General features: G+C 51.2%; 2 protein-coding genes across 4 annotated transcripts; one reads left to right on the top strand and one right to left on the bottom strand.

Annotated features, from left to right (window-relative positions):
• Positions 1 to 5,119: 5,119 nt before the first annotated feature.
• ABCC6 (ATP binding cassette subfamily C member 6) lies at positions 5,120 to 51,570 on the bottom strand. 3 transcript variants are annotated; one of them, XM_073899455.1, is made up of 32 exons: positions 51,387 to 51,570; positions 50,139 to 50,321; positions 48,352 to 48,477; positions 48,090 to 48,218; positions 45,797 to 45,922; positions 44,576 to 44,637; positions 41,830 to 41,961; positions 38,876 to 38,914; positions 37,563 to 37,766; positions 35,941 to 36,118; positions 32,836 to 32,997; positions 30,845 to 30,937; positions 29,160 to 29,363; positions 27,844 to 27,990; positions 27,087 to 27,174; positions 26,627 to 26,702; positions 25,092 to 25,218; positions 24,742 to 24,918; positions 22,512 to 22,679; positions 21,897 to 22,071; positions 20,316 to 20,391; positions 18,719 to 18,845; positions 16,867 to 17,074; positions 15,639 to 15,949; positions 13,662 to 13,861; positions 11,548 to 11,674; positions 10,681 to 10,782; positions 9,740 to 9,886; positions 7,983 to 8,141; positions 7,734 to 7,900; positions 5,900 to 6,094; positions 5,120 to 5,572 (listed from the first exon to the last, which is right to left on the bottom strand). In XM_073899455.1, the coding sequence occupies exons 1-32, from the start codon at positions 51,420 to 51,422 to the stop codon at positions 5,464 to 5,466; spliced, it is 4,560 nt and encodes a 1,519-aa protein (XP_073755556.1). In that variant the 5' UTR covers positions 51,423 to 51,570; the 3' UTR covers positions 5,120 to 5,463. The 3 variants fall into 3 exon arrangements, with proteins under 3 accessions (XP_073755556.1, XP_025711396.1, XP_073755557.1); XM_025855611.2 differs by lacking the exon at positions 38,876 to 38,914; XM_073899456.1 differs by lacking the exons at positions 38,876 to 38,914; positions 41,830 to 41,961; positions 44,576 to 44,637; ... (3 more) ...; positions 50,139 to 50,321; positions 51,387 to 51,570 and adding an exon at positions 38,166 to 38,324.
• A 2,974-nt stretch (positions 51,571 to 54,544) lies between these two features.
• On the top strand, positions 54,545 to 109,043 carry LOC112811441 (BOS complex subunit NOMO1). Its single transcript, XM_025855523.2, has 31 exons — positions 54,545 to 54,812; positions 57,144 to 57,233; positions 58,950 to 58,995; positions 61,776 to 61,876; positions 62,812 to 62,918; positions 64,968 to 65,040; positions 67,009 to 67,161; positions 67,647 to 67,784; positions 68,111 to 68,200; positions 70,901 to 71,006; positions 71,198 to 71,348; positions 75,621 to 75,795; positions 77,150 to 77,291; positions 78,559 to 78,690; positions 79,713 to 79,849; positions 81,332 to 81,419; positions 83,367 to 83,430; positions 84,431 to 84,526; positions 87,144 to 87,362; positions 87,455 to 87,537; positions 88,400 to 88,559; positions 88,685 to 88,811; positions 90,310 to 90,423; positions 91,295 to 91,422; positions 92,376 to 92,517; positions 95,959 to 96,042; positions 97,244 to 97,354; positions 99,385 to 99,486; positions 100,909 to 101,028; positions 105,364 to 105,456; positions 108,438 to 109,043. The coding sequence occupies exons 1-31, from the start codon at positions 54,546 to 54,548 to the stop codon at positions 108,567 to 108,569; spliced, it is 3,771 nt and encodes a 1,256-aa protein (XP_025711308.2). The 5' UTR covers position 54,545; the 3' UTR covers positions 108,570 to 109,043.
• The last annotated feature ends 14,641 nt before the right edge of the window (positions 109,044 to 123,684 follow it).

Here is a 123,684-nt window from a genome sequence, read left to right as displayed (position 1 = left end):
TGGTTTCTCAGAGGCCAGAGCGAGACCCAAAACGCAGAGGAAGGTCACTGCTGCTCCAGGATTCATACTCGCTATGAATTACATTGCTGACTTCACACCCAGAGAAGCATCTTTCTTCTTTTAGGTGGAAATATATATTTATTTTTTTGTAAGTTATACCATTCTTTCACATTGGATAAACCAAGTTTTTCTTGGGGATCTTTTTCTAATGACTTACACTGGAAACGTGAACATTTGCAAGTAATTTACAGTAAAAAAAAAAATTTTGTTTCTTACTGAACAACTGCTCTGTTTTCTTTGGGGTGTTAGCTGCGGGTTCTGCCATGTCCTTCAGAAGTCAGGACAGGGTTACCCTCTTGCCTGCTTCTGTTCTTTGTCTTTGGCAAACCCATTGTCTCCAGTGGGAGCTCTTGTCCAGGAACGGGACCTGAGAGGTGAAGACACAGGTGGGGTTCAGTGGGGAATTGGCATGGCACCGTGGACAGAGCCTGGGCTTGAACCCTGCCCTTGCGGTTTGCTGACTGGGTGACCCTGCACGAGTCACTGGAGTCCGTCTTTGCCACAGCTGCCTTGTCTGTAAAACGGGGCTGATCATACCTGCCCCGCGGGATTGTTGTGCTGATGAGCAGTGATGTGTTTGTGGCACGCACGACCTTGGTCATCTAAGACACAAGCCAGGCAAAGGTCCCATGTGGCCAAAGTTAGCTGAGAAAATCTCTGTGTTAGGTAGGCCAGGCTGTGCTGGGGTAGCAAATTAGCCGTGAACTCTTAGGAAATGAATACCTGGGTTTATCTCTCACTCAGGGCATTTTTTGATGAGTGCCAGATCCTCTCTAGGGTCTTCCTGTCTTCCCTGCAGCAACAGAGAGACCCAGGCTGTTGTGGTCTTACAGCATCACACCGCCCAAGGGCTGGCTTGTGGAGATCGGCACCACAGGGTGGGGGGAAGTGGGCAACAGGATGACGCACCCCCGTTCTTAAGTGCCCCAAACCGGAAGCGATACAAATCTGTTTCACTCAGCCCAGTGGCCAGAGGCAGTCACGTGGCCCCAGCCCCACCGCAAAGGAAGCTGGGAGATGCAGGGGGAGGTAAGGAAGAGCAGTACCTCCCCTAGTGGTCATTCTCGTGGTCTCTGATTCGTGTCTAGCGGGGAAGTGAGGCTGGCGTGTTGGGTTTCTGTTTGCACCGGGTGAGTCTTGCTCGTGAAGAGTTGCCGTGTTTGGGGAGCAAGCCATCCATGCTGCACCCTGAAAGCAGGCTCCTGAGTAGCCGCGCAGAGCGGGCATCTCGCCATGTCACCCGGAGCATGGACGTGCTCAGTCAAGAGAGGCTGGTCAGCTGGTTCCCCTTGGAAGGGAAGTATTTGGATATGCCATGTGGGGGGTCAGTTTTAGGGGTGAGGTCCCAGGCCAGATCCTAACCAGGTGTCCCAAGTGTGCGACCTGGTGTGTGCCTCGTGGGCGTGCGCCGTGGGACAACCGGTGCTCAGGAGGGTCGCGGGCCTGGGTTCAAGCTCACACTGCTTCCTGAAGAGGAGACTGCGTGCGGCCTTAACCTCGGAGACGGTGGCATCCGAAGCCCCGAGGCTGGGGCTGGGGTAAGCGCTTCAGTGCCGTGGAAGGAGCAAGGGGGGCCCCTCCCGCGTGCCCGGCCCTGGGCTCGGTGCTTAGCCTCGCTCCCGTGGGAAGGGACCCCCCCCAGGCCAGAGCGGAGTGGGGAACAGGCGTGATGCTTCCTGCGTGGGTCCCACAGCACATTCCAGCAAAGCACTCGGAATCTGACCACTTCTCTGCCCTCCAGTTGCTGCCACGCGGGTCCGTGTCGTGCCCCTGTGACCGCCACCTCAGCGATCTCCCTGCTGCCCTGGCCATCCCCCCTCCCCCCGGTACAGTCTGTTCTCCACCCAGCAGCATCGTGTGCCTTTAAAAACCCTCCATCACAACCCTCCAGTGGTCCCCGTGTCTGGTGGCAGCCAGCTTCCCTGCACACCCTGGCTTCCCGTCCGTAAGCTCTGCCTCCAGCTCCCCTCTGGCCACCTAGCAGGCCCCTCCAGCCACAAAGCCCCTCTGCTGTCCTTCCAGCATGCCGGGCACTGTCCCGCCCCTGGGTCTTCCCTCTGCCCCAGATGTCAGCATGGCTGGTCGCTGCCCTCTTTTCTTTCACAGTGGCGGCTCCCCGAGAGCAAGGCTCTGATTGCCTTACTCCGTAATGACTGCCCACCCTGGGCCCATAGCTCACCCCCGGTGACTGCCTTCTCTGATCCAACACCGACCGCGCCATGCCGGGCCCTGGGCCAAGTGTGACGTCATCGGGCCCTCTAGAACCTGCCTTTCAGGAGCTGTGGTTTCTTCATTGGTACAGCTGGGATTGTTTTGTCCATCTGGCCAGGTGGGTGTGAGGATGGAAGCCGATGCAGGTAAAGCACCCAGCGCCACGGGCGCTTGGCCCTCCGGACACCATCCTACATGGTGATGGCTTTCATTCATTCGTTTGTCCATCCAGCCATCCCTATATCCAGCCACCCATCCATCCGTGCAATCGTCATTTATTAAACATGGCCACGGGCTGTGCACTGTGCGGGATGCTGGGAGACACAGTGAATGCATGTGAACACATCCCTGTGTCAAGAAGGAAAGGAGCCCATTCCTTCCCTTCTGGGGGTGGGGGGTGGGGCGCGGTGCTGCCAGAGTGGAATTCAGCCGTCAGCGAGCTGACGTTCTAGAGCTAAAGGAGTGTGCACGAGGCGGCTCAGTGGTTAGGATGTGGGCTCCGGCTCCAGGCCACCCGGGGTTCAGATCCCTGCATTTTCTCATCGGTGAAAGGGGCCTCACGAAAGTGTCCTAGTAAGGTGCTAACCCTGGTCCCTTCCTCCCCCCATTGTAAGGATTCACTGAAAGGCTGTGGCAGGCATCGGGGCAGGGCTTGGTGTGTGTCAGCAGTGACGCGAGGGGACATGGGAGGAGGAAGGACCAACCGAGACGGGCACTGACCACAGGTCTGTACGTGACTTTCCCTGTAGCTGTCTCCCCACGAGCCTTTGGCACGGTCTCCGGGGATCCGTGGTGTGCGCCCCCCCCACAGCACCCTCATTAGTGCTGGCTCCCATAGCACCCATCCCCTCTGTCCGTGAAAAAGCCTCCAAGGACCCCGAGTGCGTTTGCCAAACACACAGCGGCTCCCGCTTTTGCCTGCGGTCCATGTGGCCGGATGTCAGGGGCCCCGCTCCAACCAAAGTGCAAAGTGCTGCATCTGGTCCCTTCCTGTCCTTCCAAGTTGGGCAGGATCCCCCAAGCGATGCCTTGGGCTATGGTGTTAAGTAGACCCAGGACAGACCCCCCTCACCCCCGCCAGCCCGCTCTGCCGCTAACAAGCCCGGTGATCTTGGCATGCCAAGGTCATGTGAGCTCTCTCGGCCTCATTTTCTGCATTTCCGAAACGGAGTTGGTAGGTGCTAGTAATGGTGGGGCCAGCCCTTCGGAGGCAGGACTGGGGGCTGGCAAGGGATGCAGCCCTCTGACCCCACTTGGAAGGCATCCAAATGAGCTTCTGGCCACACCTTGGCGGAGGGACGTAGAAGCTGCAGTTAGATCTAGATTTAGTTTCCTCCGGGCTGAAAACCCTACGCTGGATAGAACAGCGTAAGGTCCCTTGACGTGGCTGGGACAGGGTGGGTGGGTGTCCACAGGCCCTTCCTGATAGAGCAACACAGCTGCTGTCCGTGTATCTGGGTGAACGGTGGGTTGGCTTAGCCCAGTCCCTCTCAATCAGGTGACTGATCCCCCAGGGGACAGTTGGCAGCATCTGGAGACATCTTGTCACAACAGGTGACGGTATGATTGGCATCTAGTGAGGAGAAGCCAGGGATGCTGCCGAGCATCCCACAGTGTGCGACCCAGAATCATCAACCCCACGTCAGTAGTGATGCGGTTAAAAAAAAAAATCCTGGCGTGTATACCCTCTGCCCCACGGAGGACCCAAGGAGCTCCTCCAACAGAACGGTATTGACACTAATAATGAAAGTTGATTGAGCACGTACTTTGTGCCCAGCTCAGCTCAGACGCTTGCACGTATTAACTTTATCCCCGCAGCGATGCCACGAGGTCACGGCAGAACCCTGGGCTGCCAGAAAGTTCTCATCCAAGGCTTGGACTCGTTCTCATGCCGCCCTTCACTGCAGCGTGTCTGTGTGACCTCAGGCTTGGCTATCTTAGACTCTGGTCCCTCTTGGCCCAGGCACGCAGCCGGCTTTAGCCACGCCGTATCAGGTTTCCGACTGCGGAGGGAAACAGGCCGAGCCCCATAGCGCGCCATGCTGGTGCCTCCCCTGGACGAGTGAGCAAGACCTGGCCCAGCTCTGCCGCGGACCTGGGGCTTCCAACAGTCTCCCGAGGACACTCTCCGACTGATGCACCCGCTGGTGGGCCTCCCCTCCCCCCACCCCCCCGCCCCCCACCGCCACCCGCCTGCCCCCAGGAGCTAGAATTTGGTCTTTCACACATATGCAGTGTGTACCCTGAGCAAATTCTCTCCGTGGGGCGCCTAGGAGTCCCTGGCTCCGCAAATCTTGTTTTTGGCACTGAAGGTGCTGGTGTGGGGGGCCGGCCTTTTTTTGGGAGGGGGGGTGGGGGGGGGTCGACCTGTGTGTTGGTTCAGACAAGACGCTCCTTGGGGCTCACCTATGAGGGTGGAGGGGCAGCAGCAGGAGGTGTGGAATTCCCTGGAATCCTATGGGGAGCTTAAAAAAAATACCAGAATGGAGAGCGCATCAGCGCCTGGTTGCGGGTGGGAGGAAGGCGGGTATGGTCACAACATGGTGACCGGAGGGGTCCTGGTGGTGCTGGACGTGCTCGGCATCCCGACTGGTGGTGGCAGGTGCAGAAGCTTGCCCAGGGACACGTGCGTGTGTGTGCACGTGCACAAATCCAAGTGAAAGTGGGGAAATCCGAACAGCATCGGCCAATGGTACCAATGTCACTATTCTGGTTATGATACTGTACTACTGTTTTTCAGGATGTTGTTGTTGGGGGAAACAGAGTAAGGCTACCCAGGAACTTTCTGGATTATTTCTCATAATTGCTTGTCCATCTACAACCATCTCAAAATAAAGGGGGTAATTTGTAAAAGGACATGCTCCACTGCCCCGGCCCCAGCCCCAGGGATGTTGATTTTCAGGGTCTGTGGTGGAGTCCGGGCATGGGTGGATTTTTGAGCCCCTCGGGTGAGGCCCCTGGGCAGCCAGCGCGGAGAGCCACCAGCGACTTCAGCTTCGGGGTGGGACGAGGCTGGACGAGCCCTGATCAGACCGACCTGGGCATTGCTGGGTCCTCCCAGGTCTGTGACGGTTGGCCACTTCTGCCATTTTCCTCCCAGAGAGCAGTGCCAACCGGTGACGCCTGGGTCCCTGGCACCCCCAGGGCACAGGAGTCTCTCTGGACTGGTACAACGAGGCGAGGGTTGAGGGCTCAGACCAGGCCTGATTCCTGTGCCAGCCTGTAAAACAGGCCCTTCTGGGCCAGCAGCTGGGCTGGGCTGCCACTCTCTGCCATCTGCCCCTTGTCCATGACCAGCACCCTGCAGGGTAGAGGGAAACGAGCGGCTCTTAACCAGCCCAGCCGTCCCGGGCGCTCTGCTGCCGAAAGCCCAGCGTGTCTGTTCTGGAAGAGTCTGGCCTTCCCTGCAGTTTCCTGCCCCGGGCAAGCAGGGTGGAAGCATCAGCTGGGCTTGAGTCCTTGGCCCCTCCCTTCCCCTCGGGGCATCCGTTCTGCCTCCTGTAGAGTGCGCACTCTCTAATCCATACCAGCGCCCCTCGGGCTCTAAACCCCGCCTGCTTCCTCTGCCGCTGCAGGGGTGGCGGGGCCGGGGGAGCCCCTGAGGGCCAGCCGGGAGAGGAGTGCGTACCTGGCGCAGTCCATCACAGAGCACAGGCGGTGGGCGATGAGCAGCACTGTGCACCGGGCGAACCAGCTGCTGAGGGCAGCCTGCATCTGGAGCTCCGTGCCCGGGTCCACGGCGGCCGTGGCCTCATCCAGGATGAGGATCCGGGTTTTCCGGAGAAGGGCCCGCGCCAGACACAGGAGCTGCTTCTGGCCCACGCTGGGAATGAGTGGGAGAGTCAGGCCGGACACTGGTGTGCCTGCACGTCAGGATGGGCAGGGTCTGCCCACAGATGGGGCGTCCCCCGACAGCTGCAGAAGTTGGGGGAGTGTGTGTGTGTGTGCACATGCACGTCTACGCGTGGGTCGGTCCCAGGTCCACAGAGCTGGTAGGAATCCCCATCCTGCCATTTTTGAGCAGGGTGACTCGAGGCAAGTCATTCAAACCCCAGTGCCTCAGTTTCCCCAGCAGTGAAACGGCTATTTCTGTTTCTGTTCTGGGGTTCTCACCTGGTGCCAGACACACGAGTGAGTGCGTGTGCATATGCTGGGTCACTTCTCACAATGATCACCAAGGTGGTTACTGTATTAACGAGTCTTGTGACTCCTGAGGGTGTGAGGACAATACAAGTCACATAAAGTGCTCAGTGGTCTGCTTGCCCCAGAGAAAGCCCTCAGCACCCGGGAGCTTGTCCTACTCTAATTACAGAGAGGGAAGTTGAGGCTCGAGAGCACACAGTCTGTGAGACCCCGCACCCTGGAGACCCAAGGGTGTCTGGGGCGCTTTCCTGCCATGCTTAACCAACTGAGCCACCCAGCCGCCCCCAAAATGTCTTGGTTTTGAAAAAAAAAAAAAAAAAAAAAGCACACACCATACACCTGGCAGCATTCTTCACAGTAGCCAAAAGGCGGAAGCAACCCAAGTATCCATCAATGAATGAATGGATGAAAGAGATGTGGTCTATCTGTACAATAGAGTATCGTTCAGTCTTAAAAAGGAAGGAAGTCCTGACACCTGCTGCAACGTGGAGAACATTGTGCTGAGCGAAATAAGCCAGCCACTTAAACGAGATACCCAAAGTAGCCAAATGCCTAGAAATAGCAGAATGGCGGCTGCCGGGGGCTGCAGGCTGGGGAAAATAGGGAACTGCTTCTTTAATGGGTATAGGGTTTCAGTTTTGCAAGATGACAAAGTTCTGGAGATGGCTTGCACAATGGTGGCGATGTACTCAACACTACCAGTTGTACATTAAAACATGGTAAAGATGCTCAATTTTGTGTGTATTTTACAATTAAAATTTCTTTAAAAAGGCATAGGCCAGGGACACCTAGGAGGCTCAGTCGGTTAGGCGTCCGACTCTTATTTGGGCTCAGGTCATGATCTCAGGGTCATGAGATCAAGCCCTGCCTTGGGCTCTGCGCTGGGCGTGGAGCCTGCTTGAGATTTTCTCTCTCCCTCTCCCTCTGCCTCTCCCCCACCCCCCACTCGCACGCGTGTGCTCTCTCTGTCTCCAAAAAAAAAAAAAAGCATAAACCATATGTTACTCAATACTCCCAGTGAGCGTGTGGTTAAGCACCAATATCAAACACCATACTTTTGCAGCAAAATAAATGCTGAGTGGGATAAAGAGAGACCATAAGTAGTAGCCTTGTGTGGGTAAAGGTTGGGTTTTGTCACCCAGATACATTTAGGGACTGAATTTAGGAAAAAGAACCTGTCTACTCAGAGCCTGTGTTGGCGTTTGGGATTGCTGATAAGCGACGGGTTCATACCGTGAGTACTGACTGAATGGGGCTGACTTCCAGGGCACATTAGCCCGGGGCTGACCCCAGTCGGGGCGTGGGGGGGGCAAGCCTACCTCAGGCTGTGACCTTGCTCGGCACACTCATACTGCAGCTGGCCCGGCAGGCTGGCCACCACGGCTCTGAGCTGCACTGTCTCCAAGGCTTCCCAGATGGCCTCGTCCGTGTGCTCATTCAGCATGTCCAGGTTCATCCGCAGAGAGCCGGGGAACAGCGCGGAGTCCTGGCCGGAAGCGGGCAGAGGGTCAGAGCCGGGCCCGGCCGTGCCTCTCACCTCTGCCCACCCCGTTCCCCCCAGACCTCACCTGGGGGATGATGGTGATCCTGGACCGTAGCGTGTGCAGCCCCACGTGGGCGATGGGGACCCCGTCGATCCAAATCCCCCCCTCGGCCGCCTCTAGGAGCCGCAGGAGGCCCCCGGCCAGGGAGGACTTCCCGGCCCCCGTCCTGCCAACGATGCCCACCTGTCAGGGGATGGGAGGCGAGGCTCATTCTGACCAGGCCCGACCAGACGAAGGCAGGCGACGGGCCGGAGGGTCCCCGGGCATCTCTGCGAGGTCTTTCCCCTGTGCCCAAGGTCCATCCGTCTATCCATCATCCTTTGAGTGTCCGTCCTTTCTTCTGTCCCTCTGTCCTTTCATCTGATTACCTTTCCATCTACTCAGGCCATTCTATCCAACCTTCTTTCTGGACATTATTACCTTCCGCCCCCACCGTCCCATCCTCCATCAGCATTTACTGTTGCATTCTCAGTGTCTGACACTCCGTGGAGGTCCGGCACGATTTGTTTTAAGAAGTGAATGACGTGTGTCTCCCCTTGAAGGACAGGCACTGTTCCAACCACCAGGAATACAGAAATGAAGGAGTCCTTGCTCCAAAGAGCTCCCTGTGTGGTCTGGGAATAGTGCAACTGAGCATACTTCATTTGAATACAGTGGGATGAACAAGCCCCCTCTATAATCAAACTCTGGACCTGAAGCTGCCCGGGATGGGGGTGGTTAATGGGGTAATCAGAGAAGCTGCCCAGGATGGGGGTGGTTAATGGGGTAATCAGAGAAGGCTTCATGGTGGAGGGGATTCTTGAGTGGCATCTTGAAGGATGAGTAAGAGTTTGGGGAGGGGGAAGATTCCAGGTCAACCACACTAAGTGCCAGACTGTAAACTCCCCGAGGGCAGCACTGGGTGCCCACCTGGCCCAGTGAGGCGGCTACTCCACGGTGTTGGCTAAGCCCCAACAGGGCAATACATGGAGACTTGGGCACAGCCTCGAATGCCAAGCTCAGGAGTTTGGGCTTTCTTCTAAGGGAAGCTGGGAGCAGACGGAAGGTCCCAAGCAGGGGAACGACATGTCCGAATAAAGATCATAGGAAAACAGACGGGAGGTGGTGAAACGGGAGGCTGGGGGGCTCGGTTAGGGGCCTGGAGCCGTCCGGGGGAAGGCGGGAAGGAAGTGCGCCTGGGTGGGGAGTCCACGGGACTAAACATCTGTAAAATGGGATAATCCTAGTGCTTCTGCCTAGGGTTGTTCTCAGAGTAAAACTGCAAATGATAATGAATAAAAGCACTGGTAAACATTTCTGCAGCCCTGGCGAAGTGCCAGGCCCTGTTCCAGACAGTGTCCCTACGTATTAACTCAGTTAAGCTTCACAACAGCTCTAGGAGAGTGACCTTATGATTTCCAGTTTTACAGATGGAAAAACTGAGATGAAGACCTGAAGTGACTTGCCCAAGGTCAGCCATGGCAAGGCTAGGAACTGAGCCCAGGCCAACTGGTTAAGGTACGTGGAGCATTCAGCCCTCTGCCCCGGCACACAGTAGGTGTTCAACTAATACCAGAGGCAAAAAGAAAGAAGGGAGTCGGGGAGATGCCTCCTCGTCTGGGACACCAAGGTGGGCAGGCAGTGCGCCTCACCAAGATGGCGGCAAGTTTGGGGAAGACTGTAGGTTCGGTTAGGGTGTTGGTGGGTCTGCGGACCAGGGGAGCTGAAGCGGGGTGTGGAGGAGGCATTGCTCATGCTGGACCTGGCCTCCGTGAGGAGGAAGACGTGGAAGAGCCGCTCACCTTCTCTCCGGCGTGGATCTTGAAGGACACACCCCGGACGGCCAGTGGGAGCTCAGGTTGGTATCTCAGCCCAAAGTTCCGGAACTCGATCTGCCCCCCGTGAGGCCAGGGGGACCGGGCTGCACAGGTGGGCAGCTTCCAGGGCGCCTGGGGCAGGAGGGGACACGGGGTCAGAGGAGCCTCTCTCCGAGGTGTCTCACGAAACGGCCCACCTCTTTGAGGTTCAGTTTCCTCTTCTGCAAAATGGACATATTTACTGCTTTTTTACAGGGTAGTAGGGGGCATGGAACACAGCAGAGCGAAAAACAAATGGTATCTGGGATTATAAAAATAATGCTGGTATTGGCTACTCTATTATTATTATTATTATTAGCCACTATTAATTGTCAAATAATAGCCTCTCTTCCTCTAGAAGGGGTAGACCCGCCCCTTCACCTTTGCGAGGAGGACGACACTGTGCCGTAGGGGGCATTAGCTGCCGCTGGCTCTTCCCGGGACCTTGAACGGGCCCTCCACCCCCTGGAGGTGTCAGGGGGTTTGGTAAGAGCCGTGGGCGCGTATGGAGTGCCTACAGTGGGCCTGCCCCGCCGTCCTTCCCTGCGGGGTCTCATGCCCGCCCCCGTGCCCGCACTGTGGGCTTCCCCTGTGGCTGTGATCTTGCTGGGACGTCTCTGTCATGTTGCTAGCATGCTCGTGTCCTGCCGCTGTCACTCATGGTCCCCCCACCACCACTCAGAAGCAGGACCTGCTCTGCTCAAGTGAAGAAGCCCAGGAACCAGGATTTGTCCTGGTTCCACACGCTCTGCTCTTAACCGGTACTGCTATGTTGGCCCTGACTGCAGGTCCAGCCCATGGTGCTCGGGGCTCGCACGCCTGGAGCGGATCTAGACCCGGGCCCACCCCGCCCCCTGTCTCCCTGCCCTTCCCCCCTCCCCAGTCACCTCCTTGGGCGTCTGGTCGTAGTCCTTCATCCGCTCCACCGACATGATGCTGCTCTCCAGGTCCGTCCAGCTGCGAACAGCCCACTGTAGTGTCTGGGTCATCTGGTGGGAGAAGGCATGTCAGGCCGGCTCTTCCGCAAGGCCGCCCCACAGGCTTGCCTCAGGGCCCCCTGCAGACAATCCCCCAGGTCCTGGGACAGACAAGGGGATAGGATTCGACTGCAGCCGCCAGGACACCCCCCCCCCCCCCCCCCCCCCCCCCATGCGGAGTAGAAAGGAGCCCGTCCAACCCATCTTGATACAGGTGGAGAGATAGGACCAGAGAGGGCGCATGGCCCTCCCAAGGACACACAGCAGGACCCAGGCCCGCTGACTTCTGTTCTGAGAGATTTCTATCTCCTGATTTTCCCATCATTTTGCCTCATTGTAAAATGAGGGTAATGAGAGGATCCCTGATGGGGTTGTGGGCAGAGTTAAATGAGTTAATATTTGTAAAGCTGTGAGAACAATGCTTAATTCATTAAGAATGCTACTTAGATACATATTTTTCCCCTCATACATATGATCTGACATTAGGTATTGTTATTAATAGTTAACAAAATTTAGCAAGGCATTCTCTCTCTCTATATATACCTTATCTCTATATAACATTTCAACTAGTCTTTACAGTGTGTGAAGAGACGACAGCCCCATTTTTCAGATGCGCACACTGAGGCTTTGTGAGGGAAGACGCTGGCCCAAGGTCCGGGAAGGTCCCCCCAGCTAAGCTTCTGTAGAGCTATATTTTCCTCACTGGTTGGTAGTTTGGACTCGGCTCCTGGAAGGTCCAGTTGGCAGGGGTCTGTCTGTCTTGGGTGTTGGGAGTACCTGGAGGGCGGTGGACACCGAGAAGCCCACGAGGCCGGCGCTAAGGTGGGCCTTCCTCAGCACGGCACACATGGAGGCTGCCAACACCAGCACGTTTCCCAGCAGCTCTATGTTGGCAGCCAGCCACCTGCGTGGGGAGGCAGGTAAGAGCCTAGTCAGTGGGGGGCCCTGTCTGCAGGACTTCCTTCTCTGGGCACAGGGTCCGGTCATCCTGCCAGCTTGAGTCCCACAGGGGTCCCCAGCAGTGGTCCCCTCCACACCCCAGGCCCCACCCAAGCTCAGTGGGTGGGGGAGTTTGATGATTGCCTGCCTCACCTGTGCCCAGCTCAGAGCCTGGCACACAGTAGGTGCCAGTTTTCTGTCCCTGGGATACGCCTGGCCATATCCCTTGCGCTCCCCCTGCCTGAACCCAACCTCCATCTTATCTTCTTGCCCAAGTCGGCTCGAACGTCGCCTCCTCTAAGAGCCCTCCTAGACTGCTCCCTCCTTTCTCTCTCTCGCATGTAACTGATAACTTCATAACAGTTACCATTCTTTATAATAAAACCATTTACTCAGCCCTTGACCATCAGTCTCCATCGGCAGGTTGTGAGCTCGGCGCGGGCATTGGCTTTGTCTCGTTCATGACTCTGTCCCCGGTACCTAGCACGGGACCCAGCACATAGTAGGTGCTCAGTGGCGAGTATATTGAGTGGATGAATAAATATGCAGCCCCTCCTACTGGACTCCCTGCTCTACCATTCATTCATTCAACAAACAAGTATTAAGCATCTACTGTATGCCGTGCATGCCGGAGGCACTGGGGACACAGTGTGATCCAGTTTTAAAATCCCTGTCTTCAGGGAGCTCTGGGCTTAACTATATATAATATCTTGTTCTCCAAACAACCCCCCAAAGTGGGGTTGTCCCCATTTGACAGGTGAGGACACTAAGGCTCAGAAGAGTTAGGTATACACATTAACAAGTCTTTGAAGCCACATCACCCTGACTGATACCAGAAAGCATGAACCTTTTCAACAGGTCATGGGTTTTCAGTGAAGCAGCCAACAAATGAATAAACAAGCCACTTCCTAGACGGCTGACCTTGACACAGTCCCTTTGTTTCTTTAAACTCCAGTTTACCCATCTGTGGAATGAGGTAACATCTGGCTCCTTACAGTTGAGAGGATTAAATGAGATGTGCCATATGTAGCACGGAAATCAGGGGGCCTTCCACATAGTAGGCGCTTTCTAAATGTTCATAAGTTCTTTCCTCCCTAGGCTGGGGCCCCAGGAAGAGGCAGGCCAGGTCACCCAGAAGGCGTATGAGAGTGAGACCTTGCCCACAGCCACCCAGCCTGGGAGCATCAGCTGGCCGGGGACCTGGGTCACAAAGGAGGAAGGAATTCGCATTTACTGAGTACCTACTGTGTGCTTGGCCCTCTCCACACTATGGCACCTGGATTCAAAGCCTGAATCCACCACATATTTGCTGCGCAGCCCTGGGCAAGTTCCTAAATCTCTCTGTGCCTGAGATTCACCATCTCTAGGATAGTCTCTGCCTCGTGAGTTGTTAATAGGGCTAAGGTTATAAATCCATGTAGAGTGCCCAGAACAGTGTCAGGCATGTAGTAAGCTTGTTACAAGTATTAGCTGAATGTATTTACTGAATCCTGATAGCCACCCCGTGAAAGCCATCCCACTTTGACAAATGAGGCTCAGAGACGTATGTAACTTGCCCAAGATCGCCCAGCGAGGAAGTTGCAGAGCTGGGACTGGAGCCCAGGCTCTCTGTGCTCAAAGCCTGCATTCCCGAAAAGAGGCTGAGGAGGCTTGTAGAGCTGCTCTCTCACCAAGGCAAGGGTCCAGTGGCCTGACCACAGAGGCTTCTTCCCTTTTGCTGGCATCTCTCCCTCCTGCCCACCTGCTCCTGGGGACTCGGCAGGCCACGTTCCATCCGCTCACAGCGCAAGCCGAGTGCACCCATGGTATGCAGCCTCAGTTTTATCCCTGCCTCGCTGTGTGGCCTTGGGCGGGCCACTTGATCTCTCCGGCCACACAGTATGACCCTTGGTTCACTCTCTGGGGACAGAGATGGAGTACAGTGTCCTCTCTAACCCCCAGGCTTGTCCTACCTCTCAGCCACCAGCCGTGGGAAACTGACTCTCTGGCTTTCGTCCACGTTTGTGTCATTCTGAGCCACAAAGGGGCCCTGGGCCTGGAAGGCTCTGACCACTGCTTTGCCCTGGAAGGTCTCGGCCACATGGGAACACACGCGCGAGTGTCTGGCTGACTCAAGGCGTCTGAGCTGGCATAGGCTGGCCACGTACAGGCTCTACATTGGGACAGGTATGGAGGGGGAGAAGTCACAGACACTGATGCGAAGTGTGAGAAGCACAGGGAGCCCCAAGGACAGACTTTCCGACCAGGCTCTGCTACCAGCTTGCTCTGTGACCTTGGGCTAGTTGCTTCCCCTCTCTGGGCTCCCATTTCCTTGCAGGATCAGAGTTTCGTGGTTCTTTTTAAGATCACCTGGGAAGCTCTAAAACCCTCCCGTGGCCCAGCCCAGAACGAGTAAATCGGAATCTCTGGCGGGGTCACCTTGGCCCCAGTATGTTTTTTAAAAAACCTTCTGGGTGATTCTCATGCACAGCCAGGATTGAGAAATCACTCCCCTGGTGTGAATGTCTCATTCCCAGCTCTGAGGCCACCTGCTTCCCTTAGGGCCCAGTCACTGTGGGAACAAAACCATAAAGGACACGGAAGGCAGTTGGCCAAGTGGAACTCATTCCCTTAACTGGAGCTTCCGTGCCAGGCGCCGGCAACGTAACAATGCGCAAATAATATGCAGTGTTACTTGGTTTGAGTTGCCATTTGTGTGCAGGCAGGGAGGATTGGCGTTTGCTGCACACCCAGGCTGTGTGCTAGGCCCTTTACAAATACCATTTATTAATGCGAGGTGGGCGTTAGCGGGCTTCACAGTTTACAGATGAGAACACCCAAGGCCTGGATGGACAAAGCAGCTGCTTCAGGTCTCTACGGCAAGCAAGTGGCAGGGCCTGGATTCAGACCCACCTCTGCCTGCCCCGAAAGCTGCCCCTCCCCAAGTCAAGAGGACAGAGAGAATACAGTGGTGGGGTTGTGGTTTTTTTCTGCTCTATTTTTGATTTCCTGGGGCGGGGCTTGGGGGGGTGGAGTTCAACCGTGGGACCCAGTCACGGAGGGGGTGGCATGGCACAGCCTAGCCGATTGGAGTATATGCCAACCCTTGGGTGGCTGTGATGAGCCCCGGGGTAAACACACAACCCCCCCCGCCGCCCCCCATCCAGCAAGTCTAATCTTTCCTGGGATTGACCTATGAATGCTGAGCTGGAGAGCAGGTCACTTTGGGTTGGGGCTGTGGGCCTAGGGTGGCCAGGGGCCACCGGGCCTGCCCCCGGAAAGAGAGTGTGTGCAACCTCAGGCCAAGCAGAGCTAAAGCCAGTGGTTCTCAAACGTTAATTAGCATGCATTGGAAGGACCTGGAGGGTCTGTTAAAGCCCAGATTCCTGCGCTCCATTTTCACGGTGTCTGTGTCGGTAGGTCTTGGGTGGGACCCGAGAACATGCGTTTCTAACTAGCTCCTAGCTGGTACTGACGCTGTTGGTCTGAGACCACACTTGGAGACCCATGGAGCAAAGATCCAGAGAGAGGGACAGCGTCCTGGCGACCACTGGGTTTAGGAATGTAAGCCATTAGATGCCGTCCTTTCGTTTAAAGCTAATGAAACAATTGCTCGGGCAACAGGAAGAGTCAAACCTAATACAACATTCTTTGAGACCTTGCAATGCCTTCTTGGTTTCTAGATCACTGGGAAAGATGAAGCGGATTTCAGCAGTAGCAGGACGCGCGACGATAGCTACTAAGAACTTTGATGTGGACGTCTGGGAGACAGAGATGAGTACAGGATGTTGGGTTGGAAACAAATTGTGGTGTCTCTGCCTCTGGGAATTCTTCTAGGGATTCTCCCCAGATGCCCACTGGGCGGAAGCTCCTACACCGAATCCTGCCCAGAGACGGGATTGGCTGAGGTGCCGTGGGCTGGCCCCGGGAACCTCCTCACTCTCTCCTACCTGAAACCCAGCATAGAGAACCAGCAGTGGCAGGATGACCACAGCAGCCAGCGGGGTGACCACCGTCACTGCCAGAATGACCTCCAGGAGTCCGAAGACATAAATCAGCAACGACCGGACTTTGTCGGGGATGTCCACATCAACAGTGTCTGTCTCCTTGGAGAAGTGATTCAGCAGGTTCCCGAAGGGGGTTCGCTCAAAGAAGCCAATGGGAGATAGCACCACATCCCATAGAAGTCTCTGGAAAAGCAGGCTGGATGCCCGGATCCCCCCTAGGAGCACCATGGCCATGGAGGCAAACAGCCCAAGGGCTGGGGAGAGAGACAGGGTGTTAGAGCAGGAGAGCTGAGGCCACCCCCCATCCACCCCATGGTGGCCATCTTATGGTGTGACCACCTTCACAATCCCTTGACGGAACCACCCTGTAGTGGGTTGAATAGTGTGCCTCCCCACCCTGCAAACTCAAGGCCACCAGGAACCTCAGAATGTGGCCTTATTTGGGAATAGGCTCTTTGGAGATGTTTTCAAGTGAAAGATCTTGAGATGGTATCACCCTGGATTTAGGGCGGGTTCTGAATCCAATGACTAGTGTCCTTCTGAGAAGAGAAGACATCCAGAGACACACAGAAGGTGATGTGAAGACAGGTACAGATACTCTAAGCTACGGATTGCTGGCCCCTAACAGAAGCTGGGAGAGAGGCATGGGACCCAGTCCTGCTGAGAGCTTGGTGGTGGGCTTCTGGCTTTAGGACTGTGAGAGATACGTTTCTATTGTTCTAAGCTACCAAGTTTGTGGTCATTTCTGTCAGCCCTAGGAAACTGATATACCCCCTTCTTCCCAATGCTGATCTGTGTGCTCGGGATGTGGCTCACTTCCCTCCCTGTCGCTGGGGTGGGGCAGATTTTATCCCTGGCCCATCCAAACACCGCGGTTGGTCTGTCCCCATCCGAGTCCTCAGCTGCCCCCAACAACTGGGGGCCAAGATCCTGCATTTATTTGCGGATGAGTCAGGTACAGACTCTGGGGGCTCCAGGAGAGGGGGAATGTGCCGTGTCCCCACTCCCTCAAGCCTTATCTGAAGGATGCAGGTCTGTACTTGGACCCAGGATGTTTGCATGGATGTGCAGGAAGGACAGGGTAAGCCAGGGACGGGAGGACCAGGGACTCCTGAGCACCTTGGAGGGGGCTGGGAGGATGGAGGGTGAGGAGGGCCCCGGGGAGGGGTACCTTGGAGGCAGCCCAGGAGCCCGAAGACCCAGCCCCGCAAAGCCGCCTGTGTCTGCCGCCCGTCCACAGTGGGGTCGTCCGCCCACAGGCTCAGCCAGTAGCTGCAGGAGAAGGAGGCCACTTGCTGGCAGAGGAAGAGGAAGAGAATGTAGAGGCAGAGGGGAGCCCCTACAGCCCGTAGGTAGGTCAGGTACATGGTGGCCTTCACCTGTAGCACATGGAGGGGAGGCAGGGGCAGAGAGAGGCCCCGGGGGAAGGAAGGAAGGAAAGACAACGTAAGACGCTCAAAGCACGTCGACAGGGCAGACGGAACCACCGTGCAGACCTTACCGGTCTTCTCTTGGTGCCTCCGGCCCGGAGCACCATCTCTCCTTCAGGCCCTACCTCGCCTCCAGAACCCCTTTGTCTGCAGAACCCTCAGAGGGCCAGTGGGGGCCGTAAAGGGAACAGGCTGTGGCACTTCCTGGCTTGGGAGTGATTTATTGAACACATACTACAGGACAGGCGTGTGTCTCTGCCCCCATCATCGTTCCCACCTGACAGATAAGGAAACTGAGGCACAAAGAGGCTAAGACCCTTGCCTAAGGTCCAGCTCCCACGAATCTGAAGTTACTCACACAGCCAGAAGTAGCCAGAGCGAGCTTCTGGAGACATCAACCGGCCCCATCTTGCTGTTGCTGTTGCTGTTGCTGACCCGCTCGTGGCTTTCCCTTGCTCTCAGAGAAATTCCAAACTTCTGGTCTATCTCTCTGACCTTACCTCCTACTATCTGCTGGTCTCACGGGACCCCCTTCTTTTCTCTAGCACCCTCGCTCCTTCCCACCTCAGGGCCTTTGCACCTGCTGTCCCCTCTGCCTGGAATGCCCCCCCCCCACTCTGTCTGTGGCTGGTCTCTTGCTTTAGGGCTCAGCTCAAGTGCCACTCTTCAGAGCATCTTAATCCAAGCAGGCTCCTGACTCTCAGTTGGTTGGTCCACATCTCATTGCCCTTCCTTATTTTTTTCTTATAGCATCTATCATTATCTGGTATTACCTTGCTTAGTAGCCTGATTGCTGTTCCCCCCCCCCCACTAGTATGCAGTCTCCACCAGAGCAGAGACATTGCCTCGCATGTAGTGGGGGTTCTGTAAGTGTTTTCGGGGTGGATGAGTGGGTAGATGGTTGGGTGGGATAATGGGTGATTGGGTGAATGGGTGAATGAATGGGTAGATGCATGGATGGATGAATAAATGAGTCTGTAGATGAGTGGATGCATAGGTGGGTTAATGGATGGGTAAGTGGATGGATGGATGGATGGATGGATGGATGGATGGATGGATGGAAGGGTGGATGGATAAGTGGGTCGATGGGTGGATAGATAGAAGATGGGTAGATGGATGGGTGGGTGGGTGGATGGATGGATGGATGGATGGATAAGTGGGTGCATGGGTGGATAGATGGAAGGTGGGTAGATGGATGGGGTGGGTGGTGAGTGGGCGGAAATATAGAGGGACACGGGAATGAATGAGTAGGTAGGCGGATGGATGGGCGGACAAAGCAGCATAGAAGAAAAGAAATGGATAAGCTGCAGATGGTCCTGATTGGAATCCCAGGTTGGTCCCTTGCCAGCTATGAGAAGACAAACTCTTTAAGACCTCAGTTTATTCATCTCTAAAATGGGGCTATCATCATCTAATTATAGAGTGGTTATAAGCACGAGGAAATATGAAGGGTCTACAGTTTTACTTGGCACACAGCAGGTGTTCAGTAAAGGTGAGTCTCCCCGCTCCCTGCCCAGTGCTGTATCTGATGGGAGGTCTTGAGCCCCGAGGGGTGGGGGGGTGGGCAGAGGGGAGGGAGCAGCTGGTGGTTACCCTGCCATCCTGCACACTGTCCTCTCCTGCTGGCCGTCCTGCCCACTCGGGGTCATCTAGGGCAACCCCTGCCTGGGTCTCTGAAGTGGTGCTGTCCTTCCCGGGGACTAACTTCATGGACCTGCCACTGAGAGGAAAGGAGGACAAATCAGTGTCTCTGTCCACGGGCTGTGTGCGCACCCAACACTCAAGGCCACTGGTAGCCACTGAACCCTGAGGTGCGCTCTGCACTCGCTCATTCACTCACTCATTCATTCTACGAGCATACTGAGCACCACGGGGCGTCATGCTCCGTCCTCCCTCCGTGGTGCCCGGTGAAATGCTGTATCTTACTCCAGAGGCGAGCTAGCCTGTTCTTCTGATGCCACCTCGCTGAATGAACTTATTTGCCCAACTTTGAAACTTGGTTTTTCAGAGTCTTTGTTTTGGCTTAAGCTTTGCTACAATCATTTCGTGTGCCCCTGCAGTTTACCCTCAGACTTGCTAGTCCAGTTTGGCAGAATGTCAATTTTGCACAATTCAATGTCGAGGATTTCTCGTATGTTCCTTTCATCTATGGAGGAGTGGGCTACCTTAACCTTGATACCTGCTGAGTGTGAAGCCATGGGCAGCTGACTTAGCCTGTCTGTGCCTCAGCTTCTTCAGCTGTAAAATGGGGCTAGTCTATGTCTGCCTAGCTACCAATCAATCATCTACCCATCCATCATTTATCAATCTATCATCTGGCTATATATTCATCTATGTATATCCATCTATCTATCTATCTATCTATCTATCTATCTATCTATCTGATCTTATGTAGGATTATCGTGCACTGGGAAGACAAGCGGACTTGTCCAGTGTGTGACCCAGATGTGCTCGGTCGGGGTGGCTAACTGGCATGGAGAGAAGCTCTGCCCAGCCTCTACTTTCCCCCAGGGACCAAGGCCCCTCAAGATCTCCCTGGAGTCCTTCGACAGCCAGCGCTTAAAGCTCACACTGCCTGGCACCCAGGGGTCCATTGTTCTGTTTTACAAAATCACTTCCCATAAAAAGGGAGAGCTCCAGGTGGCTGGGTTCCTCTGCTGCAGACAGCCCACGATGAGTCCAGCTATGGCCTGGCCGGAGGGGGCTGGAGAAAAGGGGACAGCGGGCCTTCTGGTGAACCCCCACCTGTGTGTTCTGTTCTGGCCTGTGCCAAGTGATCCCATGAGTGTAGACTCAAGCCCTTTGCGCAGCAAGCCTGTCAAAGCATGACGAACAACAGGGCCAGGCAGGTCCTTAACAGCTATGGTGAGGATCTTTCTTTGGAGCCAGCCCTGCTCCCCTCTGGCAATGAGACCACCTGACAAACTGTAAGGCATTCGTCCTATCTGTGGGCACATTGGTCATTCTATGAACTGGCCACTTGGGGACGTCATCATTTTGGCCAATTGGTTATCAGATGGTTGAGGTGAAGAATCCTGCAGCTGAGCACCATGGCGGGCACTCAGCAGGTGTGGGGTCCAGAGTAGTTTGGGCCGCCCTTACCTGCCTGAGATGCAGCGGGTGACCCAGATACCCTGCCACACGGCCTCAGCCCATGCCCTCCCTGCGTTCAGCACCACAGCGGACTCACCTCTCGGGTCCACCCACAGGCCTCCCGCATCCAGCTGAGCCTCTGGGGTCCTTGGCCTCGGTCGTGAGTTCTGTCTCTGCAAGGTCAAAGGAGTCCTGTCACGTGATGGGGGTGAGTACTTGGGGTCTGGACGCTGGCTTTGACACCTGCTGGATATATGACTTTAACTTGTGTGAACACCCGTTTCCTTCCAACTGGCTCCTGCAACCGCTCTCCATCCTCCCTGGGTTCTTCCGGGAACATTATTCCTTCAGTCACTCACTCATCCATTCCTTCGTTCATTCACTCAGCAAGCACGATCACACACCTGCTACAAACTTGGGGCTGGAAAGCAGGAGCAAATACCGTGCATGGCATGACAGCCTTGCCCCAGCAGTTCCTTGTGCCTGGAATGTTCTTTTCTAGTAACTGCCAGCCAACCCCAGGAGTCACTTCCCTGAGGAAGGACCCTTCCTTCGACCGTCCCCCAGGCCAGACGGGTTCCATCTCCAAACTCCAGGAGGGTGACGCCGTGAGTCAACACTTGGGATTTTTACCAGGGTGAGCCACTGCTCAACAGATGTTTGTAGCCAAGGCAGAGTCTGGGGCTGGGGGCCCCTGACTGTGTGTCCTTGCTTTGTCATGGTAGCGGGGAGTCGAGGGGCAGCATCCAGCCTACTCATGGAAAATCACATGCTCTGGAGTCAAGCTGCTCAGGTTCAAATCCCAGCGCTACCACTTAGAAGCCATGTAAGCTTGGGCTAGTTCCTTCACTTCTGTGCCTCGGTCTTCTCATCTGTGAAATGGAGGCAAAGACAGCCCTGACCTCCCAGAGGCATGGTGATGATTAAATGAGCTCACGCATGGGAGCTCACTGTGGGTGGGCTCGCATCGGCGGCTTCACTTCTAATGCGTGGTCATTTTTCCAGCACACATTGTGTTTTCTGGTTATTAGAAGCCCTAGCTATGGGACACCTGGGTGGGTCAGTTGGTTAAGCATCTGCCTTCGGCTCAGGTCACGATCTTAGGGTCGTGGGATCGAGTCCTTTGTTGGGCTCCTTGCTCAGCGGGGAGCCTGCTTCTCCCTCTGCTTATGCTCTCTCTCTCTCTCTCTCTGACAAATAAATAAATACAATCTTAAAAAGAAGAAGAAGAAGAAGAAGAAGAAGCCCCAGCTAGCGTGTCGTGGGCTTTCTGGCCTCTAGCCACCAAGTGACCACCTTGCTCAGCCTCTGTAGCAGTTAGGAACCCAGACATCAGATTTGAACAAGCCCAAAGCTCTAATCTTGTGACCTCAGAAAATCTGTCTTTGACCAGTTTGCTCATGAGTAGGGCAGCAAAGACTGCACGTGCCTCCGAGGGCTGTTGTGCAGATCTAATGAAATAATGTACGTAGAAGACCTTAGCACTGTTCACACAAGGTGTCACTGGCTCTAACTGAGAGGATGCGTGGCCTCTTCAGAGAGCCGTCTGCTTCCAGGCCTGGGCCCCCACAAAGGCTGTGGCCAAGAGCATTCTAGTCACACCGGTGGGATCCTTGGAGCCTTCTCCCCAAGGGTGGCGGGAGCCAGGCACACACAGCCGGCCAAGACCAGCCAATACCTCCATCTCCACTGTCTTCTGGATGTCTGGCTGCATCCAGAAGGCCCACCAGAGCCCCCTTCCTGTGCAGGAGCTCCTGGTAGGGACCCATCTCTGCGATGGCTCCATCTTCCAGCACCACGATCCAATCAGCCTGGGGCAGGACGTGGAGCGTGTGGGTCACGAGAATCCGCGTCTGGGCAGGGAAGGGGTAGAAATTACACTCCTGTGTTTGACCCAGTCTTCCAGAGAGAGCTGGGGGGAAGGGGCAGGCAGTGTCCTGGGGCTCAGTGTGGGGCAGCTCCCCTTCTCGTACTCCTGCCCTCTTCTGTCTCAGCAGAGCAACGGAGGGTCTCCTTCGAACGGTGTCTCGAGACAAGAAGACACAGGCTTCCCGGGAACCCGGCCAGTGACCTGAGGTTGAGCTGGAATAGTCAAACCATGGGCCCGAAAGCAAGAATTAACGGTTGTAAGCCCCTGAGATGGGGGGTTGTTTGTCATGCGGCATTGTCAGAGCCAAAGCTGACCATTGTAGGGGAAAATGAGACTCGGGGGAGAGCGCTGGGGAGACAGACAGGGGTCAGGACGTTCCCCTGTCTTTGCCCTGTGAACACTGACACATTTTCCCGAACTTACCGTTCCGTGGAGCAGCCCGCTGGGCCCAATGACCTGGTTGAAGACGTGCTGGCCAACGTGGGCATCCAGGGCCGCCAGGGGGTCATCGAGCAGGTACACGGCAGCCTTCCTGTACACGGCCCGGGCCAGGCTCAGCCGCTGCTTCTGGCCCCCGGAGAGATTCATGCCCTGTGGCCACAGGAGAGGGACAGGGGCCTGGTGCACACCTGCTCATCAGAGTGAGGGCCGGCTCACTGTGCCTGTCCTCTGGGGCCAACGTCCAGCTTCAAACACTTGCAATCCAGCGGCCCCCTCAGCCTCCACTCAGCCTCGCTTCCTGGAGGAGCGGTCCGCACACTCTGCACCTATGCTCTCTCCTCCCTTCCGCTTCTCCCTTGAGTCTGGCTTGCGTTCTCTTTTCCCCACCGTATGGTCCTGCCTTCCTCAGGGACACCAGTCATCTCCCTGTTGTCCAACCCAGTCCTTATATTCATTCATTCATTCATTCATTCATTCATTCATTCAATCATTCCACTCCCATTTTCCACATGGCTACTATACACCCAGTGTTCTACGCTCTGGGGATATAGCAATGAACAAGACCCAGTCCCTGCTCTCATGCATCATACACTCTGGCGAGGGTGGGGTGGGAGACACATCATCAATAAACAAACAAGTAAAATATATCACCTGTGGGAAGGTGTTACGTGCTATGAAGAATAATGAAGTAGAATTAGCGTGTATGCTGAACCGGCATGAGCAGGGTTGCGTGCGGGGTAAGGTGGTCAGGTAAGGCCTCTCCACTAAGGGGACATTTGAGTTGAGACCTGACAGAAGGGAGGGATGAGCCATGTGGACCCCTGGGAAAGAGCTTTACAAGCAGAGAGAAAAGCAGGTGCAAAGGCCCTGAGATAGGAAACATGCTTCGGGTGTTTAATGAATATCGTGGAGATCCATGTGGCTGGGGTGAAACAGAAAAGGGGGAGCAATGATAGGAGGTGGGGTCAGAGAGATAAGTGGGGCCAGACCTTGAGAAGCCTTGTTGCCAATTGTCAGGACTTTGGCTTTGACTCTGAGGAAGATGGGAAGACCTTGCAAGAGTCCAAGAAGAGGAAGCATGTGGTCTGCCCTACATTTGAACAGAATCCCTTTAGCTGCGGCACCGGGATTAGCCTATGTGGCGTGAAGACAGAAACAAGCAGGGCAGCCATGTAGGGGAGAATTGATGACGGATGATACCAGAACACTCGGTCTGCTCTGAAGGTGGACCCAACAGGATTTGCCAAGGGATCAGATGTATGGGTGTAGGAAAAAGAGGAAAATCAAGGACGACACCATGGTTTGGGATCTGACCTCTGGAGGGATGGAGCTCTGGTCACTGGGGATGGGGATGGGTGGGCAGTTCCTGGGGGAGCACAGGTTTGGATTAGGAGGTGACAGTGGGACAGAAATGAAGGGCAACAGGCACTCCCTCCTTCTGCAACACCCTCCCTTGGCCTCCAGGATGCCCTGTCCTCCTCCCTAGACAGCCATACAGAGGATCCTCCAGACCCTGTCCTGGGCCCTCTCCTCTTCTCGCCAGGAAACCCTGTCATTCCCTTAATAGTAGCTCTCCACTCCCTAATCCAGGGCGGGGCAAACTTTTTCTGTAAGGGACCAGACAGTAACGATTTTAACCCCAGTTCCATGACAACTGCTCATCTCTGCCCCTGTCATGCAAAGCCGCCATGCACCGCCGGTAAATGAACGGGCGTGGCCGTGTCCCCATAAGACTTCATTCACAAAAACGCACAGGGGACTGGACTTGAACCTGGAGGTCATAGTTTGCTGACCCCTGCCCAATCCGTAGCTCCAGATGCATAAATCCTGTCTATTGGATATCTCTGCCCCAGACCCTTTGGTGAGGCCCAGAGAGGGGAAGCTATTTGACCAATGTCACCCAGAAAAGCAGGGCAGGGCAGGATGGGAGCCCAGGTCTCCTGAAGCCCTGTTGCTGAGAGCCCCCTTCCACCAATCCCTACCACGCCTCTGCTTTTGTTTCTGTTTGCAGTCATTCGCTCATTAGCCTCTATTGATTGAGCTCTTCCCATGTGTTTGGCCCTGAGCGAGACCCTCCGTCTGCCCCATTTCCCAGCTCTGCTGTCTCCTCTTTGTCTCTCCCTCCACACGGCCCCACAGGCCAGGGAGACAAATGGTCCTGAGCGCCCACCTCCCATGCCTCCCTGTGGCAAGCGGGCCCCGAGACCCTCACCTGCTCCCCAATTTTGGTGTGGACCCCTGCGGGGAAGCTGCTCACGTCTGGCCACAGGGCGCAGGCCTCCAGGACCCTCTCCAGCCACAGCGGGTCCAGCTTCTGCCTGAAGCACACATTCTCTACCACGGATGTGTTCTGGACCCAGGCCTCCTGGGGCACGTAAGCCACGGAACCCTAAAATGCAAACTCATTTGGCCGTTAAAAGGCTGATAGGGATGGAGGTAGGAGCGATTTTGGAGAAGGAGGAGAAGCAGGGAGGCAGGGGACAGGGGTGGGGGGGAGGGGAAGAGAGGGAGGGCTTTTAGGATGGGGGACATTCTAGAAGACAGGCAGGGGGGCAGCCTCACCTTGATCCTCACCGATCCCTCCACTTTTGACAGTTCCCCGAGGAGGGCAGACAGCAGGGAGGACTTCCCTGCCCCCACAGCCCCGACAACAGCCAGCAGACGACCCTGGGGCACGGTGAGGTTGATCCTGGCAACACAGGAGGGGAGACACGTCCCTGGGGCCCAGCCTGAGTCTGTGCAGGCCTGGAACCTCAGAGGGAGCCAGCCTTTCCCGTTGGCGACTCATCCAGAGATCCTTCCCTCTCCCAGTCCGTCTGGCGACTCAAGCAGCCTTCTGGCCCCAAGCACGTGCATGTGCACGCACACACATGCGCACTCACACACGCGCACACGTATAAGGCACACGTGCACTACAGCATACACGCAGGCAGCCTCCCAAAGTCAGACAAGCGCATGCACCCATGCGGAAACGCGAACACACGCACGGACATGTGTGCACACGTACATTTACACAGACACACGAGCACACCTGTTCTAACACACATGCGCACACATGCTCACACCTGTATGTGCACACACACCTGCTTGCACCTATGAAGCCTTGCGCGCGCGCGCGCACACACACACACACACACACACACCCTGTTGTGGCAGGAGGGTTTACCGGCCTTGCTCTCGTCTAGGTTACTGCACTACGCTGCTCACCACTTGCCCTCTGCCCCTGCCCGTGGGCCGTAGCCCATCCTCCACCCTATGGCCACAGGGACCTGTTAAAACCCAAGGGGGATCATGAGGCTCCCTCGGCTCAAGCCCTCCACTGCTCCCCATTTCACTCAGGAGAAAAGGTAAAGTCCCAGCAGTTCATGAAGGACGCCCAGCCTCCTACTGCTCTGTCCCTTAGCCGCTCTGCTTCGGCCACACTGACCTCCTACGTCTCAAAGACTGAAGGCCAGTGGTTCTCAAGCAGGAGGGATTATGCTCCCCACAAGTGTCATTTGTCACACCTGGTGGGGGGTTGCTGCTAGAAGCTGGTGGGTAGATACTGGAGGTTCTACTAAACATCCTGCAAGGCACAGGACAGCCCCTACAACAAAGAAATCTCCAGCCCTAAGTGTCAACAGTGCTGAGCCAGATAAACCTTGGTCTAGGCAATTTCCTGCCTCAGGACCTTTGTACTTGCTGTTTCTACCGCCTACAAAGCTCTTCTCCGAGACACCTGCAAGCCTCATTCCTTCCCTTCATCATCACCTTACTACTCATGCCTCTCCCTCGACATCACTCCCTTACCCTGATTTCTCATTTGTGTGCCCGCATCAGAAGGTAAACCCCAAGAGAGCAGTGCCCGTGTATGTTTTCTTCACTCTGTCCCCTGGGCCTCCAGATGGAGTCTGAGCTTCCCATCTCCAGGAGTTCCTCCATCTCCAGGAGTCTTGCTTCCCCAAAACTCTCTGCCCGGGGCTGGTCCTACCAATCTCCCTGCCAGCCCCAGGGCAGACTAACCCACCGTCCAGTGCCCGGCTGTTGGAAGCTGCTGGAGCCTCTTGCATCTTCCTCCTGTCAATGGGAAGGTAGTTGCCAGGGAGGCCATGCTGTACCTGTGCAGGCAGGGCGTGCTCTCCCGGGACCAAGCGAACGTGCCGTCTTGAATGCTGATGCAGGTCTCCCCAGCAGCTGCGGGGCGGAATGGGAAAACCAAGCCATGCTTGGTGAGTCTCATCACACAACGGTGCCCGTGACCTCTCCGATTTTATTTTCTAGCTCGAGGAACACATGGCCATGCTTATCTCCCTGGCCTTTCCGCAAGAGGGCAAGGACCTGGTCTGTTAAAGGGTTTGCTGTCGTACGCCCAGAGGGGCACATAGTAGGCGCTCACAAGTCGCTGCTGAACGACCGGGGAGAAAGCAGCATCACCGCCCGTTTCCACGGAACACGGCTGCCAGCCTCATCCGCACGTGCCATCCTGGCGCCAGCAGCCCGCCCCAGCTGGGACCTGGCATTTGGCGCTGCCCGTCCCGTCATCCCTCCTGCACCCCTCCTGCCGAACTCTGCACTCACGGCATCTGGAGGGACTTGAGTCCACAGCCCCAGGGTCCACTTCTTCCAGGCAGAGGAAGGCGGCCAGACGGTCAAAGGACACCCGGGCCTGGGGAAACCAAAGCCCCAGGTCACTGATGCCCAAAGAGCAAAAAAAAAAAAAAAAAAAAAAAAAGAACTCAGGCTTCGGGTGTCTGGTGCCTCAGGATGTGGAAAATCTTCCGGTCTCCCAAGCTCGATGCATTTGCCAGGCATTAGCACAAAGCTTTCTGGGTCACGCGAAACAGTGTGCACGGAGGTGGGGACCATGAGGGTGACAATGACCTCCCAGCCCCGCTCCCCCTCATTAGCATAACAAGGACAGTCGGGCTGCCATCCTGCAGGTGAGACCCAGCAGGAGGATGGCGGCTTTTCCAAGGGACTCATAGACCGTTATCAGAAATGATTCCACACTTCGTCCACCTAGGGCGGCCGTTTAAATGGGGACGCGTCAGCGAGGCAACTTGCTCTCAACTCCGTCACAGCTCAGTGTGAGTGGAGACAGCACGGGAAGAGAATCCACATAAAAATGCTGGGTATGGAAAGCGAACGGGCAGGCTGGCACGTCCCCGGGCCCCCTGCCCCTCCCTGCTTCCCTGCTCTGTCTCCCCGCCTCTTCCTCCCTCCCCTTGTCCGGCCTCCTGCTCTGCGGGCAGTGTGGGGATGCATGGAGTCGGGCCTTCCCGCTACACCCCTGCAAGGCTGCCCCCAGGGGGGCCCCCCCACCCCGCTGCCTCACCTGCACCAGGGCGTTGATGGAGAACGGCAGGAAAACCTGAGCCTTGTTGAGGATGGTGAGGACCGTGAGGGTCACAAAAGCTTTCTCAGCATCCAGGGTGTTCTCCTCGGCCGTGAGTGTATGGACAGCAAACAGAACCAGTGCGACCTGGGGCGGGGCACACGGGCGGTGACGATGAGCTGGAATGGTCTCCTCCATCCACCCCTCACCCCAAATTCTGCGAAGCCCCCTGATCTCACTCCTAGTTCATGCAGCTGTGTAAGTGTTTCTTAAAGAATACGAGTGTTTTGGTGAAGGGAGCTGTGTGTGCAGTCCCTGTTCTAGGACCAGCAGCTGTTGGTCCCAGGCATCCGGGGACACCGTGGCGTTTGATCTTGGTAGCATGTGGAACGTTCTAGACGTGGATGGGACTTGGGGTTCTAGAACGCCTTGGAGATGACCCTGGAGTTGCGGGCATCAGTAGCACTCGAGGGGAGGGCCCTGGACACTGGTGGCATCTGCAGTTCCGGATGTCACTGGGTGATGTCAGTGCTTGGTGTTGGCGATGTTTCGGTTCTAGGTGTCCCTTGGTGATGATGCGATGGTGCCTTGGTGTGATGGTGACTCAGCGATCCTGCCACACAGAGCTCTCATGGTTCTGAGTGATGGTACTTGTGGTTCTGAGTGTTGTGTCAGCGACATCAGATGCCCGCCTGCCCCCCCGGGGGTGGGGGATTCTACTCCTTCTAGAAATACTGGTTAAGGCCCACCTGCCACCAGCCTTGAATATGTTATGAGGAGTCTGGATTATTTATTTATTTATGCAGCAGTGAGTCACTGCAGGTTTGTCGGCCACAGTGTGACCAGAGTCAGAGCCGTGCCTTTAGGAAGGCTGATCGGGCAGCAGTTTGTGAAATGAACTGGAGAATGGGACAGGCCCCGTGCCCCGTGCGGGGCCGCTGCACCCGTGTGACAGCCGGCGTCCATGTGGACGTGGGGTTCTCCCTCGGCAGCTTCCCGCCCCTGTTGCCCCGTCCCCGTGCCAGAAGCAGCAACAGTCCCAGACGCCTGGAACCTTCTACAGGAGAAAGGCGGACCTTATTAGCCACTGCCGACTTCGGGGGCATGGTCTAAGTGGTTAGCTCACTCAACACAGAGCAAGGATCTGTGACAGAGGGAAGGATCTAGGAGAGGTACATTTTGATGGATGGGGTGGTCTGCAAAGAAAAGCTCCAGGATCTGGGGTTGGGGGGCGGCAGTGGGCTCCGCCTACCTCATCCCCGCCGAGCACTCCCTCCCTTAGTCTGTGCTCTACCGAGAGACCAGGGTGACCTCACCAGAAACGTGGACGCTTGGAAGGACACCAGAGACACAGAGAAGAGGAGGTTGGAGGTCCTCAAGGCTCCCAGCTCCTGGCCCCGGATGCGCAGGATTCTTTCTAGAAAGGCTCCCTCCCAGCCATGGGACTTGACGGTCTTCATATTCCGGATGATGCAGCTGGTGAGCCGCGCCCGAGAATCCTTCTGCCCCATGTGTTCTTCCTAGGACCAGAGGGAAGAAGGCAGAGGTCAGGGAAGTGTCAAGAATTCTCCTTCTGCAAAACCATCACACCCCACGTTCAGCAGATGCGGTTGATTCTTCCAGCACACCAGGGCCCAAGCTGTCTGCCTCTCAGCATCGCTGTCCTCACCGTCCTGGCCCCCAAATCACTGTCATCTTGCCCCTGGACCACAGGGGGCCTCCTCCCTCCTGTTCCCATGCTTCTGCCCTCATCGTGGGCGACAGATGACGCGCCATCACAGAGGGACGCTCCCAAACACCAGGAAAGGGGTGGAAGAGGCAGAGCCCTGAATCAGCCCGGGCCTGGTGACATCCGGAAGGCTTCCCGGAGGAGGGAGTGACACACGAGCTATGAGGAGGAGGAGGTGCTGAGCACACCAAGAATGGGTGGATGAGGTGGGCGGGGAAGATGGAAGGGACAGCATGACCCAGAGGCCAGGCAGTGTGGTCCGGGAGGGTGTGGGGGGAGGGGGAGGTGGGCTGGACCGTAGTGGGACTTGGAGGTCAGGCAGAGGAGTTGGGGCCGTGTTTCCCTGTGTCTCACCGAGGAGGTGCATCGTCACAGGGGCCAGTGTGGAGAAGGTCTCAGAGGAGGCCAGACAGGAGGCTGGAGCAACAGTGTATGTGAGACCGACCTTCCTGCCCCTGGCCTCCGTCCCGCCCTCCCTTCTTCCCTCCTTCTAAGTGCCAGGCGTCATTCTGGAAGCTGAGATTGCATCAGCGCCTAGTTCTTCCTGTGGTGAAGGTTCCAGTCGCAAGAAAGAGAGACAGCAACTGGAAGAGCCAGGCACAAAGTGACAAGTGCTACAGAACCAGACGTCACAGGCCAGGTTGATGAGCAGCTGGGTGTGAAGGGGAGGGACACGTCGCTACGGTCATCGGGGGCCAGTGAGGGGTGGGGGTGGGGGAGACTGGGACGTCTTGGGGGAGGGCGGTCCGGGCAGAGGGAACTGGAGGAGTAAAGGCCCTGAGTGGAGCCTGAGGGTCAGGGGGAGAGAAGCGGGGGAGTGGAGTGAGCCAGGGCAGAGGGCCAGGAGGTGAGGCCAGATCCCAGATGGCCTGCTGGCCACCTCAGGATCTTGGCTTTGACCCTGAAGGAGATGGGAGCCATTGTGGTTCTGAGCTGAGAGGGTACGTGAAGAGGCCCGGGTAGGGACGAGGGCAGAAGCAGAGACCCAGGGAGCATGAGACAGGGGCAACGCTCTGGATGCATCTGTTGATAGGTGGCATGTGAGAAAAAGGGATGCATCAAAGCTGGCTTGTGGCCTGAATGCTGGAGGGGTGCAGCAAGTACCCGAGATGGGGGTACTGGGTGGAAGGCGAAGGTCTGAGTTGACGGGAAGGCTCACGCCACCATGTCCCCCCTCCCCTCCTCACCTCCCTGCACCTGCACCAATGCCAGTCCCATGACCTGCCCCTTCCCACTTGCTGCCCAGCGTGGCCCTTCTCCCCAGTAGCACACCTGATGCTGTTTCCTCTTCTTGGTGATGAAGAAATTCAGAGGGAGGAGGCTCATGAAGACAGCAATGGCAGTGAGGGCAGAGGGTCCTAGAAGCTGGAGACAGAGCAGGTGGGATGCCACAGGACATGTCCAAGAGTGCAGCTGACAACCCCAAGGGATTTATTTGGTCAGACTTGGGTCCTAAGGCAAGGGATGCCAGGAAGCTGATGAGAGCAGTCAGTGGACACCTGCTGAGGATGGAGTCCTTCTCTGTCATGGAGGGGAACAATGCACCAGTCGTGCTGGAGTTAATATTCAAGCAGGTCATGCTTCTAGACAGGATAGTGCAAGGGTGCATGCCTGGCCAGAACGGTGAAGTCGGATCTGCGGAATCAGGGTCTGAGTTCAAATTCTGACCCTGGCGCTCACTGGTGTGGCCTTGGGCAAGTTACTTACCCTCCCTAAGCTGCAGTGTCCTCATCTATGAAAGGGAAACCAAGCGTCGCCCATCACCTATACTAAGTGCCCATGTCATACAATCAGTCATTACCCTAGGCTTCATTTTACCCCTGACAAGGTTGCCAGATTTAGCAGGGGAAAAAAAAAAACAAAAAACAAACCTCACAACAACATAGGATACCTAGTTCAATTTGAATTTCAGATGAAACAGCAAATGTCTTCTTAGTATAAGTATATCCCATGCTACATTTGGGAAATTACAATTATTTATATTAGATTAGATATATAATTTATTTATATTTATGATATTTTAATATATATTCATATTTATATTATAATTATTATATCCCATGCTATATTTGGGAATAAAGAAATTATTCAGTTTCTCTGAGACTCGTATTCAACTGGACGTCCTGTGTTTTGTCTGGCAGCCCTAGCCCCCCAACCAGCTTCATGACTTTGGGACAGTTATGGTCCCTCTTGGCTTTTGTTTCTCTATCTGGAAAATGTGGGGGTGGGGTGGGGTAAATGATTTCTAAGAGGTTGTGACTGTTTGAAATTCCACTCAAGGTCATCTGCATCCAGTTTCTAGAGAAACCCTCTTCAGACCATGGCCCTCAGTTTCCCCTCTCAGCCTGTTAAGGACACGTGTTCTGGCATCTCCTCGACAACCGAGCAAGCCAGTTTCATTTATGCAACAATCGTGCCACCCAGTGGCCCAGTGCAGAAGTGCCCAGAACGCAAACACCAGCCCCCAGCCAGAGTTGGGAAAATAATCCAAGGAGGGTGAGGGTAAGGTGAAACTCGCTCTGGCAAAAATAGCATCACTTGGAAAACATGTTACAAATGCTAACTGTGGCAACTTCGATGTCCATCCTCCCCCCTTAGCCAGATTTCAGGGTGACCCTCTGATGTTGGGACCATCTGCCAAAAGGCCAGGGAAGTGATGGGTGTGTGTGTCTTCTGCCGATTTGCTGGGGGGAGGAGGGGGAGGTCTGCGCGCTCATATGCTCTGCATTTTCCTGTCTTTCCTTGCCCTCTCTCCTCCTAACTATAACATCTAACGGTTATTTATTTATTTTGAAAGACTTATTTATTTATTTGGAGAGAGAGCGAGAAAGAAGGAGAGAGAGCACATGCTTGAGACGGGGGGAGGGGCAGAAGGAGAGAATCTTCACTGAGGCTCCCTGCTCAGCACGGAGCCCGACGTGGGGCTTGATTTCACGACCCATGAGATCATGACCTGAGCCGAAACCACAAGTCGGACGCTCAACCAACCGAGCCAGCCAGGCACCCCTCACATCTAACATTTATATATTGCTGGTCAGGAACTGTTTGAGGCTATGCTGGGCCCTGGACACAAGGTAGCAAGTCAGACAGGGTCCTGGCCCCATGCCCCACGGTGTCGGGTCGGGACAGTAGGCGGAGATAATGTACAGTTACCATGATGTACAGTGAGCAAATACCACTGGATGGTACTGGGGAGTATCCCACGCTCACAGTCAATACGCCACTGATACTCCCCGCCTACGGGTCACTGAACTATGGCCTACCTGCCAGAGATAGACAAAGCAGATGATCATCCAGATGATTGTTATCCAAGACCCGTTAAGGTAGATGACACTCTCCATCAGTCGCTGTACATCCACGGACACCAGGTTGACCACGTCACCCACTGCACTGACCTCTCTGGAAGCGCTGGAGAGGACCAGGACCTGGGCAGGGCGGGAGGAGCGAGACCTACGTCAGAGGGAAGGACATGATGACTGTGGTGGAGGAAGGCAGGGGGACCCGCCGCACGGACGGAGCAAGGGCACGGCAGCCTGGCAGGCCTGGGTCAAAGCTGGTCTGCCCTTGCTGGCAGAGGCAGGTCTCTGTGCACTCATCTGTAAAACGGGCCAGTAAACCTCCTGAGCCGCCCTCCTGGGGGCCGTCGTGAGAATTCAGAGAGATGACAAAAACGGAAATGCTCTGAGATCCCTAGAACACTAGAGTGATAAGTCAATAGCATAACGCGTCAAACCATATGGTTTATGACCATAATGGTGGCCCTTTGCTGAGCGCTCCCTACGTCCCAGGCCCTGTGCTAAGCGAGGAGTGTCATCGTTTTCTGGGATGGAGCACATCCCCCAGCCAGATGGAGCAGGGCCCGCCGCATTTCATTCCATCTGCAATGCCGTGGATAAAACGCTCAACTTTTGTATCACTAAGGGGAAAAAATAATCAATGCAATTAACTTAAAACACATGAGACACATCTTGGTTTCAGAAGGGTTAAATAAATGAGACGAGAATCAGTGAAATGCAGAATGACCCCATTTTAGAGCCAAGGAAACCGAGGCACAGAGAAACTGACCAACTTGCCCAAAGTTGGAGGGCTTATGGAAGGCCAGGCCAAGCTTGGAATCTGGGATATGGCCAAGGCCAGGCACGAGCTAGACAGGGCGGCAGACCAAGCCCTGTGGGCATTTCATGTGCCCCTCACACCCCAGCCTGGTTCTCTAGCAGCCTCAGATGTGCCCCGGCCCTGGGGTCCCAGTGGACCCCAGCCAGCCTGTTGAATGTGAGGTTCTATTTGCAATCCTCTCTGCTGAGTGTGTGAGGGAAGAAGTAAGGGGGTGAAGGAGTGAGCCCGAATGAATGAGTAGAAAATCTCCAGAAAAAAGAAAAAAATCTTCAGGGGCGCCTGGGTGGTTCAGTCGGTTAAGCGTCTGCCTTCGGCTCAGGTCATGATCCCGGGGTCCTGGGATCGAGCCCCGCATCCGGCTCCCTGCTCGGTGGGGAGCCTGCTTCTCCCTCTCCCTCTGCCTGCCGCTCCCCCTGCTTGTGCGCTCTCTTTTTCTCTCTGTCAAATAAATAAATAAAACCTTAAAAAAAACCCTTCAAATCTTTATTGAGTACCTAACAGTGGACCTCATCGTGAACTGAGTACTAAGAATATAGCTGTGAACAACAGAGGCAGGTGGCTTGTTCTCCCAGGAGCAGAGTTTGAGTTGGGAAGGAAAATTAAATAAAGACTTACATAGTTCATTCTTCTTCTCTCTTTTTTTTAAAGATTTATTTATTTATTTGAGAGAGAGAGAGAGAGAGAGAGCGAGCGCGCGCGCGCACGTGCTTGCGCATGAGCGGGAGAGGGGCAGAGGGAGAACCAGACTCCCCATTGAGCAGGGAGCGACCCGGGACTTGATCCCAAGACCCTGAGATCATGACCTGAGCCAAAATCAGGAGTTGGACGCTTAACCGACTGAGCCACCAAGGTGCCCCATACCTCATTCTTTAATGACAATTACGAGGAGTGTTAGGAAGAAATGTTTTAAAATATTATTCAGTAATATTATTCAATTATTTTATTATTATTATTATTACCATTATTATTATTACCTATTAGCAAGGTAGACTATGGGCCAGGGCCTTTATTGTGATTTTCACAGGAAGGAAGGGCCAAGCAGGGGAAGCAGGATTGGCTCGTCTGAATAATCTCTGTGGGCTCTGGGACCCAGGACCTGTCCCTCGTGGTCTCGTACCTGGCCCTTGGGTGAAGACGGCAGGTGTGTGGTGGCCCAGAGTGTTGAGAGCATCATCAAGGGGGCGACTGGGAGTGTAAGTTCAGGATTGGTTGGTTGGCACGTGAAAAGCATGCGCCCAGTGAGTCATTTACTACCTCTAGGAACTGGCTAGGCCTGGGCCGGGGGACAGTCCCTCCAAGGTTGCCAACGCCCCTGATAGCAAAGCATTGGATGTAGAAAATAAGGTTAATGCGGTTAAGGCGGAGGCAGCCCGGCAGGAAGAGCCGGGGTCTGACCTCTCCAGAGATGAGGAAGGCCTCCCTAAGCTTGAGCTCGGGTGCCCTTGGTGGGGAGATGTGGGTCTGAAACCCAGCAGGCAGGCCGTCTGGGGATCTGCCCATGCAGCCCTCTAGGAGCTGTTCCCTCGGCTCCGCTTCTCCCCCAGGGAACAGCGCAGGTGTGAGAGGAGACTCATGGGGACTGAGGCGCCCTGGCTCCGGTGCTCCAGACCCCACAGGAGCCAAAATCTCTTATAGCGGATTGTCTTGTGGGCTTCACTTCCAGGGCTCCCGAGGGGATAAGAGTCACTGCACCAAGAGAAGCCCAAAGCTATGGCTCCCCACCAGGTATTCGTACTCCACTGACATAAGTTTCAGCCCTAATGAGTTTACCAATAGGTCGGGAGTCATTTTTACCATAAGCAGTGTTGCCTAGTAACACAGCTGACAGCCCACCTCTCTCTGGTTTCTGCACAGCCCCAAGATTAGCCCCTTCTCCTCATGGGGGGACGAGGGGAAGGTAGGTACATGAAAAGAAATGGAAAGTGTGTCCAGGTAGTAGGAACAGCAAGTGCAAAGGCCCTGAGGTGGGAGGTTGCCTGGTATGTTTGTGGCTGGAGTAGGTTGAGCAAGAGAGAAGGTGTGTGATGTGAAAAAGCTGGAGAGGTCCCAGGGTCAGGTCACTCAAGGTCTTAGGGAAATAACCAAGGAGGTGAGAGTGTAGTGAGAGCGACTAGGAATGAGTAAAGTAACGAATGAGTGCATTTTCAGACACAGATGATATGACATGACTCTTCTTGGCTAGAATGTTTATATATAAATTGGGACAAGATTGGGGGGATGGGGAAGACCCACCCCTCTCCCCTAAGGCTCACCTTTCTGTACACCAGGCCTGTGATGGCCGTTCGCAGCCTCATCTGCAGCACCTTGACCCTGTACATGAAGTGCTGCTCCGCCAGCGATTGCAGGGAGGCAGACAGGAACATCAGCACCGCGAGGAGATACCCCTTCCAGGCCGGGGTCGTGGGATTGCCCATAAATTCTAGAAAAAGGCTTTTGAGAGAGGGAGGGTACAAGTGGTGAGAGAAAGCACGCGTGCCTGTCGCCTTTGCCTGAGCCTGGCAAGGTGTGGAGGCTCAGACGGCGTGGTAGATAGCTTTGCCAAAACGGCTGCAATGGTTTCTCCCACCCTCTGCACGCACTCATTTTCAACCTGATTGCTGTTCCTTCGACCAAGGGGTGGGCGTTTTATCTCCACCTGTCATGGGCTGAATTGTGTCCCCACAAGATACCTGTGCTAAGTCCTAATCCCTGGTACTTTAGAATGCACCTGTATTTGGAGCCCGGGCCTTTCAGGTAGGGATTTAGTTAAAATAAGGCTGTTAGGGTGGGACCCTAGTCCAAACTAACTGGTGTCGTTCTAAGAGCAAATGTGCACACACAAGGAGATACAGAGGGCATGCACGCACAAAGGAAAAACCACGTGAGGACACAGCAAACTGAGAGAGAGGCCTCGGATATAATCAGTCTTGATATTGGACTTCCAGCCTCCTGAACTCTGAGAGGATAAATGTGTATTTTCTAAGCCGCCCAGCCCATAATCCTTTGTTATGGCGGCCGCAGCAAACAAATATGCCATTCCCTGAATCTGGGCTGGTCGTACAACCAGCTTCAGCCCAGAAAACCCAGTGGAGGCGAGACGGTGTCAGCTCCAAGCCTGAGGCGTCAAGAGAAAATGCAGCTCTTGGTCCTAGTCTTCGAGCCCTGCCAAAGGGCCCTGCAAAGAACAGCTGGAGCAGAGCATATGGAGCGTGAAAGAGGATGTGGGGCAGAGCCAAGCTGTCCCAGCTGAGACCATCTGAGACCAGCCAGTCCCCAGCCAGCCTCCCAGCTGACCACACTGGCACATGAGTGAACCCGACTGAGGAACGAAGAACGGCCCAGGGGAGCCCAGCCCAAATTGCTGGCCCACGTTATCACGAGCACGAGACGTGGTTGTAAAACGCAGGGCGCCTGGGTGGCTCAGTTGGTTGAGCGACCGCCTTCGGCTCAGGTCATGATCCCGGAGTCCCGGGATCGAGTCCCGCATCGGGCTCCCTGCTCAGCGGGGAGTCTGCTTCTCCCCCTGACCCTCCCCGCTCTCATGCTCTCTCTCTATCTCATTCTCTCTCTCTCAAATAAATAAAATCTGAAAAAAAATAATAAAAATAAAAAATAAAATAAAACGCTTTGGGGCTGTTTTATTACACAGCAAACACTAACTGATACAGTCAGGTTAGAGTTCATTCATTTTCTCTCCCTGAGGTTTGTCACTTTCTTATTTTTTTTTTCCCTTCCTCAGTAGCCTTTTCACCCATGCTCCAGGGCCCTGAGCTCTGGAGGACTAGGCAGAGGCAGAAGGAGAGATGATGCCCCCCCCACCCACTCCCAGCTCTGGAAGGACACCACTAAGGAAGGGACCACCAGCGTCAGCAGAGCCCCCAAGGCCTGGACCCACCTGAGGAGCTTGGGGACAGAGAACCTGAAGACATCACAGATGATAATGCTGAAGGTCGCCAGGAGGAAGGTGGAGCGGGACATCTGCCAGATGGCTCTCAGCAGCGGGCCCCTCTGGCTCCCTTCTTGCTTCAGCAAGGGCTCCATCTCTGGGGTCTCTACACCACAGCTTCCTTTCCTTTTAGCTGCTCTCGCCTTGGTGTACCTTCAGGGACAGGAGAAATTGGCTCTGGGTCATTGCAACAGACTGAAGGTTTGCATTCCCAGCGCCCCACCCCAACTCATCTGTGGGAACCTTACCCCCAGTGTTCTGGTATTTGGAGGTGGGGCCTTGGGGAGGTGATTAGGTCACAAGGATGGAGCCCTCATGGATGGGATTAGTGCCCTGATAAAACAGGCCCCAGGCAGCGCCTTCCTCCTTCTGCCAAGTGAGGGCAGAGCGTGGACACAGCCGTCTAGGAAGCAGGCCCCCACCAGACACCACATCGGTGGTATTTTAAATATTCTTACAGGTGGCAGCTGAGCGTCCAGCAAGACCAGGCATTACAGGACCGTCCTCCTGGCAAGGGGGAGAGTGGGTGTGGATCCAGCTTTGCTCCCTCACCTGTTCTTCTCCGTCCCCCAGAGGACTCCTTTGTGAAACAACTGGGCAGGGGAGAGGCCAGGCAGGTGGGCAGCCCTAAGGCGCTACGGCTGGTGATGGGAATGCACATGCACTGAGCACCTCCTGTGTGCCAGGCACGCCTTAGTCCTCCGAAGAAGCTGACAGGCGAGGTGTTATGCCCATTTCACAGATGAGGAGATAAAGGTTTAGAAGGAACTAGTCCAAGGGCCCGCAGCGGGGAAGCCGAAGCACTGGGATTTGATCCCCGCTCGGGGCCTCCAGAGCCCAGGCACCTTGCAAGCAGTTGAGGAAGCTGCCCCTTTTCCCTCCCACAACTGGCTAGCCCAGAGGTGGTTTAGAGCTGGTCTAGAACCAGTTTAGAATCACAGCTGATGTCTGTGGCCCTGGTGTTCTCGGTCTGGATGAAACCACAGGTGGAAGCTGGGGAAAGGTTCGGTGAGGGGAGGGGGGTTGGTGGTGGTGGTGGAGACCCAGCAGGGCAGGTCCTCAGCTGCTGAGAGCCCAGGGGCAGACGACTGTCCTCTTTGGGCTTCTGTGTCCTCATGCATGAAAGGACAGGGCTGGTACCACTCTCTGGGCTCCTTCCAGCACCCACAACCTCCGGGGTTAGCAGTAATTTCAGTGCCTGTTTACAGAGCTGGGACCGGGGATCAGCGCTTTACCTGCACCAGCTTATCGATTTTTCTTACCCTCCCTGCCTGGTGGCTGTCATGGGCTCCCCGTTGTACCTAGGAGGACACAGAGGCTCTGAGAGCGGGTGGCAACTGCCTGAGGTCACACATCGAGGAGCAAGCAGGGATTTGAGCCCAGATCTCAATTCATGGAGCACAGAGCACCTCTTTGACCACGGCCCAGCTTCTTGTTTGGTTGGCGTCTCTGGAGGGCATGGCCTGCCGCCCACAAACATTTTGGTATTTGGGTCTCAAATGCCAAAAAGATGTCCCCTTCTTGTCACCTGGCCACCTCTCCCCATTGGCCCGTTTAGTTCATTGCCTTCAAAGCCACGCTCACCCTCTCCAACCCTCATCTTTATGTATTTGTCTTGGGTAGACTTCGCTTGTATTTTCCCCACATTCAGCTCCTGAATGCAGTAGGCGCTCAATAAATACTTGCCAAATGACTGGGAAAAAAACAGTTGTGTGACGGGTGCCAAGGGCCTAACAGGCGTGCCCGGTGCATAAAGCTGTAAAGATGTGTGGAAGGAAGGAAGGAAGGCAACCTGGTCTGGTGGACAGCCAGGAGCCTGAGATTCAAATGCCTGCTCTGTCCCCTCGCTCCTGAGCCTCAGTGTTTCCATCTGTAAAATGGGGTGGGCCAGGAGATGACTATGAAGGTCTCTTTCCAGCGGGTTTTTTTCGCGCCATTCTGCTCTGGCTGCTCCCCCCAGAATTCTGAATCACTGTGTTCAACCTGCAGGCTCTGTTGCCGGCTTCCTCCTTCCCAGCGGGTCTCACGTTCCATCGTGGGGAGGTCTCTAGATTGGCGTCTGGTCTTTGGTCTCTGGACCGAAGGCCTTTTAGTGCAGGGCTTGCACAAGACCACAGGGAGAGGCAGGGGATGTGAGTGAGCGGCCAGGGTCCAAGTTGGGGGAACAAAAGGGCGGGGTGCGGACTGTGGCAAAGCAAAGAGCGTGTGCCCTGTCCACTGGGGCAGCTGTTACCCAGATCCACTCCCTTGTTTCCATTTAGGGATGTGACTTGGCACTGCCAGTCTCCTTTATTTTTTCATTTTTTTAAAGATTTATTTATTTATTTTAGAGAGCGAGTGCAAGCGGAGGAGGGGCAGAGGGAGAGGAGAGGGAGAATCTCAAGCAGACTCCCCGCTGAGCACAGAGCCCAACGCGGGGCTCGATCTCACCACCCTGAGATCATGACCTGAGCCGAAATCAAGATTCGGATGCTTAACTGACTGCGCCATCCAGGCATCCCCTGCCAGCCTGCCTTAAAAGAGACCAGAATTCCAGATTTTTACATGAAGTCTCCAATGTTTTAAATGTTGGCACCTTAAAAAAAAAAAAAAGTCCCAAAAAACAACAGTAAACACCACGTGGACCAAACATACCTCTGTGAACCTCATCTGGTCGGCAAGTGGCTTGTTCCTGACTTGTCAGGATGACGTCCTCTCCCTTCCCCCCAGAATTGCAAAATACTTTGGAAATAAAACCAAAGTTCTCTCCATGTGTAATCAGTCAGCTCCGAAAATAACTGAGCTGGATCTCAGTCTGGCCATGCCTTCCTCCTTTCTTTCTGTCAACTGCTACGGATTCTTAAACTGTTGTGAAGAATGTTTCTGCCCCAAGTTCTCATGCCCCAAGGGGAGGTGACAGCTGGGAGAGAGTGTGCAGGACCTTGAGGGTCCTTTTGAGTGAATTCTGCCACTTAAAAATCTTGTATGAGTGGAGGGGCAGGACAGCAAGATATGCCTGGAGAATGAGTTGCTGTTTTGATGTGCTCATGTCATTTACCCCTTTTGCACAATCACCCTACTGTGGCCCTGAAGGGACCGCCAAGTATGGGGGCCTGACCCTGGCTATGGTATTGGTCCCTGATTGGCACACGACTGGAGCCAGCCAATCAGGGGCCTTCCCTAGCATTTTCTATATGGATGCTAGGAGAGACGCTCATTTTGCAGGGGTTGCTACACCAGCAGGATATGAGACGGGCCATGGCCCAGACATCAGCTGAGCTGAGAGATGGAGAGAAAGAATTTGAACATTATGCAAGTTCCTGGATCCAGCCACACCTGAAGCTAGACTACCTTCTCAACTATGTGAGCCAATAGACATCTCTCTCTCCCTTTTTCTAATTTGTAGGATTCAGCTATCTACCACAACCACCCAAAATCCTAGAGTATACAGGAGAGCCCCGTGACTCTTCCCACAGAGCTAAGTCACTTTTGTCTGTCCCCTGAAACACCAAGGTCACGTGATTTGTCCAAGGCCATCAACTACGCAATGGCAAGACTGCATTTGACCCACGTTTAATGAATCCTATGTTGACCGCTCTTTTCTGTAGGCCAGAGGTTCCCAGACTGGGTTCCTCAGAGTCAGAGGGGACCACAGAAGTTTCCAGAGATGTCACAGAGGGCAGGAGTGAGGCAGAGTGCACAGGACTAGAAAGAGCTTGAAATCCTTTGGATAACGGATACTGTTTGAGCTTTTACCATTTTTGAGGTATTCACTCAATTCTTTTCCAAGATCATTTTTTTTTTCCCCTCCCGCATGAGCTATGAGCCAGGGCCTAATGGCATGCCCATTGAACGGATGAGAAAACCGAGGACCAGGAAACCAATCCCTCAGGCTAAGTAGTAAGTCGCTGCATGCATGTTATGGACCACCACCCAACCCTCCTCTCCCCACTCCCCACCACCCCCGCCCCCCGCCTGTTTCCTGCCTGCCATCCCTCCATTCAGGCTTCCTTCTGGGGGCCCCGAGGAGCACCCGCTGTGTCCTTCGAGAGCCTGCAAAGCTCTCTGGGAGGAAACGTCCCTTGACCCTAGTCAGTTATTGCTTAGTGGGATGGGCTGTCAGGTAGGGGACTATGGCACTGGAGCCCAGAGTAGGGTCGGGGGTTGTATTTGGGGCCAGATGATGAACTTTGCTGACCAGTCATGGGGCCCGCGCTCTCCTTTTTCACGCACTCACCGCTGGGCCGCACGGCAGTTCCTTTTCCATTCCCTTTCGAACTGGGAAACAAGTTCTTCTGAGGAGTGTTCTCTGCTAAGCGACCAGAGGTCTTCTGGCCCCAGTGGCCTCCTGTAGCCCCTCCAGACCAGCCTGTGAAAGGTCAGCAGGGCAAGCTCCCGAGGCCATTCCCCCTGCAAGGTCCTGACCTGGTGGCCGTGTGACCCTGAGTAAGTCACTTTACCCCTCTGCACCTCTGCTGGCCCCTCAGGAAAATGAAAGCAATTAACCTAACCCCACCTAACATTTGTGGGGCACTTCCCAGTTTACAAAGACCATCTCATTAAATCTCACGTGATAACTACCGACCCATTTCACAGATGAGGGAAAAAAAAAAGGCCCAGAGAGATTAAGTGACTTAAACAAGGGACGACCTGCATGGCAAGGGAAGTAAACCTCCCTAGGTGTCAGAAGTCCGGAGCTGGACACCTGAATTCTACCCTCAGCTTTCCCCGTTATAAACTCCTTCCCTGAGCTTTGCTCTATAATGCTTGCTGCAATTATGATTTACTTTTTTGGTCTGATTATTTATTGAGTGTCTTTCTCCATTACCGTTGAATGGTAAGCTCCAAGGAGACCAAGAGTATTTACCTTTATTCTCCTCTGTATTCTCGCTTCCTGACACAGGGCAAAAGGTTTGTCAAGTGAAGCCACTTACCAGGTCTGTGACCTTGGGCAAGTCACTTCCCATCATTAGACCTCAGTTTTCTCCCTTGAAAAATGAGAGTTTCCCCACATTTGAGACGAGTACGTGAGATGATTGGAGGTGGCACAGTGACGGAGGAGGTCATGGAGGGCACGTGACCTCTGGTTGTCCCGTTGGAATGGATGTTCTGCCCACTCTGCCATTGTAAGGAAGCAGCCTTGAGAGAGCAAGGTGTTGTCGAGACCAGCTGGACGGGAGATGGGACTGAACCCTGTTGAGCCCTCCGCATAAACTACGATTCTGGCGGGGAGGGTGCAGAGATCTCCTCGTCTTGTGGCCGCCCAGGACAAGTCTCATAAGTTCCCTTGTTTATTACAGCTGCCACCTGCCAATAGGAATGGCCTTTCTCTTTCTTCAGTCTCTCCTTGCCCTCCAGGTATGGGGGCCAGTTCGCGAACCAACACACATAGACAAGAAATTAATTACTATAGACTTCTGTAGCGGGAGTGTTGCTTCTCAGGTCTCTGTGATCTTTCTGATAATACCAAGGAAAAGGTCTTGTTTGGTGCTGGTCCTTAGTTCCCCGTCTAAGACTTTCCAAGTTCCTTTTTCTTTCTTTTTTTTTTTTTTTTTTTTTTAGAGAGGTGGGGGACAGACCGAGAAGGAGAGAGAATCTTAAGCAGGCTCCATGCCCAGGACAGAGCCCGACGCAGGGCTTGATCTCACGGCCCTGAGATCATGACCTGAAGCAAAGTCAAGAGTCGGACACTTAACCAACTGAGCCACCCAGGCGCCCCTCCCAGTTCCTTTCTTTGTTTAGCTCAGGGCAAACCCAGGCAATCTAGTGCTGATCTAGAAGTTATTAACATGGCTTGGTTTTCACTGGAATTTTGGGGGCCGGAGAGCTACATGGCAAGTGATTTAATAGATTTGTCCAACTTCGCAGTGATAGAAAGTTTCCTTTTAAAAAGGTTTATGAAGGGGCGCCTGGGTGGCTCAGTCGGTCAAGCGTCTGCCTTCGGCTCAGGTCATGGTCCCGGGGTCCTAGGATCGAGTCCCACATCGGGCTCCCTGCTCCGCGGGGAGCCTGCTTCTCCCTCTCCCTCTGCCTGCCACTCTGCCTACTTGTGCTTTCTCTCTGTCAAATAAATAAATAAAATCTTAAAATAAAGTAAAATTAAAAAACCAAAAAAGTTTGTGAAAGTAGAAAAAGTGAGTTCATTTCCAGAAAAATGACCTCAAGTATAAAGAGAGGAAAATAATACCCCGATAAGGCAAAAAGCTTGAAGAATGGTCCATAAATGCCATGTCTGGGAGACAGAGGGCTAGGTCCTCTCTAGAGCTGGTTAGCAAACTTACATGTACTTCCCACCCATTCCTCACCCCCTAGAGCATCCTATTCTTTGTGTATTTACCAACCACTTTGTACAATACTCATTAGGGGCCAGACACTATGCCAAGTGCCTCACAAGACTTATTTCACTTAATCCTCACCACCCTGCACGGTAGATGCTATTATTATCCTCATTTTACAGGCACAGGGACTGAGACGCAGAGAGATTAAGTAGCTTGCCCAGGGTCACACAGCCCAGAAGTGGTGGGGCGAGGATTCAAATCCAGGTGCTACCAAGATCTGACCGCAGTGTGGCCGACGGCTTCTTAGCTGTTGGTGGAATGCATGAAGCCAAGTAATTTGATACGATTTTGTTGAGCACCTGCTGTGTACCAGCAGTAAGCAATTTACATTTAATGAAGGTAGAGTTGTTCCCCTTTCCAGAGGGGCAAACTGAGACTCTGAAGGTTTGCCATATGGGCCGGCTAAGAGCGAGAGCCAGGACTCAAACCCAGACCTCACTCCAGTGGAGGAATGGGAATGGGATGTGGATATCGGGCACACTGAAATCTGCCAGAGAAGCACCAAGGCTGGGAGGAAGAAAGCCTGGCTGACCTCCATAGGCTTGGGGGGAAGCGTCTCGGGGGGAAAGCTGGGATGACAAATAAGGGCAGCAAATGCAGGAGGTGGGGGCACCACTTCAGCCCCTTTCCTGCTACTTCACTTACCCAGAAATCCACCAGAACATGACCCTGGAGGGGAAGGAAGCTTCAGCCTCTGGACATGGGTTCTGTAAAGACGAGAGTCGGGGTGGAGAGAGGACTCGATCTCATGTTCCATGGCCAACGTAAGGCAAAGGAACCAAGGTCAGGAAGACAGGATGAACGGACCACGAGCTCGGTACTGAGAGTGCTCATTGACATGCCCCGCCTACTTGTCGGAGGTGGACACCAGTGGGCTTGGTGCTTCCTAGCAGGCAAGGCGAAAAGGGACAATGCCACAAGGCTGCCACCATCCCCAAGAACTGTTTCCCAGAGGAACAGCTGTTATTAATACTGAGACCAAAAAGTTCTCAAAGCAGGAGCATGCATGACACAGACACTAACATCCTTGACAATATGCCTCAGGGAATACAGCGAGAAGATGCAGAGGGATCCGTCCTGGGATCTTCCAGAAAATTCCCATGCGCCTACACCCTTCACCAATAGGGCACAAGACTGCCTATGTCACCATATCCTACCATTATGGCTCATTATCAATTTTCGATTTTTTTCTTCCATTCTCCTAGAACAAAAAAAGCTCTACCAGAGTTTTCACTTGATTACTCACATAGCTGAGCTTTTTTTTCTTTTTTGAAGTGATCCCTCCCTCAGAGGATTCTTTCCTGATTTCACAGGCTAGCTCAGGGCTCCCTGTTGTCAACTTTCCGTGGGCCATGAATTCCTCCTGCAGGGCCCCAGTTGTAATTTCGCACGTGTTTGTAGAATTCATGTGGTTAACGTCTGGTTCCTGGACTTGGCTGTTAGCCGCATGGGGACGGGGACTGCATCTGCTTGTTCACGCTAGGTCCTCAGCGCCTAGTTGGGGCACAGAGCATGGGCTGACAGACTGCAGCCCCCTGGCCCAGATCTGGCACACTGCCTGTCTCTGCAAATAAAGTTTTATTGGAACATAGCCAGGCTCGCACCGCAACAGCAGAGTTGAATGTCAGAAAAACCATATGGCCCACAAAGCCTAAAATATCGTCTCTCTTGCCCTGATCAGAAAAAGTGGGCCGATCCATGGCATAGGGTAGATATACAATGCTCATTCCGCTGAATGAAAGACTGAATGAAACATTATGAAAGGCTTGTGCTCTAGCCTAGCTTCCCTTCTGTCCCATGGGGAGACCGAGACCAGAAGTGGAACAGGGACAAGGGAGCCACTGGGTTGGAGGCACGGCAACTTACAGACTGCTGGGGGTCTTCAGGGAAGAAGGGTGGGTGATCGACAAGGCAGGACAGCACAAACTGGGCTGCCACCATTGCCAAGCACAGGTGGGTCGAGAGGTGGTAGAAGGGGTCGCTCTGGAAGCCCTGTGGAAGGGAAAGCAGAAGTCCCATTGAGGCTGGAATGCTGAAGTCCGTAGCCTGAGCAGCAGTCTTCATAGGCATTGTTTCATCAAGTCCCTCCCTACCCTGACCCCAGCTGGAGTTTCCTTGTTCTGTTCACTCACGTGGAGACCGAGGCTCAGAGAAGCGACAGCACCTTGCTCAAGGGCACGCAGAGGACCTGATCCAAACCACGAGCTTTTGCTGTCACGCCACGCCATGATTGCTTTGACGTCCTTTGCCCCTCCAAGTCAGAGCCCCTTAATTTGTTTTCCCATGCCCAGGTATGTGGTTTATGCAGAACTGACTCCATTCCAGGCTGGGCAGGTGACTGAGGTCTGATCAAGGAGAATGTTCCAGTCCCCTGGCTACTGTGATTGCGTTAGGAATGGATGCCGGACCCACACTGGGTGAATGAGAGCTAGAACCATCGGGAGATCCTCCATCCGGTTTGCTACACTGGCGGAACATAGGTCTGGAGCAACTGGTGGCTCTTCTTGCCACCCCATTGGGGAGCGAAGCTAACATGGCAGAGCCAAGAGACAGAGAAATGGAGATCTGGTGTCATCTGGACACCTGGATCAGCTAAGGCCAGGAGATCCCCCATTTATGAGCTAATAAATTCCTTTGGAATTTTTCTGCCTGAAGCTAGTGTGAGTTGAGTTTTTGTGGCTTAAAACAAGAGCCCTAGTTTCAAATTGCAATGCCTCTACTGGATTTCTATACCCTTCTGTTTTTGTTTTTTTGCAGAGAGTAGATAATTTGATATTCCAAGTACATTATGGCCCACTTTCTCTATACTGCTATTTTTACTACTGTTTCTATCGGGTGGGGGAGATGGACCTGGGCTCTGCGCTCCTGGGCTGTGTGACCTCAAGGAAGCCATTCACAATTCTTAGCCTTGGTTTCCTCATAAAACGGGACTGTTAGAATCCACCACAAAGGCCTTCTTGCAAGAACCCAATGAAGCCATGATGTAAAGAGCCTGTCCTGGGGCCTGGTGCGGGGCTGGGACTCCAGAGCATGTGAGGTCACGATATTATTATTTCTGCTCTTTGTCCATCAGCTCTGGGACCCTCGCTTTTCACAAATCAGTGGATGGCCTGTGGAATTTTCCCATCAGTTACAAACTCAGTTACAAAGATTACTTTGTAAAAATCTGTCCCTAAGGACCGAATGGTGTTCCTCTGCCTTTTCCCTTCAGGAGCAGGATGGAGCAACCCTTTAGCTCGAGAAATGATGATCTACAGCCTGTTGCAGTGGGTCTCCCGATCAGATGTCTTGGGTGGGCATGCCGTCTACGCGAGCAGTTTTCAACTGAGGTAAATCTGTCCCCAGGGGATGTTTGGCTATGTCCGTAGACACTCTGGGTTACCATAAGTTGGGGGGGTGTGTGTGTGTGCAGTTGGCATCTAGCAGGCGGAGGCCAGGGATGCTGTTCAACACCGCAAAATGCAAGAATGGGCTCCCGCCACCCATCTCTTTTTGCCCACTGTGTCCTGGGGTTGAGAAACCCTGGACTCTATAAACCTTGAAGGTTCTGGAAGGCGGGTGCAGAGACCTACTTGTCTTGCAGCACCTGGGACAAGCCTCATAAGTCCTCTTGCTTACTAACCCTGCCCCGTACCGTCTGGAGCGCCCTGCCTCTCCCTTCATCTGTCCTTGCCCTCTGTGTACGGGGCCACTTTCAGATTTCACCCGGGAAGCTCCTGCGGTTGTGAACCAGCAATGTCCCTGTGCCCCGGTTGGGGGCGGGGAAGATGTGTGAATAGATGTGCTGTGTGGGAATGTGGGACACGTGGGCCTGAGTCGTGTGGGAGCTTGAAGGCACAGATACACTGGGTGGCGGCAAACGTGGATGGCTGTGTGCAGGTGTGTGTGTCTCAGTCTGTGGTTGTGAGATGCACGAAGGTGGCATACAGGTTTGTGTCGGGGGTGCAGGTAAAGTGTGTGACATGCGCCTGTCTGGCAGTGGGAATCTGTGTCCGAGAAAAATGTATGGGATGATGGGTGCACCTGTGCATCGCTGGAGTTTAAGCAACCGTGGTGTGTGTCTCTGTTTAGACAATAAGTCCTGTGTGGAAAGGGGACGAGGAAGGACAGGACCCAAGGCTTGAAACGGCCACATCGGTCCTCCCGGGCCTCCACTTACCCCTTGCAAGGCCAGCTGGGCGGCACTGGTAGCTGGCAAGGGAAAGCACAACAGCCAGTATCCAAACAGCACCCCGGATGCCCGGACCCCCTTCTTCCTCTCTGTGTGGATCAGGAACACGGCGAAGCTCTGGACAGGAGAGTCAGGATGGGCCCCTTAAGGTGGGGAGGGAGAAAGGGAGCCCCGCTCTGCCCCACACCCTCCACCAGGGCAGAAAAAGCCACAGCCAGAAGCAAGGCCAGCAAGCCTGGGTCATCATTACCATCGTGGTGAGCCACACGGTGGGATGAATGAGGAATTCTGGGGCCTGGGGCATTCCCCGCTGGATTCTCCAAAGAGCCACAGACACGCTGGAGGTGCACAGGATTATGAGGGCGAGCCCAAGCACCTGGGAAACAGGCTTAGATAAGGCTGGTGGGCAAAAAGAAAAGTGATGGCAAACTGGACAGTGACCCCGTGCCCAACTGGACAGTGGCTCTGGATGAGGCACCTGTTAAGGTGCCGGTGTTATAATTTAACTGTGCCAATGTAAAAGATGCTTAAGAAAAAGCAGGAAGGGCTGTTGCAGATGGATCTTGACCTGTAAGTGTCCTATAAATAATGCACCACAGGGGTCTGAGCCAACCCAGTGTTTCCCAAAATGCAGGGGTGCGGTGGGGTGCACCAAGAGTGCACAGGAGAGATGCCTTACGTATGAAGAAGGGGCATGAAGCGACATTTGCTCAGCAGGTGAAAAAGTTCCACTATCTTCGAGTCCCTTTTGAGTCCTCCTATTAAATCAAGGAGAAACTCTCTGCTGGGACCGGTATGTCTCTAGACCCTTCTCTAAGATGCGGTGGTGTCTCTTTTGAACAAGAGAAAGCGACGCGGTGCACGCAGGTGAGAAAGAAGACAGGACCTGGGTGCATTGAAGAAACTATTGTAAGCACCTCAGTTAGTCCAAAGCAGGGCTCAAACTACTACTGGCAGGCTGAGTTTGACACGCTGCCTGTTTTTGTATCACCTGTGAGCTAAGAATGGTTTTGACATGTTTCTTTCTTTCTTTCCTTTTTTTTTTTTTTAAGTAGGCTCCATGCCCATCGTGGAGGCCAACGCAGGGCTTGAACTCACGATCCCGAGATCAAGACCTGAGCTGAGATCAAGAGTCCAGTGCTTAAGCGATGGGGCCACCCAGGTGCCCCTGGTTTTGACACTTTTCAATCATTGAACGAAAGTCAAAAAAAGTACAATGTGTCATGACATGTGAAAAGTATATGAAATTCAAATTTCAGTGACTATCGATAAAATGTTACTTGAAACACAGTCATGTCTGTTTATTCACTGTTGCCTGTGGCCACTTTCCTGCTGCAGAATAGTTGGGGTGGAGACCACATGACCCTCAAAGCCTCAAATATATACTCTCTGGCCCTTTAAGGAAGAGCGTGCAACCACTTGACAGGTGGTCAGCAATAGGAGAAAAATTAACAAGGTGTTATGGGAATAAATGAACCTTGAAGGACATTCTTGTAGAAGTTTGGAGAAGGGGCAGATGAGTAGAAAGGCTCACAGGTGGAAAGCCAGGGTTTCTGTAACACGCGAAAACAAGTACATTACAATTTTAAGCACTGGTTTTTAGAACTGCCAGTGGAGAAGCATGAAAATCAACGTGTGACTGTTAAAAAAACTTAAAAAGTTTATCCCAGCACGATCCTAAAAGCACCCCGTGGATCCCAGGAGTAGACACTGCACACCCTGGGGGAATGCCAGGCGATGGTGTTCATAAACTGGCCCGGAACGTACGAGGGTCCAGATGTGGGTGCCTGCAGACGCGTGGATTTTATTATCCCGAAATCTGTGTGAGGCGGATCTTGTTCCACAGAGTTTTTCCTCTGTAGCCTCTGGAGTGTTGCTCTGTTTGATGAACAGGTTCCCCTTCTTGTCCCCACACTGTGTGTTCCTCGAAAGGAGGAATGTCCACTTCAGGGGTCTCAGCCCGGTTCCAGCCTGCTCCCCCCCACCACCTCCCAACCCTTGTCTGCTTAGAGGCTGGCTCCCAGAAGCAGCAGTTACCAGTTTGGCCTTGAAGAGCAGGGACATCCGGAGGTAGCCTCGGCCATGGCGGTGGAGGTACAGGAGGTAGATGGGGCCAAGGACCCAGAGGTACATAGGGGGCACCCAGACCCCTGCCGTTTTCAGGAAGCACACATTCAGTAGGTGGGCAGCAGTGGGCTCAGGCTCCGTCCAGTTCCAGACCTGAGGGAACACAAGGGCCACCCTGGTAATGGTACAATGCAGGGGTCCCAAACTCACCTGTTTAGGGGGCAAGGCAAACTTTTGGCCTCCTTTTTTTTTTTTCCTCAAGATTTTATTTATTTATTTGACAGAGAGAAACAGAACACGAGCAGGGGGAGGGGCAGAGGGCGAGGGAGAAGCAGACTCCCCGGCTGAGCAGGGAGCCTGATGAGGGGGCTCGATCCCAGGATCCTGGGATCATGACCCGAGCCGAAGGCAGACCCGTAACCAACTGAGCCACCCAGGCGCCCCAACCTTTTGGACTCCCAACATTGACGTGAAAATGGGCCAAGCACTTTTTGGAGTACCTTGGAATTCTCAACTCCTTTAATGCTAATAACATCAACGCTAAGAAGTAGAGGCAACTATCATACTGATTTTGCACAGAAGGAAGCGGAGGCCCAGAAAGTAAATGGTCTGGGTGATTGTCATCCAGGTGGAAAGCGGAGGTGCCGGTTATCTTTCTTGACTGCTCCCCACTTCACCACGGGCCAACACTGGGAACTTCAACCGCCCTGTGCCTCAGTTTCCTTCCCGGAAAAGGGGAGGGGCGGTGTGAAGAGATTCTACCTCTAAGGGTTGCATCAAATGGGTTAATACCAGTAAAGCACATAGCAGGATGTTGGGCACAAAGTAAGCCCTCAGTTAACATCAGCAATTGTTACTGCCTTACCTCCCTGGCCCCTGAAATCCTGGGAGTTGGCGACTCTCACTCCCACCCCCTGAACGTCACTCCCCAGAGTCCTTTGCTAAGAACCTGGATGAAAAGAGGAAGCCAGCCCGAGAGGCGGGGGTCCTGCAGCTTTTATGCAAATCGAGGTCAAAGCCCGCCGGCAGCATGGAGGTCTGGAGGCCCCGTTAGCGGTGCTGGGGTCTAGGGCGGAGGCAGGATCTGTTAAACGGGTCGCTGTTCTTCTGGCTAAGAATTTGGGGGTCTCTCCCCTCCCCAGGATCGCCGCCTGAGAGAGCTGTCGGAGAGATCTACCCAGCCCGGAAAAGGAGAGCAGGACAGGAGGGGGCACTTACCTCCTGTCCCACACAGGGCTCTGCAGGCGCGGCCATGGCGCGTCTCCCGGTGCCCGTCTGTCTGTCCGCCTCGCAGTGTGTCGGTCGGTCCCTGGGCAACCTCCCCGGCCAAGCTCCGGGTCCTGGAAGGGGCGGGGACTGGCAGGCTTGGCGGAGATTTGAGCTCGGGGATTGCCAAGCCCAGGGCAAGGTCCCGCCGCGCGGCCGGGGTGGGGCGTGAAGGGGTGAGTCGAGGCGATCGGAGCGGACGCTCTGGGTGGCCCGGGCCGGCGCCGGGAGGGGGGGGGAGGGGATCCCGGAGCCCCAGAAAGTGCAGCTGGTATCCCGGTAAAACCCTCCAGGCCCGCAACAAGTGGGATGAACACTGTGGGGAGATTTTCAGATAATGAATAGAGTTTTTAGCACAGTGTCCAGCACACAGTAAATGCTCAGTAAGAATTAGCGATTATTAGCATTAGTGGTGTTATTTCATGCATAGGTTACTAAGCAGGGGGATCCCAGTGCCGTATCAGAAATATAATATGGAAAGATGGCTGCTACATGCTAAATGAAAAAAAAAAAAAAAAAAATAAAAAAAAAAAAAGGCTATGATATTTTTTGCCAAAAAAAAAAAAAAGTATATACTTAGGTTGGGGAAGGTGGTGAAGGAAGCCAAATCGTGTGTGTTCCCAGCCAGCAGCTCTTTTTGGAAAAACCCTTATGTAACCTATATGCATAGATGAGAAATGGAAATGCACTGCAGCAGTGATCATGGGAATCCTAATTTTCTTTTCTTTTTCCTTTCCTTTTCTGTTTTTTCTTTCTGCCACAAGCATGCATTCCTTTCACGATAGAAATGAAAAGACAGCTTCTTCAGACAAACATCATCTGTTCTCCCCACGCTGCCCTGTCCCTTCTCTGCAGGTTTTTACCCCTGCCCTCCTGCATGCCCTCCACTGTGTGGGTTCCCCCTTTCTTTTTGGGTTTCCCTAACCATGGTCTGGGAGGGTGCCTTTCAGCTGTCCTGCCTGGGTCTTCTGGAAGAGCAGGGACACAAAGAGAAACTCAGTTTTGAAGCTGAAGGTGGCAGGTCTGCTGTTTACATTTATAAGTTAAGTCTGTTTATTTGAGGTGATTTTGGTGGAGGCTGATGGAAATTAGGGGGAGGCTTGAGCCCTCTCTCTCTGGAATCCCGCCTCCAAATGGCATTGCCACAGTCCTAGTGCTTTATTTTATTGTATATTTGAAGATGAATTTGAGGGGAATGGTGGAAATTTGAGGGGGAAAATTCAGGAAGTGAGGAAGAACACAGAGGAAATCAGTTGGGTGAGCCGAGAACAGAACTCAGGCATCCCAAAGCCTACTTTCCAGTCCTCTGAACAGTACATGGCTGCGTTGCAGAGCCCTAGACAAGTCCCTTCACACACACCCCCTTCCTCGGTTTCCTATTCTGTAAGGTAAGAAGTTTCCACAGGTCAGCATTTCCTAATTGGTGGCTTTCAACCCCCTGGGGATTTGCCGAGACAAACCAGGGATTCATGCTAGGGAGAAGAAAGGGGATCGGTTTCAACTGTAGTTATGAATAGTAAACCCCAGAGGTGCCTGGGTGGCTCAGTCGGTTAAGCGTCTGATTCTTGATTTCAGCTCAGGTCATGATCTCAGGGTTATGAGATCGAGCCCTACATTGGGCTCCACGCTGAGCACGGAGTCTGCTTGAGAGTCTCCCTCTCCTTCTCCCTCTGCCTCTCCCCTCCCTAAAATAAACAAATAAGTAAATAACCCCATTAACTTGTTTCTCTTTAAAACCAAAGAGTTGAGAACGCCACTGTATTTTGAGAATGCAGACTGAGAGACTGAAATCAGATGTGCTCACGATTGAGATCCTCAGTGGATGTATCATTCCATTGTAGCCATTATCAAAGTTTTGACTGTTGCGTAGTTTAAGCTCTCTGTGATTTGTAGCTGTATATTGCTGAAGTCTTAGTCACAACTAGTGGGAAATTTTCTCTTACCTGGTCATGTAGAAACAAAATACAAAAACTATCAAAGCACTTGTTTCTTTCTTAGGACAAAAGAGAAGAATTCCAGTACCAGGTCAGAAAAGCAATTTTTGTCCATTTTGATGTGGTGACATGCAGTTAAATTCAGTTTTTGTCATAGTATGCATTCAGTCTTGGGACAAAACACAACATGCTGAGATTTGAACTTATTTTCCGACGACTCATGCTTCTGGTCCCAGACAATGCAAAGTAAATTAACTGCTTGATTTCTTGCTTATGGGAGGAAAACCCCCAAATGTGTTTCTATACAAATGTTATTAGAGCTGAGATTAAAGTAAGTTTTGGGGGCACCTGGGTGGCTCAGTCAGTTACGCGTCTGCCTTCTGTTCCGGTCATGATTCCAGGGTCCTTGGATCGAGCCCTAAATCAGGTTCCCTGTTCGGTGGAGAGCCTGCTTCCGCCTCTCCCTCTACCTGCCGCTCTGCCTACTGGTGCTCTCTATCTCTTTGTCAAATAAATAAATAAAATCTTAAAAGAAAATAAAATAAATAGGTTTTAAATGTCCTTTTTTTAACATTATGCTGACTTAAATGACCTATGTATTGATTTTTAAAAAGTATTGATCACCGAGCAGGGAGCCCAATGTGGGGATCGATCCCGGGACCCTGAGATCATGACCTGAGCCCAGTGCAGATGCTTAACCAACTGAGCCACCCAGGCGCCCCAACGGGGAGTCTGGTTCTCCCTCGCCCTCTGCCCCTCCCCCTGCTCCTTCTCTCTCTCTCTCAAATAAATAAATAGAATCTTAAAAAAATAAGTATTGATCATTTATCACAGAGAAACGCACCAACTTAAATTCCTAAAGGGTTTTTGAGATTATATATCGTCTGTGAAATATACGTGCCAAAAAGATTCGGGAAAGTTGTTGGATACTTCGATCAACAGTCTTTCGTCATTTCCAGTTTCGGCAATATTGACTTCCAAAGTATAATTCAACTTTGGAGTTTGTGCCTGTACTGGGCACCTTGCAACTGCACCCGCCACACGGTGCGCGGAGACCTCCAGGCCTCCAGAGGGCACAAATGAGCTCGTTTTTGTGGCTGAGCATGCGCCGTGGTTAACTTGTCTGGGGCGGTGGGCTTGAGGCCGGAGCGCGCACGCGCGGCAGGGGGGGCGGGGCATGGGCTGTCAGCCGGCGGCGGAGGAGGAAGCCGCGGGCCGCGCGCGGAGCAAGGGGCGGGACCGGGAGGCCTGCGGCGGCTCGGGCGCCAGAAGCCGGGCCATGCGGGCGTGCGGGGGCCTGGGGCCGCCGGGGCCGGTGGCGGTGGCCGCCGCTGTGGTGCTGCTGCTGAGCGGCGTGGATCCGGCGCGCGGCTCCGAGGACATCGTGGTGGGCTGTGGGGGCTTCGTCAAGTCGGACGTGGAGATCAACTACTCGCTCATCGAGGTGAGCGCTCAACCCCGCGGCCCGGGCCGGAGCTCGTCGTGTGACCCTGGACCAGTCGCTCAACCTGTGCGGGCTGCGGTGGCCTCGCCTCATCCGCCAGGCGGTGGCCACCAGCTCCACATTCTAGGAGTCCTTGCCTCCTCGAAGGGGCCGCTTTCCACGGCCCCTCCACCATCCCGTCCCCTCCGTGTCGCGGTAGGGTGGAGGTTCCTGTCGTGGGGTCAGCTGCGGAGTGGGGTTGGGGGCCTAGAGGTGTGCGCGCAGAGGGCGTGAGGGACATTTTTGGTGACGATGTTGGTGGTTCATAACTTTTATCAGGTCGCTCAAAACGAAGGATACCCCAAATCAGGACCCCAGGTTCTTCAGAACTCAAACTCCAGAGACCCAGAATCCACATCCCAAGATGATAGGGGACTCTGACCGTCCCCCAGAATCCAGGCCCCAGATCTCTTAACACCCACTCTCAACAGGACCCAGACCCCCGATCCTCAAAACTCAGACCCCCTGAAACTTAGATTTTCTGAAAGCCGTGTTCCAGAACCTAGAGACTGCAAGCCTTATTATCCCCTAGCCCCACAACCTGGAGCCCCCAAAGGTTCTAATCCACTCCTCTTCAAAATCCCTCAGGGACGCTTTTAGAGGCATTGATTCTCATCCCAGAGATTCTGACCCAGTTCATCTCTATTGGCAGTTCTGGGGCCTGGGAAACTGTATTTTTTAATCTCCCCCATTCCTCCCTTGGGGACTCCTTTTTCCTTTGTGAATGGAGCGTTGGCAGCTGCCCCGATTGCCTTACTGGGTAGTTACTGGAATTGTGCTAGAGATTTGTGCAGAAGTCTTTTTATTAAGTTGTAAAGCCCCATGCAGTTACATGATTATCAACCCAGTGGGATTGTGACCCAGAAAGCTTCTGTGAAGAGGGTGGTCACTTGTCAGCATAGATGGGAAGGGACCTGACGGAGCGCTGGCCTCTGTTTTAGGAGGGTACTGATGATGGGGCAGGAGGAGCGGGTTTGCAAGAGAAAAAAGGAAGAGGCTAGGAGATGCCAAAGAGAAGGGACTGTGGGGGGACTAAGACCCCAAAGGCTGACTGAAAGCACATTTGAGCCTCTCCGGTTCTGGCAGTTGAAGGGCTGCAGTGAAGGATTAAACCAGTATGTTCTACAAATCTGGTTGCTGAGGTTCTCAGCAAATGTGGTTGAAAATCGGTTCCACAAGATTGGCTAGGTCTTTCACCTGGCCTTGTTCCAGATCCCAGTTTTTGTTCCTGTAGGATGGGGTTGAGACAGAAGCAGCAGAACCCAGTACGGTGTATTTCCTAAAGAAGATAGTTACCACCTTCAAGACCCGTCTGTGGCTTCTCTGCCGTTTTTGATCTTAAGTCATGTGTTTAGTGAATCTACCCACTGGCAGTGGCAAAGGTCCCTAGGTTCTGCTGGGGTGCCCCTGTCACCTTCTAGATTGCCTCTCAGTGTGTGGGCACAGGAGGTTTCAGAAGGTGCCTTGCAAGGCTCTTTGCAGCTTGTAGTTTCCTGGGGCTCTGGGAGAAAAGTAAAGGCAGAGAGATGTTAGTAACGCAACACAGTAATATAGTAAAATAATAAGAATACTACTCTTTTTTTTTTTTTTTTGAGTCGTGCTCTCTGCCAGGTGCTTAATATGCATAGAATCTGTATAATCACCAGGAAAGGGAATCTCTCTTTCCTTACTGCTGAAGAAACTGGACCTCAGGAGGTTAAATGACTTGCCCAAGGTCGCACAGTACATAGAAGACCCAGACTTTGCTTGAACATCTTAAAAAGTTAACGGATTGCATTTGGAAATGTCCAGGATGCAAGAGCTTTAGAGATCCTCGTGAAATGTCTTTTGATTTGTTTTTTGCCCAGGAATGAAAATAGAAGAGAAAATTGAAAGTTTCTGGATGAGTGTTACTCCCAAGTATTGGGAATCATTTGGGGTTAATAAGGCAGATCCTTGGCCCTCACCCCAACCTTCTAGCTTAGAAACAGAAGTGGGGCTTGGGGATTGCATTTTAATAAGCACCTTATTAACAGCGATTTTAAAATTTGTTATAGATAGAAACAATGTAGAGACAGCCACTAAAAATAACCTGAAAAATATGACTTTTGGGGGTAGTCTTTAGATGGTTTCTAACCAGAAAAGTATCTAATCATATTATTTTGGGGATACTTTGTCTTTCTCTCTGTCCCTAATGCCTGGTGTTAATAGCAGCATGTGGTAGGTCCTCAGCAAACATACTAACTGAATGCATTCTGGCGTAATGTGCATAGCTAATTCTCTTATGACTTCTCTTCTTCCCTTGCTTTCTAGATAAAGCTGTATACCAAGCATGGGACTTTGAAATACCAGACAGACTGTGCCCCTAATAATGGTTACTTTATGATCCCCTTGTATGATAAGGTAAGAGAGACTACTCTAGTGGTTTATGATGGGAAGGAGTTAGTGTGGCCCACAGGACTGCACTAACCAGAGCAGCCTTGATTAACCACATGAGCAAGAGCTGGTCTCTTTATTTTTTCTTTTTTTTTTAAAGATTTTATTTATTTATTTGACAGAGAGACGGAACACAAGCAGGGGGAGTGGGAGAGGGAGAAGCAGACTCCCCGCTGAACAGGGAGCCCGATGTGGGGCTCGATCCCAGGACCCTGGGATCATGACCTGAGCTGAAGGCAGACACTTAATGACTCAGCCACCCAGGCGCCCCGAGAGCTGTCTCTTTTATAAATTATAAGTGGAATTTGACAATTCTGGCCAAATTTTGAGGGAGACAATTTATAAACTGGTTTGATTGAATACAGTGGCTCCAGGGACATTTGGCAATGTCTAGAGACATTTTTGGTTGTTACTACTGCTTGGGGTTGGGGGAGTGCTGCAGTATCTAGTGAGTGGAGGCCAGAAATGAAGCTGGACTACCTATCAGGCTGCACAGGACGGACCAAATGTCAGCAGTGCCAACGTTGAGAAACCCTGATTTAATAGGGTTAAGTTTGCAAGCAGCTTAAAATATTGTTTAAAAAAATGATACAGGTGATACATGAATTTATGAGCTTTGTGGAAAACAACAAAACAAGGTCCTTAGAAGTATATGAAGTAAATTTAACCTTTACCCCCCAATTTCTCATTCCTCTATAGTGATAACTACTGATAAAAGTTTGGTGTGTATCCTGAAAGACTGCCTTCTCTGTGTTATATGATTGTAAAGATGCCCACATATGTGCACATGTGGAAAGATGTGTATCCATGCCTACCCCTACTTGCACCCCCCACCCCCGTTTCCCCTCCCCATTTCAGCTCTTTATTTGGAAGCACAGATTTGTAGCATGTTGCAGAAATAATCTATATGCACACATGATTTTGATTTGGGGTTTTTTTTAGTATCAATTGGAATTAAACAATAGGAATTGCTCTGCAATTTGACTTTTTCCCCTATGATAACATCTTGATACGCTTGCAACATCACGTTTGGATCTGTTGCCTTCTTTTTAATGGCTGCACAGCACGTCAGAATCAAATCAAAACCGTAATTTATGTAACCGCTTCTCTGTTGGTAGGCATAGAGGCTTTTCCCAATTTAAAAAATTATTACTGACAACACAGCACTAAATATTCCTGACCTTAGATCTTTAGGCACAATACATAGGGCTGACTTCTCTGGGTGGGTCTTAAAATATGTTGTTGTTGTTGTTGTTTTTAAACCCTATCAATCTCAAGAAACCAGGGTGTGTGAGTAACATCCAGTTTTAAGAAATGACCTTTCATTTCTAAGGACATATGCTGACGCTGGCAACCTTGGGCATAGGGGGGGTTAATAGGAGACTCGCATCAGTAGTAAGTCTGGTATCAAAAAACAAGTGGCTGAATATAATGCCTTTAGAACTTTTCCACAGGTGTTAACTTGGTATCTTCCGATTGGTTGGATGGGGACTTCAGGGCACCCAGCCTCAGCTTGCGACATCTCGAGGCAATCAGGAAGCCCACAGCTGCTTAGAACACAGCATGTGCTTAGAATTTCATTGCAGGTGTAAAAATGCTAGATTAGACAGTAGCACGGAACTGTATTAAACTAGTTGAGAGGTCATCAGTTTTCATCCCTCTATCTTTCTTCCCCCCTCTTAGGGAGATTTCATTCTGAAGATCGAGCCTCCCCTAGGGTGGAGTTTTGGTAAGTTAACTGAATAACCAGACATGCTCTCTACAGGATTAGGTTATATGCCGAATGTTAATTTACATTGGCGTAGTGCAGACACCTTTAAAATATTAAGGATTCATTTCTAGTGTGGGACAGGGCTTTTTTCCCTCCTCGTTACTTTAGAGTAGATTGGATTTATCTTGGACCTACTCTGAGGTTTACTGTCATCTTTCTTGGAATAGGCGTCCTTCCCTGAACCTTTCTCAGGAAGCTCTATTTTTGTAGTTCCATTCCCCAGAGAGTGGCGGCAAAACTGTATCTAGAGGTCAGGAGTGGGGACATTTTTTCCTGTCCAAGGGTGGTCTCTTTGCCCCCTTGGTGCTTTTTAGGACTGCAGTATTCAACATTGTGAGATTTCACATGAAAATCCAGATCATCTTCTCAAGAGAGATCAGAAGGTCTGGCGACCTTGGGCATTACTGGTTCTGTGATGACCTTGGACAAGTTACTTCCTCCTGGGTCGGTGTCCAGCCTTCTTGCTAGGGAGTCCGGAGAGTGGTGGTAGCTGCCTCAGAGCCTAACCTGGAGGATGAATGGGCCTGTGTATTTACAATGCTGGGAAAGACCGGCACATAATTAGCAATGATAAATACTTAAAAGCATTCTGTACGCATACAGACAAAAGCTTCAAACTTTCCTGATGTATCTGGCGTTTAGCAGAGCCAGAGATGTGGGAATGGGGTTGTGATAAGAAGAGAGGGTTCTGCTGTGTCACGGCTTACGTTTCCGCAGGATAGATGTGCCTGATCCCAGTTCTGCAGCTTGGGGAGGAGGGTGGGAGGGCATGGTTTTTGTGTCAGGCTTCCTTGTGAGTTAGAGGAGGAAGAATTTAGTCCCTGCCATCACAAAGGGCCAAGTGAAGCTCAGGTCAGCCGACAGCTCATTTGGCTCCGTGAGAGAAGTTCTCTTTCGGTTCATTGTAGGGGGCACCTGTCCCGTGCATTCCAGAAAGCCAGAGGGGAAGGAAACCCAACACAGCGCTAAAGCCGGGGTTGCAGGTCATCCGCGGCCTGTGGGAGTGTTTTGTTTGAGCCTCCTCCACTCCTGCCAGTGCTTTTTCTTGGGAGGAGCTTTTTTATTGAATCATACTTTCAGAAAAGTGTACTCGTCATAAGGGTATTACTTGAATGTTCCCCAAGTGAACGCACCCATGTAACCTCTACCCAGATCACGAGGTAGAACCAGTACCCAGTAGGGCCCCATCCCAGGCACTCCCTAACTGCTCCGCCCCACCCCGCAGGTGACCACTGCCCCCGCCTCCTAAAGTTCTGGATGAGTTTTGTCTATTCCAAATCCCTTTAGGATTCTAAAGGGGTACATTTTGGTGTCTGGCTTCTTTCTCTCAACATTGTTAATGTCATTCATCTGTATTACATGTGTGGCTTTAGTTAGCTCATTCCAATTACTGTGTGAGTATAAAGTGATTTCCCCCTTGTGTTGATGGACATTTGGGCCGCTTCTTGACGTTGGCCGCTAAGTATGGTGCTCCTATGAATTTCCTTGTTCATATCTTTCAGTACATGGTTTTGTGTGTTTGCATTTCTGTTGGGTCTATACCAGGAGGGAAATTGCTGGGTGAGAGAGCATTTACGTGCCCAGCTCTAGTAGACAGTGTTAAATATCCAAGGTGGTTGTAGCAGATTCTGCTCTCCCAGCAGCGTGGAAGGGTTCTAGGTGCCCCACAGTCTCACCAGCCCTTGGTAACACAGTGGTATCTCATTGTGGTTTTGATTTGCATTTGCTCGATGGTCATTGAGATTGAATGCTTTTTTTTTAAATATGTGTACTGGCCATTTGGATAGCCTCTTTTGTGGGGTGTCCCGAGTCTTGTGTGCGTTTTTTTATTGGCATCTTCCCGTGTGTGTGTGTGTGTGTGTGTGTGTGTGTGTAATTCTTCATTTTACCTGAAATTCTCTTGATTTTCCCATTTTTTTCCTCTACTTATCACTCTACACTCCTCCTAACCTGTTAAAAACTTTAACCCTTATTACGATGAGCTCTTCAGTGTTTTAGACAAAATGAATTCGTTGCTGTATTGAAAAATCAGGAGATGGCACATAAAATCCAGATGTCTGTGTTTTCTTCAAAAGGTTAACGTTTGGCAGAAGCTGAGTAGTGGCTTCCCCTTTCCCGTTCACCGTAGTCCCCGTGTGGCCTGTCCCCCTACTTGGTTCCTGTGGGCATTGGAGTTTATGGTCCTGGTTTAATGTGGCTGAGCTCCTGCACTTGGGTCAGGGGGCCATTTGGAGCCAGGCTTTTGGAGGTTGCATTGGGGCTCTGTCACTCACAAGCTCTGTGGCTTTGGGGGGGTCCTTTAACCTTTCCATGTGTCAGTTTAATCCTCAGTCACTTGTAGATGTCATTACCTACCTGTTAAAGTAGCTGTGAAGAGCACATGCTCTTAGCCCATGTCTGGTCCATGGTAAGCATCCAATAGATAAAACAGTTTGGTGCTTACCGCATTTTCAATGGGACTCTAAGCTACAGCTCAGCCAAAAGACTGTTGTAAAAGCATATTATCCTCCACACACTTTCACTCTGGGGTGGGGAAGAGATGGGAGGGAGACTTCCCTGCATACCTCTTGGTACCTTTGGATTTTAAACCATGTGAGTGTATTAAGTTCTCAAAAATAAAGAAAATGAAAGTTAACCAAGAAAAGGTGCTTTGCCTAGACACGTTCACCTTGTCTCAGAACTAACCTGGCTCTTGTGTCTTGTCCCCTGTTCCCTCCCCTCCCACCTTCATTTCTCAGAGCCGACGAACGTGGAGCTCTATGTGGATGGCGTCAGTGACATCTGCACAAAGGGCGGGGACATCAACTTTGTGTTCACGGGGTTCTCTGTGAACGGAAAGGTTTGGCTTTGGAACATTGTTATTTTTAATGTTTGCTCTGTATTATGTACTGAGTCTTCTCTTACCTTTAAAAAAGCAGGACTCTTTAACATGGGGACTCTGAGCCCACAAGGGACCCCTAGATAAGCTTCAAGAGGGTCTGAGAATGGGCAAAATTTTGTGGAGAAGGGAGTGGGTGTTTCTCGGGGTCAGATCTAGCTTACTCATCATTCCCTGTGAGGTCCGGGTGGATAACTGCCAGGGATGGCCTTGTATGGGGGTGCAGGGCAGGAAGAGCGCAGACCCCTAGACTCGAGGCCACTTGTAATCACTGTGGGTGGACGAAGCCGGCCTCTTGCAGACAGGGGTTGCATTTGCTTCAGCCACTCCCCCAGGAGCTGTCGCAATGAACTAGATTCTCTGGGAGTTTTTTGGGCCCCGTTGATGGGGTGAATGTAGAGGGCTCACCTATGTGAATGGCAGCTCCGAGTTCAGATTCTCAGGAGAGTTATCATCCTTCCCTCCATCCGGCACCAAGTTTGATGCGTGCAAATTGCCTTGCTGTCCTTTTCTTCATGGCAGGTCCATTTCTTCTCTGCCTTCCCACTGAGAGTGAGGTGCCCACTCTTGGTGAGGCGAGGTGGTCCTGCCTTCATGTGTGAGTTGCTTGCTAGCGAGGAGGACCATGGGTTATTTTTCTTACTCTGTCGATTACAAAATAATGGCGCATCTTTAGCTGATGGTGTCTTAGATTCGGTGAAACAAAGTATCATTCCCCCACTCAGCCCCTCAGCAATCCCGGGGAAGGGTATCCATAATCTGTGTACTCCTTGCGAAGGAGTCTTGACCCGAAGAAGGGTATGAGCTCCCTGCAGGGAGCAGACACAGAATGAACAGTCCTGCCAAGACGAGAACTTTGCTGCTGGTTTGGGTCCTGACCTCCTTCTCCTTGGCAGGTTCTCAGCAAAGGGCAGCCCCTGGGCCCTGCAGGAGTTCAGGTGTCCCTGAGAAACACGGGGACCGAAGCGAAGATCCAGTCCACAGTGACACAGCCTGGTGGAAAGTGAGTTGTGCCCGTGTCCTGCTGCCTCACAGCTGAGGGGAGGGAGGGAGCCTGTGACCTGGGTTCAGCCTGGGAGACCTGGGTTCCAATCCTTATTTGGCCTCTTAACTGCAGACAAGTTCATACCTCTCAGGGCCTCAAGCTCTTCATCTGTCCCGTCGCCTCTACGCAGACAGGATGGTTAAACATGAGTTAGTGTCTGTACAGCACTTACTGCAGAGCCTGGCACATAGTAGGCCTTCATTTAACAGCTGGGACTGGCTCTGGAGCCTGAAAACCTGGGTTTGAATTCTGGTTCCGCCACCTACTGGGTTTGACCTGGGGCAAGTTACTTAACGCCTTTGGGCCTCAGTTTTCTTCTTTATGAGTGGTCATGATGGTGGAACCCACCCCTAAGGTTAAAAGGAAGATTAAATTAACATTATTTCAAACCGTCGGTCATGGAGTATGTGCTTAAGTGTTAGCTCAATACAGATTTGCTCAATTATGATTTTTTTCTTTAATTTTTAAATTTTTCTTAGAGCGTGCATGCGGGAGGGGGAGGGGCAGAGGGAGAGAGAGAATCCCAGGTGGGTTCCATGCCCAGCACAGAGCCCAATCCGGGGCTCGATCTCACAACCCCGAGATCACGACCTGAGATCAAGAGCCAGACACTTAACCAACTGAGCGCCCCTCAGTTACGATTTTTAAAAATCATATTATCCCTGTTACATCAAAATTATTTTGTAGTGGGAACTGACAACTATTTAATTAACCTTGTTGAGTCAGATTTTATTTATTTAATGGGTTTATATCGTTGAGTTGTAAGTGTTAACAGATGTGCCAAGATTAATTCAGAATAGTTCCAACTGATAATTTTGAAAGCATTCAAATCATTACTCCTTCAGTATACAAAGCCGACTTAACTGCAGATTAGAAGTTTATAATGAGTCTGTCAGTAAGCTATCTATCCAGTTTTTCAATGAGGATTGTTGAAATTCTTTTTCAGTGTGGGGATGACATTTATTTCCACTTGCTGGATGCCTGCAGGAGGAACGCGGGGCTCCCATCTTCTCTAGGCTAGTTTGCTCTTTGCTGGGCAAAGGGACTTGAACTTGTTAAATCTCCTTCGTCCGTACTGACTAAAACAACGATCGTAACTTGCAGGAGTAGAGGCTAAATCTCATGAAGGCCAGAATCCAATAGTAATTTCAATGTTATTGTAGCAAAGTGATTTCCAAGACGTGTCCAATTATGACAGGCAATATTTGATATAATAAAATACCACCACGGGAGAAGAAATTAGGTGGATTTTTTGGTAGTCCATTTCACTAGAATTAGCCCTCTCGTTGTCTGGTGCTTTGCACAGTTGAAGGGTTAAGTGTGTCAGAATCCTGGTGACAGTGTTTCCAGCCTCAGCGCTCCTGTCACTCTGGTCTTGATTTGCCCACAGTTACTTAACCGGTCTTCATCGGAGTCTGGTTTGGTCTTTGTAGTTTGTGCAAGAGCCCAGAATGGCTCACACTGTAGTTTCTGATAAAAGATCTAAACTCTCCTGCATAGGATTCAAAGCTTATTATCATTTGCCCTGCCCATGTCATCAGCATCGTCCTATCCTAACTTAGGCCTCAGCCTCTCAGATCTGTTCTCTCTTCTTCGCATAGGACTCTTTCCTTCCCACCTCTGTTCCTCCGGACACTTCCTTCCCTTCTCTTTGCCTAGTCATGCCTATCACCTCTGCCAAAATGCACTTGAATGTTCTATGACTGATCCCTGCTGAACCACAGTGACTGGTTTTTAAGGTCCGAAATCCTTGGGGTTAAGGGAAACATAAAGTCCCCTTCTTGTCAGTGCACGGAACACCTGCTCTGGTACACAGTAAGTACTCAATAAGTGCTCCCCAACGTGGATTTGTACAGTGCAGGATTGAATTTTGTTTATGCTCGTTTAACCAGCTAATGGCAAGTTTGTGATAATCCAAACATTATTTTCTAATGCTTCCAGGATTAGCCATAAATTAGAACACTTGGGCTGTTGAGAGAAAGTTAATTGGTATTTTGTATTTCTTAGGTTTGCATTTTTTAAAGTTCTTCCCGGAGATTATGAAATTCTTGCGACTCATCCAACCTGGGCTTTGAAAGAGGTGAGTATTTCAGTTGTGTCAATAGCTGTGCTAACAGCGTTCAGGTTTGGGGACAAGCGTAGAGGGTCCTGTGTAGGGTGTGAAATGGGCTTATGGTTTTTCTGGAAGTAGATGAGAAAAAGCGTTGCTGATTGGTTCGGTGGTATTTATAAGATAAAACTCACTGTAGCAGATGTTCCTTCTGTTGTCTTTGGTTTTAGGTGACAATATTGTCTTCCTGCAGTGAAATAGGTCTGTTATTAACTGTAGCTATTTTAAGCTGAATCAACACCAGAAGGACCCAGTGAGATTTATTTGTTGTTCTTTTTCCTGTCTGAAACAGCAATCTATAAATATACTTAGCAGTCTAGAAACTGTTGTATGTGTGCCCAAGGAGAACGTAAAAGAATGTCTATTGCAGTTTTGTTTGTACTAGCAAAATATCGCAAGCAACCTAAATGTCCATTGGGTGGAGAGCAGAGTGGGGTTTCGTCACACAGATTCCTGTAGGGCAGCAAGGATGAGTGAACTGGAGCTACATAGATCAGCGGGAGTACATTTGAAAACAAAGTTGAGGGAAAAAGGCAAGTTGCTGAGGGTAAGGAAACACGATATTGTTCGTAGAGTAATTAAAACCCCTCAGGGTACTTGCACTTGTGGATAGAGTCCTTTGTAAAAAAAAAAAAAAGTACGAGGACATGCATGGGAGTGGCAAACACCATATTCATTATGAAATTGACCTCTCTAGAGGGAGGCAGGAAGGCGTGTCGAGGTACGCGAGGCTCCCAAATTGTACTTCTGCTTTTCTTTCTTTAGCCAGTTAGAGTGTGCATAGGTGTTCTTCCGAGTGGTATTTGGCGGAAATAGTTTACGATAAAAGATCAAAAAAGGAAGAAACAGACCAGGTGAGGTTTTGTAATCACTACAGGAAAACAAATTGAAGTAAGGTTTAAAGGACATTCCGACACATTAACTTTTATATTAGTTTTGAGGCTGTGTTTCATTCTTGCTAAGGAACTATTAGAATTGTTATTTCAGTTTTTCCTGTATAGGTTTTAAGCCCTATAATTGATGGTATGGTTTCACACCTCGACTTACCTGTATACTATTTATGAGTGCAGGTTTTCGGGGCGTTAAAAGTGTTTTATTTAAAACTCATGGCTTATATATTACGATTCGAAGAAATTTTAAGGCTTGTATTGTAAGTCGTATGTATAAAGGAATTTGAGTCTATTAACATAAGATTGTGTTTCCAAGTAGAGCACGCTGTTGAGAGTGAGGATAACAATTGCCCTTGGCGGCTAGTACCTGGAAATGAGTGTGAGGGGGCTTCTGGGTGCCGGTTACAGGGAGTGTTCAGTTTGTGAAGATCACTGCTCTGGACCCCTAGACTCTGCGCACTTTTTTCTATGTAAACTGTGCTTTGAGAGCTTTAAAATTCCATGCACATATACCATTAAACATGGAAAAAAGTAGAGCACGCTCATTTTCAAAAATCGCAGCAGATCAAACAGCGTAAAAGAGTGATAAGGTGGAAAATTTGGAAGGTGGAAAAGCGTCAAAGAGGTAAAGTGTTAACCGTGCAAAGGAAATCATCCTGGTGATTGACATTTTGCCACATTTCCTTTCAGTTCATTTTGCTCACAAACACGTGGTTGTGATCCTACTACGTTCCCAGTTTTCTATGTTCCTTCCCCCCCCATTAATATTTTATTTTATTTTTTTAAGATTTTATTTATTTATTAGAGAGAGAGCACAGGTAGGCAGAGCGGCAGGCAGAGGGGGAGAGAAGCAGACTCCCCGCTGAGCAGGGAGCCCGACGCGGGGCTCCATCCCAGGACCCTGGGATCATGACCTGAGCCGCAGGCAGATGCTTAACCGACCTGGGCACCGCGCCTATTAATATTTTAGCTTAAGCACGTCTTCGTGGTTGTTACACAATGTGTGAGGGTTTGTTGTCTGGGAAGGTAAAGTCCCCTTCTTCTGCAGGCGAGCACCACTGTGCGAGTAACCAGTTCTAATGCCAACGCCGTCAGCCCCCTCATAGTGGCCGGCTACAATGTGTCTGGCTCTGTCCGCAGCGATGGGGAGCCCATGAAAGGGGTGAAGTTTCTTCTGTTTTCATCGGTGGTTTCCAAAGAGGTAAGTAAAGAAAAGCGGAGAACAGACGAGATTGGGGGGGGGGGTCAGGGTGGATGTAGAGTCTGAACATTTAAGAGCATTGCGTTTCTTGGATGACTCGCAAGAAGTTGGATGTCTGTGGTGGGAGTGGACTGCGGTGGGAGGAGCACAGTCAGAGCCAGGTGCGGACACATCGCATGCCTCTCGCTTGCTGTGTGGGCCAGCCACTTGCCCTTCCTGGCTCCATTTTCTGGTCTGCAGAATGGTGACCCGTTGTAGGGAAGGACAATCACGTCCTTTTTTTTCCCCCCCAAGAAGACTGTGCCAGTTTTTAACTTCTCAAAACTTGAGTGTAAAAGTTGTTCATTTTATCTCCACTACTATGCCCTGTTCAGAAATACGTATTTTGTGACATGAAACTTGGAAGAATTTCCCTATAGTGTGGCTGTTTGATGATAATTAGCACATATGAGGGGAAAAGGACCTCATTTTCTCTCCCGGCATAGGATGTCCTGGGCTGCAGCATCTCACCAGTGCCTGGCTTCCAGCCCCAAGAGGAGAGTCTGGTGTATTTGTGCTATGCGGTCTCCAAAGAAGATGGCTCATTCTCTTTCTATTCCTTGCCAAGTGGGGACTATACTGTGGTGAGTGGAGGAGATTTGCGTTCTCTGTATGTTTTAGACTCTTTAGACACCGCGGGAGTCGATGCCGTTTGGGGCGTTAAGGGGAGTAAGTGATTGCCTTACAGTTTCGTGACCATTTTATTTAGTGTAGTTATTTAGGACGAGACTGACCCTTCAGTAATGGCTGCAAAAAGTGTGGGCTTTCCTCTTTTAAGATCAGCAGCAGTTAGGATTAATAGTTTCTCTGGGCTTGCCTCGAACCCCTTGTCGCTTATGACCTGCTGGGCCAGTTATTAGTATTGACTCGTGTGGTTGGCTCTTCGTAACGCACAGACCCTTCCTTCTAGATTCCCTTCTATAGAGGAGAGAGGATTACCTTTGATGTCGCTCCTTCCAGACGCGACTTTACGGTGGAACATGACAGCCTGAAAATTGAGGTGAGACCTCCCTGCCTTCTGGAGGGACAGGTGTTCGAGTTTCCCATCCCTGGGCACAGGTGTCGCAAACATGTTTGAGAAGAAAACAACTAATATTTTGTCTAGAAGGGCTGGGCTGCTGGAAAAAAACCAGACTCTCGTGCTCAGTTCCACTGTAGCCTGGGATCCACTCTCACGTAATTTCTTCACGTGGAGAAAGTGGAGTCCAGTTATAGCTACTTCGTTCAACGAAATGTATTTATTGAGTGCCAGTCTCAGACGATTCAGGTACTGTTCTAGGGGTGGGCAGGCCGTGGGGACCCCAAAAGGCACACATTTCTGTTTTTCTGGCGCTCCATGGCAGAAAGAGACAGTACGCTTATGAATAGGTAAATTAGGTATATTAGAAGGTGTTCTGTAGAAAAATAAAGCAAGAAGGGAGGTGACACACTTCCCAGGTTGAGATGGGTCACAGTTCTCCCGGGTGCTCTCCGGAAGTCCTTGCTGTGAAGGTGATGTTTGAGCAACCAGCTTCTGGGGGAAGGGGAGAGGCGGGGGCCTCACTGACATCTGTGGGAAGAGTGTTTAAGACGGAGAGAGTGACAGGAGCGAAGGTCCTGGGGCCGGAGTGTGCCTAGAGGGCATGGGGGACCCGTAGGGGGCCAGAGTGGCTGGCATGGAGGGAGTGAGGCAGGGAGAGATGATGGGGCAGACTGTACAGGACCCGGTGGGCCACTCTGGGTGTCTGAGCGGGAGAGGTGTGATCCTCTGGCTGCCATGTTGGGAAGAGGTTGGCAGGGGGCAAGGTGCAAGCGAGGGACCAGTTGGGAGGCTGTGGCCAGAAACCAGGGGGGAGCTGAGAGCTTGGGCTGCAGGGATGGGGAGTGAGAGGTGGGGTGATGGATGGCCTGACAAACTCCCTGGATCCTAGAATAGATAGCAAATGTGTTTTCCATCACATTTGTATCTTTAATTACAGAAACGGATAATGGTTACTGTAGAAAATTTGCCAGATAGAGCAAATCCCCCAAAGAAAATAACAGTCTTTCATGAATGGACCTCCCAGTGTTCCAGTTATTGAAAAAATTAGATTTTAATCGCATTCTTTTAATGTTGCATTTAATGTTGCAGTACTGTGTTGAAGTAGCTGCAGTTGGTAGGAGCAAGCTTTTAGGTCACATGCTCAGTGGGGTTCTGATGGCTTTTTAAGATTCCGTAAAGCTCTTGATGGTTTTGTGCACACTGGAGGTGGCTAGGGGTGAGAAGGTGTCCTTGCTTCCTTCAGGGGGCTTGCACAGAAGGATGGGGCAGGGGAGCGGGGAGGGGCATTCCCAGATCTCAACCAAATACCAGTTTCTAAGCAGAGACACGAATGAAATTTCAGAGAGCAGCCTGTAAGCTGCATGAGGTCAGGTGCATTGGTTATGTCTCGTTCTTCACGTATTTGTAATGTGACTTAGCGCCTGGCACAGAGTAGGTGTCTCGTAAAAGTAGTCGTTGAGTGAATAGAGGCATCAGTACGTGGATAAACCACATCTTTTCAGAAGGATCAAGAAGGACTACCTGGATTTTTAAAAAGCCAGTTAATTTTTTAGAAATTCTCTCAAACGCTTTTGTGTGTCTGCGTGCATTCATTCATTCATTTGTGAGTGAGTGACTGAGCGAGTGTTTTACTGAGTACCTACTGTATACCAGCTGACTAAGACAGGAAATGTCACTATGTTCATGGAGCTTATATACTAGTAGAAGGTCGACAGACAAATCAATCAAGGACATTTCAGTTATTGGGCAAAGTTTGACGAAGCTAATAAGATAGGCTAGTGTGATTGTGGAGTGGCTGGGGTGGGAGGCAGGGTCAGGGGCCCCTGAGATGGGATGGATAGGGAAGGCTTCTCAGAGGTAGCAATGGTTTGAGCTGAAACCATTCAGCTCAGATGGTTTGAGATGATAAGGAGCGGCCCCCTCCCCGAACTTCTCCAGATGTGGGAGAGAATGATCCAGGCTGAGAGGGCAGTTGGTGTAAAAGGCCCACGTGAGGAGTGCCTGTGGTGCACGCATGTGATCAGCTCGAGTACCCAGAGATCAGGGTGGCTGGACCACAGTGACTCCGGGAAGAACAGAGCCATGGTGCTCACGAGCGGGGGCACAGACATGGGTAAATCCGGCCCAGAGCGGCCTAGGCCGAGTGAACAAGGACTTGAATTCGGGCTGTGGTGGGAACAGACGGGACCCCTTGCGGGGGTGGGGTGGGATGCATGGGATTGAGGTCGGAGTGTGGGGAGGGGTCCCAGGTGACGCTGGGGTTTGAGGTCGGGAGACGGGAGGGTGGTGCGGTTCACCAGAACGGAGGCATCTGGAGGGGAGGAGGCAGGATGGGAACAAGGGTAGGGGGGCTGCCCTCTCAGGTTTGACTCTGTGATCTTTAACTGGGCGGGGGGGGGGGGGTTGGTAAGCCGATAGATCTTTTTTATTCAGTTATTTGACACACATCCATGGGTTGGGAGTATAAGCATGCAGACAGAGTCCGGGAAAGGTGTAGCGGTGTGGGAGCAGCACGAGCTGGGGGAGCTGGGGAGCTGGGGGGAGGTCTGGCTGGCCTACCGGGCTCCGGCGTGGGCGTCTGAGCCGGGCGGCGGCGTGCGCGAGCAGCGGCGTGAGCGAATAAGGAAGGCTTTTGCACTCGGGCACCTGTGAACCTTCTTCCTGTTCTTCATCTTCCAGCCCGTGTTCCACGTCATGGGATTCTCTGTCACCGGGAGGGTCTTGAATGGGCCCGAAGGAGAAGGTGTTCCAGAGGCAGTAGTCACTCTGAATAACCAGATCAAAGGTGGGCAGCCGCACTGGCCCCCGGAAACTTTCCCAGTGCTCGTTTTTGATCACGGAGAGAAGTGGAAAGGAAACAGTCTTAATGATTCTGTGAAAATATGCCAGTTTTTTGCCTCAAGCATTCTTGTGTCGATGGAGGGGATGTACGGTTGTGTTTGGCTCATCTTCCGTTGGCATCTTTTTGTTTTATAGTCAGAACAAAAGCCGATGGCTCCTTCCGCCTGGAGAACATCACGACTGGGACGTACACCATCCACGCTCAGAAAGAACACCTCTACTTTGAGACTGTCACCATCAAAATTGCACCGAACACGCCTCAGCTGGCTGACATCATTGCAACAGGGTGAGGTCCTCGTGTCCGGGTCTGGAAGTGCCAGTGTGGACGCTGGAGGACAAAATTACCTTCGATCTAACTGTGTCTTTCTGCCAAGGATCCACACATCGGGCTTTAGATGCCTGTGAGAAATTCAGGCTGGCCCCCTGAGAAAGATTAGTGCTAAGTCTTACAAACGGAAGGTACTTACTCGTGGCTGCTTAGGGAGCGTGGTCTTGCTTCCAAGTTAACATGGGTCTGAGTTAGAGGAAGACCTCTCCCATCTGACCTCACATCTGTAAGACCTTGCCCGGCTTAACTGTTGAGGACTTTGGAAGATAGTACAGGTGCCTGAGAGAGAGTTTGTTGTAAGGTGCTTCCGGTCCTTGGGGCAGCTCTTCCGGCTTTGCTGTACGTACTGTGAGGATGTGAAGGCACATCCGGTGGTTGAATCTGGGTGGTTTTATCCTACGGGGATGCCGCGTGGTGCAGAGGACCCAGGCCTCGGCATCGGATCTTGGATCCTTCGCTCAGCTGCGTGTTACGTCACCTCTAGCGTGGGGGTGCCGCCCTCTCTCTCTCAGACGGCACTGGGTGCTCGCTGAACTCTTAGCTTGCACGGAGCGGGGGGGGCCTCCCTGGGGAGAGGCGGCATGAGCAAGGGCACGCAGTCCAGAGCCCCACAGCGTCTGTGGATGGGAGCATATGACCTGGTGTCGTGGGGCAGGCCAGGGAGCGTGACAGGGCTGGAGGGGCCGGGCTCAGAGGACCTCGTCCCACGCCATTGGAACAATGGGGCTTTCTCCCCCAGGGCTCAGGGGGCCAGTGATCAGTTTTCAGCATGGAGGTGACATGCTTAGATTTTTGTTTGCAGCGAGGCTCCCTGGCAGCCATGGTGGGGGATGAACTCCGAAGGGAACAAGACTGGGGTGCAGGGGCCGTGAAAACAGACTTGATGAGGGCTCGCCTGATAAGGAAATCAGGGGTGGGTTGGAGAAGTATTTGGGGGTTTCCAGTTTGAGGAGCAGGATGGCTGTGGCGCCCCTGCGATGGGCGGGGACAGGAGCCTGCTGGGTGCCCAGGGTTCAGCAGGGCCACTAGGTGGCGCTCTTCGACAGATGCCCGGACAGACTGGGACTCGGGGAGACAGGGCGGGGTGGCAGCCAGAACCTTAGATGTGTAAGAGCAGGCGGAATTAGAACAGCAGGCCGGCGTTTGAGGGGTGGCCTCAGTAGGATCCAGGCAGCAGGTTTTAGGAATGAGGGCGTGCCTGACGGTCAGGGAGGCCCAGGAGCTGAGCACCGAAAGCATGCTCTGTTGGCTTGGTTACTGACGAGGCGTAGGTGACTTTCTGTAGACGGGTGGGGGTCAAGGTGAGGGATTCTGTGACAGCTGGGTGATTAGGAAGTACATCACCGGTGGAACCTGGTACTTTGTCTCTGTCGCGATAGAGCTCAGAAAATCATTTTGGATTCGCACCCTGCCTCCTTTTCCTTCGTAAACGTTTTTGAGCAACTGCTCTGGGTGAGGTGCTGTGACAAAGACTGGGTGTGTAGCAGTGAACCCAACTAGTGTGACAGAGATGGGGCTTTCGTCTTCCTGGGGAGACAGACTCGAGCTGAGTAACTTGGGATGCTAAGTTCTTCCGGTACGTGTGCAGGAAAGAGTGCCGGGGCCCTGGGAAGACCCTCACTGGGTCACTGAGCCAAAGGGACTCGCAGTTAGCTAAGTGAGGCACTTCCCGTGCAGTGGGAACAGCATGTTCCGAGGCCGTCAGGGGAGGGCGAAAGAAGTAGATGGGTTTGACAGATAATGTGGGGAGGGCGTCAGCAGGCCTTGTGCTGTGGGGGTCCCAGATTTCTTATTTGAGTAACTGTGTACATGGAGGAGCTGCTATTCATGGAGAGGGGGATATGTATTTGTATTTATTTTTTTCCTTAAAGAGGAATATTTGGGTCAAAGAAAGAAAAACAATACTCGTCGAGCATCTTTGGGAAAATTCATCTCCCTTTTAGGCCAACATAGCACATTTGCCTTTTAATTCATTCATATTTCTTACTTAAAAAAAAATTCCCCATTTATTTGAGAAGGAAATGCTTTGACTTCTGTCTAAATGGTTATGAGAATAATCTCGCAATGCACCAGAATTACGAATTTCTATCCATACATGTATTAAACCCCGGTGAAGGAATTTGTTGACACAAATCACTTTTTAAGGGATTCAGCATAACAAAACACTGTCCTGCTGGCTTTTTAGTTTAGTTTTTTTAAACTAAAACCAATAAACATTTGAGGTTTGGGGTAGCTGGACACTTCTCTTTGAGAACATGAGCTAAAACAGGCCGGATGGTTAAAATATTAGAGAAGCAGAGAGGTTCAGCTTGGGACAAATAAGGTGACATTCCCTGTGATGTGTACACAAATCAAGAGAGAATCTGAAAGGTCCTTAAGGGTAACTCATCACTATTCCCTTTCTGCTCTTTTACTCTGAAAGTGCCCAGAAAGGGGGAAGTGAGAACCAAAATGTGTGCCTTCAAATCTAGATCAGAGGCCTGCACACTTTCTCTGTAGAGGTCCTGAGAATAAATATTGTAGGCTTCCCACGAGCCATACGGCCTCTGTGACAAAACCCAGCATAGCCAAGTCATAAATGGACGGGCATGGCTGTTTTCCCATTAATCTTTATTTAGAACCCTGAGATGTGAATTTCATATGGTTTTTATGTGTCATGATATTATTATTACTTTGATTTTCTGTCCATCTTAACCCTTGAGAAGTATGGAATTAGGGGTGCCTGGGTGGCTCATTCGGTTGAGCATCTGACTCTTGATTTCGGCCCAGGTTGTGATCTCAGGGGCGTGAGATCGAGCCTTGCATCAGGCTCCTCCCTGAGCAGGGAGTCTGCTTAAGATTCTCTTTCTCCCTCTGCCCACCTGCCTCTTTCCAAAAAAAAAAAAGGTGGAAGTAAAAGTAGGAATAGCATTCCTAGCCCACGGTCCATACAGAAACAGGTGGCTGGCTGGCCTGGGCACGTGCGGGCCCTCATTCCTTGCCCCCTGCTCAGGATTGTGGCTTATGGTGGCGGGCTAGTCACTTCGCTCTGAAGAGATGACTGGCTTGTCCTCATTCTCAGAGTTCACACACACAGTCTCCCACCCCTTTTTATTTGCAGCAGGGTGGGTGTTCCAAGCCTCGAGAGTACCCCTAATTATCCCACATCGAAACCGCCTTCCCTTATCATCTTTCTGTCACAAGAAACAACTGATTTTTATCCAGAATGATTCTTTAAGATTAGAAAATATAACCTTTCGTCAGCTGAGGATGCAGTGACGGCCTCCAGCCGTGGTGCCTTATTACACTTTAACACGTCAGGAGCTCAGAAGTGAAGAATGTCACTTGAGGCTGACGGTCTTTGTTGCCCTTTCCCAGCTTGGGGATGCGCCTCTCACGTGCCGCTCCATGAGCCCTTTGGATCAGCGTGCACACTGCTTATCGAGAGCCTCCGATCCGAGTCATTCCCTGAAAGGGGCCTCTCGGTCTAGGTCGCTTCTGTGGCTCCCCGCTCGTAAGGAGTTCAGTTTTGGCTTTGTAATTATTTTAAACTTAATTACCTTTTCTGTTCCCGTCTTCCTGATTGCTTTTATCCACAAATTACATATAATCACAGGCGAGGAAGGTGTCTTTGATGCCCCTGCCCCGTTTCGCCTAGGCAATGCCATGGGTTTTTAGGCTGCTTAAAGGCTTCTGCTGCACCATCAATGATCCAATTTACCTGAAGCATTTTTTTTTAAAGATTTTATTTATTTATTTGAGAGAGAGAGAGAATGAGAGATAGAAAGCACGAGAGGGAAGAGGGTCAGAGGGAGAAGCAGACTCCCCGCTGAGCAGGAAGCCCGATGCGGGACTCGATCCCGGGACTCGAGGATCATGACCTGAGCCGAAGGCAGTCGCTTAACCAACTGAGCCACCCAGGCGCCCCTACCTGAAGCATTTTTATCATCGACAGATTTTCCTGAAAATTGCTTCCTCAGCTGGGGCACTGCAGATGTCATGTGGAACTCACAAACCGCCCCGCCGTGGGCCTCCGCTGTGCCTTGTCCCTTATACAGAGAGAGGTTCAATCTTCCTTCCAAAGGTTGCTTTTTGAAGCCGGAGTCATTTGGGTTCTTTTCGGCCTCTTCATCAGGGTTAAACTAGTCCCTGGGACTGGGACAGGAAGAGGGATGCGTCGTTTGGGTTGGTAAGTGCCTTTCCTGTGGTAATTGAGTTCTCACGCTGGAATGAATGGGCCCTTCGTTGCAGGTTCAGTGTCTGTGGCCAGATATCAATCATTCGCTTCCCTGACACTGTCAAGCAGATGGGTAAATACAAAGTTGTCCTGTCATCTCAAGACAAGGACAAGTCTTTGGTCACCGTGGAGACGGATGCTCATGGATCATTTTGTTTTAAAGCAAAACCGGGGACCTACAAAGTCCAGGTATGATGAGTTTTGTTCTATTTAAGATATTTATATGAAAAAAAGAGGCAATGATTTTTTAAAGGATTATTATTAGCCAGATTGGGGTGACGGAGCATTTCTACTCCCAGTTTCTTATTCTGAGGTCTTTACATTCCTGCATGCCACTGTAGAGCAGACAGTCACCCAGTCTGGAAATGATACACAGGCCTCTTTTTTTCCCAGGCGCGGTGTTTATTAGGAGTTTGCTCCAGGCTGCCAATCACACCTGCACCTTCTCAGGCTTCTGGCTACTATAGACTATCCATAAGTCCCCAAATTAACCCTTTATTAATGGCAAGCCCACAGGCTTGGTGGCTTTTGGTGCCCGAGGCCAGGGTAGAGCTGGTGTTTCTCCACCTCACCCTGAATTGAAGCTGGCTGGTCCGGCACCATCTGACTTCTCCACTGAGGCAGGCGGAGAAGCTGGGGGGGCCCTGTATCTGTGGTCTCACCGTGAGGGTGAAGGCCTGAGCACAGGTGGGGGTGGCAGGCAAGAGAGGAGAGAGAGCCAGAGGTCAGCCCACTGTGCCTCAGTGACAGGGCCCTGCCCACAGGGAAGACGGTGACCCAGTGGCGCTCAGGCCCCCACATATCCAGTCAGCTGCTCTTCCTCCCTGACGAAGGGCAGTCCCCCAAGACTGTGCTCTCCTCTAGAGCAGGTGGGATCCCCCCGTGAGGAGACTGGTTTCCCTGCTTCCACTGGACAGTGTGGTCTGTGAGCTCGTAGCTCTTTACCAGGCAGCCAACTCTTGTGAAGTTGGCCACGCTGACAAGCCTTTGGAAGCCCTTTCGAAGTACAAGGGACTTGTCCAAGGAAGGGCAGCTTTGGGGTGTCATCATTACTAGGGAGGACATAGGTGACCGCTGTGCTCTTCCCCGGTCCCTCTTCTGAGCCTAAGAAAGGACACAGAAGAAAAAGAAGAAAGTGGCCTGAGTCAGCCAGGCTGGACATCCACATAGCGTTGACAGGGTCATAGCTTATGTCGTGAGTGACCTCAAGCCAGGAGAAGTTTCTGGGGCTTACTGTGGTTTCCACCCAGGGTACAGGTGACCGGTGACAGCCATGTGCCTCTGTGGTGTTATGCCGGATAGACTTCCGTGTGCTTTGTGGCAGGGCCGAAGGCTAGTTCTTTTGTATCTGAGGAGAAACACGTTTTCTTCCCATGGCCTGTTTGAGGATTTGTTGTGATTATAAAGCTAGGCCTAGAAGTGAACCTCTGTCCTTCCAATATTTAGCCTTGGGCCCGGGTGAATGTTCTGGTGCCCTGTAGGCAGGGGGAGCTGCGACCTTGACGTAGACACTGACGTCGTCCTGTGTGTCCCTACCCTGCAGGTGGTGGTTCCTGAGGCGGAGACCAGAGCGGGGCTGACCTTGAAGCCGCAGACGTTCCCTCTTGCTGTGACCGATAGGCCCGTGATGGACGTGGCCTTTGTGCAGTTCTTGGCATCAGTTTCTGGGAAAGTCTCTTGTTTGGGTAAGGTGTCGGGCGAAAGCGAGAATAGATAGTTTCAGAGAAGTAGGCAGTTGGAAGTGGGATCTTGGTGAGCTTTTCCCTGTCAGGTGGTGTTCAAGGTGAATGCCAAAACCGCGCCTGGAAGTGATTTTCAAATCCGTATTGCATACGGTTCTTTCTGAGTAAGCGTCACACGGCAAGTCACTAGAAATGTTTCCCTTGCAGTATTTTTTTTTTTTTAAGATTTTATTTATTTATTTGCCAGAGAGAGAGAGCAAGAGAGCACAGCAGGGGGAGCAGCAGGCAGAGGGAGAGGGAGAGGGAGAAGCAGACTCCTCGCTGAGCAGGGAGCCCGATGTGGGGCTCGATCCCAGGACCCAGGGATCATGACTTGAGCCGAAGGTAGACACTTAACCAATTGAGCCGCCCAGGCAACCCTCCCTTGCAGTATTTTTGCTTTGGCTCCTAAAAGAACACATAGGTCGCTTTTTTCCCAGCTCGGTCACTTTCCAGCTGTGAGACAGTAAGCTCAGCCCGTGTTTTCTTCTGTAGAATGGGAATACTGTGTCTCTCAGAAGGTCTTAGTGAGGCTTTAACAGAGTCAGGTTAGGGAGCGTGGCACAGATGTTAAGAACATAGAGTCTGAGATCAGACTGCATGGGCTTGCACCCTCGCTGTGTGACGTGGAGCAAGTTACTTAACCTCTCTGTGCTTTGAGTCTCTCATCTGTACTATGCAGGTAATGACAATACCTGCCTCGCAGGGTGGTTGTGAGGATCAAAGGAATTAGTGGATGTATAGCCTGTGTGAGGAGGACCTGGAACACAGCAAGAGCCATGTAAACCTTTGCTCTTATGAGTAATATTATTACGATGACAGAGGACCCAGTTCTGCACCTGGAATGAAGTGGGCATTCAGTGAAATTCTGTCCTCTTTCTCCGGCTTCTGGTGCTCCATAAATACCCATTCCCCCGTTTCACCTTCCATCTGACTTAGCAGGCGCTCTGAAATCTTGTTTTCCCTCTCCTGTCTTCTGTGCTCGCACGGGGCTGTTCAGTAGACGATGGGGTGGCTTTCACCATTGGTGACTCTGTTGTCTGGCACTGATGACCTGCACAAGGGAGGCATCTTAGGGCCGAGCAGATGCATGTTGGCTGGAAAGGAAGCCTGCTGTCACTGCCCTTCGGGACGTAAGCGGTGGCAAGCAGCACCCCGGGGTGGAGGGTTCGAGGCTGGGCTGTGGCTGGCGAGGGCAGCCACCCGAGGCCCTCCTGTCTCTGCTCTGCAGACACCTGTGGCGACCTGCTGGTGATGCTGCAGTCCGTGAGCCGCCAGGGCGAGAAGCGGAGCCTCCAGCTCTCCGGCAAGGTCAACTCAATGACGTTCACCTTTGACAACGTGCTTCCCGGAAAATACAAAAGTAAGACCCAAAGGCGGCATCTCGCGGCCCTCACGTACTTCCTGTCTTTCAGAACTTTCCCAAGCCCAGCTCTCGAATTGCACCCCAGCTGCATACCTTTACTTGCCTTCCTCACCCCTTGACCTTGAACGTGCGTTATTTAGCAATGGGGGATAATGCAGGAATGGCTGTTCCTGCCCTCACTGCCACCTTGTCAGGACAACCCACGCGCGTCTGCTGTTTGGGGAGGGTGCCCTCATTCGTGCCATTTTTATGTCTAAGTGCCCGAGTAGAGAGCATGAAATGGCACTGATGTGTCCCCCACCTGTAGCAGCTGTGTGATGTCCCTGAGACTCAGTCTCACCTTCTCAAACAGGAGTGATACGGCCTCTCTGCAGAGTGCAAAACCAAATGAAATACAGTGTGTACAGCATCTGGAAGCAGTAGGTGCTGGTCAGCATTGCTTCCCTTTCCTTCTGTTCTCGAGAAGCCACCCGTTGGCTGTATTTCTGCTTTTTCACAGCTCAGTTTAGAGCCTCTTGGTAGTGAATAGCTTATAAAGTAGGCTGTTTTATCTGGGAACTTATATTTTCTGTTCTGTCAGGTGTTGGCAAACGATGGCAGGGGGCCCAACTGCCTGTGTTTATAAATAAAGTTTTATTCACACACAGCCACACCCATTTGCTTATGTATTATCAACAGCTGCTTATGTGCTGCGAAGGCAGATTTGAAAATTTGCACGACCTGCAGAGTTGGAAATATTTACTCTCTGGCCCTTTACAGGCAAAGTTTGCTGCCCCTTCAATATCTTACTTGTGAGCGTGCTCTTTAGATGCCACCGAATTTCTTTCTTGCTGATGTTAATGAGCACGGGTTTCATTTTTCTCTTTAGTACTTACTTGTCCTGAGCATTACCAGTTACGTGTGTGCGCGCGCGCGCATATATGTGCATACACGTTAAAAATAATTAAGTCCTTGTAGTTTTTACTCAGGGAGGTGATGTGCTCTGTGCCCATGTGTGTCTGTAATTGTGGCTTTTCCAGTAAGCATCATGCATGAAGATTGGTGCTGGAGAAACAAGAGTCTGGAGGTGGAGGTTCTGGAGGACGACGTGTCAACGATTGAGTTTAGGCAGACAGGCTACATGCTGCGATGTTCCCTGTCTCACGCAATTACTCTGGTACGCCTGCCTCGTGTGGGTTCTCTTATTTGGAAAGCGGGAAGGTACTAGCATGCCAAGGAGATTTTAACCATTGTTAAGTCAAATATCCTTGTCTGCCCTCCACTCACCCTCCGATTCAGGAAAGCACAGGGAGCTTTTAAAACCCCTTGGCGGAAAGATGCCTTCGGGAGATTTTCTTGTCCTAGCCCCACATTGAAATTCTAACTTAGATGAGTGACTTAGGACAGCTGTCGTGTGGAGCACATTGGTTTTCTGTAGCCCTGGGATCGTAATACCCACTTCTCGGGGTTGTAGTGAAGTTTAAGGAAACCTCTTCTGTATTTGGTGTCCCCGGTGAACACTGCTATTATTATTATTAATAGGTGCCGCCGAGTCACTTTCTCTGGTATATTTATTCCGGGGCAGAGGAAGGAGCGGCTCAGATCTTACGGTCTTGTCGATGGAATCTCCCTGACAGGCAGTGTGCCCCTTGGGTTTCAGGAAAGAGAACAGGTGTGTGGGCCCGTCTCGGCCCATTCATGAGTTTTATAGAACTTTTTGGCTTCTGGCGATGGCAGATGTCATTGTCGGGTTCCGGTGGAGAAACTGAGGCAAGCGGCAGTTAAGCCACCACTCATGTTAGACCCTTGGAGGGCTGGCAGCCTGTGTTTCCAGGGCCAGTCGACTGCCCTAACTGCTTCACGACAAATGCTCCACAAGCCGTGTGGTTCCAGGAGATGGGTTAGTTGGTACTCAGTTGAGAGTAAGTGGTAGACATTTAGGAGATTGTTCCTTTCCTTCGGCTGTTCAGCGGGTTTCTGTTTCCCTTCGGACAAGATCCCCATTCCAGAACAGTGGCCAGCAAGGCCCTTCCCTCCCCCAGCCTCCTACCTCTCTCTCCACCTTGCTGCCTGGGCCCCGGCACACCAGCCTTGTTTCCACCTCCGCACCGGGCTTGTTCCCTCCTCTGGGCCTTCGCACATGCGCTTCCCTCAGTCATCTTTACCAGCGGTGCGCGTGCTTGGTTTTCTCTCATCATTCAGGCTGTAGCCCTGATGTTGCCTACTCAGGAGAGCTCCTGCCCTGAGCCCAGCCAGCCGAGATGCTCCTGCCGCGCTCCCGCTCTGTCCCGCTTCCTTGGCTGTTCGGCCCACCGCGCTATTACTTATTAGCTGAAATCTCATTTCTTTGTTGACCACATTGATTTTCTGTCTTCCCATATTAGAACGTAAGCCCCCTGAGTGCAGGAGCCACGTCAGCCAGCAGGGCCCAGCCCCGGCTCTGTCACATAGCAGGTGCTCAATAAATATTAGTTGATTGAATGAAAAAGAGCATGTTTCTGTGGGAAGTTTTTGAAGGTTTTTAATTTTCCTGTGGCACCCGACTGCTCAGATGATTAATGGGTACAACACATGACTGGTTCAGAAACAGAAATATTATTAATCATCTCGGTGTCTCCATCCCCCCTAGTAAGTCATTGTATTGGCTTTGGTCCCTTAGGAATTTTATCAGGATGGAAATGGACCTGAGAACGTGGGGATTTATAACCTCTCCAAAGGAGTCAACCGATTCTGCCTGTCCAAGCCTGGTGAGTCTGGAAGGATTGATGGGCTCTGAGTTAGAGAATGGAAAGGCACCGAGGATTGTGGTAAAGGCCTTTTTTTCCTCCCTGGATTCTCTTTGCGTCAGGCTATCAATTTCGGTTGTGGTTAGCGTACCCCGGTTTTTCTGTCTCTTTCCGCTGGAGGGAGTGGTGTTTCAACCCAGAGAATTAGAGCAGGGGGGCTGGAGAGCGTTCCTGGTCTCCGGGTTTGAGTTGGGTAGAGACGGCTGGGCCCATTCCCCTTGAAAAATACTATACCACGGGCCAGTGACCTCTCCTTAAAAGTAATGTTTTGAACATAAAAATTGGGCCATCTCCCACCTTGCTTAAAATCCTTCAGTGGCTTCTCTCCCCCTGGAGCAACTTTGTTGAGGTGCAGTTTGCAGACCATAAAATTCATCCATTTACAACATACAGGGATTTTTAGTAAACCTACCCAATTATGCGACCCTAACCGTAATCTGGTTTAGAGCATTTTCATCCCCCCGGTGATATTCTTCATGCATGTTTACAGTGAATCTCTGCTCCCAGCCCCAGGCAGCCACTAATCTATTTTCTGTCTCTATGGATTGGTCTTTTCTGGACATTTCATATACGTGAAATCCTGTGGTATTTTGTCTGTCTCCTTTAGCACATTTTTCAAGTTCCTCATAATGTTTTGAAGTTCATGTTGGGGCAGGTATTAGTGGTCTGTTCCTTGACTTCACTGAATATGCTCATGTGGATAGATCGTATTTTATGTGTCCACTCACCGGTTGGTGGACATTTCCCAGTTTTTGGCTCTTATAAATAATGTTGCCAGGAACGTTTGCGTCCAAGTCTGTGTGTGGACATCTGTTTTTCTTTTGGGTGAGATACCCAGGAATGGAGCTGCTGGATCATAGGGTAAATTTATGTGTCACTTTTTAAGAAACTGCCCAACAGTTTTCTGAAGGGGCCGTGTGTGCCCGTGGGTGTCCCCAACCAGCAGCGCACAAGGGTTCCCGTTTTCCTGACTCCTCACAACATCCGTTACGGTCTTTTTGATTTTAGCCATCCCGGTGGGCATAAAGTGGCAGCTCATGATGGTTTTATTTTGCATTTTCCTGGTGAATAATTCAGTGACTTCTCTTGGTTCTCGAGATAGAATACACGCTCTTCCCCGCCGTGTAGCTGTCCCCAGCACGATAACTGGCCTGTAGTGGGTGCTGGTGCTCTGTCAACATTTGTAGGATGAAAGAACAAAGTGAACGGAGAAACCCAAGTCCTTTGCCTGCTAGTAATTGCACAAGCACTTCCTTGGTGGGATGAAAACAACAGAGGTAGTTGGTGCTCATTTCAGGTTTTTGTAGGAAGCATGGCCAAAAGGTGGGTTAGTGACCGTTTGGGGGAATAAATCATTAGGCTTCACTCTGTCCTGAAACTGTATTCCTCCAGCAAATGACTTAGGCGCCTAATCGGAGCTGTTACCCTATGTAGGCTTGTGGCGTAAAAGTGTCCTCTGCAATCATTCCATAAACTTCTGGGCCTTCCTCTGCTCCGTGCTCCATTTTAGGAATATTTCTAGGAAGGAGGGCAGGCTGTGGTTATCTTTTGGATCTTTAACAGAATCTGTTAAGTGGAAAATTCTCGGTCTCGTTTGCGGTAGAAATGTACTTCCTGTTCTTTTTCGTGTGCACGTCCCTGTTAGCTTGGTCTGTGCAGATGAAACTAGTGTGAGTTGTTCAGTTATGGAAGATGAAATCCTGAGCTTGTGAGGGGCCATGAAATGGACCGGGTTGTTGGGAAGAAGCTGCCATAGGCAGCGGAAAAGGCATCTTGGGTCCCATTATTGCACATCTGCTCTGTGTGTGTGTTCAGGTGAGAGGTGCTGCCTGTAGATTTTCAGTGCTGGAAGTGCTCAGTGTGATAGAAACCCTCCTCTGAAAATGACTTTTGATTTCCTGGCTGCAGGTGTGTACAAGGTGACCCCTCGCTCCTGCCACCGGTTTGAGCAAGCATTCTACACCTATGACACGTAAGCTGGGTGTTCACCGCCCCGTAGTGTGTGTGAGCCTCCTCTGGAGTAGAGTGGGTGCACACTTCTTCTTCAGTTATTTCTGATAAACAAAGGAGTTTTTTTCTGGAAGAGGTAAAGTTAGGTATTAAAAAGAATTTCCATGTAAGGATTTTAAGACGCTTGGATAGGGGCGCCTGGGTGGCTCAGTCGTTAAGCGTCTGCCTTCAGCTCAGGTCATGATCCCAGGGTCCTGGGTTCGAGCCCCACATCGGGCTCCCTGCTCAGCGGGAAGCCTGCTTCCCCCCCTCCCACTCCCCCTGCTTGTGTTCCTGCTCTCACTGTGTCTCTCTCTGTCAAATAAATAAATAAAATCTTTAAAAAAAAAAAAAAGACGCTTGGATAAATTATTATTATTATTATTATTATTATTATTATTATTATTATTAGAAAGAGTGAGAGCGTGAGTGGAGGGGGGGAAGGGGCAAAAGGAGAGGGAGAGAATCCTAAGCAGACTCCGTGCCCAGCGTGGAGCCCGACACGGGGCTCGATCTCAGGACCCTGAGCCGAAATCAAGAGTTGGGCACTTAACCGACTAAGCCACCCAGGCATCCCAACACTTGGATAAATTATTGAGGAAATGGAGCTGGGATCTCTTTCCCCAGAATTCTGTAACCCAAGATGGAAGGCTGAAGTTTTCAAGTGGTGTAAATATCATTTTGGTTAAATCTTCCAGCCCTCAGTGGTGGGAGTTTCTCAAACTCCAGCCTCCCATTTTTACATTTTTTACACACGTTTGAGGGTTTCACCAGGAATTGGAGGTGTCAAGTTTTGGAGCGGAAAATTAGTTTATTCTTTTAAACACTGATAGGTGTGTCAGGAGTTACCTCACCCCTAACTTGGAGCAATTTCATGTAGTATATTTCAGGGTCAGAATGGGTGCCCATAAAGGGTGTGTCTGTGATCCTTTAAAAACAACTGGGTGATGGTGCTGGTGTTTTCTTTCCACTTTAATTTATAGGTCGTCACCCAGTATCTTGACGTTGACAGCCATTCGCCACCATGTCCTTGGAACTATCACCACTGACAAAATGATGGATGTCACTGTGACGATCAAGTAAGGCTCGTGCTCCGCGGTGATCTGAGCACGGTGGGGGGCGGGGCTGGTGGTGGACGAGGCTGGGGGACTTCTCTAACAGACACTCTGGAAATTATTTTTGATTTCTTATCTCTAGGTGCGTATACAAACGGCCTTCCCTCTTACATGACATAGCCGTAAATTAATTCACCACTGCCTTGGTCTTCTCCTTTTATGATTCCGGAATTAACTGTGGATTGAGTGAGAGCCTTCTGACAACTCGTTTCTGTGCCTTAAATTTCTGTTTGAACCCTTTACACTCCCTGCCTTGGCTAAGGCGGAAAAAAAAAAATCTCTGCCTTATTCACTGTATTTCAGGTGTTTTAGCGAATTCAGAAAAATTGCCTATTTTTCTTGAGACCTTTTCTTGAAGGCTGGGCAAGTAGAGATGACACCTGATATACGCAGGGTCGTGAGGGAGAAACTATATGAAAGGCAGTCCCTCACTGAGGGTCAGGTTCATGCGAATGTCCCCTTTGAGAGGAATTTTTACAGTGTGGTGAGGTGCATCTGACACCCCAATTTTCTCGAGAAGTGAAAGAATTTTGGCCACATGAACGTCTTTGTGAGAGAGAGTGGAAACCTTGAGTAACTTTCTCCCCCTCTTATCTTACGGTAAGAGGGGGACCTTCTCAGCTGCGTCTCCCATCTTTCTGTCCACCGCCTTTTCAACTCATCCACGTGTGCCGAAAATGTCTGTGGAGAGTCTTTGGTGTTCAGGGCCAGCCCCTGCCTTCGTGGGACTTAGAATCTCACAGGGGACACGGACACTCATCTGGGTGTCGCACATGGAACTGTGAGGTTGCACCTACGATGAGGGCTTTGTATTGGGCCCCCGTGAGGATTGGGGGGCCCGCAGGGGAGGCAGGCCGGTAGCGCCAGCCCGTGTTAAGGGTCTTTGCTTTGTCACATGGACACGATGACGTGTTTTAAGTAGAGAGAGGACTTTTTGCTTCAGAAAGCTCCCCCTCACTGCTGAGTGAGCAGGTAGAAGAAGCCCACAGGTGGACATCCCTTGATGTCACTGTGACAGTCAACTAAGGAGCTGATGGGGGTTCAGCCAGATGGTTGGTAGTGGGCTGGGGAGCCTTGGGCGGCTGGGAGGGTTGTTGAGCAGATGGAATTGACAGGATGTGGCAACGCGCTGACCAGTGGGGTCAGGTGGGATGAGTGTTGGGGACAGCCCTCGACTGCTGACTGAGGAGAGTGGGTTGAAGGGGTACCCCATTCCCCGGGGTAGCCCGGGGTCTAGGAGATGGACGTGGGAGTGTTTCTTGTGGGCCCGGGACTGTGTCTGGTGCTGGAACAATGCCTTTTATTGTTCTCCTGCTTGGAACGTAGCAGCTCCTGGTGGGACTAGAAATTCATATTCTTACCAGTCGTGACCCCGTATTACCTTATTTTCAGTCTTTATTGAATTCATTTTTGTAGCCTCAGAGGGGCTTTTGTTTGCTTGTGCTGGGGATTGTATGAGATGCATGTTCCAGCTGGGCATGGCTGCCTGGATCCCTCCTGGGGATCTCGTGCTCACCGGATCCCACACTGGACTCCTGGTTTTTGGCCTCTCCAGACCCACTCTTTGTCATCTTTCTAGGTGGCCCTTGAGTCTTCTTTCTCCTGCACCCCGTACCCAACCAGTCCATGTGCAGATCCTTGGCTTTACAGTTGAAATATGCCTGCCATCTTGTCCCTTCTCAGCACTTCCCCTCCGTACTCGGGTCTGAGCCACTGTCTCTTGCCTGGATCATTGCCACAGCCATCCTGCCTGGCCTCCCTGTCTCGGTTCTTGCTTCATGACAGTTTGTTTTCCATGCGGAAGGCAGAATTCATCCTTTTGAAGTAGAGATCATGTCATGCTTTTGCCTGCAACTCCCGTGGCTCTCCATCCCGCTCCGAGTGAAATCCAGGTCCACACCAAGGCTTGCGAAGCCCTAGTCTAACACCTGCTGCCCGGCCACCCTGTGACCCGTCTCATTCTTCCCTGGGTCCCTCTGCCCAGGCCACCTCAGTCTTCTGGCTGTCTCCCCAGGGGAGCTCCCGCCCAGGCTCCAAGGCCTTTGAACTCGCTGTTTCCTTGCCCACTGTACTCCTCCGCCGGGGAGCCCAATAAAGAGCAGCACCCCCACGATCCCAGCACTCTTTCCTTCCACGCTGCTCTATTTTTCTCTGTTGTACTTAACCTGACCTTATTTTCTGTTAACCGTCTGCCTCTTCCCACCGGAATGTGGATTCCACCTGGTTGGGGAATGCCGTCTGTCCGGCTTACCCGTTCTCTAGCAGAGTGCTCTCACTTAGGGTTGAATGAAAAAAGATGGTGGCGTGCAAAGACCTCCACGTCCTACGGGAAATCAGACGTTTTCTTACTTCATCCCAGCCAAGAGCTACTTGATCCTGCTGCCATCACAAAGACGTTCAGTTTTTATTTTTTACAAAAACGATCGGTGTGTTCAAACCAGGAACAGAGTGTGCCGCCGTGGTGGCGCTATAAGGGCTTTGGTTTCTTCCTTACCGATGAGTCCTTGTCAAAATGTCATATTGCCACCGACGACAGGGATAGGTGACCACCTGCTCTTGGCTGCTCCGTCCTTTCTTCCAGGTCATCCATTGACAGTGAACCCGCCTTGGTCCTGGGCCCCCTAAAGTCTGTGCAGGAGCTGCGGAGGGAGCAGCAGTGGGCCGAGATTGAGAGCCGCAAGCAGGAGCGGGAGAAGAGCGGCAGGGAAGATGCGGGGGGAGGGAGGGCCAAGCCCCCCGTCCAGGAGATGGTGGAGGAGCTACAGGGCCCCTTCTCCTATGACTTCTCCTACTGGGCACGGTAAGCTCCCTGTCTCTGTGCTGTCCTCCGTTCTGCTGGCCTTCCCAGCGGAGGGCAGAACTAGCCACATGGAAGTATTTCCATCCTCTTAGGTCTGGAGAGAAAATCACTGTGACACCCTCGTCTAAAGAGCTGCTCTTCTACCCCCCGTCCATGGAAGCCACCGTCAGTGGAGGTAAATGTCAACTCAGTGAGCCCCAGACACATCTCTGCAACCGTTCCTCTACCTGCATTTAAAAACATATTCTGTGTCATCGTTCCCACAAAGCCGTCTCTGTAATAAGGCTCCCGAAATGCCCTTTGGCACAGAACTGTCACTGCTTGGCGAGGGAGTGAATGAGTGAATGGAAGGTCTCTATCGATGAAAGTAACTCTGGTTATTAGAATTTGGGCCATCTCTTTGGAGAAGGGCTACCAACTGTTTCCCCTGCAGTTTTAGTTTGCCACCAAAAGGCAGGTGAAAAAGCAAAGCCGTCACTTGTTGAAATGTGAGCATTAGCCATCGTGTGTCTGAACTCTTCATGGTGTTTATACTTGTTGGTAGGGGTGAGGGAGGGTCTTCTTGGGACCGGACAATTAGAAGTGATGGCTGGTGGAATAGTTGTCTTTTGGCTTCCGACCATTTCCTCTAGCGTTATGGGTTCATTAGATCCTGGGCATTTACGTGGTCTGCGTTTGGAAGGAGGGTGTACTGAATAACGTGGCTTTCTGGCAGGCAGCCTGTTTGGGGTAGGCCTCCGCCTCGGGTCCTGCTGCATAGCCTCTTACCTGCCAGAAAGGTCTTGTGACAACGGAGAGAGAGGGGTAGTGAGAACCCAGCCTTTGTTAAGATTTATCTGCTCACATTCCCAGCCCTTGAGCAAGGCCTTTCAGGGATAGAGGCCTGGGTTGCCCAATTATTGCCGTTTCTGTTATATATTAACCTCATTTGGAACTAGCTTATCTATTTCAGGCCCCTCATTAGTGGGAATCTCCCCAACCAGAATGCCCCCTCCCGTGACAGCTAAGTCCTGTTCTTCTGTTTGTTCCCTGTGTAGAAAGCTGCCCAGGGAAGCTGATTGAGATCCATGGGAAAGTTGGCTTATTTCTGGAAGGCCAGATCCACCCAGAGTTGGAGGGAGTTGAGATTGTCATCAGTGAAAAGGGGGCAAGCTCACCCCTGATCACAGTCTTCACTGACGACAGAGGTACCTATAGGTAAGCCCCCCAGAAGAAGCACTTGCTTGGGACCAGGTGGGGAGCCCAGGCTTCCACGGGGCTGGCGAGGCCTCCCGCAGGTGTGATGCACAGCCATCTCCAGCATCTGCTTGCTTTTTGTCCAGTGTCGGGCCCCTGCACAGTGACCTGGAGTACACTGTGTCCTCACAGAAGGAAGGCTACGTTTTGACCGCGGTGGAAGGAACCGTAGGAGACTTTAAGGCATATGCTTTGGCCGGCGTAAGCTTTGAGGTAACACGTTTTTAAAATCATTTTTATTGCGGTATAATAATTGACATATAGTAAAGTGCACATAAAGCATATGATTTGATCGTTTCAACATATGGGTACACCCATGAAAACAGTGACAATCTGGTACCCCACTAAGTTTCCTTGTACCCCACCCCTCCCTGCTGATCTGATCTGATCTGCTTTCTGTCACCGTGGATTAGTTTGCGTTTTCTAGAGTTTGCCCAAATGGAATCATGCAGGATGTACTCTTTTTAGGGGGCTTCCTTTCACCCAGCGTAATTTGGAGACCTGTTGACTTTAGCTTGTTTGCATACCTTTTGGCGAGTGTTTTAAACTCTCATCCTTAACTGTGTCCTGTGTAAAAGGACAGAATGTTCCTAGAGTGGTATTTGATGTCCTTCTGTCTTCCCTCCATCGTTCTTGGGAAGAAGCATGCTGTGTGGTGTCCAGAGTCAAGTTTGGAGGTCCTTGAGTGTGAATATTTTCAACATAGAGGTTCAAGGAAAAGCAGCACAGATGACATCACATACCGATTTCAAATTCTCTTGTGCAGGATGCATTTTAAAGCAAATTAAAAGGCATTCCAACCGGGAAGAACTCTTTATACCATAAGTAATACCCCAGATTACCAGGAATGGAAGGTCTCGCTGCTAAAATTGATAGGAAAATGACAACCCCATAGAAAAAAGAACAGCAAAGTATAGGAAAAGGCAATTCGCAGAAGTCATACAAGTGACTGATAAATGTACGAGAAACGCCCAACTTCAGCAGTGACTGAGGAATGCAAAGGAAGTTACCATAGAAACACTGGGTTTTAGGTTAGATTCGCAGTGATTAAGACAATGTCCATTTTTTGAAGCGCGGATAGGGCCCTGCGCGTGGATGATGCACGGAACTGTTAAGTGGTCACAGCTACTTTGGCGTGCAGTGTGGTGGCATCATTTCGAATTCCGAGTGCACGATGTCCCAACCGTTCCCCTAGGAATAGAGGAAACCATGAGTGCACATAGATACACATGTTCCAGGATGCTTTGATGGTCCCACCTTTTCTGTCCCAAAAGTAGGTGGCCAGTCTGCATGCCGTGGCCGGCCGCCCCCTGCTTTAGGAGGCTGTGTGTGTGAGGACACAGTATGCAGGCAGTGTGGCCTGGCAGAGCGGGACGCAGGGACCGGTGTTTGAGGGGGCACAGGGGGTGCAGGGCCGTGTGGCGGGGCCCCACGCTTGAGTCCCCTGCCCTCCCCCTCCCCCCTCTGCCACGAAGTCGGTCAGCACCAGCCGTGATGCTTATTCGCTTGTGTGGGCACAGCGGCAGTTCTGGAAGGCTGCCTGCCAAACTCTTAATATGAGTTACCCCTGGGGACAAAGACTAGACTAGACTAGATCCCCAGCGGATCACAAGAAACACAACCCAGAAGAGTGACCCCTTGACCTTTGAGATCTTCTCTTCTGTGGGTGAGAGGAGTCTACCTTGCTCTGCTGTTCCTTTCTCACCCCCAGATAAAGGCCGAGGATGACCAGCCCCTCCCCGGTGTCCTCTTATCCCTCAGCGGCGGCATGTTTCGTTCCAACCTCTTGACTCAGGACAATGGCATTCTGACGTTCTCCAACCTGGTAAGGTGTCCTGTAGTTGACCGCCCGCCGGTCTTCCCCCTCCCTCGGAGCGCGGGGACACGGCGTGCGTGACTCAGGTACCGCTTGACAACGTGAGAACAGAGCCGCGGTGTGGAGTGTTTTACGTTTCTTAGGGGACCAAATGTAATTAGAGTATTGCTCTTACTAGAACTTGATGTTGCTGATTCACGTTCCCTTCCGCCGACACATCGTGTTTTCTGGCTGCCGGCTGGTCACGGCGACAGTATAATTAATGACCCTGGCTGCAGCGACTCCTCTCCTAGGCATCTCTCTGCTAAAGCGCAGCCTCGCGGTGTCGATGATGCCGAGCCTTATTTGGGGGTTAGCTTGTGTTTCTTCTGCAAACCATGGTCCCCGTGGCGGGAGGACGGCACCGTCTCGCTCAAGATGTCGTCTGGGGCCCTGACCGGTGGGGACTCGGGAAGCATACGTTACTCGGCCGTTCTTTGAGTTCTGGGAACAAAGTGACGGCTACAGGGACGTCGCCTGCAGGCAGTGAGGCGGATCTGAAAGATCATACGCTGAGCGGCGTCGAATCTTCCCTCCGCTACTTACTTGCTGTGTCGTCTCTGGGAATTTACTTGACCTCTCTGAGCCTCAGTTTCTTTATAACATTTAAATTGGTTTCTACCTCACAGAAGTACTGTGGGCACCTCATGCTGGCTGTTGTTAGAGTCGTCATTGTTGTCGCTGTCACCCGTTTACTGGAGAGTCAGTCACCGTTTCTGTCTGTGCAGGAAGGCCCAGAGCTCTGGTGGCCACATTCCCGTCCCTGATGACTTTAGTCGCCCCCCATTCAGCCATACCTGGAGGTGCAGCAGAGCCTCAGTGTGTGATTGTCTCTCGGCAGAGCCCTGGCCAGTATTACTTCAAACCCATGATGAAGGAATTCCGGTTCGAACCATCCTCACAAATGATCGAGGTTCAAGAGGGGCAGAACTTGAAGATCACCGTGACTGGCTACCGAACGGCCTACAGGTGCGCAGCCCGCCTGCTCCCCGGTCCTCCGGGCCTGGGCTGGGGAGTCCCACTCAGGCCTCTCTTTCCTGGGATCTCCACCTCGCCCCCCCCGTTCGGGAGCCAGAGGAGATAAGATAGCAAGTCCAGAGAGTTTTTAACTGCTGCCTTTTTCTTCGGGATCCGTCACAAAGTTCCTATTCTGAAATTGGCCCAAGAGAGCCTGTTTAGTTGCTTAAAAGTTTTATTTTTACAAGAGCTTGAGACTGGAATTAAGTGTTACAAAGGAGGAAATGAACTCGCTTGAGTAAGGCTTCAAAATGTTGAAGAGAGAATAAAATGTTAGCTTTTCCTCCATTCCTTGTCTCCCAGCCGCTCACATTTTCCAGTGTTTGAGAGCAGTTCCGGAGACGGTTTGCACAAATGCTGATGTGCTAATATACACGATACACTGTATATTAGCTGTATCAGCATTATGGAGCTGTAAGTTTATTTCTAGATACACACCACACACAGGTATTTGTAAAAGTATACGGAAGCACTTGAGGTGAAGATCGATTAATCAGAAAGTTTAGAAAAATGGGCCATTTTCAAATGAATATGTGGAATGAGAGAGAAACTGATTTCATTTCATTGGATGCTTCCTTACTTAAAATACAACTTAATGAAAATGAGATAAAATGGAATAAAATAAGGCTTAGCCATTTTTAATTTTCTGGAGCATCCCTTCAAACGTAAAAGAAGAGAAATCAGTGACAGCCTTCCAGCTGGCTCGAGCCTTCAGGCAGGAAGGCCGGATTTGGAAAGTGACACGGCCGGGACTGACCTGCCTGGGTCATCGGGGTACAGTTCTCCCCTGGGCTGCTTGGAACCGTAAATTGTTGGTAAACGCGGGACACTTGGCCGCAAATCCTTCACGTGCTCCAGAAAACCCCGGGACTTACCATGTTCCGTGTCTTCTCTTGTCGCTCTAGTTGCTATGGTACAGTTTCTTCTCTGAACGGGGAACCAGAGCAGGGTGTCGCCGTGGAGGCGGCGGGACAGAACGACTGTAGTATTTACGGAGAAGACACTGTGACAGATGAGGAGGGGAAGTTCAGATTACGTGGATTGCTGGTGAGACTTTGGACATTTTTTTGTCAGTGGGTCTTTTCACCTTGGATTTAGAGGTGTCTTGTGGTGCCCCCCAAGACTGGTGGGAACGGGCAGGGCAAGGGGTTTGGGGCTGGGGGGTTAGGGCTCTGGAACCCTCCTGATCCCTGTTTTATCTGGCACAGTTTACCTTTCAGTGAGCTGACACATTGGGTTGGGGTTTTGTGGCAAAATGAAGTTGGAAAACAGTGGGTCTGGTGCAGCTTCTGCCTGGCATTAGGCGGTTGTGGCGTAGGCCAGGGCTCTCAGACCAAATGCCTGTGGGGCCAGAAGAGGCATGTGAATGGCCGGAGGATGCTGGGTGCCCACTAGGGAGTGGTGAGGAGTGTGGTGAACTCCAGAGGGCAGGGCCCATGCAAAGGGCGCAGCTCCCACTCCACTCCAGCTCCTTATATCCATGTGGGAGGATAGGCTCAGTGCTGCCAGATCGTTCGAATTGTTAAAAGACAAGTCCGAAGTTCAGATTTCCATGTGAAAACTCCTAACTTTTAGGTGTCAACAGCTAATTAAAAAAAACCGCACAAACTCACAACTTTGTCGTGTGGGTCAACCAGCCAACTCATTTGTCCTTTGCTCAGCTGCAACATTCAGTTTAGGGTTTATGGTGCTGCTTCAATTTGTATTCTTGCATTCCTGCATTTGCTCAGTCAGCAGACACTGCCTGTGTACTGTGTGGTCACTGCAAGAGTGTGGGTTGGACAGCACCTGCTGGACTGGGCCCCTTGGATCGGGGGTTGGGTCCCCGGGCTTTCAGAGTCACACACACAATATTCCTAGCTGACCGCAGAGACAGGCACACATTACTCCACAGCAGGCTAATGTTTGCCCAGATCACGCGAGCTGAAATGTAAGCCAGTTTCCCAGTTTATTTAGATACGTTGGAGCAAAGCTGTTCTTGCCCCAAAACAAAAATACTCATGTCCAGGGCATCCCAGGGTCAGATCCTCGGGTACCTGGGAGGCAGGTTGGAAGGTTGCCTGGTGAGCTTGGGGTATTCAAGCTGAAGGAGGAGGATGGATTCGGGGGTGTCTTCCCTGGCTGTGCTGAGGACTAGAATTCTGATGGTCCAGCTGGATGCACACCAACTGGGTGGGCTCTGCGCTTCCCGCTCTGCCCACCACTCCCTCCGTCTGGCATGTTCTCAGCAGAGTCGTCAAGATGACAGTTATCTTGCCATGCTTAGGAGTCTGCATAAGTCTCACCACGATGCTCCGTTCTCACTGTCCTCCGCCCTGGGGCGGTGGGGCGGGGAGGGGGCTGCCCCTGAGGAATAGGCTGCCTTCAGGCCCGCTCCCTTCCTGTGACAGTGGTTCTACAGAGAACAGACAGGCGGGACACCATGGTCTCATGCCACTACAGCCAGGGCCTGGGGAGAGGCGTCCGGTCATGGGAGCTGGCTCCTTGGCCTCATGAGATCCGTGCAAGCCTAACCGTTGCAGTTCCGTCCTTTGTTGGCTGCACGAATGACCTTCTGCTCTCGTCTGCCTGGGTGTGAATCCCGCCTCCGTCATCGCTTTGCTGTTTACGTTCAGGCAAGGGGTTTATCCTTTCTCTGTTTCGTCATCTGTAGAAGGAGGATAGTGACGTCCACCTCGGAGGTCGGCTGTGGGTGTTAAATCAGTCAGTGGATGTGGCACGCGCAGCGCGGACGAACAAAACCTTCCCCCGAGGCAGCCCTCACGCAAGCTGCCAGCTCAGGTTTTGGTCTGTAGCTTTCTGGGGTGGCAGCTTGAGAAGGGATCTGGGTGGGTGCCTGTGTAGGGCAGGAGCCTCCCTTCCTCTGGGTGGATGCTGTGTTCTTGGCCTACCTCACTCTTACGGTTGCGGGGACGACAAATCTCCATCACCTTCTTGGTTCTCCCATCGTCTCACTGGACCAGACGTGTTCTTCTAAACTCACCAACTTAACACGTTGTGTGTAATTAAACCGAAGATAGTTTCCTTCTCCGGCACAGTAGATTTCCATCTTAACTGATGCTCTGAAGACACCCTCCTCCTCCCCCTCTTCCTCTTCCTTCTAATAGGTGGTAATTTATTAGCGCTCTCAGTAGTTTTCAGAGTCGCCCTGGGGGCTCCCCACGCCTTCATGTGCCAGGCCGCAAGTTCTGGGGGGACATCCTTAGCCATTCCTCAGCCAGGGCTTGGGATTCGTGTTTGCCAGTCTCCCAGAGGACACGAGGCTGAAGATCCCTTGTTGTAGGTTTCCTGAGGATCCTTGCCCCAGGCAGGACTCGTTCATTCATTTCACCTTTCCCTGCACTGTTGTCAGGACATCTTGGGCGAGAAGCTGCGGCACTAGAGTCCATGGCCAAAGGATGAGGGCGAGTCCCCGAGCCAGTCGGCCGGGCCCTGAGTGAGGAGGGGGCCGGCTGGGGTGGAGCAGCTGCCTGGACAGGCTCCCCGGTGGTCCAGGTGCGGGAGCGAGCGGGCAGTGCCGTCCCCTTTTCTGCCCAAGTGACTACTCACGTCCCTTCCTCTCTGGGGTACGAATGGCTCTTTTGAGCTGAACCCGATACTGCCAGTCCTAACTCACCTGTAAAGTCAATGAATGTGTCTACCGGCGATCATGAATTTGTTCTCAGTTTTCAAAAAAACAATAGCTTTATTGTCTCTGTAAAGGTGCCATGTGCTCATTATAAAATAGCTCATAGCAACATATCCCAACGAGCAGAATCTTGAAAGGGAAGAAACACACCCTACAGCTATCAAAGCACACATTATTTTAGGAGACCAGAAGCCTTTTATCCATGCTAGTTTAAAAATAAACGATCACATCTTAGGGTTGTCCCCCGTTAGCTGCATATAGACCCCTCTGAACTTGGCCCGATGCTTTAGATCCTAATGTGTGAGCAGGTCAGTTGTGCGATTGATCGGAAATCGGTTGCTCTGAAAGCTTTCTTAGAGTAATGATTTATTCGGTAAACTTTATGTACGCCTGTAAAATTGAGCGATAGAGTAAAAAGCTTGAGAAAGAACAGATTTTTTTTTTTTTTTAAGAAGGAAATTCTCAGATCTCACTTGGCAGAAATCGTGTCCATCGTAAGCATTCAGGAATCATGGCTGATGTCACTCCACGTATATATGCAGGCAGAGGGGAGGGCTGGATAGCCACGGGAGAACAGTTTTATCAGAGCAAGCATATTGTGCTTAGCAGTGTTGAAGCAGGAAGCCAAATCTAATTTTTCTTGGGGTTTGAAGGAACTGCAGACCTCCAGATACATGTTCCTTCATCAGGGTGCTTCTAAAAGGGACTCTTGGGAAGGTCAGCAGGCCGCAGCCTGGGTCCGGCAGCGGGGTGGCGACGGCGGCGTGGCCGTGGTGAGGGCCAGTGGTCAGAGGAGGCTCGGATGAGGTTCCGGGCAGTGAGCCCCTTTCTAGAGGCGTGATCACTGGGTTTGCTTGCAGCCAGGATGTGTGTACCACGTGCAGCTCAAGGCAGAAGGCAACGACCACATCGAGCGGGCCCTCCCCCACCACCGGGTAATTGCGGTAAGTCACGAAACTCTGCGGGCCGACGGGTGGCGGTATGAGCGCTTCCCCAATCCGAAACGCTTTAGCTCCTCTGGCTAGCTGCCTTTCCTCTGAGGTGGGGTGGGGGGGGGGGGCTCCGGGTCCTAGTTAAGGGTCCTCTTCGAATAGTGTCAGCTTCACACGCGGCATCTCCTGTGGGGTTTTAATGAGCGGCATTGCTGTCCTGAATCCGGAGGGGAAATTTGAGCTGTTGTCTCCTCCCTCCCCCCAGCAAACGGATCATTATTCTCCAAGTTGAGGATCTCAAGGTCTAAGTGGCATTTCAGATCAAGGGAGGGTAATAAAGACAACGTGGGCTTAATTGGTGGCAGGGCCACCCGATTTTCTTATATCCAGATGACCTTGTTTTTTTCCACTGGGGGGGTGGAGTCTCTTGATATTCTGGATCACGACTTAGCTAATTGATCCGTAAAGAGGCAGCTCTCCCTCCAGGTCACGGGGAGGAGCCCGGGAATCATTTGAAGGGAAGCTTTTCTCCCACGGAGTAACTCATTTGCTAGACTGGAGGGTTTGGGTGGGACGGGGGCGGGGAGGGGCGAGGGGGGCGGGTGCTGCCTCTTGGTGGCTTGATTAGGTGGCATTAGGCATGAAGGTTATGAGGGGTCAGGAGAGGGGTGGGCCGTTTAGGACCACCTGGCTGAGAAGTGGGTTTTCTTGATGTCTTTATGGCATCTGGCATTTTAAATGGCTGTGAGGGCGGCATCTTACAATCCCATGTTTCCCTGCCATGGTGGCCAAGGCCAGCGTCATGGACAGTCCTGGGGACCACGGCCTGGCAGATAGGGAAAAAGGGACAGACGGAAGGGCACACACCCACCTGTGGGGCGGCTCTGCCTCAGCCCCTGCTGATGGCTGCCAGGCAAACACATCTCTTTCTTCCTCAAGAGGCTGGAAAGTCTGGCTTTTGGTGTGTGTGAAATTTCTCTTTAAATTGTTGTCAAATAATGGAATTTTAGAAAGAAAACATTCTGTGCTAGTCAAACAAAACGTGTCTTGGACCAGCCGTAGCCCACCTCCTTACCACCAATTTGTGCCCTTGGACTTGGACTGCTGAAGAGGTGAAGTTTGCTATGAAACAGCGCCTAGGACATCACCACCTAGAGTAGAAGCTCTGCTTCCAGCTTCCTCGCCACCAACGTTGTTCCTGGTCTCTTTCTAGGTCGGCAATAACGACATTGATGATGTAAGCATCATAGTTTTCCGGCAGATCAATCAGTTTGATTTAAGTGGAAACGTGATCACTTCCTCCGAGTATCTCCCTACATTATGGGTAAGGCCAGTTTTTTTACGGTGAAAGTGTGGTCTTTTCAGCTCTGAGAAGAGTAGGAGCGGGGTACGCGGGCCTGCCCAGCGCTCGCTTGGGCGCGGACAGACCGGGAAGTGCTGAGGGCTGAGGGAGAGATCCCGGCGTGTATCTGGGAGAGTGGTTGCTGACGGCCCAGAAGGGAAAGGCTTCATACTTTCAGATAACTCTCTGTCTAGCTCAGAAATAAGTCTTTGGAAGCATTGTGGTTGCAGCCTAACGAATGCTCCATACAACCTAGAATCTAAAGCGGAAAGGTAATTTTAAGGCAGAGTGCCTTGTAGCTTTTAAAATTCTGTCCAGGGTGGGGGCGATGGGCAGGGGACCGGGAGTCGGGCAGTCTGACCAGTGTCCTGCTCACCCCGCTGCCACGGGCAGTCAGTCACTCCATCTTGAGGACCAGGGTTTCCTCTGTGAAATTCGGGAGCTGGGACTCAGTGACCTCTCAAGATCTCTTCAGGTTCTAACCAAATCTCCTTGTCTGCAGTTAATGAAATGTTTATACCCTGCTCTAGCATCCCTCTTGAAAAGTGTCCGTGAATCGCCACGGGAGTGTGTTTTTCAGAGGCGCTTGTAATTTTATACACGATGACACGTTTGACTTGGCTGAGAATGTGCGCTGAGGGTTTAACTCCCCTCTGAACTCGCTCTTCCTTCCAGGTTTACAAGCGTGTTGTTGCCTGTGGGGACTGGGCGGGCAGGGCCCGAGCAGAGCGTGCTGGGTGGGCTGTGGGGCAACCTGCAGCAGACGGGAGGGAATAGCGCCCCCTCGTCGTCGCCACGTGATTGTTGTCCTGTTGGAATCCTGGCCCAGGGTTGGGATCATTTCCCAACTTTCCAGAGAAGCTGGAAGTTAGAGTTACTTGAAATCACCTGGTTTTTAAACATGGTCAGTGAATTCAGATCGGCTCTGAACATCGTATAGGGCACAAGAACGCATGTGTGGTCTTGGATGTGGCCCACTGGCCTCCCGTCTGTGACTTTCGTTTTAGGAAAATGCCTCGTGACTTGCGTGTTCTACATACAAGTGTCAGCTTGGGCCCTGGGGAGGGTGACTGGCTTTCTCCTGTGGCATCCAGGACTGTACCTCCTTCGCCTGTCCCGTTGCTTGTGGTAGTCAGAATGAGAACAGGCCAAAGGGAAAGGCTAGAATTACAGGACTGAACTGCTCCTGGCAGCAGCCTGGACAACCAAATGCAAAAGGGGAATGTGTTTTGAGCTTAAGGAATACTCGTGGAGTTGAAGGTACAGCATATGGAGAGGCCATGCCAGGTGGGCCAGACCCTCAGTGACGTGGGTTGAGCCCCAGGCGCCACCACATATAAATTGTGCAACTTTAGGTGGTGGAGGCTTGGGGCCTCGCTATGGGTAATGATGGTGCCAGTTCAGAGCCAGGGTTGGTGATGACGTATGGACGAAGTGCCTGTTGCTTGCCTGGCATTCACAGCTATAGTATAAGCTGTTCCTTTTAATATTATCATTATACTAACTGTTACCATCTTTTTTTTTTTTTAAAGATTTTATTTATTTATTTGAGAGAGAATGAGAGGTAGAGAGCGCGAGAGGGAAGAGGGTCAGAGAGAGAAGCAGACTCCCCGCTGAGCAGGAAGCCCGATGCGGGACTCGATCCCGGGACTCCGGGATCATGACCTGAGCCGAAGGCAGTCGCTTAACCGACTGAGCCACCCAGGCGCCCTAACTGTTACCATCTTGAGCATTAACTTAAGTTGCTGGAATCGATTTTAAAATCTTAACATTTCTATGCAGGTCGTGGAATTGTGAGTCTCAGGCAATGGAGGAATGCATTATGTATTCCGGCTGGGGGCAGGTTGTTTCTCTTTCAAACATCCGTGTTCCCAAAGATCCTTCTCCTCCCCCCCCCCCCCCCCCCCCCCCCCCCCCTCCCCCATCCCGAGGAAGAAATGAAGTGTTTGAAATGAAATGTTTATTGTGTTTTAATTTCGAAAGCACACCCTGCTTTGTTTTCTGCTCTCCAGGTAAAGCTTTACAAAAGTGAAAATCTTGACAACCCAATCCAGACGGTTTCCCTGGGCCAGTCCCTCTTCTTCCACTTTCCACCCCTGCTCAGGGATGGCCAGGTAACTAACACCCGGGCTGCCTTCTAGCCGTGTCTTCATCTGAATAACTCCACTTCAGAGTTTAAGGAAAGAGTTTTCTCACCCCCCGCCCAATACCTCTTTGCGGAAACGGTTGACATGCTCTCTGAATCAAGGTTGGGCTCTGTAGGGTTTATGTGTTCTTAATTGGTTCTTTATCTCTTTGCAAAAGTAATACACATCCATGGCAGGAGATTTTTTTGGGGGGGTGGAAATCAGATACAATCCCATCATCTAGAAATAACCCCTGTTCACGTGCTGACGGGTATCCTTTGGTCTTTTTTCACTGTGTGTGCTTGTGTGTGTGTAAATGTAAGTATACACATGTATTTATTTTAATAATGCAAGCCTAGGATTCTTCTGTACATTGTTTTATAGCCTGTACTTTTCAATGAAGAATATATCCGAAATCTTTTCCCCATCCTTAAACCTTTATAACGTGGTTTTTCTTGGTTGCACAATAGTCTCTAATACAGGAAATGCTGTGATTTATTTAACCAAGCCCTTAATGGTGGACACCCTTTACTGATTGTAGAATGTTTATTATCAGTTGTATTTGGACAGAGCAAGCTATTTTAGGTGTCAAGGTGAGAGCAAACTTTGCAAAGAACTCGATTCTTTCCTGGTGGGCCTGGCATGTGTTTGTCAGTAGTGCACCTACATAAGATGTTCCCTGTCCCGGCTTCTTACCACCTGCCCCAGGGATGATAAACTATGGCCCTTTTGGGGCATGAAATGGCTGTAAAATAATGAAATAGGTTGCGATGGACGTTTGGAGTCGCTCCCCATTTCTCGAGACGCCCTTTGCAGGGGCTGCCGTAGGCAGCACGGCTCTGCAGAAACAGCATGGGCTTGGGGTCAGACTCCACCTGGGCTCACTGCCTGCTCTGAGATGGGAGCAGTAAACCCGACCTTGACCATGACTTAGAGCAGAGCAGGTGTCTGCCTCGTGCAGTGCTCATGGTGCCTAGCATACCGTTGGGGCTCTGGACGGTTCCAGAGATGCTGTGTTCTTAGAACTTGCCAGCTAACGGGCCACTTAAGTGTCCTCCCTTAAAAGTCAACCTCATTTTGGATTGAAAGCAGTCTTTCTCAGTTGGATCATGTATCTCCCTCATCAGAAGTGGCTCGTAATAACTTTCTGTATTTCATAAAGTGGGATCCTCAAAGGACCACAATTATGTCGCCGTTGAACATGCTCATACAAAAGTTCTGCAGACTTTGAAAGCTTTGTCGGAAGACGCTGTCTCCGAGATGCTGGGGACACACGGCTGTCACTGATGGAACAGCCCACTGAGCTTCCTGTTCTGAAGTTAGCGACCTTGGTTTGCATGCGTAGACCTGGGGATTTCTTTAAAAGCATAAAGTCCTTTATAAAAGTAACGTCTTCTTGCTTGCGCACAGAACTACGTTGTGCTGTTGGACTCCACGCTCCCCAGATCCCAGTATGACTACGTCTTGCCTCAGGTTTCTTTCACGGCAGTGGGCTACCATAAACACATCACCCTGATTTTTAATCCCACGGTAAGGAAAAGGGGGAGTTTAGAAACAACCCATTGGGGGGACGAGAGAAGGAAAACCGCACAACCTGTGCTCCAGGTTATTAGTGGAGGGAGGACAGCTGTTTGAGGTCCCCCAACTCCGGGTCCCTTTTGCATTCTGGATTTCCCTAGATGCTTTTCTACTTTTGAGAGTGCTGATGCCTTCAGTTCCCTTTGAGGAGGGAGCTATCAAAGAGGGGAGGGGATGTGTGTAGGTCAGTGGCTCAGGTGTGACTTTTTGGGAGAAGGGTCACCACTATGTCGTGATTGGGGGTGTTGTGGTCCTTCAGCGGGAGGCACGGGACAGCTGACCTGCCCGAACTTCTAGAAACTGGTGCCAGTTTACAGGAAATAGGACACAAGAGCATATAAAGGATGCTGCAGGGATATAGTCAACAAAGTGTAGGTTGCGGGAAACTGTGGGACATTAACCTGGAACCTGATTTATTTGACAGATTGCAAGAGAGAAAAAAAATCCACACGGGGGCGATACCTGTAGATGAAAAGAAAGTTGCTCATTTAAAAAAATTTTATTATAGTTACTATTTTTAAAATTTTTTAAAAAAAGATTTTATTCATTTATTTGAGAGAGAGCACGAGAAGGGGGAGCGGCAGAGCAAGAGGGAGGAGCAGGCTCCCCACTGAGCAGAGAGCCCAATGCGGGGCTCGATCCCAGGACCCCGAGATCATGACCCGAGCCGAAGGCAGACACTTAACCAACTGAGCCACCGTGAAACTAGCTCGTTTTATCAGCCGCTTGCAATAAGTAGACCTCATTGGATCCTGTACCAAACAGACGAAAAAACACCAGAACAAACAAAGCACACATTCATGAGATGAATATTTAGATCAGTGCTCCCAGAGCTGGTGTGCAGTAGAATCACCTGAGGATTAAACACACAGCAGCCACAAAAATGGGCTGCAGGGCCCAACCTCACACCTGCCGGTTCTGAACTCGGTAGGTAGTGAGAGTAGAGCCCACGGATCTACAATAAAACAGAAGTCTGGCCTCTGAGCTATTGCATTGGTCACTCTTGTAGGCCTTTTCAGCGTGAAGAGTCAGAATTCTATTTTTTTAAAAAGATAACTTGTGCAGAGGAGTATATTTAGCCACTCCTTGTTCCTTTGGAACAGCTGTGTTATATAGCACTCCTCTCCGTGGCTGTTCCGTAGTATGTTCAGTTAGCCCTGCTGGATGGACATTCGCATTATTGCTGATTTTCTGCTATTACAAATAACCTGTTAGTGATCGGCCTTGTGCATGCGTGTGTTTGAATGCTTGTCAGTCCATCTTTGGAATAGATGCTGAGAGGTAGAGTTGCTGGGTCACAGGGTCAGTGCATCTGGAATCTTGCTGGACGGGGCCACTTGCCCTCCAGGGGGTGTCCTATTTGCATTCCCACCAGCAATGTATGGGAGCACCCTTTTCCCCAACAGAGTATGTGGTCAGATTAAAGAGTGTTTGCAGACTGGTGGATGAGAAATGGCATCTCCACGTAGCTGTCATCCTTCCACGTGGTTAAGAACCATTTTTGTGTTCCCTTTCTGGGAACTGTTGGCTTTTTTCTAGTTTGTTGGTCTTTTTCATCTGTTTTGGAAGCCCTTTGTGTAGGAGGGATTCTCACCCTTTGTGGTATATGTTGTACCTATTTTTCCCAATTTGTTTTTTCATTTTGATTATGCAAACATTTACTTTTCATGTTAAATGTGTCTGTCTTTTCCTCATTGCTTCTGAATTTTGAGTCGTAGTTCGGAAAGTCTCCCCCACTCCCAGTTTTTAGAGGAGTTTCTTTTTCCTCTGGTACATGTATGGTTTCCTTTTGTACATTTCCATCTCTATCCATTTGGGGTCCTTCCTGGTGTAGGGTGTGAAGAATAGTTCCAAATTTATCTTTCCCACATGCAATCAAGTTACCATTTTGTCCTTTTCAAACACCATCCTAGATGAGAGGTAGGTAGGAATTATTTTCCGTCATCTAGAGATAAGACCCAAGGAGAGACTGAGCCATCTAGGTCACCAGCTCATGCACAGCAGAGCTAGGATTTGAACACCGCTCTTCTGCTTTCTGCGCATCTCTGACGAGGGGCTTGTGCTCAGTGACTTGGCAAATAATGATTTTACCTGAAGTAGAGTTTTTCTGATGACTCCAGAAGGAAGCACTTTCCTCGTTGCTCAGGGTGGAGACCTGGTTAGAAGGTGCCAAAGAGATGAGCATGTAGGGACCATCTGTCCCTGCGTGGAGGCACATTGCCAGCCCAGCGAGACCAGAGGGTCCCCATAAAGGGCACCGGTGGTGGCCGTCTGCAACATTCCCTCCCCCCCCCCCGTCCCCCGCCAATCTGGATCCAGGGAGACACTTGGGACACTTCCCAGCTGGTGGCGGGAAGAGACACGCTGCTGGGTGGCGGCCAAGCAGCCACCACGCCCCATAGCTGCTGCCAGGAATGCGTCTGTCACTTCGTTGCATGTGAGACCAGGGTGCCAAGTGACAAGTGCAGAGCGTGCCCACCCCTGCCGTGCAGGGGATCCGCTGCTGATCCCCACAACAGACCTTGTGGGGACGTGCCATTCCTTGCACTTGATGGAAGCTCAGAGAGAATAAGCCACCTCCACGCAGTTAATCAGTGGAATGCGGTGGTTCGTCTCACATCAAGTGGTTTCTAGAACACTACAGCCTCCTGATGGGTGGCTCAGCGTTGTGCATTTATGAGCATTCCGCTTTACTCTTCTGTTGACATGCAAACCCAGAACCATATCATTGATTTTTTTTACTCCGTATTTGATGCGCTGCTTGGCACTTTACGTAGCTAATCTCGTTGAACCTCACATTCCCCTGCAGTGGGTGCCATTCGGATCAGCGCCACTTAATAGTGAATGAACCGAGGCTTCCCGTGATTGCCCAAGGTCACGCGGCCAGACCCAAGACGTGAGCCTCATTGTCTTCATCCCTCTGCAGCGTCCCCATTAACTATTTACTTCTGGGGAGAATGTGCTGGGACCCAAGACATGTAGGCAGTGGGAGGTGGAAATCTGTTTCCACCCTGATTCTTTCATTTTTAAGAGACCATCCCATTCTGCCTCAACCGTCTCGGGTAAAATGGCCCCATAGCCCTTCTCCCGCCGAGATGCTCTCAGATGCTTTGGTTGGAGGACCCCGTTACCCTGTTCAAAGTTGCTGAGAGTCTGAGAGAGCTTTAGTTTATATGTGTGTAATCTATCTTTATTTATTATATTCCGTTAGCTGTAAGAGTGACGACGTCATCACACGTAGCTTCTGGAAAAGTCCACCGTTCACTTATGAGAGAATGAGAGCGAAAAAGACACATGCTATCTTAGCATTGTCATGAAAATATTTTCACCTTAAAAAATCTCCTGAAGGGGAGTTCCCAGACAATACTTTGAGAACTGGTGCTCTGTCCCCTTGTTCTATCATTTTCTGAAAGTTTCCATTTATTTGTTTCCTTTGTGCGGGTGGAGTGAGCTAGGGTGCAGGTTTGTTGGCTAGTACAGAGACCCAGCATCTCAGGGGCTTTAGGAAGCTGGAAGTTTCTGTCGTCTGTCAGCATCGAGGACCGAGCAGTCCAGGGATGGTATGGAAGCTCCAAGGTATCGGGGACCCAGTCCCCCCCTTGGGGCTTTGTCATCCCGTAGCACCTCCCCCTTCTCATAGATGGCACGCCTGGCCGGCAGGAGGGGAACACACACCACTGTCCTTTTAGGGAACAGCCTGGATGTGTTACTAAACACTTGTGTTCATGTAGCCTTGGCCAGAATTCCGTGGCTGTCCCAGCCGCAAGGGAGGCCGGGAAGTGCGTGTAGTCTGATGGTCCAGATGAAGGTTGGGGGTTCTGTTGGAAGAAGGGGCAAATGGCCACTGGGACACAAGCAGCAGCCTGCCTCCTCTCCTCACCGGGGCTGATCTCTGGGACCATGTCCTTGGTCACTGTGCACCTGAGCCTAGCATGGCGTGTTCCCTGTACTCCATTGTAGGAAAGAGCCCCTGTGTGTGGCTGGGACTCGGCCCGAGGAGGCCCTCCTCAGCCACGGGGTCTGCTTTCCACAGCACTTGCTCCCCTCAGGTAGGAGAGGAAACATGCCCGGTTACCGGCCTCGGGCTGCCCCAGAGCGGCAGAGAGCAAGCCGGGAGAGTTTGGGTAGCAGAGGATTCACCTGAAAATGTATCCAGGTCACTGCCCTCGCTGCCCGTGGAGAGCAAGGGCTGGGTCACGTGGGGGGCCAGATTGGGCCAGGTGGGCGGCAGGGTGGTGGGTGGCGGGGAGCGGAGAGCTGGTAAAGCGGTGCTCTTGGTGTCCACAGAGGAAACTACCTGAGCAAGACATCGCGCAGGGGTCCTACATCGCCCTGCCTCTGACGCTGCTTGTCCTGTTGGCCGGCTACAACCATGATAAGGTAGGAAACCCAGAGGCCTGGTGAGACAGTGCCATGTGCCGGGGGCGCCCTCCGCACAGCTGGGGCATGTCCCCTGTTCCAGAAGTTAGCACACTGCAGGGCCGGAAGCGACTGCAAAGGCCTCAAGTCCTGTGCCCCAGATTGCTTGCTTTCTGCCTTTTTTTTTTTTTTAATTTTTAACTTTTTATTATTCTTTTTTAATGTTTCAGGTTTTTATTTAAATTCTAGTTAGTTAATATGTAGTGTAATATTAGTTTCAAGTGTAGAATTTAGTGATTCATCACTTAGAGACAACACCCAGTGCTCATCACAGGTGCTTCCTTAATCCCCATCATATGTTCCACCCATCCTCCCCTCCCGCCACCTCCCCGCCAGCAACCCTCAGTGTGTCCTCCACAGTTAAGAGTCTGTTCCCTGGTTTGCCTCTCTTTTTCCCCCCATGTGCATCTGTTTTGTTTCTTAAATTCCACATATGAGTGAAATCATACGGTACTGGTCTTTCTCTGATTTACTTCGTTTAGCCTTATATTCTCTAGATCCATCCATGTCGTTGCAAATGGCAAGATTTCATTCTTTTTGATGGCTGAGTAGTGTTCTGTTGTGTATACATATCTATATAGATAAGTCTATAGATATCAATAGATATAGATATGTATACACAACCCACATCTTCTTTATCCATCCATCAGTTGATGGACACTTGGGCTGCTTCCATAATTTGGCTATTAATAATGCTGCTATAAACCTCAGGGTGCTTGTACTCCTCCAAATCAGTGTTTCTTTTATCCTTTGGGTAAATACCTAGTAATGCAATTGCTCGATCATAGGGTAGCTCTATTTTTAACTTCTTGAGGACCCTCCATACCGTTCTCCAGAGTGGTTGCACCAGCTTGCATTCCCACCAACAGTGTAGGAGGGTTCCCCTTTCTCTGCATCCTCGCCAACACCTGTTGGCTCCTATGTTAATTTTAGCCATTTGTCTGGTGTGAGACAGATGTCTGTGTGATATCTAATTGTAGTTTTGATTTGTATTTCCCTGATGATGAGTGGTGTCGAGCATCTTTTTATGCGTCTGTTGGCCATTTGTATGTCTTCTTTGGAAAAATGTCTATTCATGTCTTTTTCCCATTTCTTAACTGAATCATTTGTTTTTTGGGTGTTCAGTTTGATAAGTTCTTCATGGATTTTTGGATACTGACCCTTTAGCAGATAAGTCATTTGCAAATATCTTCTCCCATTCTGTAGGCTGGCTTTTAGTTTTGTTGACTGTTTCCTTTGCTATGCAAAATCTTTTTTTTTTTTTTTTAAAATTTTTTTTTTTTTTTTGAGAGAGAGAGAATGAGAGAGAGAGAGAGAGAGAACACAAGGGGGGGCGGTCAGAGGGAGAAGCAGACTCCCTGCTAAGCAGGAAGCCCGATGTGGGACTTGATCCTGGGACTCCAGGATCATGACCTGAGCTGAAGGCAGTCGCTTAACCAGCTGAGCCACCCAGGTGCCCTGTGCAAAATCTTTTTATCCTGAGGAAGTCCCACTGGTTCATTTTTGCTTTTGTTTCCCTTGTCTCTGGAGATATGTCTAGCAAGAAATTGCTGCAGCCGAGGTTGAAGAGGTTGCTGCCTGTGTTCTCCTCAAGGATTTTGATGGATTCCTGTCTCACATTTAGGTCTTTCATCCATTTCAAGTCTATTTTTGTATATGGTGTAGGGAAATGGTCCAGTTCCATTCTTCTGTATGTGGCTGTCCAATTTTCCCAACACCATTTGTTGAAGAGGCTGTCTTTTTTCCATTGGATATTCTTTCCTGTTTAGTCGAAGATGAGTTGACCATAGAGTTGAGGGTCCGTTTCTGGGCTCTCTGTTCTGTCCCATTGATATGTGTGTCTGTTTTTGTGCCAGTACCATACTGTCTTGATGATGACAGCTTTGTAATAGAGCTGGAAGTCCGGAATTGTGATGCCGCCAGCTTTGCTTTTCTTTTTCAACATTCCTCTGGCTATTCGGGGTCTTTTCTGGTTCCATACGAATTTTAGGCTTATTTGTTCCGTTTCTTTGAAAAAAGTGGCTGGTATTTTGATAGGGATTGCATTGAATGTGTAGATTGCTCTAGGTAGTATAGACATTTTCACAATAATTTGTTTTTCCAATCCATGAGCATGGAAAGTTTTTCCATTTCTTTCTGTCATCTTCAGTTTCTTTTGTAAGTGTTTTACAGTTTTCAGGGTACAGGTCTTTTATCTCTTTGTTTAGGTTTATTTCTAGATGTCTTATGGGTTTTGGTACAATTGTAAATGGAATAGATGCCTTGATTTCTCTTTCTGCTGCTTCATTATTGGCATATAGAAGTGTAACAGACCTCTGTACATTGATTTTGTATCCTTTGACTTTACTGAATTCGTGTATCTGTTCTAGCAATTTTGTGGTGGAGTCTTTCAGGTTTTCTACATAGAGTATCAAGTCATCTGCGAATAGTGTAAGTTTGACTTCTTTGCCGATTTGGATGCCTTTTTTTCTTTTTGTGGTCTGATTGCTGTGGCTAAGGGTTCCAGTACCATGTTGAATAAAAGTGGTGAGAGTGGACATCCCTGTCTTGTTCCTGCCCGTAGAGGAAAAGCTCTCGGTTTTTCCCCAGTGAGGGTGATATCAGCTGTGGGTCTTTTATGTGTGGCTTTTATGATGTTGCGGTATGTTCCCTCCATCCCTACTTTGTTGAGGGTTTTTATCAAGAAAGGGTGCTGTACTTTGTCAAATCCCAGGCCTCCTTTCAAGGCCATTAACCTCTTATGACATCTTCCCTAATCCTCAGTTGCCCTCTCTCTCCCGACCCTCCCCAGTGCAAAGGTCTCAGCTTTGTCTTGAACCTGGGTGGTGGCCTGGCAGAAGAAGGAGGTATACGGAGATGTGAGGCTCCAGTGTCCCTCTGCGCAGGTGTTCTCCTGGCATCCCCTTTTCTCACTCTCTCTCTCTCTCTCTCTCTCTCTCTAGCTCATTCCCTTGCTGTTGCAGTTGACAAGTCGACTGCAGGGCGTCCGAGCTCTTGGCCAGACAGCCTCTGACAATAGCGGCCCAGAAGATGCAAAGAGACAAGCCAAGAAACAGAAGACAAGGCGGACGTGAGGAGGAAGAGGGGCAGGTGAATCTCAGTCAGGACAGGCCACCGCCAAGGGGCCACCACCCGCCCTTGGCGTCAAGGGTGCATTTGACTGAGCTCAGCACGAGCTTTCTGCCCGGGCCTGCCTTCCACCCCCGCTCCCCAGCCCCTCGGTGCAATGCCATGAATAGACCCTCCTGTCACTCTGCTGAGCACGATTTATTTTCTGAGTTGAAGATAATTTATTATTATTATTTTTTGTCAAAAAGTATTTAAGCTGTGCTAGTGGTGTGAGAATGTATCTCTTAATCTTCAGCATTCGGTTTGCAAGAATTCCAGTAAACTACAGGTTTTCGGTCTGCTCATGAAGGGCCTGTCGGAGTTGCCTTGTCCCTTAACTTCCCTCTGCGTCTGTGATCCCTGCTGGAAACCGCACAACCTGTAACTACTACTAGGAGGGTTTGTGAGGAGGTAAAAATAAAGTCTCCCATTCATGTGTGTGTTGTAGTGCATCTCGGATGTATCTCTTCCATGACGTTGCCGTAAAGCAGGGGTCCCGCAGGTCCTGAGGGAAGGGCAGGCGCAAGAAAGTCCTCAGCAAGGGGGAGGTGGCCCACGGCAGCCGTCTTTGGTCTCAGCGGTAGGAGAACAGGGGAGGGAAGGATTTGTGGTGACATGAGGCAAGTGCCCACCCAGTCTAAAGGAGGCGGAGCGTCTGGGCTCCAGCTCACCCGGGCTCTGTTGGAACGTGTGTGTAGCGAAGCCAGAAAGACAACATTTTGGGTGAAACCGAAGTTTTAAGTGTTCGTGATCAATTCAATTTATTAAAAAAAAAAACAAAAACCACACAAACCGAACAAAATGCATCTGTGGGATGGGTGAAGTTGAAGCCCGCGCATTTGCGTAAGGGATCCACAGGAAGTCCCAGCATTTGCTGAGTACCCTGGGGATGTGAGGGTGGGGGCAGCCAGTGACACTCAGGCCGAGACCACATCTGCTTCCTTTCTTGTTGGATCCCTAGCTGTTAGCGTGTACTGAGCATGTGTAAGGAGTGAACGAGTGCATGCACGCATGGATCTGTAGGCACACGGCGCCTGTCTTCACGGAGTGCACCCATCACTGAGTGGAAGACCAGCCGCTTAGGGGACAAGGACCATGTGGTGGCCTGCGGGCCTCTTGGCAGAGGAAGCTCAAGCTCAAGGGGGCACAGAGCAGGGGTCTGATCCCCCTGAGTGTTTACAGAGGGCTTCCTGGACGTGCTGTTTAAGTCCGGAAGGATAGGGAATGGAGAGAGGAAGGAGCACGCAAGGTCTTGTTACGTGCCGCTTGCCAATGCAGGAAGTCAGCTCTCGGAGGTCTGGGACAGATGAGCTACATAATCCAATTCTTGGGGTGTTTTCTAACTCCTATTCCAAGTGGACACCCAGAGACATCCCTTTTAAATGTTAATGGGGCTTTTTATTGACATGGTGTAAAGGTGAAGAGTTTGTGGAAGACACTACTAAATGTCACTACGTTCCAGCCAGTTCCGGCTACTGCCGGTAAGTGGCAGTGTTCCCCCGCCACTGGCCGCGGGTCACCCGGGGTTGTGCCCACGCCCTTAAAGGGCTCTGCTCCCGGTGGGGGGAGAAAGTGGATGCGTTCCTCAGTTCGTTTGAAAGGTGGGCTTACTCTCTTGTCTGTAATTTTCTCATATTCGGGCACTCTCGGGAGAGAATTTCTCTGATTCCCCCTGGGAGGAGGACAGGTTAATGGTGTTAGAGGATTTTGAATGGGACCAGATTTCCCCGAGAAATATTTTTTTTTACCCTGGGAAACTTTTTAAGTATCCGAAACGGTGGGTTCTTCACTTCCACTGCTTGCACATTTTTGCTTATTGAAGCGGCCGTAAAACTTCACTGAGGACAGCCCCAAAGACCTTCAGGGAAGTGTCATTCTCAAGTGCTGGCTTCCCTTGGCTCTTGCGGGTTTTCTTGTTTTGAATGTGGTCAAGCCACCAGCCAGGAGGACTGTTGGGCGTGGGGGCATGGGAAGGGCTGAAGGTGCGCTGGAGGGGGAGGGGCTGGCTGCTGCAGGTGGGCAGAGGGAGGAGGCAGTCCTGTGTTAACTCTGAATGGTCTTCCTATGAGGAAAGAAGATTCGTGAGAGTAGGCCGAGGTAAGCGATTGCCGTTCTGGGGGAAGAGCACCAGCAGGAAAGACGCACCTTCCTTGAGTGGCCACCATGTGCAGGGCACCGCGTGCATGGTTCGTTGGATCGTCGTGACCTTGTGAAGCATATGTGTTTCAGTCCCATTTTACAGAGGAGGACACAGACTCAAAGATCTCACAGCTATTAAGTGGCAGAGCTGGGAGTCGAACCCAGGACAACAGTTAACGGTGAGTGGAGTCTGGGAAACTAGCCTTTGGCTTCTGCCGATCTGTCGTGCATCTTTAGAAGACAGACACCCAGGAGTGTCAGGCCTGACATCATCCCGATTTGTAGGCCCTACCGAAAGAGACCTTCATCTTGAGGCAACATGTGTCAGTGCTGGGGAAGCGGTAAATTACAGAATCGCTGGGGCCTGGCAGACCTGAGCCATGCCTACATCATGCCATTGGCAGCCACCACGACCGGGATGCTGCATTTCCCAGAGTAGGAGGTGTTGCATGAGCAAAACCAAGAGAAGTCAGCTCCACTTTCTTTAAGACTTGATGACAAGGCCTGGTTGAAGTCACCCACGATTTTGGGCTTTATCTTTTCATTAGCAAAATGACCGAGACCTTATCATGACATAGAGGAGGGAGAAATTCATCCAACTGTGGACTTACTGTGTGCTAGGCCAGGAGGCTCCTTTCCAACCCTGGAACTTGGTGGAGTGGGGGAGGGTAGGATGTGACCTCTCCCCTCCCTGCTTCTCAGTGTATCATGAAGCGTGATACAACGGTGGGATCGTGGTTAGATCATTAACATTTTTTTTTTTTAAGATGTTATGTATTTGACAGAGAGACACAGCGAGAGAAGGAGCACAACCAGGGGGAGTCGGAGAGGGAGAAGCAGGCTTCCCGCTGAGCAGGGAGCCCGGTGCGGGGCTCGATCCCAGGACCCTGGGACCGTGACCTGAGCCGAAGGCAGACGCTTAACTGACTGAGCCACCCAGGTGCCCCAACAATGAACATTTTAACTGCACTCCTGCTATAATGGACACCTGGGGTCATTTAAGATGCCACCTGTTTTCATATCCTTTTGGATGGATGAATTTTTTTTTCACTGTTCCACTGTGTAGAGGAAAACAGCACCCTCCCTTGCATTTGCTTTTTGGAATTTGAAGATTTTGTAAAACAGATGAATGCGTTAGAACAAGTGGTCCCCAGATCTGTGCAGAATACAGGCCTCCGGAGACTGCTGGCCGCCCCCGCCTGTCTAGTCTCTGCAGGCAAGCCGTTGGCAAGGGGAAGGAGGCCCACAGCTGTGCATTTTCACCCTGTGATGGCTCTTCGAGCTGAGAGAAAGAGGTGGCCAACAGCCGCTGAGTGGTCAGAGTTGGGATGGGCCTCTCTTGCCTCCTTTTCCTAGGCTGGGGTGGACAGGAATAGGGAGAAAGAACATTTTTCTGCCTACTAAAAATGCTTCTTTCCTTTTACACTTGCAAGAGTGCCTCACCTAAGTGATGACTCATACTCAATTATAGTGGCAAACAAAGATCTGTTCACATCTGAAGATGAGCTCTAAGACTTGGATTGGTTGAGTGCAGGGGCCTGCCAACTATAGCCCTGGGGCCACATCTGCTTTTCCACCTGTGTTTGCAAATAAAGTGTCATGGGAACACAGCCATCCGTGTTCATTTACAGACTGTCCATGGCTACAATGGCAGAAGTGAGTGGTTGTGGCAAAGATTAGTATGGCCTACAAAGCCTAAAATCCTTACTATCTAGTCCTTTCAAGGAAAGGCTTGTTGACTTCTAGTCTGGTGGGTGCTTTGTAAAGTTTGATCATTAGGGGGAGTCATTAAGTTGTTCATGTATTAACTGAGCATCTAGCCTGGGCCTGGCACTGCTCTGTGTACTGGGGATTTAAGGGTGAGAAAGAGCAACCAGGCCTCACCTCTCCTGAAGGATAAGGCTGATGGAAGGGAGGGGCAATGAACAAGTAAATGAAATTTCTTGGATAATGATAAGTGTTTTTAAAGTGGAACAGGTGATGTGATAGAGGGTGACTGGTATCAGGGAAGGCCACTCTGAGGAGGTGAGCTTTAAGCTGAGTTCTGAAGAAGAGAAGGAGTCAGGTATGCCACGATCTGCAGGAAGAGTTGCTCAGGTGCAGGGGTCTGTAATTGGAAAGGCCATGAAGAGGAAATGAGCTTCATGAGTTTGAGGAACAGCAAAGAGGCCATGCCCTGGGATAGTTTAATCTTTAGAGGATGGGCAGGAGGAAGGAACTGCCAAGGAAACCAAGAGCAAGTGGCCCCTGACGGGGGTTAAATCCAGGAGAGGGTAGCGTGCAAGTGGTTGGTGCTCCATCCACTTAGTGATGAATGAATGAGTACTCATTAGTAATACTACTGGTCATGATCAATCCACATGGACTCATATGGAGACCATGTCAGCAACTCATGCTTGTCTTCTCTTTAGGATGAGCCATATGAAACTGCCATTTTTATAGGTCAAAAATGGTTGAATAGTCAACGTACCATACATGTATACTGCAATTAAACAAATAAGTGGATGGCGGATGGCGGGAGGTAGGTTTCTCACTGTTGGAGTAGAAGGTGACAGGCTACAAAGAGAGAGCTAGAATGATCCATGTGGGAATGGATCAGAGTTGGAGACACTGTATGAGCTCATGTTTACCTTCATATATACAGATGGTTGCACGTAGAAATATTTATACATATGTGTGTACACATAGTTTAGTTCCCTGCTCTTTCGGCTGACAGAGAGAGGGAGAGCACAAGCAGGGGGAGCGGCAGGCAGAGGGAGAGGGAGAAGCAGGCTCCCTGACGCGGGGCTTGATCCCAGGACTCTGAGACCATGACCCCAGCTGAAGGCAGACACTTAACCAACTGAGCCACCCAGGTGCCCCCAAAACGCCACATTGATGGCGGTATGTCCCAGGGACACAAGAGCCAACTGAATGAGCTCCCAATGGTCAAAGCTGGAACAGTCTGAACACAAGATAAAGTAGCATTGGATTATAATCCAAAGTATAAAATAAGTACCTATGATTCCGTATTGATATAAATAAATGAAGAAGTAAATAAATGATAGAGAAGAGACAAATCTGTCTTGTAATAGAATTCCAAATTTATGTAGCTCCTCCACCCTCCAGGAAATGGAGGATAACCCCCACTCCTCAAGTGTTGACTTCTTGTAATGGCTTCTTCCAAAGGGACCGTGTGAAAAAGAGGGACAAAGAACACTTCGTAGTGAAGAAAACTGACACCACCTCAGCCAAGTGGTCAAGGTCAAGGTCAAGGTCAACTGCTGTAAGTCATCTTGGGAGTGCATACCCTTGATACGAAGTGATGTCAATGAGATTCCTCTGGGATCTTTCTCCTCAAAATACACAAGTCTCATCTAACGATAAAAATAACAGACAAATCCCAGTCGAGGGACATTCTAACAAAATACCTGACCAGTATTCCCCAAAAGTGTCAAGGTCATCAATGTGGTATCCTGGCATAGAAAAGAAAAGGACATTAGGTAAAAACTAAGAAAGTCTGAATAAATAGGCACTTTAGTTAATAATAATAATAATGCATCGATATGTGAGGCACACGGGAATTCTGTGCTATCTTCACCATTTTCCTAAAACCATTGTAAAATGAAAAGTTTAAACATTTATTAAAAAAAAAAAAGTTGAGCTCCCAGCCTTAGCGCCATCTCTTGGAAACCTCCACACCATGAGGGCCAAGTGGAGGAAGAAGCGAATGCACAGGCTGAATTGAGAAAGAAGAGAGAGGAGGCAGAGGTCCAAATAAAGCACTAGCTTGTGCTACAGAAGCAGAAATAAGGAAAGGCCCAGGGGCAGGGACGCTGGGACAAATTGTTGGACTGCATGCTTAGTTTCTAGAACTTGATTCAATGGATCAACAACATCCATCATCATCTGAAGGCAATGACCACCCCCCCCTTTTTTTTTAAGTAGGCTCCATGCCCAGCGTGGAGCCCAATGTGGGGCTTGATTGACCCTGAGATCAAGACCTGAGCTGAGATCAAGAGTCAGATGCTTTAATCAACTGAGCCACCCAGGCTCCCTGCAATGACCACCTTTGAGACACCCACCTTGCTCATGCCAAAACAGTCCCTTTTGGTCCTTTGCCCAGGACCCGTGACTCTTGGGACTAATTCTGTTTTCATTTGTGGCTGAATGTAACACGTGTACAATAAATCATCTCTTCTGCCGTCTTAACTGAAGAAAAAAATGCATACGAACACTAGCAGTGTCATATGCTGGACCTAGTACTTGTGTTACCTGGTTTAGTTTGTGAGCATGAATTTGTATCATGCCATCTAAGCTCTGTCACCTGACCCTCCCATAGCCAATGACCCCGAAGTAAGAGACAAAAAACCAAAGTCAGGAAATGGCCCAGCATGAAGACTGCATGCATTGGTGTCCCCGAAATTGCCAAGGAAAAGAGAGGCAGGGGTTAGCAAGCTAGAGCCTGAGGGTCAAATCCATTTGGCCACCCGTTTTTGTCAATAAAGTTTTATTGGAACACAGCCGTGCTCATTCACTTCTGTATTGTCTGTGGCTACTTCTGAGTGACAACTGCAGAACTGAGTCATTGCAACAGAGATCGGATGGCCCACAAAATATTTACTGTCTGTCTGGTCCTGCAGAGGAGACCCAGGTTCTGTCATCCCTAAGCAGGGAAGGGCGAGGAATCCCCATCTCGGGACAAGTCGGTCTTTTAAAAAGAGCGCACACAGCTAGGCAAAGCCCAAGGTTCTTTGGGACTGACATGGATCATTAATATTGAATGTTTACAACCTACTTGCTCCAGATGATTCAGTTTAATTTCTCCTGTCTGTCGTAACAGAGCTCCCATGTGCAGGGGTCAGGGCTGTATGTCTTCATTGGCTTTCTGAGGCTTCGGAGCCTATTGATTCTGCGAAGTGTACATTTCTCTGAAAAGAACGTCTCTTGACATGACAGGAGATCACACATTGCTTGTTTCCTGCCCCTTTCACTCCCCTCTGAACATAATAAAATCATGATCCCAGCATCTCTGAGGGACCCTCACGTATCTTGGAGGCAGGGCTCCTTTTTGCTTGCTTTCCTTTTAAATCTCTTTCAAGCCAGTGAGGCAGGGTAGAAATTTTTACTGGCTTTAGAGCCAGCCAGATGCGAGTGCAAGTCCTGTGTCTGTTACTTCCTGGGCTGTTTGATTTTGGCTGAGCTACCTCATGTGCCTGAGTCTTAGGCTGTTCTGTAGTAAAACGGGGATGATGGTTGCAGTGCAGGGCGCTTCTGAGGATTCGGGCAAGTGATGCTTCCAGAACAACCACTACGGGGCTTGCTGCGTGGTATCATTCCTTCGCAGAGGGATGGCATTCGGCTGGTATCCGCTGGTGTAGCTGTGACCATGTTTTACAGCCAGCCATTGGGGCTGATTGGTCCGTGCCCATGTCATGACAGGTGTTCAATATCTGAGAAATCATCCCTGGGGAGAGACAGATTCTCCTCTTCCTTTCAGGTCCTCAGACAATTTCACTGGTCTACTCGAGTGCAGACCCTAGTTAGAGCCCAGCTCCCCTTTACCTGGCCACCTTTCCCTAGCTACTGGGAGCGTGGGGTGCTATGAGCTCACAGCTGGGCCCTGTTCCAGAGAATTGTCCTCTTCAGATGGGAGCCACCTCACCCTGGAGGGGATGCCATGCTCCAGTGACTAACCGATATAGCAATAGGGGTTGCTGGCCCCTGACTCATGGTGGCGCAGTCTGTGAGAAAGGGCTCCCGGGGCGGGGAGAGAGGCGGGGGGGGAGTCACACCAAGGCGAGGCCGGTTCTCTTGCTTCCTCCCCGTTCTGCTCCTTGTGGCCTTCACTTCCCTTCTCTTGAGAGCCTTCCCTTAAGAACCCACAAATGCCCAAGTCCATTTGCAGCTCTGCTTCTAGGAAATCTGGCTCAAGACCATCAGTGTCTTGTTGTTACAGACCTAGATCTTTCTGCCACAACCGTGGTGGATCCTTGGGGTCCGAGTGAGGAAGGGTCTGAGGGGTCATCTGCATGGAGCTGGTTTCGTGGGGTTTGCAGGCAGGCAGGGACCCTGTGGGGGATGTGACTGAAGGGTTTGGTCAAATATCTTTGTCTTTGGAAACATGCAAAAAGAATCTGGGATCAGACTCCAGGATTTCTTCCACACCATACCATGGCCCTGTTGCCTGTTGTGCTAGTGGAAGGCACTGAGTTTAATAGGAGTGTATCTCTATGTGTGATATGTGAACACAGCTATTTGTGTGTACATGCATTTACGTGTGTGGCTCTGTGTGTGTGCATGTGTGTGTGTGTGTGAGCCCCGCTCTGGCCCAGGGTGTCTGCCTGGACTGGTCCAGCCTGTCCCTGCTCCGGGACCCTCAGGTGGTGGACAGTTGGCAAATGAGGAGGGCACTGGGATGCCTTGTGCATCGGGACTCTTGACCATCCCCACCATACTGGGCCTCTTGGCCTCTTGGGCACCACTTGACCTCTGCTGGCTTTGAAGGCCTGCCAGAGATGCCATCTGATCTGGGAAATGTTCTCAGCCTGGGCACAGCCCGCTGACCACTGCCTGCTGGTGACTTCTCCATCCAGGAAAACAACACAGCCTGACCTGAGTGAGCACTGGGAGGGGGCCACGTCTTGGCACAGGCTGCTTTGGGGTCAACCTGGTTTCTGGACCTGGTACCGCCACTAAGGTGTAGAGGAGATCGGGTCAGTTACTGGCCACTGGCTCCATCCTAAGCCTGACTAGGGGAGAGCTAGCCTCTCTCTGGGTTTGCCCGGTCTGGACCACCTCCGCCCAGGGGTTGGGTTGGGGGAAGACATGAATGTCTGGAGCGGTGTGGTATTAGTCAGCCCTCATGTTTGCAAGGGTTGGAGACCTAGCTCGACCTAGCTTAGGCAAACATGTCCAAAATCCAAGGAAGGGCAGGATGTAGCTGTGCTTCCGGATGGAACCCTTGGAACCAAGGACTGAGCTCCTTCTTTACTTAGGCACAGAACTGAGTTTGTCGTCTTTTTCTCTTTTGATTCTCACACTGATGAAGGAACTGAGTTTCAGAGCAGTTCGGTGACCTCCCAAGATCACACAAATCATCCTAAGTGGTGTCCCTGACCCCAAAGCCTGAGCTGTTAGCCCCCAAGCTTGTATCAAGGTATTAGTTAGGGTTGGCTAAACTGCTGTAACAAGTAGACCCAACACCGAATGCGCACACACGACAGAAGTTTCTTTCTGATGCGGGTTACAGTTCAGGATGGTTGTTGCAGGTGAACAGGGAGGGCTTGGTCTGTGTTACACACAGTTGTGTGGGGCACAAGCTCACAGCGTCTGTGCCATCTCCAACATGTGGCTTCTTTTTTTTTTTCAAGATTTTATATTTTTATTTGACAGAGAGAGACACCGTGAGAGAGGGAACACAAGCAGGGGGAGTGGGAGAGGGAGGAGCAGGCCTCCCACAGAGCAGGGAGCCCAACGTGGGGCTCGATCCCGAGACCCTGGGATCATGACCTGAGCCGAAGGCAGGCGCCTAATGACCGAGCCACCCAGGCACCCCAACATGTGGCTTCTAAGGTGACCTTGGAGACACAGCATGGTGGAGCACATGTGGTAGAATTTTATGGACCAGAACAGGAAGTGGCACATCGGTTCCATTCGCCTTCCATTGACTCGAGCTTGCTGTGTGGCTCCCCCTAGGTGGGCTGCTGGGAAATCTGATTAGCTGCGTGCCCGAGAGAAAGGAAAGGACCAAAGCTGATGGGTGGCCCATGATTAAGTATTACCATCCTTTCTTGCTCTCTTCTTGTCCTTGTTCATAAGTAGTTTTCATACTCAGAGCCATAACATATATTCTAGTTTATTTCTTTCATTTATCATAATCCTTTTTCTGTATGGCTCCACTGAGTTTCCTAAAGATCATGGTTATGGGCTGTGTATACCAATTGTTGGACAGTTAACCTCTTCCAGGTTTTTTTCAGATAATAAAACAGTAAACACCTTTATACAAAAAAACCTTTGGTACCTTTGAATTATTTCTATAAATTCTCAGCAGTGGGGATACCAAGTTGAATGAGTGAGCATTTTTATGGCTTTTGACATGACTACCTTATTGCTTTCCAAAGGGCTCATGGCCTTCTACAATGATACTCGTAGTGTTGTCAGCATTGGGTGCAAAGTTTTTTTTTTCTCATTTAGTTGTTGTCAAATGGTTCTTTAGTTTATTATGATAGCCTTTGCCAGGTCTCAACCATTGGGCAGGAATTGTTGTGTGTGTGTATTTGGCCTAAGTCATACCTGCTGTAATTTTAACCCTTTCTTTTGTCTTTGGGAGTGACAAGACCATTTACTCGATGAACAAAAACTTAGGGAGCACCTGTTATGTGCCGGGCAGCTGTCTAGGCCACAGGCATATGGCGAATCAAAAAAAAAGACAAAGGCCTCACCCTCGTGGAACTTTATATTCTAGTAGGAAGACTGACATTGGTCAAGTAACACACAGATAAATGAAACCATTTTAGTTAGTGAGACGTGCCCAGAGGAAAACAGGACTGGGTGATGCGATGCCGACCGGGGCTATTCTAGACTGGGGCCAGTATGCAGAGAAGGCCTTTCTGAGAAGGTGGCATTCAAACCTGAGCCCTATGTGATGAGAAGGAGCCAGCCATTTAAAGAGAGGAGGGAAGAACATTCCAGACTGAGAGGACAGCACATGCAGAGGCCCCAGGGTAGGAATAAGAAGGGGGAGGTTGTCAAGAGACAGCAGTTGGGACAGTCTGGTGGGCGCGAGTGAGGAGAGACAAGACCAGTGACATCAATGACATCACCTATGACTTTGCAGATGGGATAGAGAACCAAGAATTTTCTAATGTCCCCCAGAAACCACGGGAGGACTATAAGCACAGGAGGAAAATGATCTGATTGCCATTTCAGAAGGATGACTGTGGGAGAAAGGACTGCAGGGTAGAGACTGGAAAACTTTTCCCGCCAAAGGTTAGCACACACATACTTTAGGCCCCATGCCCCACGTCTGGTCTCTATGGCAACCGCTCAGCTTTGCCATTGTGGTGGGAAAACAGCCCCTAGATGGTACATCCATGAACGGATGTGGTTTTGTTCCAAAATAAAAAAATGTATTTACAAACACAGGTGGCTGGCCAGATTTGACCCAAGGGCCATGGTTGGCAGATCTCTGCTGCAGAGGATTAAGAGCCCAGGCAGGGAGACCAGCCAGGCGGTCACGGGATTAAACCAGAGGAGACAGGATGGCGGCTTGGACCAGGGTGGTGGAAATAGAAATGCAGAGAAGCAGATGGATATGGGATGTGCTGTGGAGGTTGAATTGACATGAACTGCTCTGCCTGTGGGACCCTTCTGTTCTTCATAGATGGACTCTGGAGAAAAGTCAGGAAAGTACAGAAAGTTTTAACATTAGTCTTTGGAGGGGGCTAATTGGGTGCTTGAAGTGTGGTCACTCCACCCCTGAAGACCCAGTAACTTGTCTGAGTCAAGCTAAGGGGTGACCAGGCTAGGAATTTGACTTCAGTCACAAGCCATGATGCCCTACCCCACCTCCCAGCTCTGGGGAGGACTCTCACCCTGTCTGACCTGCAGCTGATGCTTGGGGTTCTCTCCAGGCTGTCTGCCAGCAGGGGTGCAGCCTCTGCATGACTTGGGGGCCACACAGCCCCAAACCCTACTACTTCCTGGTAATGTAATCTTGGGCAGGTCACCCTTAGCTCTGGGCCTCAATTTCCTTGACTGTAAACCAGGGTCAGCCAAGAGTCCCACCTCTGGTGTTGTCGGGATGACTGGGTAAGCATCTAGCCCTAGGACTCACTCACAAGATGGCAGGTGGCACTTGATACTAAAAAGTCTTCTGTTGATGTTTCCTTCAAAGATGTCACTCCTTCTGAGCCTGCAGCTCCATCTTGCTATCTTATACTTTTAAAGGGCCTTTCTGTGACTTTTGAACATCTCTGTTCTGTCTGATCCATTGGCTGTCTGTTCTTACTGTTAACTAGTTCAGTCTTATTTCCAAGTCTTGGTTGGGGGTGGAGGAGTCTTCCTCTTTCCCCAGGGTTTGAGCGGTCCCAGAGCAGAGCCTGGTCTTTTGTTCAACATGGCATGCCTGGCCCCCAGCACACTGCCAGGCCACACAGGGGCTGAATGTAAGATCCTCCATTCGCTGTGAACTCCCCAAGGGAAGCCCTCACGAGCTCAGTGACCATTGTATTCTCTCCCTTCCCAGCGCCTAGTCCAGTGCCTGGCGCACAGTAGGGGCTCAGTAAATGTCAGCAGAAGTGTTTGAACCACATTCACATTAACACTCAGGAGAAGCTTGTTTGCTTGAAGCTTGGGATCTTTGCTTTTTCTTTTCTGTACCCCACGGCATTCGGGCATGGTGTGGGCTAGGGCTCCAGGGCTCCCTGAGGTGGCAGGCCAGCGATGGCTCCCGGCCCCTGCTCTAGCCAGTGCTATCAAGGTGCAGGGGGATGCTGCATCAGCACCGCCTGGGAGCCTGAGACAAATGCAGACTCTCGGGCCCTGCCCCAGACCTCCTGAGCCGGAATCTCCAGGGGTCGGGCCCAGGAAGCTTCCTGGTGATTCTCATGTATAGGCAAGCTGGAGCACTGCCTTCATTTCTCAGCCTGGGGGAAGTCACGGAGCCCTGTCAGAGAGAGAACCCTGCGTGTGATGCTTCATTGGTCTGACCCAGGCCAGCATTTATCATGTAATAGTCTCCCTTTTGGTGAGTGGCTTTGACAAAAGGAGCCATTGCTTAAGTTGGTTGGGGACCAGGCACTTCATCTGCTGTATGTGTCTGATCCAGGAGCTCGCTCATTCTTCAAGTGCCTTCCTCCAGCGCCGAGTCCATCCATTGCCTTGGACACAGTGAAATGACTTCTCCTTAACGGGCTGCTTGAATTCCATCTGGGGCTGGTAACGTGGGACTCTTCAAAGGCTGGTCCTCTGTTGGAGGAGTGGTGAGCTCCCTGTGGTTGGAGTCGTGCAAGTAGAGGCTGGATGATCACTGAGCAGGGATGCTATGAGGAAGAGCCCAGCATTCAATGTGGGGTCAGACTGGATGATTTGGAAAGTCCCTCTCTGTATTAATATATAGCTCTGGCCCTCTCTTTAGCACAAGCTACTCCTTTATCTTCCCCCATGCTTGTTCATCACCACCATCTATGCCCAGCCCCAGGCTGAAAAGGAATAAGGATGAACAATACCCGCCATGGTAGAATGTAAAGACCATGGACTTGGGGTCATACCCTACTGTGTTGAAGTATCCCAGGTGTCCTCTCAATAGCTGTGTGACTCGGGCATGTGTGGCAGGCATTCCTGTTGCTCTACACACATCCCTCTGGCTTCTCTGTGCGCTGGAGCAGGCGAGTACTGGCTCCCAAGAGTCAACTGGTAAATTTTCAGGAATTTTGTAAGCATTTTCAGGAATGTTGCAAGCCAATGGACATCATGTTGGTAGCTTGAAATTGGCCATCCTGGGAGTATTTATACCATAGGAATCAGCAAACATTACAAATCAGGGCTCTTCCTCCCCCCCAATCTGGAGAACCAGTTTTTTTTTTTTTTTTTTTTTTAAGATTTTATTCATTTATTTCAAACAGAGTGAGAGAGAGAGCATGAGTGTTTGGGGAGGAGGGGCAGAGGTAGAAGCAGACTCTCTGCTGAGCAGGGAGCCCGATGAGGGACTTGATCCCAGGACCCTGGGGATCATGACCTGAGCCGAAGGCAGATGCGCAACTGACTGAGCCACCCAGGCGCCCCTGGAGAGCCCGTTGTTAAACATTGACCACCACGCTCCTGCTCGAGCCTTGCTACACCAGTAAGGGTTGGTCAACTTCCAGGGGCTGGTATATCTGCCTCTCCTCGTCTGAGGGCTTTCTGCCGAGCTCTGGAATGCAACTCTGTCCTTGCAGAAGGCGGGCTGGCAGGATCTGGGAATTACTGTTCCTGAGAGCATCCCCCAGCCCATGACTGACAGGTGGGTAAATGCCTGGCTCCCTTGCCTCACGGCTGGAAGGACTCTGAGACACGTGTTTCGTGCTGACATACCGTGTTTCCCAACACGGTGAAGCGGTAGGGCCCACAACTGGAGGTGTCTCAAGAATAGGCTTTAGTTGGCTGCCTCTCTTCCCTAGGTCTCATCTCTACTTCTCTACAGGTATCTTCTGCACCTCCCTAATCAACTACTTGTACTTGAATCCTTGCTTCGTGTCTGTTTCTGGGGGAGACCCAACTAAGGCTGCATATGACTTAAGCTCTCTGAGCTTCGGTTTCCTAATTTAGACACGGGGCATTAATAATTGACTCACAGGCAGGGGTGAAGGTTAACTCAGCGCAGGGGAAGTGTGAAGCTGACCCTAAAAACTGGCCTACTTTGAAGTGCCTAGAACAGTGCCTGGGGTGTGCGCAGGAAACACGATTGACAGTACATAGTGAGCATTCAGCAAGGGTTCCATTAGCATCCCCTATGGCTCATCCGACTGGTTGCCTCTCCTTCGGTTACACGTGACCAGACCTGCCCAAAGCATCCTGAAACAAAGCTAGATCGAAGTGGTTTATGGAATTGAAGGAGTTGCTGCATGCACCAGAGACTAGGGACTCAGTGCTACCACGATGCTTTGTATGTTTGTCCATCTGTCCTCTGTTGGTGTTAACATCTCTTGGTGACTTGGGTTTATTCTTTACTACCACAGAAGGGCTCCTCTCTTGGATGAGAATGAATGAGAAAAAACCTTTGTGGCACCAAGCTGCTGATATTTGGGGATTTATCTGACACCGCAACGTAGTCATTCTCTCCCGACTAGAACTTTCTGTACATTATCTATAATTCTCTTAACTGCCTTTCAAGGCAGACATCCCTAGCTCCACTTACCAGGTGGGAAAACTGAGGTCCAGAGAGGTTGGAGAGCTCGGCCAAGATCATCCAAGCTGGTAAAT

The sequence above is a fragment of the Callorhinus ursinus genome, unplaced genomic scaffold, assembly GCF_003265705.2.
Source record: "Callorhinus ursinus isolate GAN/ISIS: 27379988/994484 unplaced genomic scaffold, GSC_fseal_2.0 scaffold13, whole genome shotgun sequence".
NCBI lineage: Eukaryota > Metazoa > Chordata > Mammalia > Carnivora > Otariidae > Callorhinus > Callorhinus ursinus.
This window is presented reverse-complemented; position numbering and strand designations above follow the sequence as displayed.

What these genes read in the sequence shown, in the direction of transcription:
- ABCC6 (XM_073899455.1), bottom strand. Translation starts at nt 51,422, where the DNA reads ATGGCCGCGCCTGCAGAGCCCTGTGTGGGACAGGAG. An exon ending in AACTGCCGTGCGGCCCAGCG is followed by an intron (nt 38,915 to 41,829) that starts GTGAGTGCGTGA and finishes GTGTCCTCCTAG; the next exon opens with GTACAACGGGGAGCCCATGA. An exon ending in AGGGATCGGTGAGGATCAAG is followed by an intron (nt 24,919 to 25,091) that starts GTGAGGCTGCCC and finishes TTTGCATTTTAG; the next exon opens with GGTTCCGTGGCTTACGTGCC.
- LOC112811441 (XM_025855523.2), top strand. Translation starts at nt 54,546, where the DNA reads ATGGGCTGTCAGCCGGCGGCGGAGGAGGAAGCCGCGGGCCGCGCGCGG. An exon ending in CATCGGTGGTTTCCAAAGAG is followed by an intron (nt 67,162 to 67,646) that starts GTAAGTAAAGAA and finishes CTCCCGGCATAG; the next exon opens with GATGTCCTGGGCTGCAGCAT. An exon ending in GATGTCACTGTGACGATCAA is followed by an intron (nt 84,527 to 87,143) that starts GTAAGGCTCGTG and finishes CCTTTCTTCCAG; the next exon opens with GTCATCCATTGACAGTGAAC.